The sequence below is a fragment of the Pan troglodytes genome, chromosome 15 (assembly GCF_028858775.2).
Source record: "Pan troglodytes isolate AG18354 chromosome 15, NHGRI_mPanTro3-v2.0_pri, whole genome shotgun sequence".
In the NCBI taxonomy this organism is placed as follows: domain Eukaryota; kingdom Metazoa; phylum Chordata; class Mammalia; order Primates; family Hominidae; genus Pan; species Pan troglodytes.
The window spans coordinates 41,231,920-41,376,098 of NC_072413.2; the positions used below are offsets into that span (position 1 = coordinate 41,231,920).

At 33.6% G+C, this 144,179-nt stretch overlaps 1 pseudogene; it reads left to right on the forward strand.

Annotated features, from left to right (window-relative positions):
• The first annotated feature begins 30,660 nt into the window (after positions 1-30,660).
• LOC467441 (tubulin beta chain-like) lies at positions 30,661-117,273 on the forward strand (annotated as a pseudogene).
• Positions 117,274-144,179: the final 26,906 nt, after the last annotated feature.

Here is a 144,179-nt window from a genome sequence, read left to right on the forward strand (position 1 = left end):
GTATTTTTCATGTAGACGGGGTTTTACCATGTTGGTCAGGCTAGTCTCATACTTCTGACCTCGTGATCTGCCCTCCTCGGCCTCCCATAGTGCTGGGATTACAGGCATGAGCCATATCGCCTGGCCAGTCTTGTCAATTTTGTGCAACCTTCCTCTTTCTTTATTAAATTTTTATTGGCTCACTTGGCAATATTCGTATGTCTACACTGTCACTCACAGAAAAAGCCTGTGATATTTTACTGATATGCAGAGAAAAATTATCAGGAAAAGAATACATAATTTGAGGTGCTATTTTCCTGTGATTTCACTTTGTCTTTAAGTATAACCTGAAAAAAGCATCGAAATAAAAAGGTTGACACTAATATTGAAAATGCCAGCTCCTATGTCAAAATCAGTTCAAAAGAAAGAGAAGGGAAATGGGGAGAACTTTGGTTCCACGGGATGAGTGTTAACTACTCTTTTTAGCGAACATTATATACTTTAATTATTCATTAGTTAATAACACAGGATTTTAAAGAGCATTTCTAAAAATTATGTTTGGGATATTTCTGGAAATATAATAAATGGGAACAATTTTCCTTTGAAAAATAGAGTTCAGCATCCATTTTAATTTTATCTCTAGTAAAAGTTGGAGTAGGAAAATGACAGCAATAGATCTTTTCTCCGTCCTCTTATTCTATCCTAGAAACAACTCTAAACTGGCAAAACACAATAGAAGAAAGTAATTATTCTGAGAATTTTGTTTAAAGCAGACTTTTTGGAAATAAATAGCATATCTGGTCAATTATTCAGTGAGGTAACTTTTCATCTCCAAATTATGTTTGTTTTTTCTGTTCAGCCATCAAATAGTGTGTTCAGATATTAAATTTTTTTAATTTAAATGAATAAAATTATACATTATTAAGGTAGGTTTCTTTTATATTAGTAAAATTATGTTTATTCTTTCACTTATGGATGAATAAGCCAACACATTTTACCTGAGATTTTATACTATTATGTTAAACATCCTGCAAATCTTCTAATCATTATGGGGACTTCCAACTTCTCCTCCTCTCTTATTCATCAAAAGAAATCAAAAAAGAAAAATCTTGGATATGTATGAAGAACAGAATGAAAACCACAAAATAAGAAACCTATTTTTCTAGTAGTATAAGAAAACTGGCCAAAGTGCAACACCTCTGTGTGATGCTCTCTTCTTTTCTACTTTTATTCAGCCACTAAGGAAAGAGGCTGGGACTGTCCACAACTTGATGTTCCCTTTGCCTTTTTGGTAGGTGGAAACATACTAATACTTCAGGCAGGATCTTAGCAGAGAAAAACATATGGTGGAAGCTCTTTACATCTGCTTATGATCATAATAACAACAATAAGAGCCAACCTTAATGCTCATTAATTGCTTACTATGCAGCAGTTACAATGCTAAAGATTTTATGTATGCTAATTCATTAAATTCTCACAAAATGCCTGTGATACAATGATAGTCTTCTCTCAGTATCCATGAGGGATTGATTCCAGAACCCCCCAACAATGACCAAAATCCAGGGATGCTCATGTACCTCATAAAAAATGTTGGAATATTTGCATATAATCTATGCACATTCTCCTGTATACTTTAAATAATCTCTAGTTTACTTATAATGACTAACACAATGTAAATGCTATTTAAATAGTTATTTACTGTATTCTTTTTAATTTTTTTATTTTTAATTGTTATATTATTCATCCTTTTGAATATTTTTGATCTCCAGTTGGTTTTATGCACAACACACAGATACATGACCTGTGGATGGGGCTTATCAAAAAAAATAAACTGAGGCTTAGTGTAATAAAATATTTTATATCCACTAAGAAACATAGTTGTTAATAAAAGGCATCCATAAGTTTACATATTGCCTAATGAAGCATAATTAGGAAAGAGACCAGACACAAATTTGAAACTAAAAAGCCTTGAACTGACCCTTGGGAGCAACAATTTTATCTACAATAGAAGATTGGGTGTGATTGTTTAAAATGTGATTATAAATTTTTCACACTCCCATCAAAGTTAGAGCCAAACCCACCCCACCCTACACTTGTGTTTGTGCTAGGCTTGGTGACTGACTCCTAATGACATTAATATGGTGTCTCTCAAACTACATAATAAAAGTCACTGTGTATCCTCTTTTCTCTATCTATCACTCAATCAGGGGAAAGGCAGCTGCCGTGTCTTCAGGCCATTCGTGTAACCCTCTTGGCAGGTGACACAGGTGGGAACTGAGAGGCTTCCTGGCAAGTGCATTGTGAGTGAGCCAGCTGGAAAGCATCAGAGGACTACATTCCAGACTGACATATTGACTGCAACTGTATTAGAAACCCAGAGGCAGAGCCATTCAGGTAAACACAAATTACTGATCCAAAGAAACTATGAGATAGAAAATACTTTGTATTTCTACTTGCTATGTTTGGAGAAATTTATTATTCAGAAATAGGTAACCAATACAGAGCAGATTTAAATATTAGGCACATGTCTTTAAAAATGACAAGTACAAGAAGATTTAAAAAATTTTTAATAATGACCAAATCCTCCCTTTTAAGAATTCAAGGGTCTATGGCATAAAATATCACAAAGAAAATACTACAATCAAGTGTAACAACTTGCATTCTAGACAACACGTAAGGCAAAGTAGGAACACAGAAATGTATGTAAAATATTTTACTTGGAAAGACTGAGAAAGATTTTATCAGGGAAGTAATATAAGATTCTAAGTCAACTATTGAAGTTCTCTGAACAAGTTGGTAGAACATTAAATAAAATGATGTGTCTAAAATATAAACAAAAATATAGCTGGCCCTTCTTGAGACTTGTGAGATAAAGAAGATTTATATCTGCTTCATAGAAAATAAGTATAGATAGCTGGTTCTGTTAAGTGCCTGAGATGAAATTTAAAGTAGAAATCGTCAAAGGCAAACATTTGTTTCCATTAAATTAAACTCAAGGAAAATTAAGCATATGTGCTAAGGAAAAATTGTTAATGTGAAATAATAAATCTGTATTTTAATAGTTTTTGTATAAATCATATTTTCCAGGGGCACTCATTCCAAATTAAATTTGTTACCTTAAGTTAGTTACATGCTAGATAATCTCATTCAAAGACATTTTCTCCAAACAAATCTGTGAATTTGCCATTCTAAAAACTAATTCTAATTAATATTAAAGATATTGAGTTATCTTTGGACTAGGGTTTGGTATTCATGAATTTGTGTTTTCTGCTTTTGAGTCTAGCAATTATAATGATTTGACATTAATAATAATGTGACTTTTTAGAAGCAGTTTAATGTTAGAGTGCTCTTTAGTTAGTGTCAAATAATTTAACTTACTTGTGGCTTCTAAAATAATTAATTCTCAGTTATGCCTAGAATGCTTTAATATGGTGCATCACTATAAAGTAAAACAAAACGAACTGACTAACCACCAAGCATTCTCCCTAACTTATGGACATACAGGCACACCTTATTTTATTGCACTTTATTATGCTTTTCAGATGCTGTATTTTTTTACAAATTGAAGATGTGTGCCAATGCTACATCAAGGAAGTCTTCTATCAGTGTCATTTTTGCAACCACATGTGCTCACTTTGTGTCTTGGTGTCACATTTTTGTAATTCGTGCAATATTTGAAATTTTTACATTATTATTATACTGTAATCTTTGATTTGTGATCTTGGATTATAATTCTTTTGGGGCACTGCAAATTACTCTCATATAAAACAGCAAACTTAATTAATAAATGTTGTGTGTATTCTGACTGCTCTATTGACAGGCCATTCCCTGGTCTTTCTCCCTTTCTTCAGTCTTTCTATTCCCTGGAACACAACAATATTGATATTAGGACAATTAATAATGCTACAATGGCTTCCAAGTGTTCAAGTGAAAAGCAGAGCTGCACCTCTCTCACTTTAAATAAAAATTTAGAGAAGATTAAGCTTAGTGAGGAAGGCACATTAACAGCGTTGGCCTCTTGCACCAGTTAGCCAAGTTGTGAATGTGAGGAAAGAGTACTTGACAGACATTGAAGTGCTACTCCAGTGAAAATACAAATGATAAGAAAGCAAAACAGCCTTATACAAAGATCATTTTACTGGACTGGATAGATCAAATCAGCCACAATATTTCCCTAAGCCAAAGCCTAATCCAGAGCAAGGCCCTATCTCTCTATTCAATTCTATGAAGGCTAAAAGAGGTAATGAAGCCGCAAAAGAAAAGCTGGAAGCTAGCAGAAGTTGATTCAGGAAATTAAAGAAAATGAACTATCTCCATAACATAAAAGTGGAAAGCAAAGCAGCAAGTGCTGATGTAGAAGCTGCAGGAAGTTACCTAGAAGATCTAGCTAAATAATTGTTATAGATGACTACACCAAACCACTAAGTAACAGATTTTTAATGTAGAAGCAATAGCCTCTTATTGGAAGTAAATGCAACCTAGAAATTTCTTAACTAGATAGAAGACAATGCCTGGCTTCAAAACTTCAAAGAACAGGCTGACACTCTTGTTAAAGGCTAGTGTAGCTGATGACTTTAAGTTGAAGTCAGCACTAATGTACCATTGTGAAAATCCTAAGGCCTTTAAAAATTACATGGAATTTACTCTGCCTGGGCTTTATAAATATATCAACAAAGCCTGGATGATAGTAACTTTGTGTAAAGCATGGTTTGTTGAATATTTTAAGCCTGCTGTTGAGATTTACTGCTTAGAAAACAGATTCCTTTCAAAATATCAATGCTCAGTGACAGCGCTTGTAGTCATGGAGAAGCTCTGATGGAGATGTATGAGGAGATTAATGCTGTTTTCATGCCTGCTAACACAGCATTCATTCTGCAGCCCATGAAAGTTTCAACTTTTAAGTCTTATTATTTATGAAATACATTTTCTAAGTCTTTAGCCACATAGGTAATGATTCCTCTGATAGATCTTGGAAGAGTAAACTGAAAGCCTTTTGGAAAGAATTCACCATTGCAGATGCCATTAATAACATTCACGATTCATGGAAGCAGGTCAAAATAGCAACACTAACGCTACTTTGGAAGAAGTTGATTCCAACCCTCATGGATGACTTTGAGGGGTTCAAGACTTCAATGGAGGAAGTAACTGCATAGGTGGTGAAAGTAGTAAGAGAACTAGAATCAGAAGTGGAGCCTTACGATATAACTAGCTGTAATCTCATGATAAAACTTGAACAGATGAAGAATTGCTTCTTATGGACGAACAAAGAAAATAGTTTATTGAGATGGAATCTACTTCTGGTGAAGATGTTGGAAATATTGTTGAAATGACAACAAAGAATTTAGAATATTAAATAAACTTAGTTTATAAAACATCAGCAGGGTTTGAGAGAATTGACTCCAATTTTGAAAGAAGTTCTATTGTGGGTAAAAATGCTATGAAACAGCATCTCATGCAACAGTAAAATGTTTCGTGAAAGAACGAGTCAATCGAGACAGCACACTTTCTTGCTCTCTTATTTTAAGAAATTGCCACCACCAGTTCGATCTTCAGCAACCACCACCCTGATCTGTTAGTAGACATCAACATTGAGTCAAGACCCTTCATTCGCAAAAATATTATCACTCACTGAAGGTTCAGATGGTCTTTAGTTTTTTTAAAGAATAAAGCATTTTTAATTAAGTTATGTATATTGTTTTTCAGACATAATCTTATTGTACACTTAACAGACTACAGGTACTGTAAACATAACTTTATTTGTACTGGGAAAACAGAAGTTTTGCATGACTCACTTTATTTCAACAGCCGGTTTATTGCAGCGTTCTAAAACCAAACTCACAGTATCTCTAAGGCATGATTGTACTCAGGACACCTCCTACACATTTCCCAAAGTCCTTGTAGCCCATTGCCAGATATAGCAAAAGGAATAAAAAAGAAAAAAAAAAACACAATATCAATAATAATAACAAGAAATGGCAGTGTAGACCAAGTTTTCTGAGGACAAGAAGAGACCCCCACTATCTAAAAGGCAGATCAAACCATCGTTTTTTTTCCCCAGCCATCCATTTGTTGTTATTTATTTATTTATTTATTTTAGAGGCAAAACAATAGAATTTTCAACAAGATAAGGAAGTTTGAGTCATTACTAAGTCTCTTATTTACTACGTGTGTGAATTTGTTTATGACATTTATTTCTCAGTCTCCATTTCCTCATTAATTAAATGAAAGCTGTAGCAATTCCTCAGTTTGCTATTGGTATGAATTGAGTCTATTTACATGAACGTATGAGTAGAATGTTATTAACTATGCAAATGTTAGTTTCTATTCCTCTGAGCTGTGAAGGTTTGGGGTTATGTATGATGACAAATTTATGTTTATTCCCAGCACTTATCACAATAACTAACCAAAAGCAGAGTCTCCTTAAGTCTGTGTTGAATGATTGATTAGAAATAAGCCACTTGGTTTCATTTTCTAAACCTTCTCTTACAAGGATTAAATTTATATTTTTTCAACTTTTATGATATTAGGAGAAAGATTATATCTTTTATAAATTGTCAATCTTACTTCAACACTAGAAAATTTCAGATGATAAATTTTATGGTTTTAATGTTTCTTTTCTCGCCCAGTCCCCTAGAGAAACACTGACATATATTCTGACGTTGTTAAAAATGTAACAGATTAGTAAGAAACATAATTATAAAATTATCATAATGTTGTGGAACAGATGGTGATGTAAACCGATCTACCTGCAAGCCATGAATGAAAGAATAGGTAGAGGTTAGAATAAACACAAGTCAGGCCAACAATGTACAAGGCTAGAAAAAGAAGGGTCCCCACTGGGTACATAGACAATGGTACCAAAAACTCTATGATTAACCAATTCTTATAACTGCAAGATAATTATCTTAGCAGAGGTACTCATTGGGAGGATCTATCAAGACCTGGAGTACAGACTATATTAGTTTAGAAATTTAAGGTAACATTGAAGCCAATCACTTTTACTGTTTAATGAAATCCCTATTTTAAAGAACCATTCCAGATATTTTGAAAGAAACATATCTGAACCAATTTTTGCTAACTGAATTGGATTATTGGCGTGATTCTGGTGTCTAAGATTGTAGAAGATTTATGGACATTGTTTTACAGGGTATATACATTTCTTCTAGTATTTATAGCAGGATGTTTTGATAGAAACTTCCACATTCTATGTTTTACTATATAAATGGTATTTGCTTATGTAAAAACAAAACAAAACAAAACTTTAGAGGAATCCATTGTGACCATCAGGGATTCAAAAATTATACTTTAATACATCCTGAGAAGTGCACATTTAAGACATCACAGTTTCTGCAGTATATACCGCGATGTTCTCATGAAGGTTTTGATTCTGTTGATATAATTTAAATCTAGGGAATTTTAATTAATAGTATTGATGACAAACAAGATATCAATAAGCATATATTGTCATCACATGTCCTTATCATAGGTGTAGTACAGGTGTTAACATTATACTGTGGCAAATACTTAAGTCACCATAGTCTTATCACACAGAGTGGACAGAAATGATTCTCTCTCCTAGCAGTTGTATATGTTTGCTTAAAGGAAAAAAATAATATCCCAGCATAAGTTAGGGATATGTTTGGTTAGCAGCTCTTAGGTATAGGCCGAAATAATCATTTTTATCAGAAGATCTGCTAAAATTAAAGAATATAGATAATATTATATCATTTATTTGTTGTTCTCAAAAGTAAAGCCATAGTGTTTGCTGTTCATATTTCTTGCCCTCAGTTATTTTGTTTTCTTTTGTAGTGATTAGATATTCAGCAGTCAAATTGTCTCTGTTTGATATAAAACTACTTTTATGTTCATAAGAGCCAAAAGTTAAAAAACTACTAAAATATTCATTGAAAGTTAGAGGTATTATATTCACTCGATAACATTTATACAGTAATGAAAATCAACATCTATAACTACATGCATCAACATGAATGAATCTTATGAATACAATTTGAATGTAAAAAGCCAGGCATGACAGTACACACTGTGTGTGTGTGTGTATTCATTTATTGTAAATGGAAAAAAATATGCAAAACTTACTTAGATTTCAGAATAGTAGTTATACTTGGCAGAAGAGGGGTATATCGTAGGGGAAATTAGAGGAACTTCAAGATTGCTGCTAATGTTCTCTTCTTGACTGTCAGTTACATAGGTGTGTTCAGTTGGAAAAATGTTATTAATATATGACATCTTGTGAGACAATTCTCTACAGATCTATTACATTTTTGTATACCTTAAGGGCACAGGTACTAGCTACCTTTTCAGAGACTATCTTTTCTAAAATATTAATATTGAAGTGACCTTGGAAGATAAAGGAATAGCTCCATTAGGAGCTGGGAGAAGATTGGTTTCCTGACTGGTACCATAAAGATAATGCTTCTCTCCAGGAAAAAGTTTGAGTAGGTTAGTCTGTAACCCCTTTTATGGAAGATTGGTTTACCTAGTTCACAACTTGCTTCATGTGTAAATGTCACTGAGCCCTTGTGACATGACCATGTGGGAATCAAAGCTCAGGAAACATGGGAAATGATCATATTGTACTGCTATTGCTGTGAGCAATAAACGTTCCTTTGTTTTTGCTTTAAGAGTCTCACGACTTCTGCCACCATCCATGAAACAATGACAGCTTGAGAGTAGGGTAATATCTTGTTAGCTTGAGAGTAGGGTAATATCTCAAAACCTTCACATTTTTTGACACTAAAATAACCACTTTATAGATGTAGTTAAGTAGTTAAGTATAACATATATTTAATCAAAAGTAAACTATAGTTATTGGCACATGTGCTTTTTTATACATGAACTACCCTTTAACAGAAACTTAAAAAATTACTTGGAGCAGTCCTGATTCCTTATAAATCATAAATCACAACAATAAGCAAATACAGAAACTAAAAAGTATTTCTTGTTCTAGAAGATATACACACACACACGAAATCAAAACAAGTTAAGCACTTCCTAGTACACATAGAGCAACAATCAACTTTTGAATGCAAAAGCATTAGCTACTTTTCTTGGGGGAAAAAAGGATTCGAGATCATGGATTTGTTAGGCCCCTGCCTTTTAATTATATAAATATTTTTGTTCATTTTCTTTAAAAAATTATACCGGAATTTTTATTACTCTGTCCCACATATTAGCTATTCAAGTTTTATGCTTGCCTACAAATTAGTAACATTTAAACATTATTTTAGGAGTTTAAAAGGTTACATCTTTATTGCATTCATTTTGCTTAAAGAGAAGCAAGGATTGATGTATTTGTCAAGTGACCAATACTACTGCTTGTCCTGTTTATAGAGAAATTTATTTTTAGAAGATAAATTGGGTGGAAAATGCATCTGATAATACCATATTTGCAGAGTTTATGTTTTGGGGGTAAACTCAGATCCCATTGAATTGTAAGTCTATTGAAAAATGTAGTATGCTAGTAATAATGCTTAACACGGTAAATAAGGACAGTAAAGCATAGAAAACTTACTTAATTTTTCCAGAATTATTTTAAAAATTTTTAGAGGAGGTACCTGAACCTGGATCTTACTAAAATACTCTGCCTTCGAAGTCATAAATTTAACCTAAAAGGGCCTTTCTATATAAGCAATACATTTATGGTAGTAAATGGTATACAATTCTATACATGATAAGTCCTAGTCATTTTAATATCTGAATATTAAAATAGTCATTTCATCATCTAAACATAAAAACATGACTGATATTTTTGAAAATTGAAAATCGTATTGAAAATGAAACACTGAAACAAAAACTCAGAAATTAGTAATTACTAAATATGCTAGAAAGGTAATACATTCTCAGAGCTTCAGTTCCCATAGCGTGCAGTATTCTCTAAAGCAGTGTCAATGGCTCAGTTCAACATATTGATGTTTAAAGCAGCAAGAAACAAAGCCATAAAAATAGCCTAATAAAAAACAAGCTATTTGTGGGTGGTGAAAATGTATTCTGTGTAAAAAATTTTGCACAGGACCCTACGGGTTTCCTCTCAGCTATACAACTAGGCTGGCTTTCATAACTGGGGCTGTTCTCCAGGGATTCTTGTGTTGCTTTTTGGCTTTGATAAAATAGAGAAGGGATGAGAATATTGAGCCTGATTGGTTCACTGCTCTAGGGACAAGGGCTTGAAAGCTTCTCAGCAGGCTTTTTAAAACAAACAAAATACAATCTCAGAAATATAAGTAAGAGAGGCTTATAATTTAAAGAGAAAATTGGTTTTGCGTGGTGATATTTTTGGGGTGCTTTAATCACTGCCTTCACCTCTCTACTCCTCATATCAGGTAATTGAGTTAATAAATAGTCATAATTCTCATCCTATTATTGTATTCAGAGTTATGTTGATTCAATTAAATTGTTAATATCTTTTGACTTTAGCAAGTTAGGCTGGGGATTAAATAAGATCATGGTAACATAATTGCTTTGAAACTGCTTTTTACAAAATCATATTAATAGATCATTTTCATTTTATAGGAATGTGCATCTGCATAAAATTACCCAAAATGTCCAATGGGAATAAAAAGTTCTAGGAACCCACATATAGATAAGGACGGTTAATGTGTACATGTAAGACCACATTGTTGACCTTTCTATCTCTCATAGTAATAGATTCCTGTGAAAGACTCTTTACTGAGCCATTACAAGTGAAGAACCACCCAATTTCATGACTTATATCTACATATATTTTCCCTAATAATAAGGAACTCAAACAACAAAATAGCAAAAATAATAATAATGGTAATCTGATTTTTTTAATGGGCAAGACACCTAAATAGATATTTCTCAAAAGAAGACATACAAATGGCCAATAGGTGTATGAAAAAAATGTTCAACAACACTAATCATCAGTGAACATCAAAACCACAATGAGATATTATTTCACTCCCGTTAGAATGACTATTATCAAAAAGACCGAAAATAACAGATGTTGATGAGGATGTGGAGAAAGGGGAGCGCTGGTACACTGTTTGCAGGAATGTAAATTAGTACGGCTACTGTGGAAACAGTATAGAGTTTTCTGAAAAAGCTAAAAATAGAACTACCATGTGATCCAGCAATTCCACTGCTGGCTATATATCCAAGAAAAAAAAAAGGGTAGGGGGAATCGATTTATTAAGCAGATATCTGCACTTCTATGTCTTTTGAAGTACTATTTACAATAGCCAAGATATGAAATTAACCTAAGTGTCCAACAACAAATTAATGCATAATGAAAATGTAGAAATACATGATGGAATATTATTCACCCATAGAAAAGACTGAAATTCTATCATTTGCAGCAACATAGATGGATCTATGGAACATTCAGTGAAATAAGCCTGGCACAGAAAGACAAATATTGAATGTTTTTACTCGTATGTATGAGTTAAAATTTTGATCTCAGTGAGTAGTAGTGAGTAGAATGGTGGCCACCAAAGTAGGGTAGGGAAAGGGATAGAATGAAAAGACATTGGTTAATGGGTACAAAACTACAGTTGGATAGAAAGGATAAGTTCTGGTGTTCAATAGGACAGTAAGACTGCTATAGTTATCAAAATTTTATTGTATGTTTCAAAATATCTAGAATAGATGTTTTGGAATGTTTCCAATGAAAAGAAATAATAGATGTTTGAAGTGGTAGATATCTTAATTACCCTGATTGTAATTATCTGCATGCATGTATCAAAATCTCACATGTACCCTCAAAATCTGTACAACTATGTATCAGTTTTTAAAAGAATTACCAAAGCTATACAATTTCTCAAAAATAATTATTGTCTAGCATTTTTACCAATGAATAAGAAATTATTTTATAATAGGAGATTATATTCATAATACTTAAATTTCTCCAAAACATTAGCAAGAATATGCTATCATAAAGATTAATGTTATCATGGCCAATCTTGAATACCTTGACAATCTTCATAGTACCAGAACATGTCCATATTGATTTTTCAACAAACAGATGTTGAAATTAAATCATACGTTTTGGTTTTGTTTTCATTAATCCCATTGCTTCAAAACCCATTGCTTTTCAGCCTTGGTCCTAAAAGTATGGCTAATGATTTTCTCCTGTATATTCTGTCTTCCAAACCTTCTAAATTATTTTGTTTCATGCAATGCTCTTATTTTTGACAATGTACCCTTTTTTTCCTGTTTATTCTCTTGTCTTTGGCATCCAGTTTTTTAAGCCTGTGAACTAACAGCAAGAAACTGGGGTAATTGTGAAAGAGTAGGACTTTTGTTTTTAAAGTAATACTCTTCTTAGTTTTGAATGCATAATGTAAAGCATGTTATAGTTTAATGAATAAAATTTAACAAAACAGAAAATAATTCAAAAGCATTTTTAGATGTCTATAATTTTACATACCTCACCATATAAAGTATGGCATTATGCATATCTTAGTAACTTGAGATTCAAATCTAAGGAAATAAGTGGCCCTTATAGAAAATCTTTAACATAGGGACAGTCAATTGGCATTATTTCAGGAAGTACACACTTGAGAGGCATCGCTGTCCTCCCTTCAGCTAGCCATATTCTGTCAATATATGAAGGTTTACCTATTAGTATGATAAATATCAGATATGACTTTTTACTACCAAAATCAGAGCTTAATCATCAGCATTGTTTCTTGCTATTTGTTTGGAGAAATTGTTTCCTGACCCCAACTATAAGACTATAGGACCCAGCTTATGGAATGCTGCCTTATCTATCTTGGCTGAACTTTCCACACAAAGCGACAATAGTGCATGAAAAACAAGTTTAGTGGACAAGTTTACAGACTGTTTATCCCTGCTTTCTAAGGAATATTTTTCTAATACGCATTGTATGTATGACAAAATTTTGACTGTGGTTTGCTTTAATTATATAGCATTTGATGAGGTAAGAAGACAGCTACTCAAAAATTCAAATTTATTCTGCACTAAAGGCAAACTATTGAAAAGTTTTAAACAAAGAAGAGGCATAATACAATTTATATTTTAGAACAAGAGCTACAATGAAGAGCTTGAATTGAGATGAGCTGAGAGAACAGATAGGAAGGCAAATGTCAAGGTAAGTAAAACAAATTCTGTCTTTATTACTTTCCCTCACTTTCATCCATTAAAATTTTCCCTTCAGCCATTACAAAAAAATGTTTCAAAGGTATCCTTTTAATTGTTTATGTATATTAGCAGAAAAGATCTTAAGCCTTTCACTGCTTACTCTGTGTTACACAACTATGTAGTTGTAGAGAAAGACATAACTGGTTTCAAAGTTCAATATTACATCATTAGATAATAAGAGGTAGGAAAACAATAAGTGATGCAAGACAGGCTGTGCTGAATGCTCAAATGGAGGGTTGGAATTTATTCTTTTGAGTAGTGGAGAAGAAGACAATAAGCTGAAGTTTGACAGAGGGGAATATTTGAATAATAAGGGGTCAAGCTATTAGAATGTTACAATCAAGAATTAATTTACTAAAATGATTAAGATTAATTAAACAACCCAGTTTCCATTAAAATATCTGTAGCTTAACATTTCACGTGAGAGAGTGGCAAATATAAATGTTTCAGTTTTACTTGACATCATGATGGATATGGATCAAACCGAAAGCTGCCCAAACCATCCTTGTTAATTTTGATGGAGTGACCCTATCAATGAGGTTCAACAAACATTAGTGATATCATGGCTAGCCATGTGTAAGCAGACAATACAAGTCTAGATTTTTGGATCATTTTCACATAGAACAGACAAGAAAAAATAAGCTTACCACATAGCAAAGCTTTTCATGAATGCGAGCTTGGCTCTGGGCAGCATCCCCTAGGGTCTGAGCACAAGCTGGCATGAGTTCTGTCATGGTAGGAATATTCAGGATGTTCACTTAACCAGTAAAATCTTCCCTACTAGGGGAGACAAGAGTAAATGGGATTCAAAAAAGGTGCCATTTTTTATTTAGTAAAACCTGCGATATGTCTGAATAAGAGCCATAAAAACAAGCGTTTGGGTTTCTGAAAGCCACTGCTCCCTGCCTATGCCCTAGACTGAAAAGCATATTTTAAAATTTACTTTAATCTTTTTCACTTTTTCTGGTGTTCTATTAGTTCAAAAGGTTTGACAGCATATACATTATACCGTGATTTCATTTTACTGAATATTTAGGGCATTTTTATTTCATTTTTATTCAAAGCAGTCGGAGCCCATTATGGTAGATACCTGCTTGTTAAATGCAATATTTTTCCTCTAATGGTAGCTTAGAAATACTCTGATTTAAGTTTATGAAAATCTTCAATGTTAGTAAGTAAAATCACTGAAACTTCTCTTTATTAAGAAGCACATTTAATTTAAATCATTTTTATCCAAATGAATGTAATGACCAAATAGCAAATACATTAGAGAGGAATTTTTATTGGAAATCCTGGCATAAAGTTAACTAAAACAACTCTAGAATTCTAGTCAGAGCTCCTATAAAAATAAATCAGATTTATGTTCATGTTGTATACAGCTTATTCTTTGCAAAAGAACAGTGAGGAGAAAATCAGCAGTATTTAGAAATCTGTTAAGTTTAATAAATGTGCAGGCTTAAAATTCCAGTTGTGAGTTACATGGAAATCTACAAAGAAAGCCATATATACAGTTAATTAATTACCACTTTTAGTAATTAACCAACCCCCATATGTTTATATTTATTGAACCAAGAAAAGATGCCATTTAGTGTGCAATTTTGTGGAAAGTCCATGCAGTGAAATAATAATACTATGTGTATATGAACTTCTAATTGTATGTTTTATTTCAGACTTAAACCTTTTTTATAAAGCAAAAGTCAGTGGGTAGCCACAGCTGGTAAAAGGAGAAAGCATTTTCTACTGCAGAGAGCTTGCTCATGAACTGTTTGAGCTCGCTTAAAATGGAGTGGATCCTATCACAAGCAAAGCAGCCACTGGGAAGTCCTAGATATGTTCTTTGTTTGAGGTTATACTGATTTTGACATAAACATCTCAACTCCTTTTTATTCCCTTCCTTTGGATGCCATTTCTGTGAAACTTGAAGCTCTTAAAATCAAGACTCAAAGTCTGGAGAGTGTCAAGAGAAGTCGAAATTTGTAAAAATATTGAGTGCTAGGTTTATCACTAATAATTTATACTCAACACTCTTGTAAAATACAGTACCACTGTTATTTCCATTTTGGAGGTTAAAAAATAATCTATGAACCTATTCGATTTTTTAAAAACTTCTAAGCAAGAAATATTTCAACAAAAACAAAACCCTATGAGAATTTTGGTTGAGATTTAACAATTCATTTTCCATGCCATTCACAATCCTCATCCATTACTCATTGATGCAAAGCTAACGAAATATGGTTAAAATGGCACCAAGAGAAAAATCAATTGATTCTTAGGAATTTTTAGGAAAAATGTTTTAGTGAGTTAATTTACTTCTAATTTTATTTTATTTTTATTATTTTTATGTAATACATGTTCCTATGTTTTCAAAAATTAAATAACAATTTAAAACGCATCCATTGTTATACTGTTCCTCACTATAATTCCTGAACCTTCATGTAAACCCATTTTTATATCTATCAATTTTTGTTGGTGTCAATTTCATGTTTTTAAATAGCATGACATGCCTTTTTATTTTGAAGTTTTGGGCATGATATATTGACCTATCTCTATTGGAAAACTGAAGTTTATCTATGTTACATTATGCCACTGAAATAAACATATCCCAGCTGTTGAACAAGTGACACTTCCTGTCTACCACCAAAAACAGCAGCCCCAGGATATGATCACACTGCATGGTTTTGCAGCATCAAGTTGCCAAGAAGTCCACGATTTACTCAGACGATAAACAGATCAACAGCTCTACTCACTAAGAGACAGAGCAAGATCAGATTTTATAGTGGGCATTGGTCTCTATGGCCAGTGGGTCTGGCCCTGAAGTGGACACAGGGAGATAGTATACATGATACCTCTTGTCCTGCGGGCAAGACCCCATTCTCTTTCTCTGTGAACAGATATGGTAGTGGGATTGACCAGGTGGCACACGACATTTAGCACATGCTTAAGCAGAACAAAGTACACACTGAGTCTGAAACAGGGAAAGAAATTCTCATGCTAGGCAATAACCCCCGCAGAGGCACTGGCAGCTCTTTGTCTCTTAGAAAAGAAGTATTTCAGACCCAAGGCTTTTTCTTTTCTGCAGGCTGTAGAGATTGAAAGATTTTTTTCTATCTCAACACTGGCCAATCCAATGTAGCTCCATAAAGTTTTCAACATTAAACATTTTTATATAGATTATATATGTATATATTTCTTTTATATGTATTATATATTATACATAAAAATATTGTATATTTATATAGAGTATGTAATGTAATGATATATAATTGCCTATATAATTATTATTCTCTGTTGATCCATAAATATGTTCATTTCTTATACTTTCTTCATTGAAAGTTTTCTTATGCAATATTTTCGAAAGTTGGTTGCCAGAAATGGCTTAATTACAATTCCTTTTTCATGACACACTCCCATTGCTATGCCACGGTCTACTTTTATTATGTAATTAGCCACTTAATTAGCTAATGCAATTGCATAATACAATAAATACAGTGACTTGATTACCATCCAACCTAATTTAACCATTTAACTCATTCCTCCGCCTTCTCTGAAAAAAAGCATCCTTAGTTGTATTTTCATAATTCTATTGTTTTGCAAAAAATATTTTATGCCATTTACATAAGCTTTAAATTAATATTTTATTTCAGTTGTTTTAATATCATGTAAAAGTATACATACAAATTAATGTAATGTACTTATCAATGTAATAAAACTGGTCTTCATTTACTATTATATTGATAAAGTTCAAACATATTATTGTGTTGTTTGAAAGAGTGCTTTATAATATTCAGAAGTGAATATAACAAAATAAATGTTGTTTCTAGTACCTTATACTATTCAGAAGTGAATATAACACAAGTTTTTCAGCTACTTCTCTTGATGGGCACCGAATTGTTTTCAGTTTTTTCTGTTTTCCCCACTATCCCTATAAAAACTCTTGTGCACATCTTCTGCTCTTTATGCAAGAAGATTCCTTTAGATAAATATCTGCAGGAAGAACTGTTGGTCATATACCATGAAAAGGTTCAACGTCAGGAGGTGATCTCAAAAGTTTTTCAAAGTGGTTGATTTGCTTGAAAGCCCAGTTACGCATTCCCATACAACTCTGGGATGGAGATACACTGCTTTGATATGAACACCTGTCTGGAACATCCTATGAAAGAAGTTAACTTCAATTGCTGAAACTACTACAGTTTTGAGATTATATGTTAGTGAAGCCTAGGCTACCTTAGTTAACAAACACAGATGATATATATCTTCTTCAGAATTTCATGTAGATTTGCTAGTGCATAACATGGTACATTTCAGATAACTGGAATTTAATGGAATACATGTGTGGGAATGCATTGTGTGCTTGCATGTAGTTTCCGTACCACAATTTTAAAACCTGAGGCATCAAAATCACTAATAAACCTTCACAACATACATTCTTCAGGCTCCAGATCTGGATGTTACCATTCAGTAGGTCTGGGATGGGCCCTAGGAATTGTTACATGATTATATATAAATAGATGATAATATTACACGGCTCTGTTTGAAAACAACTGATTTTAGGGTTCATTAGAAATTCTGGTAAAATAACAAAATCTGACTGTAAAATACATCACTCAAAACATGCCACTTACAGGACTTGTTGGAATTTGTAGCTAGTTTTTGAAAATTCAGAAGAATATTTAGGCTTTATGTATCCGAGCATAGAAATCTTGATTTAATAAGTCTCAGTTTAGCCACGAGGCTTTTCATATATTGACCCACCATCTAAATGCAAATTTCGATAATGACTTGCTTATAAAATTAGACTCTCAAGTGAGGAATATTATTTCTGTTTTTCTCCTTTGAGTCAGAAAAACTTAAGATTGTACCACAGCTTGTAAGTAAATGATTGTTTTCCTTGTGATTTTATCGGATATTGTTACTCTATTGCCAGCAACTTTAGTTCTATTGCTCAAAAATGTGCATAGAATATACTCTGCTCAAGGACTTCGTCTCAGGAGCTGAGCATACAAAAGTAAAAATACCCTAAAAAGGATACGGATATACAATTCTCATTTCTTAGATACTAATTATCATGTAACCCATTAAAGAAGAACATAAAATTGTCAATTTGATCAACAATTGGGTCATCAAGCCATGCTTTGAAATCTTAAACTTATCAATTATTTAGTTCCAAACTATATTTCTAACTGCAGTTTCTTTCTAACAAGCTGGCTTGTGTCTTGCCCTTACCATCTACTGTGTTTTTTATCCTGATATACCCTTATCCAACATATCCTCCTGGCTCATTTCTTCAGTTCACCCAGATGCCAACTCAAATGCCAAATGTCAAAATTTGGGAGGTCTCCTTGAAGAAACCCTTATGTAAAACTGAACCTTAGTGCCTATGCTCTCCCTTTCCCCTTGTCATTTCCCATAAACTTAATATTTACCTCAATTTAATATCAAATAAATTCTTGCTTGCTTAGTTTTAGTCTTCCTGCATTAAAATACAAGCTTTGTGATGGTAGGGACTTTAAACTGCAGTCACTGCTATATGCCCAGAAAACATGAGAATAGTGGCTCTTAGTTAAATTTTATCATAAATAAAAGAAGTGTTTAGTAAATCTCAAAGTGCCATTCATCAAATTAAACATACACATCATTCCTTATAAGAAGCATAATAAGAGTGGCTAAATCAATATCGTGAAAATGGCCATACTGCCCAAGGTAATTTACAGATTCAATGCCATCCCCATCAAGATACCAATGACTTTCTTCACAGAATTGGAAAAAACTACTTTGAAGTTCATATGGAACCGAAAAAGAGCCCGCATCACCAAGTCAATCCTAAGCCAAAAGAACAAAGCTGGAGGCATCACACTACCTGACTTCAAACTATACTACAAGGCTACAGTAACCAAAACAGCATGGTACTGCTACCAAAACAGAGATATAGATCAATGGAACAGAACAGAGCCCTCAGAAATAACGCCGCATATCTACAACTATCTGATCTTTGACAAACCTGAGAAGAACAAGCAATGGGGAAAGGATTCCCTATTTAATAAATGGTGCTGGGAAAACTGGCTAGCCATATGTAGAAAGCTGAAACTGGATCCCTTCCTTACACCTTATACAAAAATCAATTCAAGATGGATTAAAGATTTAAACGTTAGACCTAAAACCATAAAAACCCTAGAAGAAAACCTAGGCATTACCATTCAGGACATAGGCATGGGCAAGGACTTCATGTCCAAAACACCAAAAGCAATGGCAACAAAAGACAAAATTGACAAATGGGATCTAATTGAACTAAAGAGCTTCTGCACAGCAAAAGAAACTACCATCAGAGTGAACAGGCAACCTACAAAATGGGAGAAAATTTGTGCAACCTACTCATCTGACAAAGGGCTAATATCCACAATCTACAATGAACTCAAACAAATTTACAAGAAAAAAACAAACAACCCCATCAAAAACTGGGCGAAGGACATGAACAGACACTTCTCAAAAGAAGACATTTATGCAGCAAAGAAACACATGAAAAAATGCTCATCATCACTGGCCATCAGAGAAATGCAAATCAAAACCACAATGAGATACCATCTCACACCAGTTAGAATGGCAATCATTAAAAAGTCAGGAAACAACAGGTGCTGGAGAGGATGTGGAGAAATAGGAACACTTTTACACTGTTGGTGGGACTGTAAACTAGTTCAACCATTGTGGAAGTCAGTGTGGCGATTCCTCAGGGATCTAGAACTAGAAATACCATTTGACCCAGCCATCCCATTACTGGGTATATACCCAAAGGACTATAAATCATGCTGCTATAAAGACACATGAACACGTATGTTTATTGCGGCATTATTCACAATAGCAAAGACTTGGAACCAACCCAAATGTCCAACAATGATAGACTGGATTAAGAAAATGTGGCACATATACACCATGGAATACTATGCAGCCATAAAAAATGATGAGTTCATGTCCTTTGTAGGGACATGGATGAAATTGGAAATCATCATTCTCAGTATACTATCGCAAGAACAAAAAACCAAACACCGCATATTCTCACTCATAGGTGGGAATTGAACAATGAGATCACACGGACACAGGAAGGGGAATATCACACTCTGGGGACTGTGGTGGGGTGGGGGGAGGGGGGAGGGATAGCACTGGGAGATATACCTAATGCTAGATGACGAGTTAGTGGGTGCAGCGCACCAGCATGGCACATGTATACATATGTAACTAACCTGCACAATGTGCACATGTACCCTAAAACTTAAAGTATAATAATAAAAAAAAAGATTGAGATTCAGTAACAAAAAATAAAAATAAAAAAATAAATTTGGATTGTGTACAGAGAGTTTTAATATAAAATAATCTGTAATCAATTACTTTTTCTTATTATTGCTTTTCTTCTCTTCCCAAGTACAAGAAAATTGCCCAAAAAGGTAGTTTGCTTAAAATAGTATTTCAAAGACAATAATCATTGTTTCTTTAATAGTTTGGTGATTGAGAGCCAACAATCAGTAGCATCATGAAACATTTTCAAGAACTCCAAAGGAAAAAAAGTAAAAAATCAATACAGTCTTTGTTTTAACCTTTCTAGAGGAAATCCTTATTTATATTTGTAAGAACACTTATCTTTTTAAAGTCAAAAAAGAAAATAATCGATAAAAATACAATTAATTTACAGGATATCATTAAATAAATTGTCAAACAAGAAGTAAACATTTTCACTATTACAGGCCATCTTCAAATTTTTAAGAAAAATTTCTTGATAATAAGGAAAATTTCTGATCAAAATTTACTATATTTTAAAACATTTTAGGAATCAAAATAATATTACCTTAAATATTTACTTTGGGGCTCATTTCTATAAAATACAAAGGTGTTACATTACGCCATGCTGCTAGGATTTAAGCCTTGGGCTAATTTTTTTCTGTTTTTTCATGTCCCGCAGACTCTTTACTGATATTTTTCTATGTATGGATGTTCCAAACTGAAAAAATGTCACAATTCAAACCACACATCATATACATAAGTGAATACTTATGTTTTAGACCAAAATTTTGTTATAAGAGAAAAAAAATACCTTATTCAAAAATAAGATCTAGAAATAGCCTAAATATATTTCTTGGGATGCCTCCAATCTTTTCTTCTATGTCAAACATAATATATTCAGGATTTTCTGTTGGTAAAGTAAATTACCGATCTGTTTCTCTGAGATCACAATAATACCAGGGCAACCTTTTTGTCTGGAAAATTTTTTCTTAACAATGTAACGCGGTCTATCATTAAAACAGCCCTATTGGTCAATCCTGATTGCTCTTCCAGCAATCTAGTCCGACAAGAAAGCCCATTATTAGTCAGTCACAATCATTTTCACAATAGACTCTGTGTTACTTAGTGATTTACACTTTGCCCACACAATGAGAAAGACAGCAAAGAACAGCGGAGATTATCATAGGCTAACACTAACTTGATATTTCTCCAAATTATTTACAGAACCCATCTTGGTAGTTTAATAAATTATGTTATTTAGATTTAAATCCAGGCAGAAACAATATAACTCAATTAAAATAATAAATGTCAGTTTATTCTCTATATTGTAGTTGCTTCTCTCATTCTGTCACTAAGTATCTTTTCTCTCTCTCTCTCTCTCTGTCTGTCTCTCTCTCCTCTCTCTCTCATATACAATGTGTGTGCTAATTATATATTTACACATAAACATTTCCACTGATTAGAAATGGCCCACAGATCGTCAGAAGTTTTTTAACATTTGTATACTTGATCATAAGGATTAAATGTAGCTATATTCTGACAGAATGAGGTGGGTTAAAAGGCAAACAGTTGGCCTGGCACGGTGGCTCATGCCTGTAATCCCAGCACTTTGGGAGGCCAAGGCGGGCTGATCACCGGAGGTCAGGAGTTCAAGACCAGCCTGGTCAACATGGTGAAACCCCATCTCTCTAAAAATACAAAAATTAGCCGGGCTTGGTGGCAGGTGCCTGTAATCTCAGCTACTCGGGAGGCTGAGGCAGGAGAATCACTTGAATTCAGGAGGCGGAGGTTGCAGTGGGCTGAGATGGTGCCATTGCACTCCAGCCTAGGGGACAAGAGTGAGACTCCTCAAAACAAAACAAAACAAAACAAAAAAAAGGCAAGCAGTTAATTACAGGATTGATATTACAGATTTTTTCTGTTTTATGTTCTACTCCACGCAATGATTCTTAGTGGGTAGTTTCTTATAATGTGATCGAAAGCAAAAGTTACCTTTGTTATTCAATGAAGAGTAATATCTATGAAAAGTAATCATAGATAATGATTGCTTTTCATCTCTGTATGCAAATGACCTTTATAATTGACATGTGACTAACTAAAGGCCATTGAAACACAAAAAATAGATAAGTATATGTGTGCTTATTTTCATGTAATATTGATTGACGAAATTCCTGATAAAGCAAAGGAATATTAAAGTAAACGAAAAAGGCAAATATAACAAAGGTTTTTGCAAAGGTAATTTTATGGCAGATATAAATACCTATTACTTTAAAAAATAGTAAAGTCATAGTAGATATAATAGCACTTGCTATAAGTTAGAAATAGTAGATATTTTGGATCAAAAGTAATAAATGTATAATGGTATCCTACTTTGTATAGCTGTCATTTACTTGCAGAACTTATTATTTTGTGATTATGATTAAAAAGTCACATTTTCAAAGGAGGCTTCTAATTATAATGGTGTTCTCACAAGTGCCATAATTTCTAGCCCTAATTCTAAGATCTTTTCATTAGGTGCTACTATCTGTTAAACTGAAACTTTTCTTTTATATTTAAAATTCAATGTCCTTCAACAACAAATAATTCTGTGACACACAGCATTTTTGATAACTATCCAAATACTAGTCTTTAGGAATAGTTATATGACTATCAGAAAAAATTGTCAACTTTTTAACCTAAAATGTTCCTTAAATGCATAGGGTCAAAAACAATAAAGCTTTTTAGACGCATTTAAGTAGACATTAATTTTCATAATATGAATATAAATGTTATGGGGTGAATTACACAGTTTGAGATTTTAATTGTGTGAACATTTCCTTTGAAAGCTTTAGCAAATGAAATACTTGCAATAGTTTATTCCTTTAAGGGAATCCTTCAAAAAGTCAATATCCTAGCTATACATAATCATGTAAAAGTATTGGGTATCCTTAAATTTAATTCCATATAGGACATGTAACTAACTACAACCCAATAAAAAAATGTAGCAAAATTGAAAATATAGCAAAAGAATTCATTTCCAAAAAGAGCAACCAAAAATATCAAATATAAATATAAAAGTCAGTTAACAATTATTTCATTAATATTTATTTCAGCTGAAAAACAACATTAATTTACATAATAAATGTTGTTACCATTCTAATTTTTATAATTCATTTGAAGCAAGCAATATTTGCTTGCTAAAAATAACATATATCTATAAAGAAATGTTTTTATTTAATTTTAGGGGTATTATATAACTTAAATTTTGTGCTTGCATTGTGAAAAATTGTATATCCTAACGTATCAATGCATCAAAAATACAAATAGAAACGCAGTCTTTATTTTCATTCACCTTTCCCCTAATAGTTTACGTATTTTATTGGTTATTTTAATACATGGTACCATAGTACCTCCATTAGCTAACTAATGAGTATAATCTCTGAAATCCTTAGATAAAAAACAATAGTAATTAAATGATTATTTATTTATTTGAGACAGAGTTTTGCTCTGTTGTCACTCTGGAGTTCAGTGGCACAATCTCGGCTCACTGCAATCTGCTTCTGGGTTCAAGCAATTCCCTTGCCTCAGCCTCCCGAGTAGCTGGGACTAAAGGCGCCCGCCACCATGCCCAGCTAATTTTTTGTATTTTAGTAGCGACGGGGTTTCACCATGTTGGCCAAGATGGTCTCAATCTCTGACCTCGTGACCTGCCTGCTTCAGCCTCCCAAAGTGCTGGGATTACAGGCGTGAGCCACCGTGCCCAGCTCAAATGATTATTTTTATTGCTAATTTTATTAATACAATATAACATATTAAGAAAATTGACTGCTTTTAAGCCATTCTCTTGATCTAGGAATTATTGTACTATTTTTTCTGTTTAGTATTGCTGTCTAACAGACTTTCAGAAAAGTTACGGACTTGAAATTGCAGTTATTCAAAACTAGAGTTTTGATTAACTTTTTTGATATTGATGTAACTCTTTCCCCAGGGGTCTACAGTGAAATGCTGGCACTAAAATTGCATTTCTCCTAATTCTGGTAATTCCTCTATTGTTACCTAAAAAATTAGCTAGAATTAACTTCTTACCAAAGAAGCAAATGTGGAAGCTTATTGGTTTCAAATTATTTTCTAAGGGATGCAAGACTATTTCATTTCCTAGTGTAGATACTGAGAAATAAGATTTTGGGGAATTTTTCAGTTAATATAATAGTAATTAGAAAGTTGAGCTGTATTTTTTTTAAGCTAAGATGTTTTCGACTATACATATCAAGCTGAATAAAATTAAAAGCACCTCAGGGTTATTCTTCTATAGTTTTTATTTTATTAGATGACTTTAGCTTTTAGCATACATGTTTTTAACGTTATAATTTAGGTGTGAGAAATAAAACTCAGCAAATGTTTAAATAAAATTATTCAGAAATGAAGTTTTTGTATGTTGAAACATTTTTAGCTATATTTTCAAATTGTCATCTTTGCAGCATTAGTATACCAAATGGAAAGGCATTTATCATTACAAGAGCAAAAAAGAATACTATGAGTAACTATTTCAAAAACATTATTTCAAGAGCATATACCACCCCATTTTTTAATTCTGCTATTGTCAAAATAAAATTGTACATATTATATTTTGGTGTTTTTCAGTTATAATTCTAAGAAACCATTTTGTTAAAAAAGCGGTATTGTCTATTTAAAATTTTCAATATGTGGGATTTGTTTGTGTCTTTTGTTTCACTAAGAAAAAAAAAAAACTTTCCAAATCTGAGGAAGAAAAGGGGTATACAAATTCAGAAAGCTAAAAACGCTACAAATGAATGGAACCCAGAGAGGAAAAAACAGACCCATTACAACCAAATTGCCAAAATCAAAGACAAAGAAAAAAAGTTGAAGCAACAGGACATAAGAAAATCCCATGGTATTATTACAAGAGTTTTCCTGAGATTTATCAGTGGGTTGCTAAGAAAAAACATCATAGGTCAAAAGGGTATGAGATGATAAAATTAAAGTGCTAAAAGAGAAAAACACCACAAAACAAGAATATTATAACCAGCCAAAATGAAGAAGTAATAATAACAATATTAAAACTTCCCAGATAAACAAAAGCTGGGAAGACCACCCTAGACAACATATGAAGACCCATCCCTACAAAATTAAAAAACAGATATTCTAAAAAATAAAGGGCAAGTAACGCTTTCAAGCTTATTTTAAGGACAGCATTATTCTGATAAAGATATACAAAGACACCACAGGAAAAGAAAACTGTAAACATTGATGCAAAAAAACCTCAACAAAATATTGGCAAATCAAATTCAACAGCACATTAAAAAGTATTATACCACCATGACTAATTGAGATTTAATTCTGGAAACCAAGGTTGTTTCAACATGTAAAAATAATTCAATGTAATATAGTGCAATAACAGAATAAAGAAAAAAAATGATCATTTCAATTCATGCAGAAAAAGCATTTGAGAAACTTTGACATCATTTTGTGTCAAAAACTTTCAACAAACTGGGAATAAGGGGAGTATAATTAAGGTCATATATGAAAAGCAGGAAACTAGCATTATACTCAATTATAGCAAACTAAAATTTTTTTCCTGTAAGATTGGGAACAAGGAAATGTTATAGGAGTTATTAAGAAATTATTTTAGGCAGATAGAGAGGAAAAAGCGTCCTTGGGAAGTTTTTGTTTCTTTTAAAGCAGCTCCAGAAATGTTTCTTATCTACCAGGAAAGCCCTGGCTCTTAGAGCCAGGCTGGCAAACTTTAATATGCAAATGCCAGCCCTTAGAAACTGGGTCCACCTAAAGATGGTGATTTCCACCACCTTCTTCTTGCCCTTGCCCCAACATGGGCCTGGCCGCATGGCCACCCACCCATATATCCCCATGTGTCTAGAACATCATGGTCAACTGCATTTGCATATTAAAAGGCTAGGATGTGACAGCCAGTTTTTTCACCGGCCATGTGAATGAGATACCTGGTCAAACCAATCCCCTGAGCCCTATGCAAATCAGACACCACCTCCTCCAGCCTCCTCACAGAAGCAGCCACTTTTCTGCCCCACACGGGGTTTTCTCTTTGTTAAAATCCCTCCTTTCTCTGTCTCTGTATGGAGGAGCTGTTTATTTCTTCCTTCTTTCTTGCCTATTAAACTTTTCGCTCCTTGAAACCACTCCATGTGTGTCTGTGTCATTAATCCTATGGGCATGAGACCAAGGACCCTGGTATTCCTCCAGTCATCAGAGCCATATCAGCAAGGATACCCTCTCTTGCCACTTCTATTCAAAACAGTACTGGAAGTTATTACCAGAGTGATGAGGAAAACAAGTCAAATCGAAACAAAACAAATAGCAGGCATTCAAGCTGTAAAGAAAGAAGTAAAATTACCTCTGTTCACAGATGACATGATTTCATATGCAGAAAATTCTCAGGAATCCACAATAATCCCTGTTAAGAATAATAAACAGATTCAGTAGAAATGCACAATACAAAATAAATAGGCAAAATCTTTTGTTTATACACACCGACATTGAACAATACAAAAAAGTATTAAAGAAACATTCTTATTTACAATAGCATGAAAAAAATAAAATATTTTGTAATAAATTTACTCTGGGAACAAAATGACTTGTACTCTGAAAACTGAAAAACATTGCTTAAAGAAATTAAAGAAGACACAAATTATGCTCATAATTAAAATACTTAATATTTTTGAAATATCTATAGTACCCAAAACAATCTCCAGATTCGCTGCAGTCCCAATCGAAATCCCATTGGCATGTTTTGCAGAAATAGAAAAAAAATCATACAGAAATTTATATGCATTATTAAAAGATCCAGAGTAGCCAGAACAATCTTGAGAAAGAAAATAAACGTGGAGATATGATGCTTTCAGATTTCAAAAGGTATTACAAAGCTATAATCATCAAAGCCGTATTTTACTGGTATATAGAAAAATATACAGACCAATGGATCTAAATAAAAAGCACAGAAATAAACTGTCACATATAAAATCAAATGATTTTGACATGAGTTTGAAAGCCAAAAAATGAGAAAACGACCGTTTAAAAAAAAAAAAGATGTTGAAAAAACTGAAGGTCTATGTACACACACATAAAAAAAAAAGAAATTGGGCCTGTACTTTGCACAACATACAAAAATTAACTCAAAATGGATTAAATACATAAACTTAAGGCCTTAAACTGTAAAACTCCTAGGAATAAACACAGAGGTAAAGCCTTATGATATTGAGTTTAGCAGTGATTTCTAGGATATTACACCAAAACAAACACACAAACACACAAACAAACAAAACAGGCAACAAAAGCAAAAATAGACAAATGTGACTACATCAAACTTAAAAGCTTCTGTATAGCAAAGGAAACAATCTAGAGTGAAAAGATAACCAAAAGATTAGGGGAACATATTTGAAAACCATATATCTAGTAAGGAGTTAATACTCATGAAAATAAAAAACTTGTATGACTCAACAAAATATTTGATTAATAAATGAGCAGAGGACTTGATTAGACATTTTTCAAAAGAAGATACATAAATGGCCAAAAGCTTATAAAAAGATACTCAACATCACTAATTATCAGGGGAATGCAAATAAAAAACCTCAATGAGCCATAATCTCACACCTGTTAGGATGGCTGTTACCAAAATAAAATAAAATAACATACATGAATTATAAGTATTGGCACAGATGTATAGAAGTAGAACTCTTGTGCACTGCCTTGGAGAATGTAAAATTATGCAATCATTATGGAGGCAAAATAGAAACTTCTCAAGAAATTAAAAATAGAATTGTCATATGATCTAGTAATTCTACTTCTGACTATATATTAAAAATTGAAAAAATGGGTCTCAAGGAGATAGTTGCACACCCAGCTTTATTGCAGCATTATTCAGAATAGCTAAGTGGTGGAAACAAACTAAGTGGCCATCAATGGATGAATAGATTAACAAAAATTTGGTATATACATACAATGGAGTATTATTTATCCTTACAAAAAGGAAATCCTTTCGTATGTTACAACATTAATTTGACCTAAGGCAGAGAGGTTGTATCATCAATAAATTCTGTCAGAGTAAGTGATAAGTTTCTTATAATTGTTCCTATTTGTATGATTCTCACATTGAGAAGAATGTTCTGTAATTATTCACATAAAAACTTGAATTAATAATTCCCCAAGCAGAGTAGCCATAATACCCAAACATTCAAAAGTAACCCCATTTTGAGTCTCAAACAGAGATTGAATTTCTAGCCTTGATGATTTATAGAAGTAGGGTCTCTGTGTATAGGAAGGTTTCAGAGTAATATTTATAAAGTCCATAAGGTATTTATCTTACATAAGCAGAACTAGGTCTCCTGGCTACAAAAAAAGTAGAGTTTAGTTGAAGCACACAGAAAACTAAAAAAAAAAAAAAAAAAGGTTTATTTATGACAAAAGGTCTGAACCAAGGCCTTGTATTAGCTAGGTTACATATCTATACCTTTCTTTGTCTCTTTTAATGAGTAAATATTTGATCCATCACCCTACACAGTTTATTGAATATAAATTTACTGTTACCTAGGGTATGATCAATCAAATGTAGTATATCTTTTTTCCTGTGGGAGAGAGGGCCACTGACTATATCACAGGTCATTCTGTATAAGGTTATTTGGCCATGTAAGTGCAGGTAAAAATATCATTGGCTGAAATTCTCTTATGTCTCATTTGATGACACTAGGATTTCCCAGATTGCTTATTCATAAAGATGTGGTATGGGATGGCATATCTAGCAGTCAGTAAGCTTGAAGACATTGACTACCATTTAGGATATTCTAAAAATGCCATTAGAAAGACTGTTTTGTACCCCCACAATTATAAAAAGAGGAGGGGGGGGGGAAAAGAAAAGGTATGTTATTGGGTGGACAACAATTTGCCATCTACAGAAAGTCAGAAGAGTGATTATAAGCTAATAGAAAAAAAAATTAGATAAGGATTTTGGTTTGGAATCTTGGGTGGAAACCATACACTACTGAAGTCATTAGCTTGTTCTGAAGGTTCTAGGTTAAATATCTGCTTCCAGAGATTAGCTGCTACTGGAGAATCTCTGAGAATCTTGAGTTTATGGTACTCTGTTAGAGTACAATATAGTTTAGATGTTTGTCCCCAGTGGTGGAGGTGGGGCCTAGTAGGGAGGCATTGGGTCATAAGGACAGATCCCTCATGAATCCCTTGGTGCTGTTCTTGTGATAGTTAGAGAGTTCTCAAGAGATCTGCTTGTTTAAAAGTGTGTGCAGAGACCCAGGAATTTTACATACTCTAGCCTCAGGATCCCCCACAAGGCAGGAGGTCCATCCATACAGCCCCTAAGAAGGAAATCCAAAGAGCCAAGCAGGGTTATTCTGCAGGCCCCACTTCTGCAGCGCCTCACACGTTAAGACCCACTTGCTTAGAATTCCAGCCAGCCAACAGCAACAGGCTGGAGTCTGCCTGAGTCAGAACCAAGTTCTGGGAAGGCAGGGTGGCCACCAACTTTGCAGTTTGGTAGACTTAGTTGGTCCAGCCTGCACCTTTGGGAATACTAATGGTCCAGAAAAGGAAAGACCCTCCACGACAAAGCACAGCTGCCTTGCCAGATTGTAGCTAGACTGCATCTTTAAATGGGACCGTGATTCATTCATCATCACTTGGCAGGACCTCCCTGAAGTTGTTTCAGCCACCTGCAAAAATCCTATGGACAGAGCTTTGATCTCTCCCTGGGATGGAGCTCCTGGTGGGAGGGGTGGCTGCCACCTCTGTGGTTCAGTCAATTCAACCATTCCAGCCTGCCAGCTTTGAAAGTCCAAAAGATCTGGACGAGAAAGGGTCCTCCCCAGTAGAGCATACCTGCTGTACCAAAAAGCAGCCAGACTGCTTCTTTAAGTGGGTCCATGATCCCATTCCTCCTGACTCAGTGAGACTTCCCAAAAGGGGCTCCAACCACCTCTTACAGATGTGTTCAGGCTGGCAACACATCAGTACTCCCTGGGACAGAGCCTCCAGAGGAAGAAGCCTCCATAGGAAGGAATTCTTTGCAGTTTCACAGACTTGACTGCATATATCTCCAGGCACAGAAAAAACCAAGGTGACTAGGGTCTGAAGCAGACCCCCAGCAAGGTGTGGCAGCCCTACAGAAGAGTGGCCTGGTTGTTAAAAGAAAAACAAAATAACAGAAAACAACAACATCAATAGAAAGACCCCCAAAAAACCCCATTTAAAGTTTGGCAACCTCAAAGGTTGAAAGTAGATAAGCCCACAAAGATGACAAAGAATCAATGCAAAAATGCTGAAAACTCAAAAAGCCAGAGTGCTTCTTCTCCAAATGACTGCAATGCCTCTTCAGCAAGGACACAGACCTGGACTGAGACTGAGATGGCTGAACTGATAGAAGAAGGCTTCAGAAGGTGGGTTAATAACAAACTTGGCTGAGCTAAAGGAGCACGTTGTAACCCAATGTAAAGAGGATAAGAATCATGATAAGACAATACAGGAGCTGACATCCAGAATAGCCAGTTTAGAGAGGAACAGAGCCAACCTAATAGAGCTGAAAAGCACTATGAGAACTTCACAATGCAATTACAAGTATTGATAGCAGAATAGACCAAGGGGAGGAAAGAATCTCAGAGTATGAAGACTATCTTTCTGAAATAAGAGGGGCATTTAAGAATAGAAAAAAAAAAAGAATGAAAAGAAATGAACAAAACCTCTGAGAAATATGGGATTATATAAACAGATCAAACCTACAACTGATTGGGGTACCTGAAAGAGACAGGAAGAATGCAACAAAGTTGCAAAACATACTTCAGGCAATCATACTGGAAAACTTTCCCAACCTAGCAAGAGAGACCAGCATTCAAATTCAGGAAATTCAGAGAACCCCAGTAAGATACTCCACAAGATCAACTGCAAGACACATAATCATCAGATTCTACAAGGTTGAAATGAAAGAAAAAATGTTAAGGGCAGCCAAAGAGAAAGGCGAGGTCACCTACAAAGGGAAACCCATCAGAATAACAGTGGACATCTCAGTAGAAACCCTACAAGCTAGAAGAGATTGGGGACCAATGCTCAACATTCTTAAAAAAACATAATTTCCAACTCAGAATTTCATATGCAGCCAAACTAAGCTTCATAAGTGAAAGAAGAATAAAATATTTTTCAGATAAGCAAATGTTGAGTGAATTCACCATCACCAGGCCTGCCTTTCAAGAGCTCCTGAAGGGAGCATCAAATATGGAAAGTAAAAACCGTATCATCTACTACAAAAACACACTAAAGTACACAGACTAGTGACACTATGAAGCAGCCACATAAACAAGTTTGCAAAATAAACAACTGGCAACATGATGACAGAATCAAATCTACACATAACAATACTAACCTTAAATGTAAATGGGCTAAGTTCCTCAACTAAAAGACTGTAGGCAAGCTGGATAAAGAGCCAAGACTCTTTGGTATACTCTCTTCAAGAGACCCATTTCACATTCAAAGACACACATAGGCTGAATAGAAAGAAATGGAAGAAAATTTACCAAGCAAATGGAAAACAGAAAAAAAAAAAACAGTTTTCATGCCTAGTCTCTGATAAAGCAGACTTTAAACCAACAAAGATAAAAAAATACAAAGAAGGGTATTACATAATAATAAAGGGTTCCATTTGACAAGAAGAGCTAACTATGTTAAATATATACACACCTAATCCAAGGGGACCTAGATTCATAAAGCAAGTTCTTAGAGACCTAGAAAGAGACTTAGACTCCCACACAATAATAATGGGAGACTTTAACACCCCATTGACAATATTAAACAGATCATCAAGGCAGAACATTAACAAAGATATTCAGGACCTGAACTCAGCTCTGGATCAAGTGGACCTGATAGGTATATACTGAACTCTCCACCCCAACACAACAAAATATACATACTTCTCATTGCCACACATCACTTACTCTAAAATTTGCGACATAATTAGAAGTAAATCACTCCTCAGCAAATACAAAAGAACTGATATCATAACAAATAGTCTTGCAGACCACAGGACAAGCCAATTAGAACTCAAGATTAAGAAATTCACTCAAAATTACACAACTACATGGAAACTGAACAACTTCCTTTTGAACGACTCTTTGGTAAATAATGAAATTAAGGCAGAAATCTCATTTTTGAAACTAATGAGAACAAAGAGACAATATACTAGAATCTCTGGGATGCAGCTAAAGCAGTGTTAGGAGGGAAATTTATAGCACTAAATGCACACACCAAAAAGCTAGAAAGATCTCAAATTAGCAATCTACTTAGAGAACCAAGAGCAAACAAACCCCAAAGCTAGCAGAAGACAAGAAGGAACCAATATCAGAGCTAAACTGAAAGAGACAGAGACACGAAAAACCCTTCAAAGGATCAACAAATCCAGAAGCTGGTGTTTTGAAAAAATAATAAAACAGATAGACTGCTAGCTAGATTAATAAAGGAAAAAAGAGAGAAGAATAAAATAAACACAATAAGAAATAATAAGGGGGGAAATCATCGCGGACCACACAGATATACAAATAACCATCACAGAATACTATAAATCCTCTATGCATATAAACTAGAAAATCTAGAAGAAATACATAAACTTCTTGACACATATACCCTCCCAAGACTGAACTGTGAAGAAATTGAATCCCTGAATAGACCAAGAACGAGTTCTGAAATTGAGATGGTAATAAATAGCATACCCTATTAACCAATGAAAGCCCATAACCAGAGGGATTAACAGCTGAATTCTACCAGAGAATTCAGATAAGAGATGGCACCATTTCTACCGAAACTATCCCAAGAACTTGAAAAAGAGGGACTAACTGATTCTATAATGCCTGCATCATCCTGATAATAAAACCTGGCAGAGATACAATAACAACAAAACTTCAGGCCAATATCTTTGATGAACATCGATGCAAAAACTCTCAACAAAATAGTAACAAACTGAATCCAGCTTTTCAAAGATAAGCTTTTTGAAATGCTTTTTCACCACAATCAAGTAGGCTTCATCCCCAGGATGTAAGCTTGGTTCAACATATGCAAATCAATAAATGTGATTCATCACATGAACAGAACTAAAGATAAAAACCACATGATTAGCTCAAGAAATAAAGAAAAGGGCTTCAATATAATTCAACATCTATCAGGGGAAATTCAGCCAGATATCGGGCGAAATTCACGCGTGATATTTCACATAGGTTCTTTTCTACTTTTCCTAGTGTTGGCTGGTCTGAGAAACAAAGGGACAGAGTACAAAAGAGAGAAATTTTAAAGCTGGGTGTCCAGGGGAGACATCACATGTCGGCAGGTTCCGTGATGCCCCCTGAGCTGTAAAACCAGCAAGTTTTTATTAGTGATTTTCAAAAGGGGAGGGAGTGTACGAATAGGGTGTGTATGAATAGGGTGTGTGTCACAGAGATCATGTGCTTCACAAGGTAATAGAATATTACAAGGCAAATGAAGGCCGGGCAAGATCACAGGACCACAGGACCGCAGTGAAATTAAAATTGCTAATGAAGTTGCAGGCACACATTGTCATTGATAACATCTTATCAGGAAACAGGGTTTGAGAGCAGATAACTGGTCTGACCAAAGTTTATTAGGTGGTAATCTCCTCATCCTAATAAGCCTGGGAGCACTATGGGAGACTGGGGCTTATTTCATCCCTACAGCTGTGACCGTAAAAGACAGCCACCCCTGAAGCGGCCATGTCAGAGGCCTACCCTCAGGGACGCATTCTCTTTCTCAGGGATATTCCTTGCTGAGAAAAAGAATTCAGCTATATTTCTCCCATTTGCTTTTGAAAGAAGAGAAATATGGTTCTGTTCTGCTCAGCTCACCGGCAGTCAGAGTTTAAGGTTATCTCTCTTGTTGCCTGAACATTGCTGTTATCCTGTTCTTTTTTCAAGGTGCCCAGATTTCATATTGTTCAAACACACATGCTCTACAAATGATTTGTGCAGTTAACGCAATCATCACAGGGTCCTGAGGCGACATACATCCTCCTCAGCTTACGAAGATGATGGGATTAAGAGACTAAAGTAAAGACAGGCATAGGAAATCATAAGGGTATTGATTGGGGAAGTGATAAGTGTCCATGAAATCTTCACAATTTATGTTCAGAGATTGCAGTAAAGACAGGCATAAGAAATTATAAAAGTATTAATTTGGGGAACTAATAAATGTCCATGAAATCTTCACAATCCACATTTTTCTGCCATGGCTTCAGCCGGTCCCTCCGTTCAGGGTCTCTGACTTCCCGCAACAAACATCCTTTCACGTCAAAAACTTTCAATAAACTAGGTATTGAAGGAACATACCTAAAAATAGAGCCATATTTGACAAACCCACAGCTAATCTCATACTGAATGGGAAAAAGCTGGAAGCATTCCTTTTGAAAACTGGCACAAGACAAGAAAGCCCTCTCTCACCACTTCTATTCATCATAGTATTGAAAGTTCTGGCCACAGCAATCAGGCAAGAGAAAGAAATAAAGGGTATTCAAGTAGGAATAGAGGAAGTCAATTTTTTTTTCTTTTTGCAGGTGACATAATCCTATATCTAGAAAACCCCATTGTCTCAGTCCAAAAACTTCTGAAGCTGATAAACAACTTCAGCAAATTCTCAGTATACAAACTCAATGTGCAAAAACTGTTAGCATTCCTATACACCAACAACAGGCAAGCAAAGAGCCAAATAATGAATGAATTCCCATTCATAATTGCTACAAAAAGAATAAAATACCTAGGAATACAGCTAACAAGGGAAGTGAAGGACATCTTCAAGGAGTACTACAAACCACTGCTCAAAGAAATTAGAAAGGGCATAAACAAATGGAAAAATATTCCATGCATATGAATACAAAGAATCAATGTCTAGAAATGGCCAGACTGCCCAAATTAATGTATAGATACAATGCTATATCCATTAAACTACCATTGACATTCTTCACAGAACTAGAAAAATTTATTTTAAAATTCATATGAAACCATAAAAGAGCCCAAATAACTAAGACAATCCTAAGCAAAAAGAACAGAGCTGGAGGCATCAGGCTACCTGACTTCAAACTGTACTACAATGCTGCAGTAACCAAAACAGCAAGGTGCTGGTACAAGAGCAGTCACACACCAATGAAATAGAATAGTAAACTCAGAAATAAGACCACACACATACATCTGACCTTCCACAAACCTGACCAAAATAAGCAAGGGGGAAAGGATATTTTATGTAATAAATTGTGCTGGGAGAACTGGCTAGCCACATGCAGAAAACTGAAGCTAGACCTCTACCTTATACCATATAAAAAAATCAACTCAAGATGAATTAAGGACTTGAATTTAAAATCCAAAACTAAAAAAAATCTGGAAGAAAATCTAGACAATACCATTCAGGGCATAAGCAAGGATTTCATGATGAAAACACCAAAAGCAATGGCAACAAAAGCAAAAATTGGCAAGTGGGATCTAATTAAACTAAAGAGCAGGACAGCAAAAGAAACTCATTGGAGTGAACAGACAACCTACAAAATGGAAGAAATTTTTTGCAACATATCTATCTGACAAAGGTCTAATATCCAGAATCTACAAAGAACCTAAACAAATTTATAAGAAAAAAAAACAAATAGGTCCATTTAAAAGTGGGCAAAGGATATGATCAGACACTTCTCAAAAGAAGACCTATATGTGGCCAACAAACATATGAAAAAAAGCTCAACATCACTGATCATTAGAGAAATGCAAATCAAAACGACAGTGAGATACCATCTCACATCAGTTAGAATGGCTATTATTAAAAAGTTAAAAAACAGCAGATTCCAGTGAGGTTGTGGGGACAAAGGAAGAGTTTTACACTCTTGGTGGGAGTGTAAATTAGTTCAACCATTTTGGAAGACAGGGTGGTGATTCCTTAGAGACCTATAGGCTGAAATACCATTTGACCCAGCAATCTCATTACTGGGTATATACCACAAAGAACACAAATCATTCCATTATAAAGATGCATGTACATGTATGTTCATTGTGGCGCTTTTCGCAGTAACCAAGACATGGAATCAACCTAAATGCCCATCAGTGATAGACTGGATAAAGAAAATAGGGTACATATATACCATTAAATATTATGAAGCCATGAAAAGGAATCAGATCATGTCATTTGCAGGGACATGGATGGAGTTGGAAGACATCTCCCTCAGCAAAATAATGCAGAAATAAAAATCCAAACACCATATGTTCTCACTTATGAATGGGAGCTGAATGATGAGAACACATGGACACAGAGGGGAGACCAAAACACAGTGGAGCCTGTCAGGGTAGAGGTGAGGGGAGGGAGAGCATCAGAAAGAATAGCCAATGAATGCTGTGCTTAATGCCTAGGTGATGGGATGATCTGTGCAGCAAACCATTATGGCACACATTTACCTATGTAACAAACCTGCACATCCTGCAAATGTAACCCTGAAGTTAAAATAAAAGTTGAAAAAAGAAAAAAAAATGTGTGTGGCAACTCCCCCCTTTGTCTTGCTCACACTCTCATCACGTGAGGTGACTACCCCTGCTTCACCTTCTGCCATAATTGTTCCTGAGGCTGTCACCAGAAGCAGATACTGGAGCCATGTCGGTGCAGCCTGAAATACTGTGAGCCAATTAAACCTCCTTTCTTTATAATAACCCAGCCTCAGGTATTTTTTAATAGAAATGCAAAAGGAGCCCCCAAACCAGAGTTGCTTTTTTAATTGTGTGTAATTCTTAGGGTGGCCTAGAAAAAAATCACTGTTCATTCATCATTTTACAGAGGCCGTGTCACAGAAGGAACTGTACTCACTGTATCCACCTAGTTTACCCTTTGGCTGGAAATATTAGAAAATATAAAACAAGATATTTCATCACAGTACAATTTCTTCACAAATTTTTCAAATGAAAAGAAAATGCAGCTGTAACCAAAGTTGTTTTCTCTGTGACACATTTGTTATTGAGCTCTGCACAGCAAAATAATCTATCAACAGAGTACACAGACAAGCTACAGGATGGGAGAACATTTTTGCAAACTATACATCAGACAAAGGTTTGATTTCTAGCATCTATAAGGAACTTATACAATTTTATATGAAAAAATGAATAACCCCATAAAATAGTGAGCAAAGGACATGAACAGACACTTTTCAAAAGAAGACATATATGTGGCCAGCAAATGTATGAAAAAAAGCACACATGAAAGAAAGACCATTAGAGAAATGCAAATCAAAACCACAATGTAATACCATCTCATACCAATCAGAATGGCTATTACATAAAAAGTCAAAAAACAACAGATATTGTCGAGGTTGTGGAGAAAAAGAAATGCTTATACACTGTTGGGGGTGTAAATTAGTTCAACCGTTGTGAAAGACAGAGGGTGATTCCTCAGAGACCTAAAGACAGAAGTAATATTTGACCCAGCAATCCCATTACTGGGTATACACCCAAAGGAATAGAGATTATTATGTTATAAAGACACAGGCACGTGTATGTTCACTGAAACACTATTCACAATAGAAGACAGGGAAAAAAACCCTAAATGCCCATCAATGATAGACTGGATAAAGAAAATGTGGTACATATATACCATAGAATACTAGGCACCCATAAAAAAGGAACAGATAATGTCCTTTGCAGGGACATGGATAGAGCTGGAGGCGATTTTCCTTAGAAAAACTAATACAGGAACAGAAAATCAAATACTCCATGTTCTCACTTGTAAGTGGGAGGTAAATGTTGAGAACATATGGACACACAATGGAAAACCACAGACACTGGGGCCTATCTGAGCATGAAAAGTGGGAGAAGGGAGAGGATCAGGAAAAATAACTAATGGATACTAGGCTTAATACATGAGTGGTGAAATAATCTGTATAACAAAGCCCCATGACACAACTTTACCTATGTAACAAACCCGCATATATGCCCCTGAACTTAAAATAAAACTTAAAAACAATTTAAACCACTTATCAATAGTGAGTTAATTAAATCATATTTAACTGGAGCAACTGAAGAAATGTTTCCAGAGAAAACAAACTTTTTAAGAGTGGTTAGGCTTTTGGTGAGAACACCTGTTTGAATAGTTGTGGAAATTCTAAGCAACATAAATAATAAAGAAGAACAGCTCAAAGTAAAAAGCAAGACATGTAAAATAAACAAAATTTCAAGTAGTTTTCCTTGTGTCAAATGTTACAGATACTACTTAGTTACCGTTTTTTATTTGAAGCCTTAATGTCAAGTTAGAAGTGACTATAGAACTAGCTTCTATCTGGAGTCTATGTGGAACAAGTGTAGGGGAGTCTATTTTCAAGAAGGCTGAGAAAACAGTAATGAGATACAACCTGAAATGGAATTTGCTAAGATGTGTTAAAACTGGTATGTGTTGGGCCCAAAATGCTTAATTAGATAAATTTACAAAGGTGGTAAAAATGTAAGCCATTTAAATTTGATGTTTATTCACTGCATCTTTTATCAGCAGGTACTTTGGGGAAAACATTTGAATATTTTATTAAGCCAGTAGTAACAATAGTAAACTCAAGTCACTCTCAGGGAATTAACCATCATAACTTCTCTAATTTTTAGTGAGAAATACAAGCTGAATGTTCCTACTTGCTTAACCACACAGTAGTTCAATTGCTTAGTGAAAGTAAAGTTTTATTGTGACTTTTAGAAATCACTTGTTATTTAAAGGTTTATGAATGAGTGGAAACACCCTCAACCACTGTTATCAATTACCAAATGGCTTTGGAAATTAATTTTGCTGCAGACTTGATAATATGTCTTAATTAATTCAATCTAAAATTCCAAGCAAAACACTGATTAAATATAAAGTATTTGATAACAACCAACATATTTTAATTACAAGTTATGTCAGCTGCTTTACACAATTCTGTGATGTTAAAAAAATTAAAAGCAGAAATGGAATTTCAATTCCTAGACAAATTTGCAGCAAATGCTTTTCAAGCTCAAATTTTATTTCTAGCCATGTTTTTCTGCCCATGAGGCTGATGAAGAGGCTATTTCAATATTTCAAACTTCATTTACCTCTGCAATTGAGGAGCTTCTACTTAGCTTTCAACTGGATGCAATTTATCTGAAACATAGTGACATACTAAAAGTAAATATTTTTTTAAAAAAGAATTCTATATGGTTTCCAGGCTATAGATATACTAATTTAAAATCACATTTTCAGAGACTGACACCAAAATTTGCAGTTCCTAAGTGTGAGAAAAGAAATTTTAAGATGTAATACAAATAAATCTAATTACAGATCAATATTAATAGTTAAAAATTTGCAACAGATTTTGACTACAGCAAACATTAACTCTGAACCCCAATAAGCAAAATGTTTTGCTCTGTAAAAGTATAAAATCAAGTTATTCTTATGAGTAGACCAGCGTCACAAAAAAGTGGTAAATTTTCATTGTTTTATAAATCTTGTCAATAAAAATTACATACATTTATTTTCTCTTCCATTATATAACTATCTATTTATCATTGATGTCGCATCTTGGCCAGCAAACCTTAAACTACTTATTAGTTTTGTAGAAAATATTTACTGAGTACTGAGTTAGAAATAATATTATTTCTTTTCAAATGTATCAAGCTATTTCTTTTCCTTGGCAATTTAAAAATATATAACAATTTAAAATAAATATACATTAAGTTACTGTTTTATCCTTCCTGAACAATTGCTATCATAAGGAACCTCCCCATTAAGTTAAAGCCTAATGAACTGACCATCAACTTTTACTGGCTTACTTTTCTGATTAGAATTAGTACATAAACATAACTTTGTTACTCTTTTTAAAATGCTTAGAAAAATTACAATATCATAGTTCACATAAGTCCGTTTAAAAATTTCATGTCACAAGTTTTTGACATAAGGGTAAATAATGATGGCATTCTTAAAAAGACTCTTGGTAGATACACTACTAAGCAGCTTACATACACAGCACCAACAACTACAATTTTTAGTACCAGAACTATTGCCAACTTGCATGAAGTTCATCTGTCACATTTGAAAATGCTTTGAATTTGAACATACACACCACGGCACAGAATTTTAAATTTAATGATTAAATCAGGTATGTAGTAATAGTTAAAAATTATATCCTGAAAATAGGGAAACCTGGAATGAGGCTTAATACAAGCTGTGACTAACAAAGAGTATTTTAAAACACAAATACCAGACTTTTATTTTATTAATCAGATTCAGTTTTTCCTTTGGTAGATGTGATGGTTAATATTGAGTGTCAACTTGATTGGCTTGAAGGATGCAATGTATTGTTCCTTGGTGTGTCTGTGAGGGTGTTGCCAGAGGAGATTAACATTTGAGTCGGTGTACTGGGAGAGGCAGACTCATCCTCAATCTTGGTGAGCACAATCTAATCAGCTGCTTGTTCAGCTAGGATAAAAACAGGCAGAAGAATGTTGAAGGAATAGACTAGCTTAGTCTTCCAGCCTAAACCTTTCTCCTGTGCTGGATGCTTCCTGCCTTTAAACATCAGGTAAACTCCCAAGAGTTTCAGCTTTGGGACTCTTGCGCCTTTAACCACAGACTGAAGGCTGCACTGTTGGTTTCCCCACTTTCGAGGTTTTGGGACTTGGACTGGCTTCTTTGCTCTTCAATTTGTAGATGGCCTATTGTGGGACTTCACCTTGTGATTGTATGAATCAATACTCCTTAATGAACTCCTCTTTGTATATACGTGTATCCTATTGCTTCTGTCCCTCCTGAGAACCCTGAGTAATACACTACACATTTAAACCACTAATGCTGCTATTCAAATTTGTATTTTGAAATTTCTGAGTTACTCTTAAAAAGCAATCTTATATTGTATGTTTCACTTTGCCCTTTAAATGGGTAAAACTATCCTCTTTTTACTTCTGTTACTCAGAATAAGTTTTCCTCCCCAAATCAACTGCACTTTTGCTCCTGTTAAATACAAACAGAGAGAAAAATGCATTTAAGAGAATATGAGAAAAAATGTGAAAATTTTACAGGTAGGGATGGAATGTAATGTTTAATGTTGATGTCATGGAGTTACAAAGTGGCTTTGCTGGCATTCAAATCTCCTCACTTAGCTATTTCTGAGACTTTTAAGAGTTATAATGTATAACTACGGAATTAATTTTTTCTTATACACTAAATGAGTTTGATATATTCAAAATAGTCAAGTTAAGCCTTCACATTCATTCCAGTGAGATATAGTTTTCATGCAAAATATTTTTAGAATTTCAGTTTTCAAATCACCTTAGAAAGTATATTCTTAGATATAAAGCTTCTAGAAAAGAAAACTTCAGGTGCAATAGTTTCATTGGTGAATTCTAACAGATATATTAGCAGAAAATAATATCAATTATATACAATTTGTTTTCCAGAAAATATAGGACAGAAAGGACTGCAACCTTGTATCATAAGGTTAATATTGCCATCAAACAAAATAAAGGAGTAAAAAATAGAACTAGAAAAAAAAAAGACCAATATTTTTCATAAAGATAAACACAAAAATTCTAAACAAAACAGAAATAAGCTGAATCTGGTAGCATATACAATATTTAATATGCTATGCCCAAGCAGAACTTCTCAGGAATGCAAGCTCAGTCCAAACCTTAAAATTAATTAATTCAATCAACATATTAACACACAAAATAAATAAACCACATGATCCTACCAATTGATACCCAGAATGTATTTAATAAAATACAACTTACATTCATGATAAAAACAAACAAACAAAAAACAAAACCAACTTTTTCAGCAAACTAGGAACAAAAAAAAAATTTCTATCATGATAAAAGACATTTAAAATTTCATGTCTGATAAAACACTTAATGGAAAAAAAAAGAATGATTTCCCCCTAAGATTGTGAACAAGGAAATGACGTCAACTCTGGCTACTCCTATTCAACATCATATCAGAAGTAGTAGCCAGTGCAGTAAGAGAAGTAAAAGATTTATGGTTTATACAGAATAGAAAAGAAGGAGTAAAAGTCTCTATTCAAAGATAGCATGATTATATACATAGAAAATTCCAGAGATGCCACAATAAATCTTCCACAACTAATTAGTGATTTAACAAAACCAGAGGATAAAAAGGCACCATAAAGAAAGCAATCATAATTATATTTACCAGCAATAATTAGAAAATGAAACGTATTAAGTAAACATTTAAATTAGCTTCAACAATTCAACAGTCATGTGTAAATACAACTAAACATGTGGAGGATTTGTAGGCTAAAAGTTACTAAATGCTGGAGAAAAAATTCAAGCTGACCTAAATAATAGCAGAGACCTGCTATGCTTATCAAAGTCTCAAAACAATTAAGATATTAATTCTTTTCAAATTTATCCATAGATGTATTCCATTTTAAATCAAAATCACAGCAGGATATATTTTTATCATAGATAAGTTGATTTTTAAAATGTATAAGTCACAGAAACTGAATGAATAAAACAATTTTGAAAGATAAAGTAACAAAACTTACATTATGTTGAGACTTTCTATAAAGCAAAAATAAGACAATGTTGTATTGGTGAAAGTATAGACACATAGATCAATGGAACAAAATTGACAGCCCAGAAATAGAACTTCATGTGTCTGGCAAATTGAATGTTGACAAAGGTGCAGATCTTAATAATACAGTTGGAACACCTAGTATTTCTCAGAAGTAACTGAGTTATAAAATGATTCTAAAGATCAATGTCCTTAAATATCTAGTGCTGCATATAATAATTTCTGATATTTGGGTACTAATTTTCCCCATATAATATTCAATGACTAAAATAATTAAAAATTATTTAGTGTGTAAGTCTTCCTGCTTGCTGATTCTGATTCTGTAATTAATCTTGTGTACTATATTCTCAACTAGCCTAAATTTGATCTTCTTTTTTAGGGTTTTTATGTACGTTCACCTATATAAGACATAGTTTATGTCATAAACTATTTCTAAACTAAATTAAACACATGAAGAACTCTAGCAATTTTTTATGACACTATGCCATTTAGAAAATCAATAATTTCTCCCTGTATTTCAATGATTCAGGACCCTCAGTCTGCCTTAAACATTTTTGTACAATGTTCAGATCTTAGCCATTATGACTTCTACCAACTTAGAGATATTCAAATTAAAAACTCTCTGTTTTTCATTCAAATCCCCTGGGAGACTAAACTATATAGAGGATCAGGCTTCTGTCACTCTCACACAAAATATCCAAAACTTAAATTTCATTTTCTTTTTGGTAATTAGTATGTACCATGCACTTTTCTAGGTCCTGGAATACAACAATGAATAAATACATAAGCAAGTTTGTTCTCGGGGCTTTTGCAATTGAATAGGAGAAACAATGTGCATTAAACAATTTCAAATTATGGTACATCCTGTGAAGGTCCTTGTTAACTATTGAAATATCTGCTCCAGAGATTAGTGAGTCTGTCAGTGAGGCAGTCAGAAGAGTTCAAGAAGGACATGAGCCCCTTTACTCTGGTTAGTAATGCACTATCTCATCAAACTTTCATGCAGAAATAAGCCCTTTTTGAGAAAAGCAGAAAAGTTATCCTTTTGCTTTTGTCAGCACCTTACATAGCCCCATGCCAGTTCCCTGAAATTCATGGAGTTGCAGGACCTCTGGATACAACTGTTCTCAATCATCAAATGGGATACCAAATGGAAAATACTACAGCCCTGAGTGTTATCTCAGCTATATAGCTACATCTTTATTGATGTGCCAAAGTCAACAACCTTTGGAATAATTCAGCTTAAAGGTGAATTATCCAGGGTTACATTCACCTTTCAACAGAAGTATGGATTGCTCATTCCAAATGACTCCTTTGGGATGACCAAGGGCTAGTGTTTTTGACTATATAAATTATTCAGCTGAAAATAATTGCCAGACTCTCAGTTGTCACTCAGAAATCATTGGCCAATTCCCCAGCCTAAAGTTTTGGGGCACTTAGTTATTTCAAAATCTAGAAAGCAGTTCCTTAAATTTCCTGGCCTTGGCTCACAGACCTTTGGAAAGATGTATTTAATGTTATGTAATTATATCCTTTAGCAAAATGCTGAATAGAGAGAAAATAATAAAATACAAAATAATAATAATATTTGGAGAAGTGATTTCCAAATAACAAATTTGTTATTTATTGAGATAATCTCTTTTAAATGGTGGTGCTTTGTGAGGTCTAGGCAGGTTAGAAGCTCTGGTGCTGTTTAAAAGCCTAGAGTGACTGAAGGCATATGTTTTGCACCACAAGGCTAAAGTTGGGATAAAGTAAACAGCAAGCACATTCTGAACTCTATTATCCTTCAACATGTAAGTTAATGATTTTTCATAATAATCATAATAAAGCATTGTTTTAATCCTAATGTAGAAATCCACTATCTAATTATTGGCAACCACAGGTTAAGGAGGAAGGGACAAAATTACATGTAGTTTCTCATGAAGGGTACATGGCAGTTTTCATTTCTGAAGCATTATTTTTTAATACCATGCCAGTGTTTTAGAAAAGTCACTATTAGTTAACAGGATAATTTATAATGCCCTAAAGCAGATTTCAATGCCTATTGTCCAGTTTGAAACGTTCTAGGGGTATTTTTATGTGAAATCTTGATGTTCAGGAGGTGTACCCCAAATCTCTTTGTATAGAACCTATCTGATTATAATACAGGGTGAAACTGAGGAACCAAAACTTTAATATATACTCATCCTTTGTTTTACTTCTGCATAGCTATTCTTAATTCTATACACTCATTTCTTTTGGCTAATTAAATAACTACCCATAGGCCTTTATTTAAATGGCCATTACAAACATAATCATGTATAAACTGGTAGTAATATAACAAACATAACTGACATAAATATATCACTTTAAATACATAGGTTTGTAATCTGTATTTCTTATATTACAGAAAAAAAGCTAATGAAAACTTTAAAGAGAAGTGGCTCAGTAAAGTTGAGTTAATGTTTCTAAAACACATGGTAGATATTTTTCTTGCTATATATATATGTATATATGTAGATGTAGATGTAGATATACATATGTATACATACATGTATAAACATATATACATTTATCGTGTGTATATATGTATATATACAGATGTATACATATATATACACACAAACACACACAAAATAAATGTTTGACCTGGAAAAGGGTAGCCCTCCAATATTGTGACCTTACCTGCTACTCCTTCTTCAAGATAGAAACTTGTGTTTTCTATGCTGGCATGTATAATAAGGTAGAAAATATTGATCAGAAATAAAAATATCCTGAGATCTCCAAACGAACACTTCATTTCTTTTGCCAAAGAATGACACAAATGAACTTGCTTCTTATGTTTATTGAAATGGAAAGGGTGCATTCCACTTCCTGAGTATTTCAAAATAAGTAAGTAATATTTATTAAATACTTACAGACACATAATGGTATTTGTATTTGTCCATCCTTATGCTTCCATAAGGACATACCCAAGACTGGGTAATTTATGAAGGAAAGAGGATTAACGGACTCACAGTTCCACATGACTGGGGAGGACTCACAATAATGGCAGAAGGCAAAATAGGAGCAAAGGTATGCCTTACATGTCTGCAGGCAAGAAAGTGTGTGTAGGGGAACTGCCCTTTATGAAACCATCAGATCTCATGAGACTTACTCACTATCATGAGAACAGGATGGTAAAAACCTGCCCCCAGGATTCAGTTATGTCCCACCCGGTCCCTCCCATAACATGCGGGGATTATGGGAGCTATAATTCAATGTGAGATTTGGGTGAGGACACACAGCCAAACTGTATCAGGATTAAATTATTTAAATTGAGGTTCAATATGTTATTTAATATTTTATCAAATTAAAGTATCAAAAATATGATTTACATAACAGTCAAATAAAATCCACGTTAGGATATTATGAATATATTTATACATTTTGTAATTAAAATATTTTTGCATGAAAAATATAATTATTGCATTTGTGAGAGTACAGACACCTTTAGTTTCAGTTACGACATGTAAAGAGCTTTGAAGTCATCACAAGATGAAAGCAGAAAGAGATGCAAAAGTTAGCCTCTCTGAGGCAGACTACTTAGGGAAATTCCAAGTCAATAGGGCAGAAGAAACCTAAACAGTGTAGGAATTTGAGCCAGTGACAACTACAGCTACAAAAAGCACTAAGCAGAGTCAGATTCCTAGACAGATTAAGATAAAGCTACACGGTAAAGACTTTGGTTCCTGTTACTCATTACAATATGTTTGGATTTCAACACAAAGTTACAGGAATGTCAAAAGGCAAGAAAAAACACAATCTGAAGAGACAAAGTAGGCATCAGAACCAGACTCAGATATGATTCTAATGTTAGATTATCAAATAAGAAAGTAAAAATAATTATGATTAATATTTTAAAGATTCTAGTGTAACTGTGGACAATATCAAGAATAGATGACTAGTGTAAACACAGATATAAAAATACACAAAAGAATCACAATGAAATGCTAGGAATAAGAAATGCTACAACAAAAATAAATGCCTTTAATAGAAATATTAACATACTATAGACATGTGAGGAAACAAAGTGACCTTGAAAATAGGTCAATAGAAACAATATCTATATGCAAAGATAAAAATGAATGAAAATAAGCAAATAGAATACTCAACAATGAAAAGCAATTCTGTAAAATATATATTGTACATACTATTGGGACAGAAACAAAAATAATGGTGCAAAAAAATTTGAAGTAATAATGTCTAAATAATTTCCCCGAGTTAATAATGGAAACAAGACAGTAGAGAAACCCACAAGCAGGATAAACACCAAATAAATAAACAAATAAGTAAAACACTTAGGCATATCATAATTGAACTGCAAGAAAACAAATGCAGAGAAAAAATATTTTAAAAAGCCAAGGGAAAACAAAATTTTACATATGGAAAAAAGGTAATAATTCCAGAGTCTTATCATTGGAAACTACAGAAGGAAGAGAGTGGAGTACATTTTAAAAATATATTATTTTGTTTTAGATTCATGGGTACATGTACAGGTTTTTTACATTAATATACAATGTAATGGTGAGATTTGGGGTGCCAGTGAACCCAACACTCAAATAGTGAACATTGTACAAATAAGTAATTTTTATAGACTGCTGTCCAGAAGAGTTCATCCTAGGTTTTGTAATAAGATTTTTTACATTTTCAGGTCACACATTTAATTCTTTAATTTATCTTTGGCTGATTGTTGTATCTGGTAAAAGACAGGGGTCCAGTTAGAATCTTCTGCATATGGTGAGACAATTTTCCCAACACCATTTATTGAATAAAGTATCCTTTCCTCATGGTTTAGTTTTGTGAACTTTGTTGAGGATCACTTGGTGGCAGATAAGTGGCTTTATTTCTTGGTTCTCTACTTTTTATCATTGATTTATAAGTCTATTTTTGTACCAGTACCATGCTGTCTGGGTTACTATAGACTTATAAAATAGTTCAAAGTCAGGTCATATGGTGCCTGTGGCTTTGTTCTTTTTGCTTAGGATTGCTTTCACTCTTTTTTGGTTTCATATATATATATATATATTTAGAGATTGTGTTTTCTAATTCTGTGAGAAATGATGTTGGTAATTTGTTCAAAATTACACCAAATCCATAGATTGATTTGGTCAGTAAAGTCATTTTAACATTATTAATTCTTCCATGAGCATGAGATGGTTTTCCATTAGTTTGTGTCATGTACAATTTCTTTCATCGGTGTTTTCTAGTTTCCCTTCTAGAGGTATTTTACCTCTTTTGTTAAGTGTATTTCTAGTTTTTTTGTGGCTATAGCAAATGGGCCTGAGTTCTTGATTTTGTTCTCAGCTTGAGCATTTTTATTGAACAAAAATACAACTGATTAATTTTACATTGATTTTGTATCCTGAAACTTTAATGATGTTTTTTATTAAGTCTCAGAGTCTTTTGACGGAGTCTTAGTTTTCTGCCTATAAGACTGTGTGATCAGGAAACAAAACATTTGCCTTTCTATTTTTTAATTTGCATGCCTTTTATTTCTTTCTCTTGCCCAGTTGCTCTGGCTAGGACTTCCAGTACTATGTTGGATACAAGAGTGGTGAGAGTGTACATCCTTGTCTTGAGTTGTTCTTAGGGGAATGTTTTAAACTTGTCTTCACTCAGTATGATGTTGGTGGTAGTTTTGTCACATATGTCTCTTATTATTTTGAGGTATGTTTCGTTGATGCCTAATTTGTTGGGTTTTTTTTCATAAGAGATGTTGAATGTTATTGAAAGGTTTTCTACATCTTTAAAATTATTATTATTTTTTTTTGTTTTTCATCCTGCTTATGTGGTGAATCACATTTCGTTATCAGGATGATCGTGGTTTCTTAGAATGAGTTAGGGAACAATCCTTCTTCCTCCATTTTTTAATAATACTTTCCGTAATATTGTTACTAGCTCTTCTTTGTGTATCTCGTAAAATTTGGATGTAGGTCTTTCTGGTCATGTGCTTTTTTGTTGTTGGTGGTAGACTTTTTTATTATTGATTCAGTTTCATCACTTCTTATTTGTCTGTTCAGCATTTCTATTTTTTTTCTGGTTTGAACTTGGGAGGTGTAATGTTTTCAGCAATTTATCATTTTTTTCCCAGGTTTTCTAGATTGTGCACAAAGAGAGCTTAGGTCATTAATTTGAGAACTTTTTATCTTTTGATGTAGGAATTTTGTGTTATAAACTTTCCTTTTAGTACTGATTTTGCTATATCTCAGAGGTTTGGGTATATTGTGCCTCTACTTTCATTCCATTCTAAATATTTTTAAATTTCTGCCTTAATTTCATTGTTTACCAAAAAGTCATTCATGAGCAACTTGTTTAGTTTTCACATACTACTATAGTTTTAGGAGTTCCTCTTGGTGTTTACTTACAATTTTATTCTGCTGTGGTCCAAGGAGATACTTAATCTGATTTAGATTTCTATGAACATATTGAGACTTGCTTTGTGGCCAAGCATACGATAAATTTTGGAGGATGTTCCAAGCACAGGTGAGAAAAAATGTATATTTGGCAGCTGTGGGGTGTAATGCTCTGTGATATCCATTAGGTTTGTTTGGTCAAGAATGCTGTTCATGTCCTGAGTTTCTTTTCTAGTTTTCTGCCTTAATAATCTTACTAATGCTGCAGTAGCCAGTGGGGTGTTGAAGTCTCACACTATTATGATATTGCTATCTAGCACTTTTCTTAATTCTAGTCGTATTTGCTTTATAAATCTAGTTGCTCCAGTGTTGGGTACATATATATTTAGTATTGTTAAACCTTCTTATGGAGTTGATCATTTTATCATTACATAATGCCCTTATTTGCCTTTTCATTGCTGCTCATTTAAAGTTGTTTTATCATATTTCTCATTTTTTAACATTACTTATAATTATATACTTATACTTCTTTACATTTTCAGCTTTTATTTTAGATTCAAGGGGTACACATGCATATCTGTTACATGGGTATATTGTGCCACACTAAGGATTGTAGCGTAAGTGATTCTGACACCAAGGTAGTGAGCCTAGAACCCAATAGGTAGCTTTTCAGCCTTTGTCCCCTTCCCTCTCTCCCCACTCTATTAGTCTCCAGTGTCTATTTTTCCCATCTTTAGGTCCATAGGTACCTGATATTTAGTTCCCACTTATAAGGGAGAATATGCAGTATTTGATTTTCTGTTCCTGCATTTTAATTCACTTAGGTTTATGGCCTCCAATTCCATGTATGTTGTTGCAAATGACATGATTTTATTCTATTATATGCCTGTGTCATAATCCATGGTGTCCTGTTCCATATTTACTTTATTAAATCCACTATTGATAGGAATCTATGTCTAATCTATAGTCTTTGTTATTGTGAATAGTGCTGGAATGAACATATGAGTGCATGTGCCTTTTTTGTAGAATAGTTTATTTTCCTTTGGATATATACCCAGTAATGGGACTGCTGGATTGAATGGTAGCTCTGTTTTAAGTTCTTTGAGAAATCACCAAATCACTTTCCACAGTGGCACTAGGAGGTATAGGATGCAGACTGTTTGGGTGGGAGTTGTAAAAGTTGGGAAACTCCATGTGTGTGCAAAGTTTTACCAGGAAGAATTGGTAGCCTTGGGGTTGTCCACTGGGTGAGCCAAGGAGAAAGCTTAGAAAATACCCAAACTTCTCTTCAGGTTTCTGAAGTTCTAAGTTTGTCAGCCCAATTAACTCCCTGACGTAAGCTACTTAGGAGTTTAACTGTCAGCAGCAGCAACTGGCAGAGTACACCAGCAAACCCCTTTCAGTGAGAAATGGGGACCTTTTGAGTTTTAGTCCCTTTTATTTCCTGATCTTAGGGAGAATGAAGCCCCAGGAAGTGTTTACATACCTGTACATGACTTTGTTTAGTAGTCAAGGGAAACTCAGGTATACCTAATCCCTTCTGCTTCCAGAGCGTGGTGAATTGTGCCAACTCAGGAGGGGCCCTAAAGTTGGGGTACTAAATGTTTGTTACAAACTCTTCTCTCCTCAAGGAGAAGCTAGGATTTGAAAATTTCTTCCCAATTTTTTGAGGTAGTTCCCAAGGTGAGGTTCATACCTAAGTGTGCCTAAGCTTTTTCTACACTTTTGCTGTGGATATTTTCTCAGCTGCCTGGAGTGTGGAGTCTCAAGTTTGTCTATGACTCTCTTTCAGATGATATTGATCCTTGTGTAGATGTTTATTCAGTGTGTCCATGGGTGAAGGGAGAGTCAGTAGCCTCCTATTCTGCCATATTGCTTATGTCACTCCTAAAACATACAAATAGTTCTTAAAACTCTGTAGTAAAAAATAAATAACTTATTTTTACATCAGCAAAAATCTGAAGATACCACTCCAAAATATACACAGATGGCAAGTTAGCATATGAAGACATGTTGAACATAATTTGTCTTTTAAAGAAATGAGAAAAAAACATATATTAAGATACAAATGAGATACCACAATACACCTATTAGAATAAATAAAATACAAAAATAAAACTGACAACATCAACTCCTGGCAACCACATAAAGCAACTTATGCATTGCTGGTGAGAATGTAAAATAATACAGCCACTTTGGCTGACAATTTGACAGATTTTTACAAAATAAAAAGTGAAGTTCAGAAACTGTGCTGCTGTATACTTACTTGATCGATTTGAAAACTCATGTCCACAAGTAACCAGTATAAAAATTTACTTAATACTTTTATTCATAATTTCTATTTGCATTTCACTTTTTGGTGTCTGATAAAGGCTCAAAGACAAATGGGGCTTATTTCTGGATAGAACTCATATTTAGTTCTCATTTCATCAGATTGCCTTTTATAAATACTGGTCTTATGCTCTTGCATTCAGCTTTTGAGATCTTTCTTTTTTAAATTGTCTTTTCTTAAATTTTTAACATATACAAACTTTAACAAATTTAATATACTGTGAATAGAATAATTACCAGGAAAAAAATTTAATTAGTAACCATATGTTTGGAAAAACAAAAGCCAATAAAGCTTGTAAAATATTTATAAAAATATTTAGTTGCATTAAACAGAAAATCACATGTGAATTATAATATCACCATGCCACTAAGAATAACCTATTTGGGACTAATTTTATTGATTTAAAAGTAGAATTAATGAATTTTTTTCATGTTTTAAAAGATAATAATATTATCAGAAAATCTGCATCTATGATGCTTCCAAATACTCAGAAATATTATTCATAAATTTCCAGTTCCATACATTGCAAAATACCACATGTAGAAGCCAAAAAACTATAGTTTTCAATTTGTCTTGTCATTACTGTCCTGACATGTGAAATAAGTTCCATTACATACAGTTTGTTTGAATATAAGTTACTTGAGGAATTAGGATCAGTGAGAATTATCTGGTGTCAAACTGGATTTGTGAAAGTCACCTTGTATCTGTTGTTTGCAGTGTTGGTGGCAAGGAATTCTCAATCACTTCAGAACAACCTGTTTTGAGTTTGGATCAGAGGCAACATGGTTCTTCAATGAACCATTGCGGCAGTCCTTTTCAGCTTGACAGTTCTGCATAGTCATTCTGGGAGCTGTTTCTGGCATCAAATCTTAAAGCCTATTCCTCTAGCCCTACAAAGATTTGATCAGATTTTTAAAATCCCACAAAAAGGTATCTCTATGCTCAAACTAGCTGAGTTTTTCTTTGTGCAGCCAAGAACTCCAATCAATATAGTTGCCATAGGCATCTCTTTACAACAAAACATATATAAGAAATCATAGACAGAACATTTGAAGCTAAGTTAAAGCTAAAACTTAAATATTTTATCAGATATTTTAGTTTATGTTTTCAATTTATTTCCCCATTTTTATGTGATAATAAAAACTTTAATTTGTAGCTAGGAAATTGACTGTCTAAAATAAACACTAAAATTTTTAGCCTTAAAGGAAAATAATTTATCACATAATTTGTGCAGACACAATTCTGTCGATAAGAGTACATTATTTATTCTTTTTTCTACTTTATTCCCTATAACTGTAGTTACTCTACAGTTCCTCTACAGCATAGGAAACATCCCTATAATCTAGAGATAGCCTTTCAGTGATAAGCAGGACTTATCATTGGATTTCTGAGGATGTGATGAAACATTGCCACCATACCATCTAACCTCCAGATGATAGTATTAGGAGGTGGGACACTGGGAGGTAATTAGGTCATGGGCAAGAAGCCTTCATGAATGAGGTTACTGCCCTTATGAAATGGCTAGCTTGCCATTTTCACCTCCTGAAAATATGGTAAGAAAGTACCCTCTGTGAATCAGCAATGGGACCTCACCAGACACTGAATCAGTCTGTGCCATGATCTTGGACTTGTCAGCCACCAAAACTGTGAAAAATACATTTGTTTTATTTTTAACATACTCAGTTTATGGTATCTTGTTATAGAAGCTTGGACAGACTAAAACAGATACTTAAATTATACAGTTTTATTTGTGGATTTGATATTAACATAAAAATAATTATTTAAAAAAGTAAAAATAATATGGATTTTAATTTGAGGGATTTCTAAGAAAATGTCTACAGCATTTCCTAGGTAATGAAATAAAATAAAAATTTTCATATAAATTTAATATTTCACTAGCTCATTTAAACTCCATGGAAAAATTCTGAGTGCCTGTCATTAAATCTAATCTAGAAATTCAGAATATGTGCCTGTAAATTGAGACAAAAAAGATTAAGAGGCATTCGCTAGAGACAAACAAGCCCTCAGAATTTTATTTTATTTCCTTTTTTCTTTTCTTTCTTTTTGGTTTTGTTTACTGATAGGGTCTTGCCCTGTCACTCTGGTGCTGGCTAGAGTACAGTGATCATAACTCACTACAACTTCAAACTCCTGGACCCAAGTGAGCCTCCCAAGTAGCTGGGACTAGAGGCATGTGCCACCATGCCCTGCTAATTTTTTAAAATTTTTTATAAAGATGAGATCTTGCTATGTTGCCCAGAGCTGGTCTCCATCTCCTGAGCTCAAGCGATCCTGCCATCTTGGCCTCCCAAAGTACTGGGATTACAGGCATAAGCCAGCATCCTGGCCAGAAATTTTCTTTTGGACAAACTTTTCTCTAATTTGCCTTTTCTAAAATTATCCTCAAAACTTAACATTTACTTGCATTAGATTTATATTTGCTTGTGGATTATAACATTACAATCTATTTAGAATGCTATCTATCCTTTCTCTGAGCCAGCTTTTTTGGAGGAAGTTATTTTTAACCTCTTCCCATCACTGGATCAGTTATCATAGTCTGAATACTGCATTGTTCAATTTATGTCACTGACAAATCCAATATTTATTAGGAGAATTTAAACACAACTTGTTTATTTATGAACTCTGTCAAAATGCCCTTAAATAAAAATTTTGAAATTGAGCAGAAGGTGCTATGATGATGTCAATACTCAGTTAAAGAAAGTTCATAGGAAGGTAAGGCCATATATTATAGCCAATCATGAGCAAACCATAGACTTTATTACAACAGAATTGGGCATGTGAAACATAGCTAATACCTGGTTTGTAAAAGTAGAGTTTAAGCAAGTTTGCAAGTCAGTAATAAGATTGTATGTGATTGCATATGTTTTTATATTTCACTAGAGCAGATTAAAAGAGAATTCACATTTCACCAATTAAACTTCAACATGAAGCACATATGAATTTCTTTCATGTCTTTCATTTGGTTTCCTTCCAAAGGGGGCATATAACATATAGTTTACTTTCTGTTGGAAAAAGGAACTTAAAGTTATGTTTGATTCAGTAACACAATTTCTCTGTCCTTCCTTTCTTCCTGTTTCTTTCACCAACTGTTTGTGAAATTTCCATCTTTTGTTAAATACTATGCTATACAAAAAAAAAATCAAGATTTTATGTCATCAAAAATTCTACGTTCAATACAAAGTGAGGAACTTTATAACTGAAGTGACAATAGGATGACTATTCTTTTTTAGTTCATATATTTTAAAATATATGAAAATTTTCACTTGACTTTGTCAATGTAAATCAGATATTTAATAACAGAGGTAGACTATAAATTTTCTAACTTGACTTATTTGTATAATCTGAAAGACTCTACAGTCCTGTGTTTAAGAAAAATAGTTAACTAAATTATAACTGTTAAATTGCCAGGTATCTTTAGTTCTCTGTTATTATGATAAATAGTAATACAATTAAATAAAGTATTTAATGTAATTCATAACAATTTAATTTAATTCATAAAAAATTATTTTTCTCTGTTGCTTCAGATTCCCTGGGAAGAATATAATAATTTACCTACATTGGAAATCTCTGTAATGTAAGACTATCTAATGAATATTTTTCAAAATGAAAATTGACAACAAATGTATTTCACAGATATAGAATGTTAGAATACAAAAAGGCAACTGCAGATCACATACTGTACATTTTATTTTGTAATAGTAATAACAAAGCTGAGTCTCAAGGTCTACGAGAAAGCAGTTCCAGGAGGAATGCAGATTAGTGGTGCCGGCTGGTCTAGAAACTAAATCAGGTTCTATTGTTTCATGACTATCCCAAGCAAGATTAATGGGATAAAGAGAAAGATATAAATACAATAACCCCAATAAAAAGTTGTTTTGTGTATATACACCTTTCAGCTTAAAATAATTGGTGAAATTAATTTTGGCTATGTTCTATAACAGCAACTCTTCTGGATTGCTGGAGCATTTGTTGATTTGGTTCATAATTGTTTGTGTGTTTGTGTGTCTGTTTTTGATTACGAATATCACCTTTAGCAAATAGTGGAGTAACTGCTGTAAATGGTTTCGTCCTTCTTTTTAATTTTCTCCTCCAGGTAGAATTATTATACTCTTTTCTAGAGCCTATCCTGGTCTTTAATTATTGCTCTATAATTGTCCCTACAGGAAAACATCTGCTGTTGCCCATTTTTCTCTCCCTATTGCTTCAGATTCCCTATGGGCTATATTATATCATGTTGACATTGCATTTTCTAGTTGCCTTTGATGATTTTCTACCCCAAGAGTCCTACAAAGATCAGGATTTTTAGGTACTTCATTTTCTATGGCAAATCAGACATTTTTCCTTCTATGTTATTGTCAGGTTATTGAATTTAGGAAATAATTTTGGCAAATAAGAGCTGTAAAATTGTTTTACATTGACAGTTTTGTTCTATTCATAACTTCAAAAATTTAAAGTCCAATATAGCCTTGTTACGTTTAGGAGTAAATATAATAACAGATTATAAATTTTTATAATTAATTGTATTCATGGTGTATTTTTATTAACATAATCATTTTATATTATGAAATCATATTTACAGTAAATTATGTTTTATATTTCTATAATATATATTTATTTTATAATAAAGTGTGACATTCAAATTATATTATAAAATATGTTATAATTATAACAGTATACATATGTATATATATTATGTCATGTTAATTATCACTATTATTTTATGAAGAATTATTTTGGATAAACTAGTCATTTATTAGTATGATTAAATGATTATTTTAAATATAATGGATATTTATATTTATTTTATATCTGTATTTTTAGAGAAGCCATTGATATTTTATATCTAAATGACAACTATAACTAGTTATTAAAGTGTAGAGGCTAAAGATTAAGCAATATTTATATTATATTATTTATATTAATAATTAATCTATACAACTTTTAGCCTAATCTTGTATCAGGCAACTCTCTTTACTCAGTCCTACTAAAAGGTTCCTTCATTCACATTTTATTTCCCAACATTAGTTAAATATCATATATTGTAGTCTATTGTATTTTAATGTAAGATCAAAATTAGAATCAAACAGTCTTACCAACACTAAATTCTATATATTTTAAAATTTATTTATAGAAAAGTTGTAGGAATATTAATGTGAGTTAACTGACACTAAGAGTCTTGATAACTAATATGTTAAATCCTCTACAGATGATAACATGTTTTTATAGTTAAATTTTAAGAAAATGTTACCAAATATGAACAATATAAATTAATAATTATATATTTATCTCCTTTTCAGGCAAAGCATACTTCTGTGTAATTTCTGATTGTTGTTGCCTTTTTATCAATAGTATCAGATAAAATTTTATCAAATTTACAAGGGTGTCATTTGGATTTTCATGTGATATGTTTTAAAACTAAAATACTTTTTAATATGTAAAGAAGATAATAAAAGTACTATCTCTCAGAATATTTTTCTTTCTATTTTATCATAAATATGTTATGGATATGGTTTGGATATTTGTCTCCTCCAAATCTCATGTTGAAAAGTCATTCCCATTGTTGGAAGTGGAGGTCGGTGGAAGGTGTTTGGGTAATGGGGGAAGATCCTTCATGAATGACGTGGTGTCCTGCTGATGGCAATGTGTGAGTTCTTCCTCTGTGAAGTCATGGAAGAGCTATTTAAAAGAGCCTGGCCCTTCCCCCATAAAATTGGCTCTCCTTGCCTTTCTCCATGACTGGAATATTCCTAAGACCTTCATCAGAATCAGATGCTGGTGTCATGCATCATGTAGAGCCTCCAGAACTCTGAGCCATTTAAACTTCTTTAGTTATAAATTATCTAGTCTCAGGTATTATTTTATAGCAATGCAATCAGACTAACACAGTTATAAATTAAAAGACTCTAGTTAGATTAGAATGAATTGAAAGTAAGTTGGGGAAAATACAGAAAAAAGAGATAAACACATTTTCTTAAGACATGTTCAGCATTTTCCATAAACTATATAAATTTATTTATTTTCAACATAGTCTCAGAAGGTGCAAATCTGAATCACCATAAGAAACATACAAGTTGCATTAAATTATGGAAGCCTGTTCAGCTGAATCAGTCTTCTAAGGAAACTACATCCAGGTAATATTTACATTGCTAACATCCCTCTACAATGGTCTTGTAACCAGAAAGATTTTTTTCTTCATAACCACTGAGGATTCTGTATATTAACATCATCAGTGTATATAGTCTTTAGTTACAATGGTTTTTTAAGATGCCACTTTCTTCTATGATTATGCAAAATAAAGTGATCATTTTACCTTAGCTATTAATATCAAGTTAAAATGATTCAATGGCTGAATTGCATATTTGGTGGGTTTTTTTTACACTGAAAAATGTATAAAATACTTAGTCCCTTTTACTAATTCAGTTTCATTTTTTTGGTTTACAATAAGAAGTATTCTCCATGTATTAGTCCATTTTCACACTGCTGATAAAGGCATACCCAAGACTGAACAATTTACAAAAGAAAGAGGTTTAATGGACTTAACAGTTGTCCATGACTGGGGAGGACTCACAATCATGGCAGAAGACAAGGAGGAGCAAGCCATGTCTTACATGGATGGCAGCAGGCAAAGAGAGAGAGTGTATAATGAAACTCCCTCTTATAAAAGCAACAAATCTCATCAGACTTATTCACTATCATGAGAACAGCACGGTAAAGACCTGGCCTCATGATCCAATTACCTCCCCCTGGGGCCCTTCTCATAACACATGGGGATTCAAGACGAGATTTGGGTGGGGACACAGCCAAACCATATCATTCCAGTCCCAAATCTCATGTCCTCACATTTCAAAACAAATCATGCCTTCCCAACAGTACCCCAAAGTCTTAACTCATTTCAGCATTAACTCAAAAGTCCACAGTCCCAAGTTTTACCCAAGATAGGGCAAGTCCCTTCTGCCTATGAGCCTGTAAAATCAAAAGCAAGTTAGTTACTTCCTAGATACAATGGAGATATAACCATTGAGTAAATACAGCCATTCCAAATAGAAGAAATTGGCCAAAACAAAGGGGCTACAGGGCCCATGCAAGTCAAAACTCCAGTGGGGAAGTAAAACCTTAAAGCTCCAAAATGATCTCCTTTGACTCCATGCCTCACATCCAGGTCATGCTGATGCAAAGGTGAGTTCTCATGGTCTTGGGCAGCTCTGCTCCCGTACCTTTGCAGGATACAGCCTCCCTCCTGCTGCTTTCACAGGCTGGCATTGAGTGTCTGTGGCTTTTCTAAGCACATAATGCAAGTCATAGGTGGATATACCATTCTGGGGTCTGGAGGACCCTTTTCACAGCTCCACTAGGTGGTGCCCCAGGAGGGACTCTTTGTCGGGGCACTAACCCCAAATTTCTCTTCTGCACTACCCTAGCAGAGGTTCTCCATGAGGGGCATGCCCCTGCAGCAAACTTCTGCCTAGGAATACAGGCATTTCCATAAATCCTCTGAAATCTCGGTGGAGGTTCCCAAACCTGAATTCTTGACCTCTGTGCACTTGCAGACTCAATACAATGTGGAAGCTGCCAAGGCTTGGGGCTTGTATCCTCTGAAGCTATGCCCCAAGCTCTACATTGGGCCCATTCAGCTATGGCTAGAACAACTGCGATGCTAAGTTAAGACTTAGCAAGACCCTAGGTTACACTTGACAGGGACCTTTGGCCTGACCCATGAAACCATTTTTTTCTCCTAGGCTTCTTTGCCTATGATGGGAGGGACTGCCGTGAAGACCTGTGACATACCCTGAAGACATTTTCCCCATTATTTTGGGGATTAACATTTGTTACTTATACAAATTCCTCAAGCTGCCTTGAATTTATCCTCAGAAAATGGGATTTTTTTTTCTATCACATTGTCAGGCTGCAAATTTTCCCAACTTTTATGCTCTGCTTTTCTTGTAAAACTGAATGGCTTTAACAGCACCCAAGTCACCTTTTGAATGCTTTGCTGCTTAGACATGTCTTCTGCCAGATACCTTAAATCATCTCTCTCAAGTTCAAAGTTTCACAAATCTCTAGGGCAGGGCCAAAATGCCACAGTCTCTTTGATAAAACATAACAAGCGTCACCTTTGTTCTACTTCCCAACAACTTCCTCATCTCCATCTGAGAGCACCTAAGCCTGGACTTTATTGTCCATATCGCTATCAGCATTTTGGACAAAGCCATTAAATAAGTCTCTAGGATGTTCCAAACTTTCCCACTGTCTTCCTCTGAGCCCTCCAAACTGTTCCAACCTCTTCCTGTTACTCAGTTCCAATGTTGCTTCCAAATTTTGGGTTATCTTTCGAGCAGTCCTCCCCTCTCAGTACCAATTTACTGTATTTGTCCATTTTCATGCTGTTGATAAAGACATACCCCAAGACTGGGCACTTTACAAAAGAAAGAGGTTTAATTAATGTACAGTTTCACATGTTTGGGGAGGCCTCACAATCATGGAAGAAGGCAAAGAAGAGCAAATCATGGCTTACATGGATGGCAGCAGGCAAAGATAGAGATCTTGTGCAGGCAAATTCCCCTTTATAAAACCATCAGATCTCATAAGCCTTATTCACTCTCAGGAGAATAGCAGAAGAAAGACCTGCCCCCATTATTCAACCTCTCACCAGGTCCCTCCCACAACACGTGGTGATTCAAAATATTTTGGTGAGCACACAGCCAAACCATATCTCTGCCCCAAGATTTAGTTCTGAAAAATATATGCGCATTAAGGTCATCCTCCCTTATTTAATTGTCTACCTGTTCTGATCAATACTTACACACTCAGAGCCTATCTATTTATAAAACAGCAATTTATTTATAAAATGTATTTATAAAATACATTTACTTCAAATTTCAGATGTTGTTCTATAAAAATGTATATGCATGTGTGAATATTGATATGTTGATTTTATGAACTTATTAATTTGATCAATTTTTCTTGTTTTAGTGTATCAGAAACTCAAGCCAATATATAATTTCAACATATTGATCTCAGGTTGAGGTTATGTTATTACCACGAGCCAGAACTATCAGAAAAATGGCTAACAAGTTTAGGCTTTCAGTGCAATGCTATATCCCAGATTAGATATAATTTCTGTTAATTTTTCCTTTATGATGAGTCCTTTTATATATTTATATCTTTTATATTTTCTCTGCCAAAGCCCTCTGCCCTAATCCCTTTTTCTACTCTAAAAAGGCTGAGCACATGCTAAATATTGCTAAAAAAACAAAATATTACGGCAATATATGAGGTAATATTTAAATGTGAATTTCTATTAACAAAAAATGAATTTTATATAAGTATATATATATATAAAGTATCTTTGATAGCTTCAAATGTGAAATCATATATAGTTCTCATGAAATAGCCTTTAATATATGTTATGGATAATGTTATTAACTGTTTCTGATGTATAAAACAAATCAAAAAAAGTTTACTGGATATTCTTTCCATCATATCAAAAGCCATGCATATCTTTCATTCCTATATTATAAGTTATTTTTCATTCAAAACATATATACAATCTCATAAAAATTTCTATAAAATAAAAATTATGTGTATATTTTTATACAATATATTTATTAATATTTAATTACATAATATTTACAAGTTAGAGATATGTGTGATCATGGGGAAATTATCAAGTAGAGAAAAATTTAGCATAAAATGAATAAATATTGATAGATGACTAGAACTAGGCTTCAGTTCATATTTATTAATGAGCTATATCTTGTATAGAAAAGTATATTCTATACTTTAATTGTCTTGTCAACTGTTGTTTTGTAGGCCTATTAAAGTTTTAACAAATGTATTTGTAAGGGCCTTCAAGATTAAGTCTAAGGAGTAAATAATTCAAAAGAAAACAGAACAACAGAATAGAAAGAAATTGTCTTAAACAGTTGCCTAAAATTAAAGTCCTGGTTTACATATCTCTAATTACAGAGACTGTTTTTTAATGGTTTACATATCTCTAATTACAGAGACTGTTTCAATTTGTCATATATATTTAATCAAAGTCTTTATCTTATAAAATAAATTTTATAGAAATAGTGAACTAGTCCATTAAAATTAAATAAAAAACTAAGAAAAATGCATATACGATTATGTTGTAGAGTGTCAGTATATATAATTTCACAAATAATTTTTCATTGCATTTCAATTCACCTTGGAGTAAAACATAATACCATTTGTGTATCAGATTTACACACTAGAGATGTGTAATGTTCTAGATGGAATGCACTGGTGGCATATGGCCTGTCAGCCATTGAAATATGACTAGTGTGACTTTAAACCTGATTATTAAAAAATTACTCTATTTTAGCTAATTTAAGCTTAAATTTAAAACATAATATTGGAAACATTTATGTTGTTTACAAAACCTTTGGTATTTAAGGTTACTTTTTAAAATGCAAATTTTATGAAATTCACATAAAGATATACTTCTAGTAAAAATTTATTACTGAATTTAAATATATTCTAAATGTAAGCTACCAAATTTAAAGATAGCACAAAAATAAAGTAAAATATCTTATTTATACTTTCTATATTGATTAAATGCCAAAATAAAAATATTTTAGATAAAATGTGTTAAAATCTATTTTTGAAATTAATTTTACCTTTTTCTTTTTACCTAATATATGTGGCTACTAGAAAAGTTAAAGATACATATGTAGTTTGTGTGTGTTTCCACTAGGCAGCTTAATTGCTCAAGTTATGTTTGTAGGCAAGTTTTTTACGTGTTTAATTCCCACTGTATTGCTGGACTTGATAAAATATTACTGATTGATGCAATGTTTTCCACAAAATAGAATCCATTATAAAGAATTACTAAGCAGAAACCTCTACTTTATTGCAGAATATGCAGAATATGGCTATTGCCAATAATAAATTTACCTATAGATATGTTTTAAAGGATAATATTTAACATTCATTTCACAAATAACACTAATGGCAAATAATTGTATTATTTATTAACTCATTTAAAGGTCCCCGATAAAATTTGGGTAATTGCAACTTGTTACAACTATCCACAGAAATAGTTTTCTTTTCAAACTACTTATATAAGCATGATAAATACAAGTACAAAATAAAATTACATTTGTTTGCCTTTGGTAGGTTTCACTATGAAACTCATAACTTGACCTAAATGTCCTCCTGTTCAATATGCTTTCATTGTTTTTGAATTTTTACACAGGAATGCTTTAGGAATTCTTTAATTTATAAGTCATCAATTTTTATCATGGCCAATATTGTAATTGACATAAAGCCTCTCTGAATCAACTTATTTTATTATTTAATAGATGTTACTTAACATATATTTCAAATTTACAACATGATGCTATCAGATTCATATAGGTAGCAAAATGATTATTATTGTGAAGCAGATTAACACATCTATCATCTCAAATAGTTAATTTTTTGGTGACAACAGCAGCTAAAATCTACGTAACAAAAATCCCTAATATAATTGCTAACAAAAATCCCTAATGTAATACAATTTTATTAACTTCCTCATTTTGTACATTAGGCCTCTAGACTTGTTCATCCTACATATCTTGTATTTTGTATCCTTTGATAAATATTTTCTCATTTCTTCTCTACCCCTCCTCCCACCATCCCTACTGGTAACCTCTGTTTCATACTCTGTTTATTTGAATTTGAACTCTTTTGTTTTGAAGTTTCACACAGAAGTGAGGTCACATAATTTCTTGTATGTGTGTCTGGCTTATTTCATTTAGCATGATGTCCTGTAGGTCCATCTGCTTTGCAAAAAGTGGCATAATCTTTTTTCTTTTTTTAAGGTTAAATAATATTTCATTGTGTATGTGTGTATGTGTATAAAATATTATATATATGTATATTACTCATTCTTTATCCATTTACCAATCAATAGGCATGTAAGTAGTTTTGATGACTTGATAATTGTGAATAGTGCTACAGTGCACATGGGAATGCAGATGTCTTTACTTACAAGGTGGTGATTTCATCTTTTTAGATATACATGCAGAAGGGGGATTGTTGGATCATATGGTAGTTTTATTAACAATTTCTCTAAGAACCACCATGCTATTTTCTATAATGGCAGTAACAATCCACATTCCCACTAACAGTATACTAGGGTTCCCTCTCCTCTGCATCCTTGCCAACATTTGTTTTCTCTTGTATTTTTTATAACAGTTATCCTTATGCGTGTGAGGTGGTATCTCATAGTGGCTTTAACTTGCATCTTCTTATAATTAGTAATAATGAGCACTTTCCACATACCTGCTGGCCATTTTTATGTCTGCTTTGGATATATGTCTGTTCAGGTCCTTTGCCATTTTTTTAAATCAATTTGTTTGTTTTTCTGCCACTGCTTGTAAAATTTCCTTACAAATATTTGATATTAACCCCCTATTAGATAGATAGTGTGCAATCATTTTTTTCCATTTCATAGGTTGCTCTTTCATTTGTTACTTGTTTCCTATATGCTGAGGCTTATGTTGCTTTTTAGTTTAATGCAGTCCCATTTATTTATTTTTACTTTTGTAGCCTGAGCTTTTGGCTTGTTATCCAAAAAATAGTTGCCAAGGCCAATGTCAAGGTATTTTTTTCCTTTAGTCTCTCCTAAGAGTTTTATGGTTTCAGATCTTACATTTAGGTTTTCTATCCTTTCTGAGTGAATTTTTGTGCATGGTGTAATATAATGATCTAATTTTATTATTTTGCATGTAGGAATTCGGTTCTTCCAGTGCTATTTATTAAAGAGACTATCCTTTCCCTATTGTGTCCTTTTGGTGCCCTTGTCAAAAATTAATTGACTGTGTATGTTTAGATTTATTTCTGGGCTCTCTGTTCTGTACTACTGGTCTGTGGGGCATGATTCCTCCATCATACTTTCTGATTTTCTTCCTCAGTATTGCTTTGGTTATCCAGCTTACGTTTGTGGTTCCACAGACATTTGGGGATTATTATTTTCTGTGTATGTGAAAAATGCCGTTGATGAATTTTAAAAAACAAGATCATAAAAGAGTATAAAGAATCAACTATCATGTAGCTAGTACAATTATTGAAAGTAACATATATATACACACACACACACAAACTTTTAGCCTTGTTCTGATTTCTAGACAATAGTTATATATGTGGCAAAAAAGTGAGAAATAATAATAGTGAACATGTAAAAACTTATTTTACTTGCAAATACCTTTCTTTCAATGAGGTTCTAGAATTTGATAGTAAGTTGTAAATGTGTGAGAATTCTGTTCAAGTGTGGTTTCCTTGTGTGACAGTAAGATATGCCTATTAATGTACAATAATTATATTAGGAGAACAGTATGACCAACTTGAAAAAAAAATAACCTTCAAAGTTGAGATACGTGAACCTATCACTCATTTTTATTACTGGATTTTAGCCATGACCTCCACATCTCTTTCAGTTTTTCCCATTAAAAATGAATATTCAAAGTACAATGTAGCATGAATACAAAGGCATTTTATGATTGATGTTAAGCACATTAATGTAATTAAGTTAAAACTTGCAAACTCCTGATTGTATTAAAATTTATAAAGTATAATTTTTAGTTCCTTCCACTAGGGTACATACAACATCTATATCAAATTTGTATTGCTAATTTAAGACTAATTAAATTTCAAAATCTTCAGTGAATCTTGGCAAGACACATGGATTAATTGAACATTAGAAATAAATATTAATCTTTTTACTTTTGTGACTTTATTTAGAAAGCAACAGGAAAAGACAATGGCATTCAATTACCATAATTAAATTTGTATTAATATATTATCCCTCATTAACTCTGTACTGATGTGAATATGAATTCGAAACATCTAAAATTTAAAAGAAACGTGTTCTCTTCAACAGAGTGAAGTTTCTAAATATAACAAACAAAAAGAGATACCATAAGTAAATCTCCTTTGAAGTACCTTATTTTAATAACACAAGATTTATTGCAAATCTTTAATTTGCAAAGTTCTCCATTAGGTGTAGAAGCTTGGAGTTAGGTATACTAAAATGAGATAGCAAATGAAAAGAAGTTCTTATCCCCCACCACTTTTATTTCTCAGGGATTATATAATTATTTCACAGGAAGGAGAGGATAATAGTGTTGATAAATAAGACATTGCAGGAGTAGAATAGGGATATTGGGAATATGATATTTACCAAAACACAAAACGGGTCTCGCCTTCATGAAACATCAAGATTAATGATTGAGATCTCTACTTCATTTACAGTATCTGATAAATATGTACTATGAACTATAGTAAGTGAAATAAATGAGAACACATGACATGGAAACTCCTAGTAGTAATATGAGAAGACAATTGTTAGACACATCTTACATTGTGAAAAAATATTGTAATATTTATAGATATTGATATACAATATTTTAAAATGTTTTATTTTACCAATTATTAAAGAGTAATGGCAGGTATTTTTAGAGGATCAGCTTTATATTGACATATATAATTTTATATGAGAAAAAGCAACTATTCCTAATGTAGGTCTTTAATTATACTTCTATCATCTCTTTTTAAAAAAAATTATTAAGGCATTTTACACTGTGTAAATTAAAATATAGAAGTGAACACTTTTTCTTTATATCGGCTTTGAATTCCAAAAGCAAAGCACAGTATCTCCTTAAGACAATAAAGAAATCCAAGTACAAAAACACTTTCTACCAAGTTTTCAGCATTGCTTTCAACTACTAATGTTCAACAACAGTTAAGAAGAGTCAAGACATAGAATTAATTGTAGAACACAGAACTTGAGTTTTACAGGCAACTAAAACCCTGGCATTCTCTTCTGGAGCTTATAACATGATGGGAAAATATCAGCTATGACCAGTGGTGAGAAGCAATGAAAACTGGTTGCTTTCATGTACATCTGTATATAACCCCACACTGTAGTTTGAGGAGAGAAAAGAAATGATGAAAACATTTTTGAACGAAACACATCATTTGATATTTAATTTATTTATTTGAAATTATAGAATTTTATATTCAATTTTCCTTTTACGTTTTATAATACAACGATGTAACATCCATTATTAATACTGGTCATTTAATATTTTATATTTACTTTGTTATAATCATAGCTGTTAGCAGTCATTTTTGTATTTTTGTTCAATGCCATATACTTAGCAAATGGAAGAGCAATCAGCTTATAACAGGTACTAATAAACCTTTTTTAAATGACTACAGTACAATATATAACAGAATGCTAATCATCTCACTTGAAACCCTGACTCCTCCAATTTTCACCTCCCTAAGCCAATAATTTAAAAAATCACAGTATATCCTTACACATCTTCCTTGGTATATACGCACAGAGATTACATGGAAAGTTTATTTATTTTTACTGAAACTTAATAATAAATGTTATCTCTAAGTTGCTTTTTCAGAATTACCACTGCACTCAACCAATTGTTCATGCTGTCAGTTCTATTTATCATTTTTTACATTTTATAAGCATAATGTTTTCCCATACCTTTGAATATTTTATTTATTTATTTATTTGTAAATTTGTAAAAGCTAATTAATACGTCCATTGCAAACTTTTTGCCTGACTTTATCATAGGTACTTTGGTTTTATAAATCAATTTCCAGCCATACCAAAGATTATCCCATAATAAAGTTCAACTATCTCTCAAGTTAGGTCTTCATTCCTGGGTCACATTAGATATATTAGATATATGACCCAGGAATGAAGACCATACATCTAGTATATTTTTGAAATCATCATGTTATGTTTAAATCAGAAATTATTTGCAATATGTTATTTTTAAATTGGGCAAAATCAGAAACAATCTTTACTATTTTCCTAAAGGACAGCTAAATTTGTTATCAATATATACTAACTAATGCTCCTCATTAAACAGAAGTGCTATTGCTGTCATACATTAACCACTGATACATAACTTGAATCTATTTATGAAATAGCTGAGTAATCTCTCTAGTGGTATGCAAATAACATTTTAATAAAATTTCAGAGATTATCTCTCTATTCTTTAAAACTGTTCACCATTTCCTCAACTATTCTAAAGCCTTTGTTATTCCAATAAATGTTTAAATAATTGTATAAAAAATAGTCTTATAACTTTGATTGCAATTACTTATATTTAAATATCAAAATGCAGAGACTTCACAGTTTATGATAGTAAATATTTTTAGCAAATAATATTGCGTTTTAAAAATACATTTCCATTTTAAAATATCCCCCAATGTTGTATTATAGTTGTTTACCTGTTATACCTAGACTTTTCATAATTTTGTCACTATATTGAAAGAGCTATTTTCCCTGTTGATTTTTATGTGTCTATTGCTATGGAGAAACAGTAGTCAAAGAATTATACAATATCTCAATATATAATTTACATATTTGTAAATGTATTTCAAAGGTTGATTCCTATTTTTTTGTTTAGACTATTAGAGTTTTCTAGCAGATATAAGGCCATATCACAAACAAAATATCATTTTAATTCTTTATATGTGGGTTATTTTCTTGCACAAAATTTTACCTTTAATCAATCTGAGTAATGTTTTAGTAGCAAGAATTACTCTTTATTACCTAAGTTCAGTTAAAATCTGTGAGTTTTATATTTGATTTTTGTATTTTTTAAATAATGTTTATAAACTTTTTTATCTTATCTTTTTGAATAGGAAATATTTCTAAAGATTATCAGATGCCCTTTTAGCATTCATAAATTAAATTATTTGATTTATTTTCTTTCATTTTTAGGAGATAAACTAATGTTACTAAATTTTCTACTACCACACTTCTCTTCAGTTCCTGGCGTAAATCCAAAGTTATCAAAGTTTGATGTTATTTGTTACACTGCTTAATTTTTACATTTTATTTAGTATAGTCTTCACGCTTTTTATACAGTTTGTCCCATTTATTTTCATATTTTACTATCAGTATTGTGTTGTGACATTAATTTTATGTTATTTTTCTAAGACGGTTTGCGAATATTTCATCTTATTTTTTAGTTTTGAATAATTTCTAAAACATTGGTATTATAACATTTTTAATAAGTTGTTCAGGAAGTCAACTATGAAAATGTCATTTTAATGTCACATATTGAATCATATTTCTAATACCATATGGCACAACTACTCTATTAAATAAAATTAATTTGGATAAATTATATAATACTATAAAATGTAAAGTTCTTCTAGATTTTAGTGTAGAGCTGTGTAAAGCTCAAAGAAACAGAAAATATTTTCTTCAAGATCTTGTCTTTAAGAATTATAAAATGTATCACAAATAAAGAAATAAAATTTCAATTCTAGTTTAGAGTTGTAAAACAGTACAGCCTCATAATCCGTCTATGAATTAATATTCCCTGTAAGTATATTAAATATTTTTCAGAAGATTGAATTTACCTCTAACCTATTTGAACAGAATCTATTGGGAGGACTCAACGAATCTATATTATAAATATATTCCATAGATGATGCTGACTCCCACTTACCCATAGAAACTATCGTTCTGTAGAATGTTTAACAGAATTTTACCTATTGTCAGTTATTTGAACATTAAACACATTAAAAAATGAGTTTTGATGATACTAACTGAGAATGCATTTTTCAAGAGAAACAGAAATACAAAATGAATTACCAATAAATATTCATTTACTTTAAGCATAAATGTGAGTGAGATTGATCTAATGCCATCATGTTATCACAATAAATAATAACCTAATTGTTCAAAAGTGTAGTGGTCTTCATAACGTAGTCATATTCAAGAGTAAGTTTCAACTTTGCCATTGCATTGCCTGGAGAAAGGCATAACTTCAATGGGTATGCTTGTGATTTTTGTTTGTTTATTTTCTTTACTTTTTACAACTTAAATAGTAATACCCAAAGGTCAAAGTATTTTTTCTGGATTGATGACTACATGGCTAGAGGTGATAGTTTGCAGTATAGCCAAAGGTTGTTAACATTAATCCCTGGGAATGCTCTTTCCGAAGGTTAGCATTGCTTTTGTTACTATACCTCCGTGCAAAAGTCTCAGAGCAGAGGCAATGGGGCACATCCAAATTCGTGTAGTGTAATGCAGTCCATCTAAAAAAGCAAGCCAAGTGTGGCATGACCAGTAATTGAATATGTTTCTCTAAAAAAATATCATGGCTACAGAAGCTGATTTGGTAACAGGGCTACCATTCCCTTCAAATCAATATGAGATAATATCGTTATGCTTTCTCTAGACAGTTCAGGAATTGTGTATGCCTTACTTAGAATGGACTTCAAAGAGATATTTTTATTCATACATCACAAAATGGAACTTTTTCCCAATATGGAATTATTAATCAGTATTATATTATTATCTGTAAAGTAATAATCTTATCATTTATTTTTATAAAATATTTCATCAACAAATATTAATTTAGCAACAAATTTAGTTTAACATTGAGCTGAAGGTAAGAAATGCACAAAAATTTTTGGAATCATTTATAAATCAGATAACTTTAGACCCATTTCCAAACAGAAATATTTTAATAAACTGAATATTTTTGATTAACTCTATTTCTCAATCTTGGTACCTGATTCTAGGAAATAATTAAAAGTACTTGAAAATTATACTAGTTAATTCCAGTTGTATAAAATATATTATTGAGGAAATCATTACTTTAGGGCAGAAACCGCTTTTATACACATCTGAGTCATTTTTATGCAGTAATTGGAAATGTGCTGGAGTAGATTTCTCCGTACTTTTTCTGTAAGACAGATTTGAAGCAATAGGAAGGTATATTTTCTTCCTTGAAGACATAGTCATTATATTAGTAGCACATCTTTGTGTAGCAGGCACAATGAAGAACCTGAGATGCCACAATGCACATACAAGGCCACTGGGCATGTTGGAGATGTATAATGCTTAAGACAAATCTATCACTTTTATGATTTTCTGTGATGTATACTACATCACTGAATGAGTTAAAATAATGTTTTATCAAAGTTTTTGTATTACTCATGGTTCTCGAGAGAAGCAGAACGAATAGTTTCAGACATACACAGGTGTATGAGAGGGGATTTATTAGGGAAATTGGCTCACACAATTACCAACTCAAGAAGTCCCACAATAGACCATCTGCAAGCTGGAGAAGTAGAGAAGTCAGTAACATTGTTCCAGTCACGTCTGAAGGCTCGAGAACCAGAGAATCCTACAGTATAATTTTCAGTCTTAGGCCAAAGCCCTGACAATCTGGAAGCTGCTGGCGTAACTCCTGGAGTCCAAATGGTAGAGAACTTGGAGCTCTGATGAGCAAGGGCAGGAGCAGATGGGTGTCCCAGCCTTGGAAGAGCAAGAAAAATTGCCTTTCCTTTGCTTTTTTATTCTATCTGCGTCCTCAGTGGCGAGACAGTGATTGACAAGATTGAGTGAGGGTAGATCTTCCTTAATCTGCTTATTCAAATGCCAATCTTCTCCAGAAACTCCCTCACAGGCACACCCAGAAATTATACTTTACCAGTGTCTGGGTATCCCTTGCTCCAGTCAATATCATACCTGAAATGAACCATCATACTTTCTTTTCCCTTTACACTACCACTCACACAGTCATCTATAACTGAAGGTTATAGAGTGTTTTTTAAGGTTATAGGAAGACAAGTGAAATTGATTTTAATAATATATATAATATAACCCAATATATCCAAAATATTATCATTTCAACATGTAATCAATGCAGACATCATTAATGTGATGATTTACATTCTTTGTTTTCTTTTTGTTGTTGTTACTGCTATTTTCTTTTTCTTTTTAATTATACTTTAAGTTCGGGAATACATGTGCAGAACGTGAAGATTTGTTACATAGGTATCCACATGCCATGGTGGTTTGCTTCACCAATCAACCCATCATCTACACTAGGTATTTCTCCTAATGCTATCCCTCCCCTAGTCCACCATTCCCCAACAGGCCCCATTGTGTGATGTTCCCCTCCCTGTGCCCATGTGTTCTCATTGTTCAACTCCCACTTATGAGTGAGAACATGCTGTGTTTGGTTTTCTGTTCTTGTGTTAGTTTGCTGAGAATGATGGTTTCCAGTTTCATCCATGTCCCTCCAAAGACATTAACTCATCCTTTTTATGGCTGCATAATATTCCATAGTGTACATGTGCCACATTTTCTTTATCCAGTCTATCATTGATGGGCATTTGAGTGGGTTCCAAGCCTTGCTATTGTGAACAACGTGGGAATAAACATATGTGTGCATGTGTCTTTAAAGTAGAATGATTTATATTTCATTGGGTACACCCAGTAATGGGATTGCTGTGTCAAATTGTATTTCTAGTTCTAGATCCTTGAGGAATCGCCATACTGTCTTCCACAATGGTGGAACTAATTTACACTCCCACCAACAGTGTAAAAGCGCTCATATTTTTCCACATCCTCTCCGGTATCTATTGCTTCCTGACTTTTTAAGGATCGCTATTCTAACTGGCCTGAGATCGTGTCTCATTGCGGTTTTGATTTGCAATTCTCTAATGACCAGTGATGATGAGCTTTTTTGCATGTTTGTTAGTCACATAAATGTCTTCTTTTGAGAAGTGTCTGTTCATATATTTGCACACTTTTTGATGGGATTGTTTGGTTTTTTCTTGTAAATTTTTAAAGTTCTTTGTGGATTCTGTATATTAGCCCTTTGTCAGATGGATAGATTGCAAAAATTTTCTCACATTCTGTAGGGTGCTTGTTCACTTTGATGATAGCTTCTTTTGCTGTGCAGAAGCTCTTTAGTTTAATTAGATTCCATTTATCAATTTTGGCTTTTGTTGCCATTGCTTTTGATGTTTTAGTCATGAATTCGTTGCCCATGCCTATGTTCTGAGTTGTATTGCCTAGGCTTTCTTCTAGAGTTTTTATGGTTTTAGGTCTTACGTTTAAGTCTTTAATCCAACAACCCTTCACACTAAAATCTCTCAATAAACTAGGTATTGATGGAACATATCTCAAAATAATAAGAGCTATTTATGACAAACCCACAGCCAATATTATACTGAATGGGCAAAAGCTGGAAGCATTTCCTTTAAAAACCGGCACAAGACAAGGATGCCCTCTCACCACTCCTATTCAACATATTATTAGAAGTTCTGGCCAGGGCTGTCAGGCATGAGAAAGAAATGAAGGGTATTCAAATAGGAAGAAAGGAAGTCAAATTGTCTCTGTTTGCAGATGACTTGATTGTATATTCAGAAAACTCCATCATCTCAACCCAAAATCTCCTTAAACTGATAAACAACTTCAGCAAAGTCTCAGGATACAAAATCGATGTGTAAAAAATCACAAATATTCCTATACACCAATAATAGACAACCCGTGAGCCAAAACATGAGTGAACTCCCATTATCAATTGCTACAAAGAGACTAAAATACCTAGGAATACAACTTGCAAAGGATGTGAAGGACCTCTTCAAGGAGATCTACAAACCACTGCTCAAGGAAATCAGAGAGGACAAAAACAAATGGAAAAACAATTCATGCTCATGGATAGCAAGAATCAGTATCATGAAAATGGCCATACTACCCAATGTAATTTATAGATTCAATGCTATCCCCATCAAGCTACCACTGACTTTTTTCACAGAATTAGAAAAAAAAATACTTTAAATTTCATATGGAACTAAAAAGAGCCTGTATAGCCAAGACAATCCTAAGCACAAAGAACAAAGCCTGAGGCATCACTTCATCTGACTTCAAACTATTCTACAAGGCTACAGTAACCAAAACAGCATGGCACTGGTGCCAAAACAGATATATAGACCAATGGAACAGAACAGAGGCCTCAGAAAAAATGCCACACATCTACAACCATCTGACATTTGACAAACCTGACAAAAACAAGCAATGGGGAAAGAATTCCCTATTTAATAAATGGTGTCAGGAAAACTGGCTAGCCATATGCAGAAAACTGAAACTGGACCCATTCCTTACACCTTATACAAAAATTATGAGTATTTTTAAGACATTATTGTACCTAGGACTATGACATTCTAAATATTTTCTTTAATAGCAGTCATCTAACACAATTCAAACTTTAGTAGTTCTCAACTCCAATTACCACCCACCAGCCACAGCTTATTGCCTAGAGATAAGCCTCAGCCAAATAGAACCATATATTCTCTTTCTTGGACATTTTGTTACTTTTTGGGGGAAGCACAAAAATTTTCTCTCAGATAGCCAAATCTGTATCTTCTTCAGGCCCTATCAGTAATCATATTTTCTGCTTAAGAGAAGAAAAGGACAATAAAGATTGGAGAGGAAGAAAAGAAGAAGAAAAACCAAAGGGGAGAGGGAAAAGGGAGTAGAAAAAAATGACAGAAGATTAAGAAAGAATAAATTAAGGCAAAACCAAAACTTAAGAAAACATAAAAAGCCGGACAATTTACTGACCATCAGACCATTGTATGTCAAATGTCTCACCATTGTCCCTGGAGCAGAGAAGAGTCACAATACAAATGAATTAATGTGTTAAAAAAAAAAAAAAGAATGAATGAAGAGAGTAATGTCAGTGTTTAAGCTTTTTCATTCCAATGTTTCCTGAGGTCTATTCCTTCATTAGTTCTGCAAGCAATAAGCAAGCAAATTGGTTTCTCTTGTTTTAGCATGGAATTCTAACACATATACATGCTAATAGATGCCCTCGCAAAATTTTTCAATCACACACAAAAAAGAGCAAGGGATAGTGTATTTAGAAAAATCTTTGCTGATTCTAACGGCCATTTTTTCCCAAAAATGACTTTGTTAAAATGAAAATTGGCTGGGCATGATGGCTCATGCCTGTAATCCCAGCTCTGGAAGGTCAAGGTGGGTAGATCACCTGAGATCAGGAGTTTGAGACCAGCCTGCCCGACATGTGAAACTCTTGTTTCTATAAAATTAGCCAGGCATAGTGGCTCACAGCTGTAGTCCCAGCTATTCAGGAGGCTGAGGCATGAGAATCGCTTGAACCCAGGAGGCGGAGGTTGTAGTGAGCGAGAGCGCACCACTGCACTCCAGCCTGGGGGACAAGAGCGAAACTCCATCTCAAAAATAAAACTAAAAATAAAATAAAATGAAAATTGAATTATGTTGTTGCATGTTAGATTTACATATATTCAGACATTATTCTATGAGTTTCTTCAATAGAAATTCATTTACATTCAATGTAAAACATAATCATGATAAAAAGTACTGAATTGGGCAGAATGGTCATTCTAAAAAGCAAAACCAATTTATATTTGGTATAAATATGGCAGAAACTCTGAATAAAATTAGATGAGAATTTTGTAAACTGTTTAGAAATCGCTTTCAAGAGCTGTTAATAGGTAGCAGCTAGTAAGAGATATGATTAAGGTATGATAATAAACAGAGCAGGGAAAATGCTGCTTACCAAATCCCCATTTGAAAATTTAAAATATACTTTTAATATAGTAAATATTCCCTAAAGCCACAGTAATTTAACAAAAATTTAATTTATTTAACCATTCAACAAAAAATTCATACAAGCATTTTTTATCCATAGAAATGTGTATTCAGAACACTGAACCATACAAAGGTACTTTAAATTATAAAGAGAATATATTTAAGTATTTCACCGAAATGATCTTTTTCCTCATCATTTTACTTTATGATAAGTTTATTTGCTTTAAACTGGTGGAAAATTGTTTCTAAAAATGATTTCAGACCAGGTGCGGTGGATCATGCCTGTAATCCCAGCAATTTGGGAGGCTGAGGTGGGCTGATCACTTGAGGTCAGGAGTTCCAGACCAGCCTGGCCAACATGGCAAAGCCCTGTCTCTAGTAAAAACACAAAAATTAGTCAGGTGTAGTGAGGGGTGCCTGTAATCCCAGCTACTAGGGAGGCTGAGGCACGACAGTCATTTGAACCCGCGAGGCAGAGGTTGCAGTGTGCTGAGATCTTGCAACTGCATTCCAGCCTGGGTGACAGAGTGAGACCGTGTCTCAAAAAAAAAAAAAAGTCTTTAATATAATATTGTTCATACTATGATTGATCATGATTTTGAACAACTTAATTTAAAGAGCGTCAAGCTTTGATATCAAGCTTATTTCTTTTTTATTTTATTTTACTTTTTGTTAATTTTCAATTTTTATTTTAGATTTAGGGGATACATGAATGAGTTTGTTATTTGAAAGTATACTGCATGAAGCTGAAGTTTGGGATACAAATCATTCCTCACCCAGGCATGTTTTAAAAAAAGAGCTTATAAAGCCAAATAAATTTTAAAATGTATATAACACAATGTGTAATATTATGAAGTGAAAAAGTAAAGTGCATAGCAATATGTTTAAGTAATTTCTGTTTGTGTATTTCAATAAGAGATTAAAAACATGTTTATATTTGAGTTGAATGAGTGAGAGGAGGAAAATAGAGACCTCTAGTATTTTTTTTTAAGTTTTGGTATTGATTTGCTGTACCATATGCATTTGGTAAATTTATTATTTAAATTTTAAAAATTGAAATATCAAAGGATTGTGTCAGTTTTAATGGGATTCTATGCAAGTCATTGTGGTAGATAACTACCAGACCAAGACATAAAATTGAGAGTGTTCAAAGCCTCTATCTGTTTTGAAAGGGAAATTAAGATACTGATGGTGGTTTTATTTTACTGTCAAATAAAAGTAACATTATATAAATTATGAGAATGCATGATAATTAGGTAAAATTCAATAAGTTACTTTTGGAAATTTTCAGTTAAGTTAACTTGATGACAACTAAGCTGAGATTTAAATTTATAGCGAAGTATGTACTGTAAAACTGTAGAGTCTAACTAGGATCTAGGCAAACTACAACTAATTTAAATAAGCGTATAGCATCACTGCCACTGTGTACATATATAATTTGAACACACATTTTTTTAAAGTAATCTACTTCTTCTAAGTTTCCATCATTTCCCTCAATATTTAAATTTTGCTACGACAAGTTTCCTTTTCCGTTTGGTCCAGTTACATCATTTTCCTTCTGAATTATTGTATATTTCTTTCTTTTCAGATAAACTTGAAAACAAGATAATCATATTTACCTGAGACATTTTTTTATCAGTTTGATTAATATTGCAAAGATATTAAAAATTAAATGCAATTTAATTTATACTTGTCAAGTTGAAATATTTGACATGATTACTATATTACCTTTCTACAAATAAATATGGATTTAAAACCTTATTTAGACCTTCCTAAAGAGTTAACTAATAATGAAGTTAAAAGTCTTTTAATGTTTTGGATAAAAAATTAATGGATAATTATGTTTTATTTCTTGAAGGTTTTCACTAATAACTTGAAGCATAATAAATGCAAAAATCCCAAAATTTTAAAATATTCATCATTAATCTGTAGAAAATCAAATAGAATGTATCCATAATACAAAGTTTTTTAGTTTTGAAATTGTTATATTAGTGAAGAACAAAATACTTTTATATTTAAATACGGTTTCTCTAAACACGCACACCAATACATGTAATATGTGAGTTTTAGTGTTCTGAACTACAAAAGGCCCTATTTAGAAAAAAAAAATACATATGTTAAAACATTAACTTGAAGTATAAATTTGCCATATCCAAATGTCAAATAACATATGGGCATGCTCATATGATAGAAAAAGAAGTTTTAAATTGAAATTCAGGTATTAGACATCATATATTATAAAAGGAAATTCTTATGGATTAATTTAATTAAATAAAAATACAATATCTAAACTGAAACTACATTTATAGAGGCTTGTAAGTATAAAGTAACACCAAGCTTTTAATAAGTTCTAATAACTATTTTAAATTTAAGACAAAGAATTACAAGCATGCCTATCAATGACAGTAGGAAATATTACATATTAATTTTCAAAACAGAAACATTTTGTTCATTAAGTTATATTTGTATAATTTTTCAGCAAATAATTGTCCTTTTGGGCATAGCCATGCATTTTCAAAAACTTTGTTTAATAGCTCAACAGATACTTATTACATGCTAGACATTAGGATAGTTGGTAGAAATTTTAATAGTGTTACATTTTGCTATCTGCCCTTTGTAATGAAGTTTTATTTCTTTTGGATTTATGTTTAAATAACTAGTGTGTAAACTAATTAAATTTTGCCGTATTATTTGTTTATGCCATATTTGAAACTAAACTTAAAGCACTATTGATATATATGTACAATGGAACATAGTAGAAGTCAGAAGTAATTAAAAATGTTTTTCAGCTTAAGAAAAGAAATAAGGAATACCACTCTAACACAATCATTGTGAACACATTTGTAATTTGCCTATAGTTAACTATTTATCATTTTAGTCCTCAATTCTGCTATCCACTTGCAGGTTAAATGTCATAATCAAAGTTGTCAAATTCACTTAGTTATGTATAAATTGAAGTTGATCTTCCAATTTATATCTTTTCAAGTTAACATAGATTAAAATTAGTGAGTGGAAAAAGCATTATTTAAATATACAATAAATTTCAAAATATTTATCTGTCAAATTCAGATAGATTTAAGGCACTAGTGTGATAAAACATGATTGCTTTAGATTTCATAGTCTTTAGTGAGAAAGAAATGACTTTTTTTCTAGATTTTATCTTTCTATAAAGAAGAAATTTTTATGTTTAGTTTCTGAATTACTCCAACCTGCCAACTAACAAGCAGTCCCAAACTAATGCCGCAGTAGAAACTCAAGCATTGTAAAGAGAAAAAACCTACTCAACACTGTAAATTCTTGTACAGAATAAGCTATGTGAACCAAAAAAATACTTTTCTTGAAGAGATGTTGGTGAATTTTATCAACTAGAAAGTGAAGAGTCTTAATTTTTGGAGTGAGGCCTCTCTGTTTAATCCAACGCAGTAAAACTGAGCAATGCAGTATTCCAAAAGCTCAGAGTGCTTCACAATCACAATAATTAGTGGTGGTAGATAAGTAGAATGAGGAGGAGATGGAAAGAAAAAAAGGGCACTAGAGAGGTATGGGTTAAAAACTCTAGGGCCCCAGCCAGCACGGTGGCTCACGCCTGTAATCCCAGCACTTTAAGAGGCCGAGGCAGGCAGATCACGAGGTCAAGAGATCGAGACCATCCTGGCCAACATGGTGAAACCCCGTCTCTACAAAAACACAAAACTTGGCTGAGCGTGGTGGCGGACGCCTGTAGTCCCAGCTACTCGGGAGGCTGAGGCCGCAGAATCACTTGAACCCAGCAGGCTGAGGTTGCAGTGAGCCGAGATTGTGCCACTGAACTCCATCCTGGCGAAAGAGCGAGATTCCGTATCAAAAAAAAAAAAAAAATCTAGGTCCGTGCTCTCTTATGTGACTTTGGAAAGTCCAAGGGCACTGAAAATTACTGATCTAAACAGATCCCTCCTACAACAAATATTTCATTCCTAAAGTTTTGTGGATTCTTACTATGGAATGATAATATAAGGTAGGTCACATTCTTGGTTAAGACAATTGTAACTTTTTAAATCTTTCCACCTTTAGTTTTTCTTAAGTTAAAATGAGACAAAGCAAAGCTAAAGTTTATAGGCTGCCTACTACATGTCAGTTTTTGCAGCTTTCAGATGTTATCTCATTCCATTCCCTTCTTATAAGTCCACAATACAAATATCCATTCCACCTCTCTTTCTTTTCTTTTGGTGAGGAAACTTAGAGGTGAGTTCCTTTGTTAAAGGTCATACTTTTTAAACGTGTTATGTGAATGTAATTCTACCTAACTAATAACTCTTACTAGTGGCATATTTTAAAGAATATCTTTAATTGAACTTGTCTGATTTCTCATGGTGACTTATATTTTGTTAATATATCTTCTTATACATCTGTGTGGATTTGTAATTGACTTTATATAGAAATTTACCACACATCTGTTTATGTAATACATAAAGATATCTATTATGAATATATTTCATGCATATGTAAGATTCAGACCAATAGACTTTTATAAGGGACATGCCCTCTTGTCAGTTTGAAAGAATAATTTCACGTATTAAATTGTATTATTTTGCTAGCCAAATTTAATTAGAATAAAAATTTACTATAATTTTATTTGTAGTTTCTCTTTTTTAAGTGGCCATGCTGCATTACTTCAACATATTAAAATGAATAACATTAATAATAATGAAGATTTAATTTTCAACATGCTTTCAAGGCAGGATCATTATTTCCATTTTACCAATTAGGTAAGTCAGGCTCAAAGGTTAAGTGTTTAAATTACACAAGCTTGCTTCAGAGGAAAGTTTATATCCAAGAAACCAAATTATTAGCTACTTCCCCTCTTCACTACTCCATGATTTGAAAGCCATTTTTGAAGAAATATATTACATAATACTCAATGCATGTATTACTTATTTTTAGTTGACTCCGAAGTATTTTGTTCAGAGTGATCATTTTAGGGAACAGGTTTTCAGCATATGTCAACATAAAAGATGATGGTGACATAAATAATTATGATAGATTGTCTACATATTTGATCTGAATTTAGGTTTCATAAAACCTCATCTTCTTGCTATTATATTTAGGGAATTGTTTAAATTGCTTGCAGTATGAGCTAGCTATTTGTAACCAGCTGTCTTCCTAGTTGTTGATAAAGATAAATCACTCTACCATTTTATGTGCCTTCCTTTCTACCCCCACCTTACTCTTCCTCTGCAACCAAACACATCACAGACCTGTCATTATTAGTGATAATCAGTTTTAGGCAACTTTAATACACTGGTCTCTTATGTTATCCTTTATTAAAATTGTATATATTGTTAAGTATCTTTTATTTTTCTGGCATTTTCAAACTATCATTTATATTTTCTATCCTCAAAATTTTGCTGGACAAACCTACTCTATTTCTTCTATCCTTTAGATCCCCTTCTCTTTCATCGTAGGTCAAGCCTCTTTCTCAGATATGGATCCAGTAACTGGCAATAAGGTAACTCTTTTACTCATCATCTTTCTATGATTTTATAATTTGACAGTACTTGAAAACAGTAGCATTTATGATACAACAATAGACACTAATTATTTATTTCTTCTATCTAATTTATTTAAATAATCAATATACTAGATACACATTTTATTCTTTATTACTACTCCCATTAATCTAGACTGGATGTTAATCTCTTTCTGACTAAGTGTTTTAGGAGCATTAGAGGTACTTAACCTGACATTGTCTTTCTTCCTCAATAATTGCACATATTCTGGTTGATTATCTCTTCTCACAAGTTGCTTTTCTCAAACATATTCAAAACATAATGATGTGAACTTTTCAGTGAGTTTAGTAGAAATTAATCTACGGAGATGTCAATGCACTCTGTAATCTGAGTCTAGTCTACTTATCTGCAATATTTCAAACTTGTCCCTAGTGTTAGCAATTTACAGTAAATCCTTGTCAGTAGACTGTTGTATTCATGCTTACTGAAATTTTACTACTTAAAACAATGTTATTATCACATAATATATGTACTTATATGCTTATGTGCATTATTCTTATCTCCAAATTTGTCATACATCATTAAAGATAGACATCACAAATCTTAGATCACACTATATAACAGTATTTTAATGCTTCCTTCAATAGACTAATGATTGACCAAAAGAAATAACTTCAAATTATTGAAATTACTATTACTGTTGTTATTGTTGTTATTCCAAATATTGAAAATGTATTGTGAACATAAAATATGTAAATGTAAATTACTATGCATTCTCTTAATATAGCTCCATTACAATATTGTGAAGGAGGTATTATTAAAATATTAAAAAATGAAAAAGCAGAGGCTTATGGAAAGGACAGAAATTCTCAAAAGTTACATAGCTAACTAAGTGCCAGATTCATAGCTCAGATTCAGTTTTATGTAGCTACTAAACCCACACCCTTAACCACTATGTTGTGGTGGCCATGATGCCGAGTGATAAAACCAGAGAATTTTAACTGAAATAATTTTTTGTGTGAATTATTTATATACATTTTAAAAGATGAAGGAGTTCCAGTATCTACAGGAAAAGTCTAAATCTACAAAACATTGCTCAGTCTATAGTCTTCTCTTTTTTCATGTGACCCACTTTTCCTTGCTATTATCATTTACAGATCCCCCGCCAAGATGTTCTACTCTTTACTATTATGACAGTCTCCCTTCCTGAAATTTCAGACCAATAAACAATTATCAACACAAATAAAAATAATAATAGGCACAAATAAACACATGTGTCCTTTAATATATCAGTAAATTATATTTAATATTTTAAAATAGCCATTTAATAAATGATATTAAAAGTTTTATACATGCAACTACATGGGTAGTTGTTGAAGGCTGTTAAGCAACAACACTTTTTAAGTGGGATCCATTGATAAAAAATCCAAGTAGGACATTTTTAAGGCCCACCAATTCCATTTCACTTCTCTACAAAAATCTTTTTTACCACACAGATTCAGGCAGGAGCTCTTCCACAGTTCCTGTGAGGTATTTCTTCCAGGAGAAACCTAGACTACAGAATTTAGTAGAGAAAATTAAAATCCCTTAGTTTAATTTTAATTGAGATCCCTTTCTCTAAAATCCCTTTAGAGAAAATTTAAATCCCTTTTGCTGCAATTGGTCTCAGGGCCATTTACACATGGCTGGCTTCTCCATGATCCATTTGAAATGTTCCTTACTCTCTGCTCAGCAGGTATTGATGGTTTAGATAGTGGTATGACCTAAACACTCATTTCTAAAGGGCTTGACACTTTGGTAATGATTTGATAATTTCAAACTAAGTTTCCCCTATGCGTACATTCATAGTTAAAATTACACGGAGGAACATCAAGTGTCTGAATGAAATTTGCTGGATGCCACACACTTTCCCTTCATTCCTCTTTTGTAAAAACAACTATATGCTTCTGCTGATCAGAGTCAATTATCTTCATCAAAGTCTTGGCTCTTCTTATAAATACTGGTCCCTGGGCATGAGTACAATATGCCCACATGGTAATATGGCTTGAAATTAAATAGTGTACCTCTTGTGTCCACTGACAAGCATGTACTTACATTAGAGATCAGAACTTCCAACTTTGCAGTTTCTAGTAAGTGATTGGGAATTTCTCCTTTTGGTTTCCAGACACAGTTATTCTTTCTATAGTCCATGTGCAGCACAAAAGTGCATATATTACAGATATTGTATTTTCAAAGATGGAAACCATCTTTTCAGAGGATTTTCCCTTTAGGTGTCATTTCAAACCTGTTTTGTATAGGTGTTTCCATTGCTATATCAGGCGGACTTATTCTGGATGACCAGTGGATCCTGTGGTAATGGACCCATTTCCAAACCTCCTTTCCTCTAATGTCAGTCTTCTGGTCAAACCCTATACTATGTAATATTTACTCCCATCAACTCCTGGCAACAACCAATCTTTTTACTCTCACCACAGTTTTACGTTTCCAGAATGTTATATATTTGAATACATTGGCTTTTCAGACTGACTTCTTTCACTTAGCAATATACATAGAAGCTTTCTCTATGACTTTTCATAGCTTAATAAATAATTTATTTTTAGTGCTGAATAATATTTCATTGTCTGGAAGTACCAGAGTTTACTTATCCATTGAACTGCTGAAGGGCATCTTGGTTGCTTCCAGGATTGGGCAATGAATAAAGTGGCAATATACATCAGGTTGAAGATTCTTGTGGGGACATATGTTTTTAACCTCTTTGGGAAAAAAAAAATGATGAGTGCTGTTGCTATATCATATGGTAGGTGTATGCTTAGTTTTGGAAGAAGCAGCCAAACTGTCTTCTAAAGTGGCCATACCATTTTATATTCTCATTAGCAATGAATGAGAGTTCTTGATGCTTCCATCTTCAACAGCATTTAGTGTCATTGTTCTAGATATTGGCCATTCAAGTCAATGTGTATCTCATTGCTGTTTTAATTTGCATTTCCCTGATGACATATGAGGTAGATTATCTTTTTATATGTTGATTTACCATCTGCATATATTCTTTGGTGAGGTGTCTAGCATTTATCTTTTTTTTTTAATCCCATCCTATTGCATTGTGCTCAGGCTTGTTTTCCCACTGCAATCCACAATTCATGGTTTTTATTTTTTCAGTTTTGAAAATCCACAAAATTTTAGTAAAAATTTTCCTCTTTTTTGTGTCAAACTTAGCTCCTCAGACATTGCCTAACCTTTCGTTTTTTACACACTACCAAAAATTAATATTATGTTAAAGTTAAATTTATATTAAAATTAATATGTTAATTATGATAAAAAATATATTGATGTTAATTATTAATAATAAAAATATGTCAATATTATGTTTTGCTAAACCAAATATATCGAAATAATAATGCATTTCTGATGTTTGGAAAATTGTTTTATTTTTCTCTTAGGTAAATTTTGATCTAAACATTAGAGAATGCATCTTTTCCATGGAAACAAAATACAAACAGTAGTATTTTATTCTTGACCAGTTCAAAACATATTGTATGAAAAAAGTTTTCTTCCTCATTAAGCTTGTGTTTGATTATTTTGTATTTCTTCTTCAACATACTTTAATATAAATAAAAGTGTCTCATTGTTCTTTCTATTCTAGAAAATTTTAAGCTTGTTGAAGATGATGGTTTATCCCAGATTAGAAGAAAACCAAAATGTATATGCAAGCTCTGTGAGAAAAGAACATAAGCTGACTATTAACCATTGTTGTTATTATTCCTGTTACCAAATGTAATGCAACTTATTAAATATTAGTTTTTATGTTCTTAGGACATAAAAACACTCATACAAGAAAAATAATTGTGATATTAATTGGGAGGGCACCCAACATCTATTTATTTAGTGAAGTTTAATAGTAAAAGCATAAACTTACTTGAGGAATGAACCACTCTACTAGACAATTGTGGTAACAGAGCTTGTGTTTCATCACATCAATATGCTAATTGTTTAGCCTTCCCACTCAGAATACTCTTGACTGATTTATTTAGTTAAAAAAAAAAAAAAAAGTGAAAGAGATAACCTTAAGCCACATGCTTCACACCAAGGAGATCTAGGATGATCAGATTCAGTGAAGTGAAAATATTAAATATAAGACGTAAGCAAAAAAAATTCAATATTTTAGAAAACACTGTCAACTATTTACAGAGAAAGGTTGTTCTATTGAGAAGGCATATGTTAGGCATGAAACAAATTGAAGTAATGGATTTATCTGGAAATAACAAAGATATCTATAAACAATATTTCTGAGATAGTCACAAAAGCAGCAGCTACACAGAAGATGGAGCTAATATGAGCTTACTAAATAGTAGAAAGGAGCAAGATCAGCAGAAATGAAGAAAAGGGCTGATTCCTAAATGGTATAATAAAATTGAAGAAAAGAGTGAGAAAATCCTGAAATAAACGGAAGGATCATGACATATAATGTAGTAAACTCTAAGGTAGTAAAATATGATTACTACCTCACATACAAGGTAGCAATCATATTTTTAAAGTATTATTTTATTATTTTTTTCTTAAATATTTGATTCAAAGGGTACATGTGCAGGTTTGTTACATGGATATATCGTGTGATGCTTAGGCTTCAACTGAAACCATCACCCAAACAGTGAACATAGTATCCAATAGGTAGTTTTTCAACCCTTGACCTTCTTCTTCCCTTCCCCATTTCTGGGTCCCCAGTGTCTATTATTCCCATCTTTATGTCTGTGTGTACCTAATGTTTAGCCCTCAACTATAAGTCAGAACATGCAGCATTTGGTTTTCTGTCTCTATGTTAATTTACTTAGAATAACGGCCTCTAGCTGCATCTACATTGCTGCAAAGGACATGATTTCATTCTCTTTATAGCTCCATAGTACTCCATGGTGTTTTTGTACCACATTTCCTTCATCCAGTCCACCAACGGTAGGCACCTAAGTAGATTTCATGTTTTTGCTGTGGTGAAGAGTGTTGAAATAAACATGTGAGCACAGATGCCTTTTTGGTAGAATGATTTGTTTTCCTTTGGGTATATATCCAGTAATGGGATTGCTGGATAAAATGATAATACTATTTTTAGTTCTTCGGCAAATCTCCAAATAATTTTCCACAGGAGCTGAACTAAATTACAATCCCACCAACAGTATATGAACATTTCCTTTCTCTGCAACCTTGCCAACATGTGTGTGTTTGTTTGTTTTTTGACTTTTTCATATTAGCCATTCTAAATGGTGTGAGGTAATATCTCATTGTGGTTTTGATTTGCATTTCCGATGATTAGTGATGTTGAGCACTTTTTCATAAGTTTTTTGTCTGCTTGTATGTCTTCTTTTGAGAAGTGTCTGTTCATGTCTTTGCCTACTTTGTAATGGTGTTGCTTTCTGCTCCTTAAGGTTTTTTAAGTTCCTTATAGATTCTGGATATCAGACCTTTGTCAGATGCATAATTTATGAATATTTTTCCCATTCTATAGGTCGTCTATTTACTCTGTTGGTGGTTTATTTTGCTGTGCAGCAAAATAATTAAGTCCCATTTATTTATGCTTGTTTTTGTTGTGTTTGCTTTTGGGATCTTAGTCACAATGTCTAGAAAAGTGTTTCCTAGGTTGTCTTCTAGGATAGTTGTAGCTTCAGGTCTTAGCTTTAAGTCTTTAATCCATCCTGAGTTAATTTTTGTATACAGTAAGAGATAGGAATCCAGTTTCATTCTTCCACATGTCACTATACAACATTCCTAGCACCACTAATTGAAGAGTGTCCTTTCTCCAATTTATATTTTTGTATGTTTTGCCAAAGATCAGTTGGTTGTAAGTATTTTGACTTATTTCTGTGTTCTCTATTCTATTCCATTGGTCTACATATCTACTTTTATGCCAGTATCATGTTGTTTTGATTACTTTATAGCCTTGTAGTATAATTTGAAGTCAGGTAATATGGTGTCTCCAGATTTGTTATGTTTGCTTAGGATTGCTTTGGCTATTTGGGCTCTTTTTTTCCTTTCATATGAATTTTAAGATTGTCTTTTCTTATATTGTGAAAAATGATGTTGGTATTCTGATATAAATTGCATCCAAGCTCTACATTGCTTTGGGAAGTTTGGCCATTTTCACATTATTGATTCTTCTAATCTATAAGTACCTCAAAATATAAAAGCAATATATGATATTTCACAGCCAACCTCATACTAAGCAAGGAAAAGCTGAAAGCATTCCTTCTAAGAAGTGGAACAAGATAAGGATATCTTATTTCACCACTTCTATTCAACATAACTATTGAAAGTCCTAATAAGAGCATTCAGGCAAGAGAAAAACAAAATAAAGAACATCTAACTTGAAAAAAAGGAAGTCAAATGATCTCTGTATGCTGATGATATGATCTTATACCTAGAAAACCCATGGACTTCTCCCAAATACTCCTGGATCTGATAAATTAATCAGTTAAATCTCAGGTCACAAAATCAATGTTACACAAATTAGTATTGCTGCTATACACCAATGACAACCAAGTTTAGAATCAAATCAAGAACTCATTCCTTTTCAAATAGCTACAAAATAATAAAACATCTAGGAATGCACTTAATGAAGGAGGTAAAAAGTCTCTACAAGGAGAACTACAAAACACTGCTGAAAGACATCAAAGATGACACAAACAAATGGAAATATATCTTTTGGTGGCGTCTTCAGGGTTTTCATATTACCATATTGAGAGGTGAAGCCAGCTGGACTTCCTGGGTCGAGTGGCAACTTGGAGAACTTTTCTGTCTAGCTAAAGGTTTGTAAACGTACCCATCAGCACTCTGTAAAAACACACCAATCAGCACTCTGTGTCCAGCTAAAGGTTTGTAAATGCACCAATCAGCACTCTGTAAAAATGCACCAATCAGCCCTCCGTGTCTAGCTAAAGGTTTGTAAACACACCAATCAGTGCTCTGTGTCTAGCTAAAGGTTTGTAAATGCACCAATCAGCACTCTGTAAAAACAGAACAATCAGCACTCTGTAAAATGGAACAATCAGCGCTCTGTAAAATGGACCAATCAGCAGGACGTGGGCAGGGCCAAATAAGCGAATAAAAGCTGGCCACTCAAGATCCAGCAGCAGCTGGATCCCCTTCCATGCTGTGGAAGCTTTGTTCTTTCGCTCTTCACGATAAATCTTGCTGCTGCTCACTCTGGTTCTGCACTACCTTTATGAGCTGTAACACTCACTACGAGGGTCTGCGGCTTCATTCCTGAAGTCAGCGAGACCATGAACCCACCAGGAGGAACAAACAACTCCAGACGCGCCACCTTTGAGAGGTGTAACACTCACCGAGAAGGTCTGTGGCTTCACTCCTGAAGTCAGCAAGACCATGAACCCACCAGAAGGAAGAAACTCCAGACACATCTGAACATCTGAAGGAACAAACTCCAGACACACCATCTTTAAGAACTGTAACACTCACTGTGGGGGTCCGCGCCTTCATTCTTGAAGTCAGTGAGACCAAGAACCCACCGGAAGGAACCAATTCAGGACACACTTCCACGCTGCGGAAGCTTTGTCCTTTCACTTTGCTCAATAAAGCCTACAGCTTTTTCTCTCCCTCGGTTCGTCTCTATCACTCAATGCAGTCAGCTGCCACACCAGTTCTTTAGCATGGCTAGGCAAGAACCTTAGGCGTTACAATGGTATAAACTTCTTTTTATATATGTATGTACATGTATATGTATATCTATATAGTCATTTATGTTCATATATTAACATAGAGCATTTATATCTATAGTAGATTTATATTTTTCATAATCATAGAGAAAATTGTCAAAAGGTGAATAAATGTTAATTTGTATAGTAAAAAACATTGAAGGAAAAGACTATTTTTAACTTTTTCTCATGTTTCTGTATTATTTTACTATAAAGCATATGACTTGTACTTGCAATATAAAATTAAATAAAAAGTAATAAGAAAATGTTTGCTTTTTATATATAAGTTCATTTTAAATGAGGATGTCAGAAAACCTTACAATTTTTTTTTTTATAGTCAGACTACTTTACTCTGTTACTTAGTTAAAGGCTATTCTTCTCCCTTGATAATTCCCCCATTAATTTTATATGTTGGTTGGGTGCAGTGGCTCACACCTGTAATCCCACCACTTTGGGAGGCCAAGGCAGGCAGTTCATCTGAGGCCAGGAGTTCAAGACCAGACTGGCCAACATGGCGAGACCCCATCACTGCTAAAAATACAAAAATTAGCTGGGTGTGGTGGTATACACCTGTAACCCCAGCTACTCAAGAGGGTGAGGCAGGAGAATCACTTAAACCTGGGAGGCGGAGGTTGCAGTGAGCAGAGATCACACCACTGCACTCCTGCCTAGGCAAAAACGCAAGGCTCCATATCAAAAAAGAAAAATGTATATGTTACTGTGAATGTGTTGTACATGTGAAAATGATGGAACAGAAACAGGACTGAAAAAGTTCTAGATTTTTATTAACTCACAATTTGTTTTGAATGAAGCCTGTTTTCATAAGGGTTTATTAAGTTTAAGAATGTACCATTTTGCATTACCAATGAGGGTAAACTATTTGCATTATTTTATCTACATGATAGAATCAGATAAGAAATTACATTTAGACATTAACTCATATAAACAACATTATTATGTAATTGAACTTCAGATAAATTGTTAACTGAAATGTACATCTGCATGGTACCTGAGAGAATTATCTTTATATAGATTATTTTCTTTTTCTTCAAAAAATATTAATCATTTTATATTTTGGTTAATTTTAAAAAATATTTAATAGAATAGAAAATGATTCCTATCCTGACATGATATTTCATTAGAGACATGAGTCTTCAAAATGATTATTTCAAATTTCTTCCCTCATACCAAACTTATTGATGGTAGTACTAGGTTTATGCCAATTAGTTTATATTTCCCTCAGATTATATATTGCTTTTAGTCCAGCAATGTATAAATTCTATTTTTTTTCCAAAAATAATTGTTGGGTCTTCAAAGTAAGGCCTATTCTCTCTCTCTTCCCCTTTCTCCCTCCTTCCCTACTTTTCTCCCTTCCTTCCTTCCATCCATCCATCCATCCTTCCTTTCTTCCATCTTCTTTCTTTCCTTTCTATGATTTAATTCACTTCAAATATATTGAGACTTGTTTTATTGCTCATAATTGGGTCTATATTCATAAACATTTCATTTGTGCTTGAAAATAATAGGTAGTCTACTATAGTTGAATTAATTTTTCTAATTAAAATTATTAATAGAAGAGTATTAAAAACTCTCACTGCAACTTCAGATTGGTGCATTTCTTCTTGACATTCCATTAGATTTTGCTTCAGATATTTTGAGTCTCTGTTACTATGTGTATACTGCTTAAGATTGTTATGCTCTCTTGATGAATTTACCCTCTAATATTATTAAAGGATACATTTTTTCCCTGATAATATTTTTTCTCTGAAATCAAACTTGTTAAGCAGTAACGTAGCATCTCCAGCTTTCTTTTAATATCAACTTTCAAAAATTAGTATTAGTATGATTATTGTTAGATGTCATTATCTGTTCTTACGCTTGAACCCCTTTGTTTCTTTAAAGTGAGTTTCTTGTAGGTAGTGGATAATTACATTTTGCTTTTGTATTCATTCTAACAATCCACAAGTTTTAGTTTTGTTGTTTAGACAATCTACATTTTATATTACTTTTGATAAAAATAATAATGTTAAGAAAGAAGTCTTTTATATCAGCCCTTAGGCATGCCATCTGAGGCTCTTTTTTTTAATAAATGCAGATTTCAATCTGTTATCATTTTCCTCACTTTCCTTCTGCCTGGGGGACTTTTCTTCACATTTTTCATAATGTAAGATGATTGGTAATTAATGATTTCATCAATTGCCTGTGTCTTGTTTTTGCCTTTATTTTTTGTGAATAATTGTTTTCATTGAATATACAACTCTAGGTTGACTTGTATTGTTTGCTCATTTTTGTTATTTTCCTTTCAGTTATTTAAAGATATTTTCCTACTGTCCACCATGCATTTTTTCTGATGAGAGGTAATCTATCATTCTAATTTCTTTCTCTCTGTGTCTTGTGTATTTTTTTTTCTGATTGCTTTTAAAATTTCCTCTTTAATGCCAGTTTTAAGCAATTCAATAAAGATGTACTTTGTTTTAGTTTATGTCATATTTTATTGAGCTCATGGATCTGAGAGTTTACAGTTTTAATAAAATATGCAAAAATATCCATTATTTCTTGTGGCATTTTCTGCCCACACCCTATTTTCTGGGAATCCAATTGCACATGCCTTAGGCTACTTGCTTTGCATGCTTTGTCTCACAGTTCACTGAACCTCTGTTTATTTTTTTTCATTCTTCTTTTTTTCTAGGTTACAGTCTGTATAGTTTATGATGCTATATTTTCAGAATTACTAATATTTTTATCTGGAATATTTCATATGGAATAAATTTTATAATTTTTATTTTTCATGTAATTTAATATGATATTTTATCTCTCAGGATATGATTTTGGTCTATTAAATATATTTATTTATTGACTTAGCATGGTCAAACTTTCTGCAGCTTTTTGGCAACACAGAATAAAGTTATTTTAACTGCTTTAATGTCTTTATGTACTAATTATGTCATCTATACTATTTCTGGATTAATTACAATTACTTTTTTTTTTCTTTTTGGTCTTACTCTTAAGTTGTGGTATGTGGGACCAGAGAAATATTTGCTCGAGAAAACTTTGGCTTACTGCTGACGCCAAACTGTGGTGTTTATTCTACCTGATGCCTCATTAATTAAGAGGGTTTCCAACTGGCTGCTGGGACCAGCAACTTTTTCAAGCTACTAAGCTCTGGAGTTTTTTCATTCTTCTACCTCCTGCCTTGGGTATTTTTTTTTTTTTGGCATATATGCTCCAGTAAGTTTTCAATTAATATTAAGAGGGAGAAAAATTTTCAAATCTGTGAAAGATTCTCTCTGTGCAGTTTTCTCCTTCTATTACTCTCTGCATTAAGTTTTTTTTTCTCCTTGGCCTCTTCATACTCTCAGCAATGTCTTTTCAACTCAGGAATATTCCTGGACTCTGCCTATTAAACTGGAGGCCAAGAACGGAGCAATCATACTGCTTTCTTTGCTTGCTGTCTGTCAGCAACCATTGTTCTTTGTCTGATGTTAAATATTTTGGATACTGTTGCTTTATATATACTTTTATTTTACAATTTTTTCCAATAGAAGTGTAAATCAGTTTTCTGTTACTGCATCTTATCAAGAAAAATACTATAAAGTTACATTTTAAAACAAATTACTCATTAAGTAACTAAAACCTTTTCTATGACATATATGCAATTTATTTCATCAGGAAGATGTTAATGAATATAAAATGACTTTCATTGATGTGCCTTGTTTGATTTTTATAGATAAACTGTGTAGAATATCATACCTTCAACAATTTTTAAATGAAAGATAATCTTGAATAACAGTATATCACAAACTTTACACTTAACTATCCCAAGGAGGACTGAGGCATTATTGCTGGCTCTGAACTGTAAAGATCAAGCTACCAAAATGGTGAAAAGGCTCTTGGTGCTGAGGATAGCCACGTAAGGACAGTCAGCAAAGAAAAAAGGAACACTAAGTTTTAGGTAGTTAGTTATGGAAGAAATAAGAAAAAGAACGCACACCATTTCCCATTGTCTCTAGCTGCTCATGGAATAAAATTTTAGATGTCATGTTTTGGTCTGGAGTTTAATCTGGAATCTAAAACAAATTATAATTAAGTCCATTAGGGGTTGGAAACTACTCTTTTGCCTCATTACTCAGTGTTCTAAAGCTGATATGTAGATTTCATCAATGCATCCAACTCATGCTGACAGGAGTCTATTGTTCCAGCTTTCTTAAACAATTTAGCAGGCTGTTATCACTCATAACATAACACTGAAAAATCACCCACTTATTGATAGTCCCATTAGGTCTACCACATGAAGTCATATATTCTCACAGAATGGACATATACAATGGGAGGTAATAGCAAGTAAATAATAGAATGGTTTCTGAAATCAAGAGAATGGTTGTTTGGCACCCTTGTGATTCTGAAGCTGTTATGTATTTTTAGCTTATTTATTTGTAATAGGACATAAGATAAAATATTTTGTGGCAAAGTTTCATAGTCATAATAGAAAGAGTAAATGGTTGAATTTTTCATTTCCTGCTTTAAATACCCAAATTAGAACTTTGCATAAGTCCTAATAAAAATACAATCAATTATTTGTTATTTGTGTTAAGGTGCTATGTAATTCATGCAATGCATAATAAAAATTAGTGAATAGTCCAAATGTTATTTAAATTAAATATTGGCATACATACAGGTGTCTCTAATTTTTTAGAATAGATGCTATGGCATATACATTAAATTGTTAAAGCAAATTTATGGTTAAAAGAAAGTTTCTTCTGCAACTTCTCTGATTTTCCTGACCAATAATGCTATCTGTTGGGCATGAGGAGCACTATAATCTATACTCTGAAGATACCTTTTACTTGCTTTGGGCCATTTATCACGTAATAGAGAACAGACTGGCTTATATTTTGCTTGAAAATGTATCATGTACTTTGCAAGTGTAAAGGATAATGTATGCTCATCTGGAAGTTATTTTACATCAATAAGTTTATGAATTTTTTTTCAAAGCTGAAAATATTTTGACATTATAGTTTAAGTACAAATGTGTTGTGTACACACACATATTGTAGTGTAAATATGTGTATTTGGTATTAAAAAGTTTGCCTTCACAAATGTGCTTTTCCTTAAATTATATTTACTTTATCCAATATAAATCATATGATTTGGTGGAGTGAAGTGTATCTAAAATTTTGATCTCAAAAAGGAAAGCAATTTAGATGATGTGAAAGGAAGTTACTTGTAAGAACTAGTGAGAGCATTTTAAGCAGAATATTTAGGGAAAAATTCATAGTGCAGTGTGCTGAAGAGTGAACAGAAGATAAGAAATTTGAAACTGAATGAAATGTTACTTTTCCAGCAACTTGATTATGCATATAAAGGAGCTGTAAATTATATACTAAAAGTAGAAAGAAACACCTATTATAAAAATATTTTAATAAAATAATACATAAATATTCAAAACTTAATAACAAAACTTATACAATACTTGAATTGTCATCATAGTTTCACCTACAATCCACACTCTTCCTTTTCTTTCCTAATCTATTACAAATTAATTTTGAAAACAATATTTTACATTAGCAGAAAACTTGAAATAATACTGATACAGTATTGTATGATTTTAACCTGTTAATCAGTTGTTATTATGTTGTTATATTTGCTTCTATATTTATATAGAAATAGAATATATAATATCAGGTAGTATATATCATACACCTCATATAATATATAATATATGTAATAATATTAAAACATCTAATGCATTATATAATTATGCAATGGTACATATGCTATGTATATGTTGATATATTTACATTCACATAGCATATTTGCTTTCTGTGGTATGTTTGTGTCTGTGTTTATGTGTGTGTGTGTGTGTGTGTGTGTGTGTGTGTGTGCGCGCGCTAAATCATTGGAAAGTAAACTGCAGATGTCATGACTGTTAACCTATTTCAGCAGGTCTTTCCTAAAATATTAGCATTCTCTTTCATCGCCAACATTAATTTAAAAGTTCAGGGAATTTAACATCAACACAATACTTCTACCTAATAAAGAGTAAATATTCAAATTCATCATTCATTCTAATGATACTCTAACACTTTATTTTCCTGCTTCCAAATCCCAAACTTAATTCAAAAGTGCATTCAGTTATAACTTTTCACTCTCACTTAATCTAGAGCTGTTCTTCATTCCTTCTTCATCTTTCAAGACATTAGTATTTTTTAAGAATTGAGTCCAATTTCATCAATTTGGATTTGATCAATTGCTTCTTTATAAAGAAATTCAGATAATGCATTCTGAGCAGGAATCTTACCTAAGTGATTGATATATTGCATTTCTCAGTGTGTCACACAAAGAAGCACGGGATGTCAGTTTGCCCCATTATTGATGATATTAACTTCAATCACCTGGTATGAGAATTACTTCAATAAAGCCCAAATGACTTTATAAAAAAGATTTTGTTAAAAGTTTGCCATTAATACATAATCGACGTAGAAAGATTTTCAAACCATGTTAATAATTTGTTCTTCAGTAAACTAAGACAAAATGATTTCAGCATCCTTACAACAACCTTGCGTAAATCAAGTATCATTATGATTACAAAACAGTGCAAAAATTTGATTATAAATAATCACTTTCTTTTCTGACCACTCTCTATCTACCTACCCATCATGTACCTATTATCCATGTATGTATGTATATATATATATATATATCTACATTCCTTCATATCTACCAACCTAATTATATTTTTGTACAGAACTGGATGTATAATTACAGTTTTTTCAAAAATCTACCACTATACATCATTATTCACTATATTCTTTTAGTTATTCAGTGTTCCTTTTTCACCATAGGCACATCTTCAAGCTGACTTTTATGTCTTTTTAAAATGCATTCAACATGTTTGAATAATTCCATACTTTGTGTCACAAGATATGTTACCAACTCATATATTTTCCATGTCCCAGCCTTGGGATCAGTTATTTCTCCAAGGATGCTAATTTCTATTAGTAGAGAAAGACAGATACTTTTTTGTATCTATTGAAATGCTTTTCTCCTTCCATAAAAGTGCATCTCTCTGTAAAAATCTCAACGGTTCTTTTTTCACTGACCCGGTGAGGTGGGTGGGGCGAGCCCCGAGGGGCTCTCATACCAAAATGACAGGATCAAATTCACACGTAACAATATTAACTTTAAATGTAAATGGACTAAATGCTCCAATTAAAAGACACAGACTGGCAAATTGGATAAAGAGTCAAGACCCATCACTGTGCTGTATTCAGGAAACCCATCTCACGGGCAGAGACACAAATAGGCTCAAAATAAAACGATGGAGGAAGATCTACCAAGCAAATGGAAAACAAAAAAAGGCAGGGGTTGCAATCCTAGTCTCTGATAAAACAGACTTTAAACCAACAAAGATCAAAAGAGACAAAGAAGGCCATTACATAATGCTAAAAGGGATCAGTTCAACAAGAAGAGCTAACTATGCTAAATATATATGCATCCAATACAGGAGCACCCAGATTCATAAAGCAAGTCCTGAGTGACCTACAAAGAGACTTAGACTCCCACACATTAATAATGGGAGACTTTAACACCTCACTGTCAACATTAGACAGAACAACCAGACAGAAAGTTAACAAGGATACCCAGGAATTGAACTCAGCTCTGCACCAAGCAGACCTAATAGACATCTACAGAACTCTCCACCCCAAATCAACAGAATATACATTTTTTTCAGTACCACATCACACCTATTCCAAAATTGACCACATAGTTGGAAGTAAAGCTCTCCTCAGCAAATGTAAAAGAACAGAAATTATAACAAACTGTCTCTCAGACCACAGTGCAATCAAACTAGAACTCAGGATTAAGAAACTCACTCAAAACCGCTCAACTACATGGAAATTGAACAACCTGCTCCTGAATGACTACTGGGTACATAACGAAATGAAGGCAGAAATAAAGATGTTCTTTGAAACCAATGAGAACAAAGACACAACATACCAGAATCTCTGGGATGCATTCAAAGCAGTGTGTAGAGGGAAATTTATAGCACTAAATGCCTACAAGAGAAAGCAGGAAAGATACAAAGTTGACACCCTAACATCACAATTAAAAGAACTAGAAAAGCAGGAGCAAACATATTCAAAAGCTAGCAGAAGGCAAGAAATAACTAAAATCAGAGCAGAACTGAAGGAAATAGAAACATAAAAAACCCTGCAAAAAATTAATGAATCCAGGAGCTGGTTTTTTGAAAGGATCAACAAAATTGATAGACCGCTAGCAAGACTAATAAAGAAGAAAAGAGAGAAGAATCAAATAGACACAATAAAAAATGATAAAGGGGATATCACCACTGATCCCACAGAAATACAAACTACCATCAGAGAATACTACAAACATGTCTACGCAAATAAACTAGAAAATCTAGAAGAAATGGATAAATTCCTCGACACATACACCCTCCCAAGACTAAACCAGGAAGAAGCTGAATCTCTGAATAGACCAATAACAGGAGCTGAAATTGTGGCAATAATCAATAGCTTACCAACCAAAAAGAGTCCAGGACCAGATGGATTCACAGCCGAATTCTACCAGAGGTACAAGGAGGAACTGGTACCATTCCTTCTGAAACTATTCCAATCAATAGAAAAAGAGGGAATCCTCCCTAACTCATTTTATGAGGCAAGCATCATCCTGATACCAAAGCCGGGCAGAGACACAACAAAAAAAGAGAATTTTAGACCAATAGCCTTGATGAACATTGATGCAAAAATCCTCAATAAAATACTGGCAAACCGAATCCAGCAGCACATCAAAAAGCTTATCCACCATGATCAAGTGGGCTTCATCCCTGGGATGCAAGGCTGGTTCAATATAGGCAAATCAATAAATGGAATCCAGCATATAAACAGAACCAAAGACAAAAACCACATGATTATCTCAATAGATGCAGAAAAGTCCTTTGACAAAATTCAACAACGCTTCATGCTAAAAACTCTCAATAAATTAGGTATTGATGGGACGTATCTCAAAATAATAACAGCTATCTATGACAGACCCACAGCCAATATCATACTGAATGGGCAAAAACTGGAAGCCTTCCCTTTGAAAACTGGCACAAGACAGGGATGCCCTCTCTCACCACTCCTATTCAACATAGTGTTGGAAGCTCTGGCCAGGGCAATTAGGCAGGAGAAGGAAATAAAGGGGATTCAATTAGGAAAAGAGGAAGTCAAATTGTCCCTGTTTGCAGATGACATGATTGTATATCTAGAAAACCCCATTGTCTCAGCCCAAAATCTCCTTAAGCTGATAAGCAACTTCAGCAAAGTCTCAGGATACAAAATCAATGTACAAAACTCACAAGCATTCTTATACACCACCAACAGACAGAGAGCCAAATCATGAGTGAACTCCCATTCACAATTGCTTCAAAGAGAGTGAAATACCGAGGAATCCAACTCACAAGGGACGTGAAGGACCTCTTCAAGGAGAACTACAAACCACTGCTCCATGAAATAAAAGAGGATACAAACAAATGGAAGAACATTCCATGCTCATGGGTAGGAAGAATCAATATCGTGAAAATGGCCATACTGCCCAAGGTAATTTATAGATTCAATGCCATCCCCATCAAGCTACCAGTGACTTTCTTCACAGAATTGGAAAAAACTATTTTATAGTTCATTTGGAACCAAAAAAGAGCCCCCATCGCCAAGTCAATCCTAAGCCAAAAGAACAAAGCTGGAGGCATCACACTACCTGACTTCAAACTATACTACGAGGCTACAGTAACCAAAACAGCATGGTACTGGTACCAAAACAGAGATATAGATCAATGGAACAGAACAGAGACCTCAGAAATAACGCCACATATCTGCAACTATCTGATCTTTGACAAACCTGAGAAAAACAAGCAGTGGGGAAAGGATTCCCTATTTAATAAATGGTGCTGGGAAAACTGGCTAGCCATATGTAGAAAGCTGAAACTGGATCCCTTCCTTACACCTTATACAAAAATTAATTCAAGATGGATTAAAGACTTAAACGTTAGACCTAAAACCATAAAAACCCTAGAAGAAAACCTAGGCATTACCATTCAGGACATAGGCATGGGCAAGGACTTCATGTCTAAAACACCAAAAGCAATGGCAACGAAAGCCAAAATTGACAAATGGGATCTAATTAAACTAAAGAGTTCTGCACAGCAAAAGAAACTACCATCAGAGTGAACAGGCAACCTACAAAATGGGAGAAAATTTGTGCAACCTACTCATCTGACAAAGGGCTAATATCCAGAATCTACAATGAACTCCAACAAATGTACAAGAAAAAAACAAACAACCCCATCAACAAGTGGGCGAAGGACATGAACAGACACTTCTCAAAAGAAGACATTTGTGCAGCCAAAAAACACAGGAAAAAATGCTCACCATCACTGGCCATCAGAGAAATGCAAATCAAAACCACAATGAGATACCATCTCACACCAGTTAGAATGGCAATCATAAAAACGTCAGGAAACAACAAGTGCTGGAGAGGATGTGGAGAAATAGGGACACTTTTACACTGTTGGTGGGACTGTAAACTAGTTCAACCATTGTGGAAGTTGGTGTGGCGATTCCTCAGCAATCTAGAACTAGAAATACCGTTTGACCCAGCCATCCCATTACTGGGTATATACCCAAAGGACTATAAATCATGCTGCTATAAAGACACATGCACACGTATGTTTATTGCGGCACTATTCACAATAGCAAAGACTTGGAACCAACCCAAATGTCCAACAATGATAGACTGGATTAAGAAAATGTGGCACATATACACCATGGAATACTATGCAGCCATAAAAAAGGATGAGTTCACGTCCTTTGTAGGGACATGGATGAAATTGGAACTCATCATTCTCAGTAAACTATCGCAAGAACAAAAAGCCAAACACCACATATTCTCACTTATAGGTGGGAAGTGAACAATGAGAACACATGGACACAGGAAGGGGAACATCACACTCTGGGGACTGTTGTGGGGTGGGTGGAGGGGGAGGGAGAGCATTAGGAGATATACCTAATGCTAAATGACAAGCTAATGGGTGCAGCACACCAGCATGGCACATGTATACATATGTAACAAACCTGTACGTTTTGCACATGTACCCTAAATCTTAAAGTATAATAATAATAAAAAAAAGAATCCTAATATCTTCTTAAGCAATACATATATTCATAGATGAAGGAAAGGTCATATGTGGAATAAATGATGTTTCCCTTGATTTTCTTCTTTAAAATGGCATAAGGAAGAGGATGTATTTTTGTTCTGAATTTTGATTTCCTGATTACAATTATTTATGTGTGAAATGGTATCAGACTTGACTACTCATACATAATAATATTAATATGTATGATATGCTTCTTGCAAACATAAAGCTTGTTAGAATTATATTTCTGATTGGCATTGAAAATGAATTAAAATGCTTTTACAATATGTTAAAAACATTTTATTAATATACATTTTACGTTACTATCATTTAAATATTGATATATTCTATTATTAATTTTAGTAGACGTAAGTCATTAATTTGCATATGTTCCTTTAGGAATTGAAAAACAATTTTTAAAAGATTAAAAATAAAATATTTTTCATTTTAAATTTATTCTCATTAGGTTAAGGAACAATATACTTATCTTTATATTCACCTTAAATATTTAATGGAAAAAATTGATTTTATTCTGTCCAAGATGTCATCAACAGAAACGTTTGACTGTCTAATATACATGACAATGATGTAAACTAATCACCTACTGACACTAAGCATATGCTTCTCCCTTTGCTTAGGGCAAAGATGTAGACAATACACATTTTCACAAACAAATGAATAAAATGGATTCATTGGTAAGAGACTCTTAAGAAAATACAAACCATGAATACAATAGTGTATGCTTGTCTGTGGAAAACTACAGAAGATATTGGGCAAGAGAAAGCTTAATGGTGATTAAGAGCCAGACACATGACTCTCAGATGTAAGAACAGAACAGGTACAGAGAGCACAAATACAAATTATTGAGATAGAAACAACCTTTATATGTTTCAGAGACAGCTTGGCCAGGATAGGAGTAGTAGAAGTCAAAGAAAACAGTGTTCACAAACCATAAAGTTAAATTGAATGATTAATAGGTATATTTGTTTTAGTTTACCTACCCAGACTAATTTTTTTTTTAATTTATGGAAGAGAAGGGTTCTAGGAGATTTGGCTTTGCAGTTTGCTCCCTGCCCTTTCAGCCTAATCTTTAAAAATATGCCACTTAATGCAATTAACATTATAGAAGTTTGAGAAATAAGGAAATTTATTTGATAACGTCAAGCCACTGTATAAGCATCTCTCCTTCATAGGGATTCCAACTTGATAAAGCAGCTGTTCATGCTCTTCATGAATTTTCACTTCACGTCTCAACTCAAAATCCATTTCTTTTGTAAAGTCTGATATAAACTACCACAGAAAGTTTAAGGGTTTTTTCCCCCACATTTATACTGTAATTTTTAATATATTTTTACTATAACACATATAATTTTATAGTTGTAATTTAGTTAGATGTCTGTCTCCCTGTTAAATTACATCTCTCTAATGGGTAACAATATCTTGTTTACTTTGAACCACATGACTGGCAAGCATAGTAGATGTTCAGTGTATTTCAGCTTAGCTGAATAACGTAATTGCAACACTGTTTTTGAATCAAGAACAATATACAGTGATTATAGTTTATGAGAATAAAAAATAAAATGGTGTTCCACATTGCAAATTTTGAGTATCATGTCAAGTACTTTGAAACTTAAGAAAGTAGGGTGTTACTTCAAAAGGGAACATGCAGGCCCAGCATACCATGAAAGCACTACCTTTACTTATCTATTTCCTAGACGACATCAAGCATACTCTTTCACTTACGGAAATAATAAATGCCATTACCTTCTTAGTAGAAATGAACATTTATAGCTTGCAATAGTGGAATGAAATTACATAGAAATGTCTTTGTTGAAAATAAATTATGCATGACTTATTTATAAGCTTTATTACTTACAGAGGTATTAAATATAAATGTGTAGTATTCAAATAGGTTATAATATCTTCTCTGGTGTCTCATTTTCTATGTACTAATGTCATTTAATAGCATGCGTATTTTCTTGTTAACTTACATTTTGATGTATTGGTGTTTGTTTTTGAAATTAATTGTAAATCAAGGACTTGTCTTTATACAACCTAAGGTAGAAAAATATAAATAGAGGGAGCAACTTTTTAAATGTTAGTATTTCTGTTCACTTTCCCCACTATCTTTTAAATTTTAATAAGCTAAAACTCTGCATTAATTATGCAATTATCTTAAATCCACAAATGCGACAGTGATTCTTACGCTACATTACAATTATCTGCACCTATTTCACTGCGGCAAACTTGCTCAATGGGGACAAAACAAGATCCTCTAAAAACAACTATTTTCACCAGTATACAAACATTATGACAAAGGAATACTTGAGGGAGCGCCGTTGAGTGTGCCTGTGAGAAATACAAGCTGTTAATGTGTTCTTTTATTTTAGAAAACTTTTCCATAAACTTTCCTTTCATTATCTTAGAAGACGTGACAAGGCATTTTAAGTTATTTTTTTTCTTACAACAATATAAACCTACATTCAGTTTTGTAGTCAGGTTATTATATCAAAAAGAACTTATCTTATTTTTAAAGACCAACCAAATTCAAAAGTCTGCATTCTTTTAAGAATAAGCATTTTTCTTAAAGTGTATTCAAAGTTTGTTGAGTTTGTTTGTTTCTTCTTTGAAAACATTATAAAGATTGCAAGGACTTCTGAGATGGAACAGCACCAAAGAAGCCTGCTGAAGTAAAAAAAAAATTGTAAAAGCACAGATACTTGAAGTAGCTACTTAGACTCACTGCTGTGTTATAGAAATGAAATGTGGTGCTTTATAAAACAAAAACAACAGATAGATATAGTTAGCAGTTACTTCATGATAGTCAGATTTAAACAAAAATAAGACCAGAGAGACCAAATGAAAAAGCTGCCAAACTGGGAATTACACCAAATTTTGTTTATCTGCATAGCAGTATTATTTTATATTGTATATCACATCCCATATCTTGATCACAGGATCTGCAATGATTTTTAAAGACAAGTGAAATATTTATATTATTTTAATCTATCAGCTTTTAATATAGTGAGAATTCATTACAAGGATGAAGATTTATTACTCTCATTCACAGTTGTTTCTATTATATGGAGTATTGTCTGACAATATGTTCCTGAAAGAGAATGAATAATTGTAGTTTAAATTTTTCAATGCTTCACTTATTTTTGTGATAAAACGTTGGAGATTATGATAAAACATCCTCTATGCTATAAACACAAGTCATATTATTTTATCCTTCTACTAAGGGCCAAGGCATAGCTTTAATTTTGTTACAACTTCTTCACTCTATCTTTTTACACATTGAATTTGTACATGAAATTATGTTTGTTCCAATAATTATTGTATCAAATTATTAAAAATAATTTAGAACTTCATTTTATCTTTCAAAATAAACTAAAAATGAAATTCTGTGCTTTATTATCCTTTTCACCATGTACATCTCTTAAATATGTGGACTGCTGGAAAATTTTTTAAACTAGTTTTTGGAGTGGGAGTTGGAGCCTTGGAAAGTTAACAGAAAGAGTGACATCTGAGTGAATGTGAGAGTTATAACTGATAAATCAAAGAAGCAGGAGCATACTGCGTAAGGAAATAGAAAGGTTTGAAACTGTATTAGCGCACAGCAATTCCATAGAATATAAAGCAGTCTCTTGTGTAGTAAAGATTATAGTAGCTGGGCTTTTAGGGAGTGAGTTATTATAAGATTAGAAATGTAGACTGGGGCCACGTTGAGAAGATCATGAACACTTGGGAATTTGAGTTGTATATTATAATCAATAGGAAGCCATAAAAAATTTTCTTCAGCATGAGACAAACACCTCAACATCAATGTCTGGAAATTTTATTTTCACAGCCATATATTGAAAGAATTGAATAGTGAGGAGTCTATTGGAAAGCAAGTAATAATTTCAATAATCTGATCAGTATCTCTGGAAGAGAAAAGGACGGGAAACGTAAGGAACATTGGTAAGATCATTTTGACAGAGCTTGACTTTCCATTAATGTGAGTGTTTAAAAATAATTAAACATGACAGCAATTCTAGGACAGTTGGCAAAGAGGATAATCAAGCCCAAAGCATTACATACTGTGCATGTTATGTTGATAATAGTTTAGCCATCACATATGGTCTCCATATTTATGAAAGAAGAAGAAGAGGGAGAAGTCGGGGGAGGAGCCAAGATGGCCGAATAGGAACAGCTCCGGTCTACAGCTCCCAGCGTGAGTGATGCAGAAGATGGGTGATTTCTGCATCTCCATCTGAGGTACCGGGTTCATCTCACTAGGGAGTGCCAGACAGTGGGCGCAGGTCAGTGGGTGCGCACACCATGCACAAGCCGAAGCAGGGCGAGGCACTGCCACACTGGGGAAGCGCAAAGGGTCAGGGATTTCCCATTCCTAGTCAAAGAAAGTGGTGACAGACGGCACCTGGAAAATCAGGTCACTCCCAACCGAATACTGTGCTTTTCCGACGGGCTTAAAAAATGGCGCACCAGGAGATTATAACCCGCACCTGGCTCAGAGGGTCCTACGCCCACGGAGTCTTGCTGATTGCTAGCACAGCAATCTGAGATCAAACTGCAAGGTGACAGCGAGGCTGGGGGAGGGGCACCCACCATTGCCCAGGCTTGCTTAGGTAAACAAAGCAGCTGGGAACCTCGAACTGGGTGGAGCCCACCACAGTTCAAGGAAGCCTGCCTGCCTCTGTAGGCTCCACCTCTGGGGGCAGGGCACAGACAAACAAAAAGACAGCAGTAACCTCTGCAGACTTAAATGTCCCTGTCTGACAGTTTGAAGAGAGCAGTGGTTCTCCCAGCACACAGGTGGAGATCTGAGAATGGGCAGACCGCCTCCTCAAGTGGGTCCCTGACCCCTGACCCCCGAGCAGCCTAACTGGGAGGCACCCCCCGGCAGGGGCAGACTGACACCTCACACGGCCGGATACTCCAACAGACCTGCAGCTGAGGGTCCTGTCTGTTAGAAGGAAAACTAACAAAGAGAAAGGACATCCACACCAAAAACCCATCTGTACATCACCATCATCAAAGACCAAAAGTAGATAAAACCACAAAGATGGGGAAAAAACAGAGAAGAAAAACTGGAAACTCTAAAAAGCAGACCGCCTCTCCTCCTCCAAATGAACGCAGCTCCTCACCAGCAAAGGAAAAAAGCTGGATGGAGAATGACTTTGATGAGCTGAGAGAAGAAGGCTTCAGACAATCAAATTACTCCGAGATACGGGAGGACATTCAAACAAAGGCAAAGAAGTTGAAAACTATGGAAAAAATTTAGAAGAATGTATAACTAGAATAACCAATACAGAGAAGTGCTTAAAGGAGATGATGGAGCTGAAAACCAAGGCTCGAGAACTACATGAATAATGCAGAAGCCACAGGAGCCGACGTGATCAACTGGAAGAAAGGGTATCAGTGACGGAAGATGAAATGAATGAAATGAAGCAAGATGGGAAGTTTAGAGAAAAAAGAATAAAAAGAAACGAGCAAAGCCTCCAAGAAATATGGGACTATGTGAAAAGACCAAATCTAAGTCTGATTGGTGTACCTGAAAGTGATGGGGAGAATGGAACCAAGTTGGAAAACACTCTGCAGGATATTATCCAGGAGAACTTCCCCAATCTAGCAAGGCAGGCCAACGTTCAGATTTAGGAAATACAGAGAATGCCACAAAGATACTCCTCGAGAAGAGCAACACCAAGACACATAATTGTCAGATTCACCAAAGTTGAAATGAAGGAAAAAATGTTAAGGGCAGCCAGAGAGAATGGTCGGGTTACCCTTAAAGGGAAGCCCATCAGACTAACAGCAGATCTCTTGGCAGAAACTCTACAAGCCAGAAGAGAGTGGGGGCCAATATTCAACATTCTTAAAGAAAAGAATTTTCAACCCAGAATTTCATATCCAGCCAAACTAAGCTTCATAAGTGAAGGAGAAATAAAATACTTTACAGACAAGCAAATGCTGACCGATTTTGTCACCACCAGGCCTGCCCTAAAAGAGCTCCTGAAGGAAGCGCTAAACATGGAAAGGAACAACCGGTACCAGCCACTGGAAAATAATGCCAAAATGTAAAGACCATTGAGACTAGGAAGACACTGCATCAATTAACGAGCAAAATAACCAGCTAACATCATAATGACAGGATCAAATTCACACATAACAATATTAACTTTAAATGTAAATGGCCTAAATGCTCCAATTAAAAGACAAAGACTGGCAAATTGGATAAAGAGTCAAGACCCATCACTGTGCTGTATTCAGGAAACCCATCTCACAGGCAGAGACAAACATAGGCTCAAAATAAAAGGATGGAGGAAGATCTACCAAGCAAATGGGAAACAAAAAAAGGCAGGGGTTGCAATCCTAGTCTCTGATAAAACAGACTTTAAACCAACAAAGATCAAAAGAGACAAAGAAGGCCATTACTTAATGGTAAAGGGATCAGTTCAACAAGAAGAGCTAACTATCCTAAATATACATGCATCCAATACAGGAGCACCAATATTCATAAAGCAAGTCCTGAGTGACCTACAAAGAGACTTAGACTCCCACATATTAATAATGGGAGACTTTAACACCCCACTGTCAACATTAGACAGATCAACGAGACAGAAAGTCAACAAGGATACCCAGGAATTGAACTCAGCTCTGCACCAAGCAGACCTAACAGACATCTACAGAACTCTCCACCCCAAATCAACAGAATATACATTTTTTTCATCACTACACCACACCTATTCCAAAACTGACCACATAGTTGGAAGTAAAGCTCTCCTCAGCAAATGTAAAAGAACAGAAATTATAACAAACTATCTCGCAGACCACAGTGCAATCAAACTAGAACTCAGGATTAAGAATCTCACTCAAAACCGCTCAACTACATGGAAACTGAACAACCTGCTCCTGAATGACTACTAGGTACATAACGAAATGAAGGCAGAAATAAAGATGTTCTTTGAAACCAACGAGAACAAAGACACAACATACCAGAATCTGTGGGACACATTCAAAGCAGTGTGTAGAGGGAAATTTATAGCACTAAATGCCCACAAAAGAAAGCAGGAAAGATCCAAAATTGACACCCTAACATCACAATTAAAAGAACTAGAAAAGCAAGAGCAAACATATTCAAAAGCTAGCAGAAGGGAAGAAATAACTAAAATCAGAGCAGAACTGAAGGAAATAGAGACACAAAAAACCCTAAAAAAAATTAACGAATCCAGGAGCTGGTTTTTTGAAAGGATCAACAAAATTGATAGACTGCTGGCAAGACTAATAAAGAAAAAAGAGAAGAATCAAATAGACGCAATAAAAAATGATAAAGGGGATATCACCACTGATCCCACAGAAATACAAACTACCATCAGAGAATACTACAAACATGTCTACGCAAATAAACTAGAAAATCTAGAAGAAATGGATAAATTCCTCGACACATACACCCTCCCAAGACTAAACCAGGAAGAAGCTGAATCTCTGAATAGACCAATAACAGGCTCTAAAATTGTGACAATAATCAATAGCTTACCAACCAAAAAGAGTCCAGGACCAGATGGATTCACAGCCGAATTCTACCAGAGGTACAAGGAGGAACTGGTACCATTCCTTCTGAAACTATTCCAATCAATAGAAAAAGAGGGAATCCTCCCTAACTCATTTTATGAGGCAAGCATCATCCTGATACCAAAGCCGGGCAGAGACACAACAAAAAAAGAGAATTTTAGACCAATAGCCTTGATGAACATTGATGCAAAAATCCTCAATAAAATACTGGCAAACCGAATCCAGCAGCACATCAAAAAGCTTATCCACCATGATCAAGTGGGCTTCATCCCTGGGATGCAAGGCTGGTTCAATATAGGCAAATCAATAAATGGAATCCAGCATATAAACAGAACCAAAGACAAAAACCACATGATTATCTCAATAGATGCAGAAAAGTCCTTTGACAAAATTCAACAACGCTTCATGCTAAAAACTCTCAATAAATTAGGTATTGATGGGACGTATCTCAAAATAATAACAGCTATCTATGACAGACCCACAGCCAATATCATACTGAATGGGCAAAAACTGGAAGCCTTCCCTTTGAAAACTGGCACAAGACAGGGATGCCCTCTCTCACCACTCCTATTCAACATAGTGTTGGAAGCTCTGGCCAGGGCAATTAGGCAGGAGAAGGAAATAAAGGGGATTCAATTAGGAAAAGAGGAAGTCAAATTGTCCCTGTTTGCAGATGACATGATTGTATATCTAGAAAACCCCATTGTCTCAGCCCAAAATCTCCTTAAGCTGATAAGCAACTTCAGCAAAGTCTCAGGATACAAAATCAATGTACAAAACTCACAAGCATTCTTATACACCACCAACAGACAGAGAGCCAAATCATGAGTGAACTCCCATTCACAATTGCTTCAAAGAGAATAAAATACCTAGGAATCCAACTTAAAAGGGATGTGAAGGACCTCTTCAAGGAGAACTACAAACCACTGCTCCATGAAATAAAAGAGGATACAAACAAATGGAAGAACATTCCATGCTCCTGGGTAGGAAAAATCAATATCGTGAAAATGGCCATACTGCCCAAGGTAATTTACATATTCAGTGCCATCCCCATCAAGCTACCAATGACTTTCTTCACAGAATTGGAAAAAACTACTTTAAAGTTCATATGGAACCAAAAAAGAGCCTGCATCGCCATGTCAATCCTGAGCCAAAAGAACAAAGCTGGAGGCATCACACTACCTGACTTCAAACTATACTACAAGGCTACAGTAACCTAAACAGCATGGTACTGGTACCAAAACAGAGATATAGATCAATGGAACAGAACAGAGCCCTCAGAAATAATGCCACATATCTACAACTATCTGATCTTTGACAAACCTGAGAAAAACAAGCAATGGGGAAAGGATTCCCTATTTAATAAATGGTGCTGGGAAAACTGGCTAGCCATATGTAGAAAGCTGAAACTGGATCCCTTCCTTACACCTTATACAAAAATCAATTCAAGATGGATTAAAGACTTAAACGTTAGACCTAAAACCATAAAAACCCTAGAAGAAAACCTAGGCATTACCATTCAGGACATAGGCATGGGCAAGGACTTCATGTCTAAAACACCAAAAGCAATGGCAACAAAAGCCAAAATTGACAAATGGGATCTAATTAAACTAAAGAGTTCTGCACAGGAAAAGAAACTACCATCAGAATGAACAGGCAACCTACAAAATGGGAGAAAATTTGTGCAACCTACTCATCTGACAAAGGGCTAATATCCAGAATCTACAATGAACTCCAAAAAATTTACAAGAAAAAACAAACAACCCCATCAACAAGTGGGCGAAGGACATGAACAGACACTTCTCAAAAGAAGACATTTATGCAGCCAAAAAACACATGAAAAAATGCTCACCATCACTGGCCATCAGAGAAATGCAAATCAAAACCACAATGAGATACCATCTCACACCAGTTAGAATGGCAATCATTAAAAAGTCAGGAAACAACAGGTGCTGGAGAGGATGTGGAGAAATAGGAACACTTTTACACTGTTGGTGGGACTGTAAACTAGTTCAACCATTGTGGAAGTCAGTGTGGCGATTCCTCAGGGATCTAGAACTAGAAATACTGTTTGACCCAGCCATCCCATTACTGGGTATATACCCAAAGGACTATAAATCATGCTGCTATAAAGACACATGCACACGTATGTTTATTGAGGCATTATTCACAATAGCAAAGACTTGGAACCAACCCAAATGTCCAACAATGATAGACTGGATTAAGAAAATGTGGCACATATACACCATGGAATACTATGCAGCCATAAAAATGATGAGTTCACATCCTTTGTAGGGACATGGATGAAATTGGAAATCATCATTCTCAGTAAACTATCGCAAGAACAAAAAACCAAACACTGCATATTCTCACTTATAGGTGGGAAGTGAACAATTAGAACACATGGACACAGGAAGGGTAACATCACACTCTGAGGACTGTTGTGGGGTGGGGGGAAAGGGGAGGGATAGCACTGGGAGATATACCTAATGCTAGATGATGAGTTAGTGGGTGCAGCGCACCAGCATGGCACATGTATATATATGCAACTAACCTGCACATTGTGCACATGTACCCTAAAACTTAAAGTATAATAAAAATAAAGAAAGAAAGAAAAAAGAAAACTAATAAAAAAAAGAAGAAGAAGAAAGGAACTGGACTATTCACTGGGGGTTTTATAGTTTTACCCTCCAAAAGACATGCAGCACTTCAAATACATTTCCTTGTCCGGAGAAAAATGAATTAGCTCTATCTAATTGTAATAGGGCTAAGAAGTTTGCCTTTTGCATAGGAAGAAAAGGAGAACCAGATATGTTTGTTAGTGAAGCTGGCTACAACTCACAGGTTTTCATGAATAAAGACAAAAGACATACTGAAACATATGAGGAGCCGTGATATATTTAAGTTAAGAAAAAGAATTATTTGAAAAGAATATCAAGCACACTTGATGAGGGCTGCACTATGGGGATAAAAAGCAAGTCAAACTAGAGCATATGTATGTACATGTACGTATAAATTCCCACATACCTATATATAAAATGTGTATATATTTTATACATTCAATTGCAGGATATAGAGACATACAATGGAAATATTTATGGACATATATATAACTTATTTAAAAATTTGTAATAAGTAATATTAACAATGTTTCAGTCATTGAATGCAAGGGACAAATACTAATAGTGTGGGTCTTCTTAAATTATTTTCTAGGGACTCTCTTTTTCTTGGAAGTTATGTTTTTTACTTGCATATACAGACTTCTTTTCTTCTGGACATATATTTATATTATGTATTTTTTTGTGATGCATCTGGTAGGAGGATAAACCATAGCCTATATTCAATGCCAATGAACTAGATTCATATTTAAAGAAAAAAACCTTTAGATATCTATCTATCTACCTATATTTATAACTATCTCTGTGTCCAGCTATTAGTTAGTTATTTATGAATTAGCCAGTGGTGTGTGAATCACATGGCTTACTTTGACATCTTAACTGAAAGATTATCTTTTTATATTAATATGTGGTTTAGAACACTTATGGCTTAGAACGCTTTTACATATTATTAAAGGTAAAGTGAAATACTATGTATCAATTGTATAAATAAAGCTTAATTTTATTACCTTGTTTTTGAATATGTAAAAGATTATATATGATTATTATAACTAACATGCTAATTAAAAATTATTTATCTTTTTGTCTCTGTTTAGTGATTATATACATTAAATTCCTAGAATACAAAATTAATAATCAAAGGTATATGTAGTCACTGGATTTGTCAGCCAGTTTACTTCTAGCCCTATGTGAAGTTGCCAGTCTCTGATCATACCTATTTCTATTGTTTATTTTTATTTTATTTTCTTAACATTTTAAGATCTTATTTTTATTTATTATTTTATTAACAATAATATTTTAAAATTTCACTTATTTTTTACTCATTTTATTTCTCTGAGAAACTTCTCACATATTTGGAAAACTTCAGCTTTTTGTTAGAACTGTTTTATATCACACTCTTTTTGTCATACAATTCTTTTTTTTCCCAAGTAATTATTTTTTTATATTATTAATGATATTTTTGTATATTAACAATAAAAGTTTCTCTAGACCAGCCTGGCCAACATGGTGAAACCCCATCTCTACTAAAAATATAAAAATTTGCCAGGTGTGGTGGCACGCACCTGTAATCCCAGGTACTTGGGAGGCTAAAGTAGGAGAATTGCTTTAACCCAGGAGGTGGAGGTTGCAGGGAGCCAAGATCGCACCATTGCACTCTAGCTCTGGGTGACAGAGCAAGACTCTGTCTCAGAAAAAAAAATAATAATAATTAAAAGTTGTAGCATATGTGCATACAAGCACAAATACTCAAACACTTGTTTTGCTGTACATATTTTGAACCATTTTCCCAACTTACATGCATTTCATATTCTGGTCTTTTATTGTCTCTTAGATAATACCATTGTGTTCTGAAACTTATTCAGACATATACATTAGAGATGGGGGTCTGACTTTGTTGCCTAGACTGGAGTGCAGTGGTGAAATCATTGCTCACTGCTGGCTCCCACTCCTGGGCTGGCTTATTCCTTAGTAGCTGGCTACTAAGTAGTAGCTCCTTAGTAGTAGCTCCTTAGTAGCTGGCTAATTTCTAAATTTTTCATAGAGATGGGGTCTCACCATATTTTCTAGGCTAGTCTTCAAACTTATTCATTTTTTTCTTAATTATTAGTTGTGGAATTTGAAAAAAATTACTTATATGTGCTTTAATATAACATACATAAAACAGAAGTCTAAATTTTCCCACCATATATGCAATGTATTAAAATAATTGATACATTTAACATGCTTAGCACAGTGCCTAATGGAAATTAACTGCTCCATGTATTTACTACCATCATCATCATTTATGTTTTCACTATTGTTTTTGTGCTTAAATCTTTTTTTGGCTCAGGTAAGTGCTAGATAATGACAAGAGAATTTCTATATTCATATATCACTTTACAACTTTGACAAATTTTGTGACTTTCTAGACTTATTGTCCTTTGAAAATAAAGCAATAAAATAGGATTGCTGTCATAATTTCAACTACAATAACAGAAATAGCAGGTTTTTACATGAATTTTCTGTAATTAATCTGTCATATATCTGTAAAACAAAGGAACGCTAATCAATGTTCTTTATTCTCTTACAGAAATGTAACCTTTTAAAAACAACTAAAAATATTTTCATTCATTATTTTAAAAAAAGACTTGATATTCAAATGGTTTGTATAGTAATGTTATTTTAAAAGTACTACTTTCAAAAAACAGATTTATACAAATATATGAAAGGAAAGATTGCCATTATATAAGTATTGCCCTATTTTAAAGAGTAAGTACAGAAAATAAAATGCAGAAGTAAAATGAAATACAGACATAGATGAAATTGATAATTTCAAGATTAAGAGAAAATAATTAGTAAATTCTAAGTTTGTATACCACTTATCAGCTTAGTCAAAGAAAAACATTGGTCCATCCACAGAAGAAAATATAAGGAATAAACATCTTTAGTTGTTTGCACAGTATACGAAAATTATTTTTGTTAATTAATATAATAATCTTCACACTTTTCAGAAATTAAAACTTAATGTCTTGATTTTCCTGCCTCTTAGAATTTGATCCTGCATTTTCTACTAATTTATGATTAATGGTGATGGAGATTGCTTTTTTCCTAAGTGTCTGTTTCTACCTCTACATAATTATAGAAATTTTAGCCAACAATCTGTTTGCAAAACACTTTTGCTTCTTGATTTGGTCATGTGACAAGACAGTGAACAATGGGATGAAAAGGAAATGTCATATATCAGTTTGAACAGACTTTCTTAAAATCTAGTTGGCATTCATACCCTTCTCTCTATTACTTTGTTCCTTTCTCTACCATGTTGGTGATTTTGGTCACATAATAAGGATAATTGTGCAGTAAGCTGAAAGAAGCCTGGATCCCAAAGAACTTTGAGAAACATCATGATAGTATCATCCTTGTATTACATACATAAACACATACACAAATGAGATCAATATTTTCTTTAAAACAATGCTATTTTACTGTCAGTTTAAAACCAACTTAAAATTTGCTAATACATAAATTTTATTCATAACTTGTTTAAACCCTATATGGAATTGACAGTCTAAGCCAAATATTTGATATGCTATTGCTGTGTGTTTCGGCCTTCTTTGTAGAAGTGTTGGAACCATGGGCTTAATTTTGGCCAGTCATCTCTAAGTTGAAGTAATGTGTGCATGTCTCATCCCTACCTCTTTACTGCTGGAACACTGCCTTTAAGACACAAATGGTCCAGACTATCCAGTTAAAATCAAGGAAGGGCACAAGAATTGCATCAGACACCTTGAGAGTGAGAAATAAACTTCTATTGATTTATGCCATTGGGATAGGGTTGGGAGGAGTATGACTCTTGCTAAGTAGTTTAAATGCATTTGCTTCATTTTCTGATTTCTTCAGGTCCACATAGTAAGTCTTTTTTATAAGAAATTATTGAAGCCCACAAGAAAGTCCTAAAAGTTTTTTAACAAAGTGCTTTAACACTGCAGACAGACTCAACGTGTGTTGGAACTGCAGGCAACAAGAGGAAGCAGCCCTTTACACAGGGTGTTTTCTTGTGGCAAATCTCTATAGGATGTGACCCCATGAGGTAATACACTCAGAGAAAAAGAGAAAAGACGGGAGGAAGAGGGAAAATAGAAAAAAAAAATTAAAATATATTATTTCATTAGTGGTAAATTGCAACGACAATATTTTTAGACTTGGTAATTTGGAATAAAATAAATTTATCTATATCCTAATATGTTGCAAATGTTCATTTTTTTCTAATTAATTGAATGAATACTTTTACACACAAAAAAATGTAAAGGACTATTTGTCTCCACTACTCTTCAGTTATAGCTGTTTTATGTTTTTAGCTATTTGACTACTTGAATATACAGTTTATTTTTCACAATGGAAAAGTCATAAATGGACTTCTAAAGTGAGCAATATAATGCAGAGATACTGAAATATAATGATTGCAATGAGAAGTCAGTTTTAAACCAACTTCTAAAGTGACTAGTATATTGCACAGATACTGCAATGTTTAAATAATAAGAACTTAGCTTGATGTTTCCCAGTGGAAGTGCTAAGAACCTTGTATATGCTCAAGTACAAGAAAAAAAAGCAAATTTGTTTATCCAAATTAAACAATCTAACAGATTAATTTCAAGCTGACGTTAATGAACCGAGTATGCTGAAATAGAAGCTGAGAAGAATGGATGGAAATTGGGTAAGAAGAAGTAAAAATCTACTTAATGTAAATTTTTCAGGAACCAGGAAACATAAGAAATAATTCAATGCAGAATAGTTTAGTTCTGTTCAAATGGAATTTATTAATTCAACAACAAATTTTTAAGCCCTTAGTATAAAATTTGGCTTGGGGGATGATAGTGTTAATGACTGTGAATTAAACAGTAGCTGAACTTTATATTTTTCGCCTCATGAAAATTGGCAAATAAAAATACTATATTTTAAGAAAGGGTAAAACAATAAAAGGGAAATGTTATTAGTCAATTATAATAAAACTACAAAATCTGTAAGGATTCTGAAATTATATAACTATTTCATTTGTGAAAATCATTATATAATAGTATACTAAAAAAGTCATTTATAAGGCTTTCCTGTGTAAGTGAAATAGCTGTATAAAACTTATGTAAAAATTGTCAATTGTTTTCCATTAATTCTGTTTTTATAAAATCTTTGCTCAGATAAAAAAATTTTGGGGGGATTTGAAATTGTTTGTATTTCAATAATTTTCACAGGAAATTATATCTTTAATTAACTATATTTTCTAAGATCTGTAGAAGCATTCCTTTCTTTTCAAGTTCAGTTTCTTTTAAGTTGAATATTGTTTTATTAATTCACTCATTTATTCATTCAATCATTCAAGAAAATTTGAGAATATTCTATGTTTGAGGCCTTGTTCAGATCTCAAAGTTAAAATGCTAAGACTATATTGCAGATGTGGTCCCTGCTCGTGTGGATCTTACAGTATGCAGAATAGCCTATCCACATTTCAGAGGCCATGCAAACACAATTAACACATGGATAATTTTCAAGGAGTCTAACTTTTAAATTCTTTATTATGAATATTCAGAAAAAGTAAAGCTATATTTTTATATTTTCTCAATTAGTTTCCCTAAATACTGGCATTTATTCTAAGTTAAAAATGTATTGGTGGAAATACGTCTAAACTTTTCATCTTTCTGTTAGACTACATACACCTTGACTGGTGCTGGAAAGACAAGTGATAGCAACAATTACACCATGTTAAAAACTCCTGGACTGGAACGACTACTTCTCAATAATATTTAAAGTATCTCTATAACTTATAATGGTGGCTTATGCAGAGTTAGTACTCAAAACTTATCTTAGCATATACCTAGGTGAGTAAACCTGAGCAAATTTGTGAAATGAGGAATTTAACTTTATATTTTGGTGACCTACACTCACCAACAATTAATTAGAATATAGTAAAGAAATAGAGAGAAACTAAAAATAGAAATAAATGAAAGCAAACTGCTTCTACATTTATAATTTTACTCAATGGATGGATATATAGACAGACATAAATGAATACACAGAGATAGATATAAATATAAATATAAATATAAATCAGCCCCCAATTGTCAACTAGGGACAATTGTGCCCTACAGTGCACATTTGGCAATATCTGGGAAAATTTGGCTTGTCACACTTTGGGCTAAGATTGCTACTGGCATCTGACAGATTGGACCCAGTGATAATATGAAACATATTACAATAAACAGAATATGCTCCACCCCAAGAAATAATTGTTTGGTTTTGAAATCAATAATGCCAGTGTTATGAAAGGTAGCAAGGCATTTGATGTGAACACAGATACAATGAATTTATCTTAATTCTGCATAAAAAGTAAATTATAATTAACAAGTTCTCTGAGCAATTACATTTCCATGTATACTCACTTTGTATACAAATCTGTGTTTATAGAATGCAGATACTTGGTAATCTATATCTATTCTTTAAGATGAAAGCAAGACAATGTTTACCCATATACAATAGCAATATTAATGAAAGGAAAAGAAATTTAAGAAGTATCAGTCATTATGCAATCTAAAAACAAGAATTTCAACCTAGAGCAAGGAACATTTCAAAGATGGTTTAAAAATGCCTTTTTCCTTTTTTTCATTTATTTTACTTTTCTTTCTGTTGGAAACAAAACAGTTGTCTTAATTTTTAATCTGAATTCTGATTATACGAGTAAATTCATCACAGTTATTCAGAGCATTTAAATAGGATCATAAACACATTCAGCGTTCTGCTCTTGTCCAAGGTGTCAGGCACCATGCTAGAGCCCCACAATATCACCCTCCAAGTCTCATAGCAAATGCAGATGAGACTTTTTGCATTGATTATGAAGCCTTCTATGACATCTGCTTCAGAACCCTAAAGCTGCCCATGCCCACCTAGAGTGACCTAAACTTCCTAGTATCTGCCACCATAAATGGGTTTGCCACCTGCCTGCGATTCCCAGGCCAGCTGAATGCTGACCTGTGGAAGCTGACCATGAACATCATCCCATTCCCCTACCTGCACTTCTTCATGCCTGGCTTTGCCCCACTGACCAGCCAGGGCAGTCAGCAGTACCAGGCCCTGACCGTGGCTGAACTCACTCAGCAGATGTTTGACACCAAGAATATCACAGCTGCTTGTGACACCCCACCTCGTTATGGCTGCTACCTAACAGTTCCTGCCATTTTCAGAGGCCACATGTCCACATGGGAAGTGGATGAGCAAATGCTCAATGTTCAAAACAAGAACAGCTGCTACTTTGCTTATTGGCTCCCCAACCATGTGAAAACAGCTGTCTGTGACATCCCACCCCAGGGGCTAAAAATGTCTGACACCTTTATCAGCAACAACACGGCCATCCAGGAGCTGTTCAGGCCACATCTCGGAGCAGTTCACAGCCATGTTCAGGTGCAAGGTCTTCCTGCACTGCTATATGAGTGAGGGCATGGATGAGATGGAGTTCACTGAGGCCAAGAGCAGCATGAACAATCTTGTGTCCAAGTACCAACAGTACTACCAGCATGCCACAGTTGAGGAGGAGGTAGAGTTTGAGGAGTGTGCTGAGGAGGAGGTGGCCTAGATCCTTCTGTTACTGGGTAATAGTAGAAGGAGTATGGGGATTCTCTATTTACTCACAGTGTGTTCTGGGATAGCCATGTCTCACTGTGCACTTATTCTTCATGTCTTTACCTCACAACTTGTTGCATTTTAAAGCATTTTCATAGTATGTGGTTTTGCCTAATAAAGCATTCTCATAGAAAAAAAAAAGAAGGTTACTTGAAAAATATAAAGTGTGGTATGCTTTTTTAAAAGATAACTATAGGGTATTACATGTAAAATTGCGCCATAAACAATTTTATAGACTAGCTGTAATTAAAGAAAATCAGGTTATTTCTCATCTATATTACAAATTTTACTTAGACCATAAGGATTACAGAAAGTCAAATTTCATTTTATAAATCCAGGCATTATGTCACTGAGTATTTAGCTAATTTAAGAAATTTGAGTGGCCTCCCAGTGAGAATAATGTTTTCGTTCATTTATTTATTTCCAATAAATAGGTAATAAATGTTTTCCATGTGCCAAGCATTGACCTAGGTCCTATGGACACAAAAGTTGATAAACTAAACATGGTTCTAGTCTTCACATATTATGTAATCCAATTAGAAAGACATATTATGGGCAAAAATAAAAAAATACATGAATAATTTGGGATTTTGAAATGTAATGGCAAATAAACAAGGTGTTATGAAAATCATAGCAAAACTGGAAGGCCCTGACTTAGTGTAGTCACACAAGTTCATCTACTGAGTTGATATTTATCCTCAGTTCTGAAACATGAAAAGAAGGCAGAGAGGAAGGCTGAATAAAAATAAAATTGTAAAGATATTCTGATAAATGAAAAAGTTCAACCTGCTATATCAGTGGTCTCCAGAGCAGAGTGCTCAAGATGATTTGTTGAGGATTAAAAACAAATTGTTAAAGATCTTATTTATAGTCATCTTTTTATCTAAGGAATAAGAAAGGCAATAATTTTATAAATGAGTAATGCATTAATTGATAGTAGCAGGTGAATCCATGGCCACACTAACACTTGAAATGAAATAAAAGTAAAGTGAGAGATCTACAAGATAGACAATTGCAGTGGAAATTTATCATGCTTCTTTTTTCTCCCTAAGACTGCTTCAACTGACTATAGGTTCCATTATCTACAATATTGAAATTTGGCCTTAAATAGTAGGTGACTAGTTTTCAATGATTCCTGTTTAGAAACTGAGGCCTCAATGTAATGATGATACTGATATGAAGAAGCAAAAATAATTGATACAGCTGGTATTGCTACTCCTTAAAGTGTTCTTCTCAGCCATATTATGGTATAAAAATAATGGCAATCTAAATTGAAATATCAAAAGTGGCAATGAGATACAGCATTTGGCATTATCAAAAGATTATCTGAAATATGAATTTCTGAGTAATCTTCTACTAGTATTAAAAATAAATTATGCCCTTTGCATGTATTGTAAAGGCATCTTGGCGCCATCTTGGCTCACCTCAACCTCTGGCTCACCTCAACCTCCACCTCCCAGGTTCAAGCGATTCTCCTGCCTCAGCCTCCCGAGTAGCTGGGATTACAGGCATGTGCCACCACGCCTGGCTTTTTTTTTGTATTTTTTTTAGTAGAGATGGAAGAGTCACTTTCATATATGTTATCCTCTTCTGAAAAGTGGTCCAAAGTTCCTTTCTAGCCTTTTTAACTAAAAAACTCTCTCCATTGTGGCTACTCTGATGCATACAGATATATAGATATAGACATATACACACATATGTTGTATATACAGTCACACACAGTGTACCTCTACCTGGCCACACCTCTTACGCCTATAGAAACCTAACCTCGTTCCAAATGACTTATCTCATGAGGCCTGAACTATATCTTTGCTTTACTAGCCCCTACCAATTTCTAGCCTCTAAAATGATCCTCTCACTTTTAGAAAGTGCATTTTACTAATATTCTTGAGTTTAACCATCTCTGCACACTCCACAGTAACTTGTATCCCTTCTTTCTCAATCCTCCCAGGTGCTTGCATGCAGTTTAATTGTATATCTGATCAAAGTAACTTCCACTATAGGTTGAGACTTCTGGGAAGGTGTGTTTGCTGGGTATTTTAGTTACCTAACTCTAATCATTTAATCAGTTTTAATCATTTTAATCAGATTTAATTAGTTATCTAAACCTAATCATAACTCTAATCTAAGTCACCATTCTCCGTTCTTCCTACTAAAATTTTCTACAGTGTCTGCATGTATAATTCTGCTGTTTTAAGCTACTGCAGTTCTTAAACACCAGCTACGTGTGGTTTGCATTAGTCAGGGTTCTCCAGAGGGAAAGGACCAATAGGATATACGTATATATAAAAGAGAGCTTATTAGGGATAACTGGCTTACACGATTACAAGACGAAGTCCCACAACAGGCTGTTTGCAAGCTGGGAAAAGCGGAAGCCAGTAGCATGGCGCAGTCCAAGTCCAAAAGCCCCCAAATTAGGGAAACCAACAGCACAGCCTTCAGTCTGAAGCCAAAGGCCTGAGGGCCCCTGGGAGGCTCCTGGTGAAAGTCCCAGAGTCCAAAGGCCAAATAACGTGAGAAGGAGGAGAGCAAGCAAACATATGGCATGAAAAGAGAGAGAAAGTCAGAAGATCAGCAAGCCAGCTTATACCTCTTCTTCCTCCTACTTTGTTCTAACATACTGGTAGCCCATTGGATGGCGCCCACCAATATTGAGGGTGGGTCTTCCTCTCCCAGTCTTCTGACTCAAACGCCAGTCTCCTCTGGCAACACCCTCACAGACACATTCAGAAACAGTGCTTCACAAGCCATTTAGGCATCCCTCAATCCAGTCAAGTCGACATCTAATATTAACTACACAAGTCCATCCCTTGTCAGCTTGGCACCCATACACATCTTCTTAAATCATACTTAATCTCCAAATAAAGACAATAACAAGGTCATAATTCTGCTAAGATAATAAAATTATCCTTCATACAACCAAAAATACACTAACCTAAATATGATTACATAAAATTAACAATACTTAAATGCTGATTTGAAGTCAATAAATCTGTTACATAATAAATAATAACAAAGGTAATAAAACAAATATATTTGCTTAATACAGGTGTGTATATGCACAAATTTATTCTTAACAAAATAAGGAAGAAATACTCATAAAAATTACCATCTTCATTTCTTTAATTAGCTGCATGGTTGCAGCTGGTATTTGATAACTACCTTCTTCTACTATCCATTCTGTATTTCCTTTGCTTTTTGTAAGCACCTCTTGGCAAAAGCATTACATGTGGGAAAGGCATATCTATATCCAGAGGAAGTGTTTATTCAGTAAGATAAACTGCTGCCCCTTCCATGATGGAAGTGGTCCAATGTAATCAACCTGCCACCAGGTAGCTGGTTGATCACCCAGAGGAATGGTGCCATATCTATGTCTCAGTGTTGGTCTCTGCTGCTAGCAGATTGGGCACTCAGCAGTGGCCATGGCCAGGTCAGTCTTGGTGAGTGGAACTTCATGTTGCTAAGCTCATGCATAACCTCTACCATGCCACTTTGCTCACGAGCCCATTGAGCAATAACAGAAGTGACTGAAGAAAGAGGTTGAGTGTTGTCTACAGAATGAGTTATCTTATCCATTTGATTACTAAAATCCTCCTCTGCTGAGGTCACCCTTTAGTGAGCATTCATATGAGACACAAATATCTTCACAATTTTTGACTATTCATGGAGGTTCATTCACATATCTCCTCCCCAAATTTCTTTGTTACCAATTTTTCAATCATGCTCCTTCCAAGTGTGTGAACATTCAGCCAAACCATTGGCTGTAGCTCATGAACTGGTATATAATCACACTTCTGGCCATTTCTCCTTCCAGGCAAAGTGCATAACAAGGTGCAGTGCTTGACGTTCTGCCCTCTGGGAAGATTTCTCTTCACCACTGTCCTCCAGGAATGTCCCAGAAAGGAACCATAGTGCTACAGCTGTCCACTTTCAGGTGGTGCCTGCATGTCATACAGAACCATCTGTAAAACAGGCCCTAGTCTTCTCTTCCTCTGTCAACTAATAATAGGGAGCTCCCAAAGAGGCCATAGGAACAGGCTGAGAGAAAAAAGGCAGGGTAGCAGGAATGAGGACCATGGGCATTTGGGCCACTTCCTTATGTAACTTGTACCTTCAGCACCAACTCAAGCCTGATCACATATATACCACTTCCATTTAATGATGGAATGTTTCTGTGCATGCCCAATTTTATTGGTAGGTGGGCCAGAAAGCACCCAGTTCATAAAAAGCGGTTTAGATTGCTTGGCAACTTGGTGACCCATAGTCAAATGTTCAGTTTCTACAATGGCCCAGTAGCAGGCCAAGAGCTGTCTTTCCAAAGGAGAATAGTTATCTGCAGAAGATGGTAGGGCATTGCTCCAAAATCCTAGGGGTCTCCACTGTGATTCACCTATGGGGACCTGCCAAAGGCTCCAAACAGCATCCCTATTTACCACTGACACCTCAACCATGACTGGATCTGCTGGGTTATGTGGCCCAAGTGGCAGCACAGCTTGCACAGCAGCCTAGACCTGTTGCAGAGTCTTCTCCTGCACTCACAACTAGCAGCCTTTTGAGTCACTCAATAAATAGGCCAGAGCAACACACACAAATGAGGAATATGATGTCCTCAAAATCCAAATGGGCCCACTAGGCATTGTGTTTCTTTCTTGGTTGTAGGAGTGGCCAGATGCAATAACTTATTATTCACCTTAAAAGGAGTATCTTGACAGGCCCTATACCACCAGACCTCTAGAAATTTCACTGAGGTAGAAGGCCCCTGAATTTTAGTCAGATTTATTTCCTATTCCCTGACATGTGACTGTCTCACCAATAAGTCCAGTGTGGTTGCTACTTCTTGCTTACTAGGTCCAATCACCATAATGTCACCAATGTAACGGACCATTGTGATATCTTACAGAAGGAAAAAGCGATCAAAATTTCTGCAAACAAGATTATGACTTAGAGCTGAAGAGTTAACATACCACTGATTTAGAACAGTAAAGGTGTATTGCTGAGTTTGACAGCTGAAGGCAAATTGCTTCTGGTGGCCCTATGGACAGGGATGGAGAAAAAGACATCTAACTCATACAGGATGTATCTCAAGTCACCATTCTTCTCTATTCTTCCCACTATAATTTTCTCTAGTGGCTGCATATATACTCTGCTATTTCAAGCTACTGCTGTTCTTACACAGCAGCTATTTGGGGTTTATAACAGTTTGATTTTTTTCATTTTATATTTAATTTTTTGTTTCATTAAAAAATATGTAGTTTCTTCTCATTCTTTTATTTTATCTGAGTGGATTCTAGGAGATAGATTCTAAACTAAGGTAAATTCTCATATTTCTATTGGAATTCCAAGGTAAAAATAAATTGAAGCAACTTTTTCCCTTTTTTATAGTCATACCATTTATGTATAAGATTATGAAGGTATAAATATAACATGTATGCATACAATAAAGGCCACTAAAACGTGTTTTTGTCTATAACTTTAAAAAATCAATAGAATGATAAAAATTGAGGAAGAAATCACATAACATTTTCTATATTAGAAAGAATTATACCCATAATAGTAATAGGAATTATCCATAAATGTAAAACAACGTAAAGGAATTATATGTAATTATCACATCTCTGTGATGTATAAAAATTGTGTACGCATAACCAAACCTATTTATTCAAATAAAAACAGATCAGTTGTTGCCCTTTCTTAAACTATTCATCTTTTTCCTGTAATTCGTATAGTGGTTTGTTTTTCCTCCTTGTTTTTAATGTCATTTTGCAGAACTCTCTCCCCTTTTTTCTCTTTTTCTGTGCCCTGCACTATAATCTTTGTCTCTCTCCCTGTCAATTATGTTGTGGAAGGCTATTTATTTTTCCTTAGCGAAGTATTATTTTGATGAGAAAGGTCTGGTTTCCACAGAGTAGTGCCATAACCCTAGAGTTTCCAGAAGATTATATTAAATAAATGTTCAGATAGTACTAAAAAAAGTGTTTGTATTGCTTTTAATTTAACCAGATTCAGCTATTGGAAAATCTCAGAGCATGTGTATACTAGAACCATGTATATTGGTGTGAAGAACTTTGGACTGCAAAAAAAGGGTTGGGAGAGTCATGAAATCGAAGGAGGGGATTGAAAACATTATCACAGTTAGGAGATAATATAAAAGGGGGTTGAAAATGATATACAGAAGTTGGAACAAACTATCCATATCCTACTGATTTTATTTTGTTAATCAGCAAGCTTTAGGATATATTATTAAATTCAAGTAAATAGATCAAGTTCCCAGAGATTCACAGATACCAAACATTTAAAGAAACCATATTTGCATCAAAGTGAGTTGGAAGTAAATAAAATAAGTGAGTATATATTATACTTTTTAAATATATAATAGAAAAGAAATTTGGGAGTTCAGATTTGAAATTAGAATCTATTTTACTTTAGATAATGTGTAAAGCATGGAGAAATAAAGAAAAAAATTAAGTGCAAATTACTTGCACTGCAATTTGTAATATGATCTTGAACAGTGTATTTTAAAGTAGTTTGAAAAACAGATGGCAACAAGAGCCAATTTCATTAAAATATATTTTTCTACTCTTTAATTTTGTGTCAAAGAGGAGTTTATCATATGCATTAAATATTCTGCACTTCTTACATTTTAGCTCTCTACATTTTAACAGGATCCAAAAAAATAGTCTTTTTCTATTTCCAAACTAGTACTCAGGAATAATATGGCTACTTCCCCAGAGGCTCCAAACAACCAAATGCTGATGCAAAATCTTTTCTATTCTTTTTAGAAAATAAAAGTTAATCTTATAGAAAAAAGAAAATAATTCTTGATTAATAGAAAGGCTTTACTGACGTCTATTTTATCTTTAAGATATATTTAAAGAAGACGATTCATTACATTAGCTGGTAACTGGTATTGACCAATGAAATTTAATCTTCAGCAATTCACTTTTGTTTTTAAGAAAAGCAAACTCATTCTACATTGAATCAATAACATGACCAAAAATCCCTTTAAAAAACTAGGAACTTTCAAGACAATTCGTTAATTCATACATTAATTCATTTATTCATTTTTACACACACACACACACACACACACACGATACTACTTTAGTCAGTAGGAAAGAGCAAGATTTTGAAGGGCTACAAAATTGTAATTTCACCATAGTTACTGTTTTAAATAGCGTTTTATATACATATTTATTTTGCATGCTAACTTAATCTAGTGGATCAATGTACAATATATGTCACTAACGGTTCACTGCATATCTTAAACAATGAGATATTCTTAGAGAAAAATGCATTAATTTTAATATATTCTAATGTTAAAACATTTAAAAATTAGTACATACATTATTATTTAATTTTAATTACGTATATTACTCTCCTATTGTACTTTTAGTATTATGCACTGGAATGCATTTTCCTCACACTAGAAATTATGATGAATTTAAACTGTTCATAATTTTTGCAATTTAAGTGACATTATTTAATGACGAACAAAATGTACACAGATAAGAAAAGAAGAAATGTTGAATTCTAGGCAACTATCAGTGTAAAACTGCCTAATATACAACAAATCTCAACTTATTACTCTCCTGAACAGAAATGCTAGATTTATTGACTACATGAAACATGCATCCTTTATAGAATATGGTTTTAAAATTATTCTGATTTTATTAACAAAAAAATGCCTATCAACATTTTTTACATACTGTTTTAACTTATAAATATTACTTCATTTAAGGTTTAACACTGAACACTATGAGGAAGTAATGTTATTTTCTCATATTTACAAATGGGGAAAGTGAAGTATAGGAAGTCTTTGCTGACTTCTAATCACATTTTTGTTGCTTATAGCCTCTTTGCCTTATGTATTCCTGTAATATTTAAGCATTTGTAACAAACAAAATATTCCATATCTGTAGATTCTGTGCCCTGGATACTTCCACTATCTGAATTATGCAGACGCTACTTGTCTGAAGTTAAAGTACATTCTTATTTTTATATCTCATATCAATATTGATATCTCCTTGGAAGTTTACATGACCTCTCCAGACAGATTCAGGAAGCTCTTCAATCCTCTATTGTACATTATTTATACTAAAATTATAGAAACAATTGTAAATGAATATGGTTTTAATTTCTCTATTACATAACATGTTTGTTTAGTACAAGCAGTAGGAAACTTCCATTTTGTGGCCAATATATTTATGATATTTAGCTAATCCAGGGTAGAATAAAGATGACTGGGAATGTAAAGCAATAAGAATCACAGAGCACCTGCCACATTTTTTTCTATTCCCACTTAGGAATAGGGATTTCTGATTTCCACTGGAGAAGATTCACCATAAGTAAATTGTGCTTCCCTTTACCTGTTTTATCTGCAGCCAGATTCTGAACTGTTAGTCCTTTGAATAGGGTGCAGTGGTAAAAGCTATTTATTTCCTCCTTAAAAGTCCTTTTTTCTTCATTTATTTTTACCACCCATGTTGTCACCCAGTTTTTTCTTAGGGACTATCTGTTGCACTGATGGAAAGTATCAGCATGTTGCTAACCCCATGCCTAAATTAAGCTTGTAAATAATCTCTTTGTATTGCCATGTGTTTATAATTAATAGAATGGATGGATTCTGGGTTATTTTGTTATTTGTACAATCCTTTCTTGATCTGTTTTATTTGTGTTCTGTTAATTGTGAGCAAACTATTTGTTTTTTCTGCTCTATACTATGAAAATAATCAGACACTGACTTTCCAATATATCTCATTGATGTTAAATGTACTTATCTCTATCTCTGTTTATGTACTTTGACTCTGCTTTTTTGATGTGAGCATGCTCTTATTTAGATTGCACTTCAGTCAGTTCAGCTGCTATAAAAAATTAACACAGAAATTGTGTATTATAAACAACAGAAATCTACTTCTCATTGTTTTGGAGGATGGAAGTCTGAGATCAAGGTGCCAGCATGGTAGAGTTCTGGTTAGGGCCCTCTTCCATGTTACAGACTGCCAACATTTTGTATCCTCACATGGTTGAAAGGCAGAGCAAGGCAGAGCTCTTCAGAATTTTTTTGTTTTTGTTTTTGTTTTTGTTTTTGTTTTTGTTTTTGAGATGGAGTCTCCCTCTGTCGCCCAGGCTGCAATGCAGTGGCACGATCTCAGCTCACTGCAAGCTCCGCCTCCCGGGTTCACGCCATTCTCCTGCCTCAGCCTCCCTGGGACTACAGGCGCCCGCGACGACGCCCGGATAATTTCTTTTCTTATTTTTAGTAGAGACGGGGTTTCACCTTGTTAGCCAGGATGGTGTCGATCTCCTGACCTCGTGATCCGCCCGCCTTGGCCTCCCAAAGTACAGGTGTCAGCCACCGCGCCCGGCCCAGAATATTTTTTATAAGGGTACTAATCTCATTCATGAGGGCTCCACTTTTATGACCTAATTACCTCCTAAAATCCCACCTCCTAATATCATCATATTGTGGAGTTAGGATTTCAATGTAATCCTGGGTGGACAAAAATATCCAGTGTGTTATATTATGTTTACTTGTTTTGAAAACACTTTGAATTTGAACATAATAATATATTTATTACCATTTTATTTTCAATCTCTTTGCTACCTAACCATTTTAGCATATTTTGTGTATTATAGAATATTGTCAAATTAATACTTATATTGTACTCTTTTATAGTATGAAGAACTTGTGAAGAATGTTCTCTGTTCCTTTCAATTATGCTTTATTACAGAATTTTAAAAGCTATCTGCATTTGGTATGGTATATTCCTTATTTTCTTCTCCAATTATCACAGGTATTAAAGTTGTGTGTTAAAGTTAAGCTATGTCACTAAATGCTTTGGTAGATTACACTCATGACCCCATATTTTCAGACTTCTCTGTATCCTCACAATTCTGTAGTGCTCTCCTACAGTGACTCTTGGCTTGGCCATCACTTACCCAATGGGTATTTAGCAAACATGACATAAGCAGGAGCTTAAAAATGTTGTGCTTTTTTTCTTCCTCATTTGGTCCCCTGAAACAACCATGACCATATACTTTAACTAGCATGCTGGAGGGATGTCAGAGATGCATGGAGAAGAGCTGAGTTGACTCAGCAGAGTCCACTCTATACCATTAGATCCCCTCAACTTTACCACAAATAAATTAGTAAGCCCACTAGAGATGAGTTGACCCAGTGAAGTACTCATAACCACCAGCCAATCCATGGAGTTGAAAGAAATTATTAGTGTTTTATTTTGCTTTGTGCCACTACGTTTTTGGTTGTTTCACAATATTACTGAAGCCATAAGTGATTGATACTGGTGTCTGAATATTTAAAAATGTTATACCTTGGTGGTAGGTAGACCATTTTATCATAACATGTTATCTATTTGTATTAAATTTTCTTACCTTAAAGTTTACCTTACCTGATACAAATATATCAACACTATTTTAGCCTCTTTTTTCTGACACAACTTTTTTTACCCTTGTATTCTTAATCTTTTTGTGTCTATGTGTTTGAACAGTTTGTCCATTATAAATAATATAGTTTTTAAACTTTTATCACATACTTTTGCACAATAAAAATATGTGCACAATAAAAATATCTCAATAAAAAATAAGCCGAGAACTGGATGAACTCATAGGATAATTCTACCAAACATAAAAAGAAGAGCTAGTATCAATCCTGTTGAAACCATCCGACAAAAAACAAGGGGGAGGGAATTCTCCCTGACGCACTCTAAAATGCCAGCATCACCCTGATACAAAATCCAGGCAAAATGAAACAAAAAGAAAATTACAAATATTCTTGATTAACAAAGACGCAAAATCCTCAACAAAATACCAGCAAACTGATTATAACAGCAGATTGATAAGGTAATTCACCATGATCCAGAGAGTTTTATTCTAGAGAGGCAAGGAGAGTTCCCCATACACAAATCAATAAATGTGATTCACCAAATAAGCAGAATTAAAAACAAAACAATATGATTATCTCAATAAATACAGAAAAAAAAACATTTCATAAAATTTCACATTTGTTCATGATAAAAACTATCAACAAAGCATGAAAGGAACATCTCAAAATAATAGGAGTCATATATGATGAGCTCACAGCCAACATCATATGTAACAATGGAAAGTTGAAAGTATTCCTTCAAGTAATGTATCAAGACGAGGACGCCCAATTTTTTTTACTCTTGTTCAACGTAGTATTGGTAGTCCTAGCCAGAGCAATCAGGCAAGAGAAGAAATTAAAGCCATCCAAATTGGACAAAAGAAAGTCAAATTGAATCCTCCATGATGGAAATTTTAGAGGAGCCCCTGGGAACCGTGGCGGATATAATAGGAGGGGCAACATGCCACAGAGAGGTGGTGGTGGCGGCGGAAGTGGTGGAATCGGCTATCCATACCCTCGTGCCCCTGTTTTTCCTGGCTGTGGTAGTTATTCAAACAGAGGGAACTACAACAGAGGTGGAATGCCCAACAGAGGGAACTACAACCAGAACTTCAGAGGAGGAGAAAACAATCGTGGCTACAAAAATCAATCTCAGGGCTACAACCAGTGGCAGCAGGGTCAATTCTGGGGTCGGAAGCCATGGAGTCAGCATTATCCCCAAGGATATTATTGAATACCCAAATAAAACGAACTGATACATATTTCTCCAAAACCTTCACTAGAAGTCGACTGTTTTCTTTAGTAAGCTAACTTTTTAAACATTCCACAAGAGGAATTGCCTGTGGGTTCCTTTTTTAGAAGCTTTGTGGGTTGATTTTGTTTCTTTTCTTTTTTGTACATTTTTAATTGCAGTTTAAAAGTGAATCGTAAGAGAACCTCAGCATTGTGCACAATAAGAGAATGTGTCAGCATTTCAGGGTTCTACATTTTATCTGTAAAATTTGACTTTTTTTTTAAATCAGAAATAAAATGTTGCTTTGTAAAAAAAAAAAAAGAAAAAAGAAAGATTGTCTCTGCTGATGAGAAAGACTCCTCCAAAAGATGCCTAGATTTGACAAATGACTTCAGTACAGTTTCAAGTTACAATATCAACATACAAAAATCAGTAGCATTTAATACAACAGTAACAATCACACTGAAAACCAAATCAAAAGTAAATCCCATTTACAATAACCACATTCACAAAAATACCTTGGTATACATTTAACCAAAGATATGGATTCAACCTAAATATCCCTCAACAGGAGCCATATGGAATAAATTCAGGGCAATAATATTTCAAAAAAAATTATGGATTATTGGAAAAAGGAAATGTAATATAGCACATACATAAACACACACACAAACACACATACACCACGGAATACCACTCGGGCATAAAATAATGAAATCATGCCTTCTGCAGAAATGTTGATGAAACTGGAGACAATTACCTTAAGTGAAATAACTCAGAAACAAAAAATCGAATACTACATGTTCTCAGTTATAAGTGAGAGCTAAATAATGTGTACATGGACATAGAGAGTGGCATAATAGACACTGGCGAGTCTGAAAGGTGGTAGGGTGGGAGAGGGGAGAAAGAATAAGAAATTATCTAATGGGTACAAAGTACACTATTTGGGTGATGATTACACCAAAATCCCAGACTTCACCACTATGGAAAATATCCTCACGTAATAAAATTACACTAATACCTCTTCTATCTGTAAAACACACACACATACACACAAATTACACAAACATACTCTAGAAGAAATATGAGTACCTTCTATTACTCAAAAGGAATTGAATCAACAATAAGAAACTTTCAAAGACAACTCTAGGCCCAGATGGCTTCACTGGTGAATTGTCGAATGTTTAGGGAAGAAAAAATACCAACCATATACTTTTTATTTTCAGAAAATAATATAGGTTGGAACATTTGCCAACTCAATTCATAAGACCAGTGTTACAGTAATATCAAATCTAGAAAACTATATCAGATTTAAAAAGAACTGCGGACCAATATGCCTCATTGGCAGAGATGAAAGCATTCCTAATAAAGTGTTAGCAACTTGAGCTAACACTTTATTTATGTATTTAAAGAAATACACAATGACCTACTGGGATACCAGGGTGGATCAGTTGGAAAGACAATGAGGATAATTAATTATATAATTTTTATGGTGTAAGAATTGATAACAAAATGTGAAGATTAAATGTAAAGATTTATCTTTTTCAGAGATAGTAAAGGAAATATGGTATAACAACAGGAGCCATATGGAATAAATTCAGGGCAATAATATTTCAAAAAAAATCATTGTTTGTGTGTTCATTGCTACAAGCTCCAAAATATTCCTGAGTAAATTTTTATATCATAATGCATAGAATAAAGGGTTTGAAATCACTTGCCAGTATCTGTAATCATGTTTATTCTATTTCTTAAAATCATATGGTATACTTATTGTCTTCTTTGATCATTTAGGGCTTTGATATTATTCTCTATAATGTTTTTACCTTATTCGTTTTGACTGTTGGAACTTTATTCTTTCATGCCAACTAAGCATTTAAGTATTTTTTAAATCAAGAAGTAAATGTCTTAAACTATTTTTATTGGGATAGGGGTTATATTCTTTTGAAAGACTTGTGATTGGTTCACTAGGCTGAATATTATCTCTTCTTTTTAACTTCTCATAAAAAGCACATTTTATATAAGCTAATAGTCTTAAAAGTATAATCAGTAAAAAATAATTTTTCTCCTATATGCATGCTTTTCAATAGTTGATTTTAATTGTTATGAATTTTAAAATGTATATGAAATTCTGGTACAGCGATTCTCAAGTATGTCATATTTTCAAATAAACTATTATTTCTGAAAAAGAAAAATTGAACTGCATGCTTCAGGTAAAAAATTCTTTTTAAACTATGCGTTAATTTTTGTGGCATCAACAATTTCCTAGGTTAAGATATTTTAAACTTATATGTTATTTATTTTAACAGATTTATATGACATGGACTCTTTTAAGGTAGCCCAGAAGCTTTACACTGCCAATCTAGGATGATAGATGTGTTATATTTAGTGGTCAAGAATCTATTCTTATTAATGTTGACTTAGTGAGTATGAACAAATTTTAACAAACCTCTTCTTCCATTTCTCTATAGATGTATAACAATTGATAGTCTTTCACATATTCTGATTCACATATTTACTGTATCTGCCTTTCACTTTTGGTCATTTGTGTTTGCTCTTTATACACTAGAATGCAGTCATGATCACAAGGACATTAATATATTTTTCATAATAATAACTCCAAAATGTAATTAGCAACTAACTCAGTAACTTTTATACACACACACGTACACACACACACAAACACATATATTCTCCATCTATATTGTAAGTTTAAATATTTCCATCCCATATTCTTTGCTAATGCTTTGCAAAAGGATGTCATTATTTTATAAAATTTCCTTTTATTTTTCTAGAGGAATTGGCTAATAGCTGATGCCTTTATAACAACAACCTCAGTATACACAGCAGATAACTATTTTCGAAGTTTACAAAAGATTTTTCATTTCTTGATTCTTACAACAGTCCAATACTAAGAAGTGTAAAAATAGTGTTAAAAATCTAAGAATCTAAAAGAAGTCATATTTTTATTTCAAATACTGTTCAACCATTTATTAGTATGTGACCTTTGTTTAGTATTTCAACTCTGCACCTCAGCTACTCCATCTGTAAAAAAGGTAGTTTTTAATTTCGCAGACTTAATGTGAGAATTAAATGAATTCATCTGTATATAACACTTAACACAATGTCTAGCAAACAGTAAATTTTTAATAAATGTTAAAGAGCAGTAGGAGGATTATTAATTTACTTTTATAGGTAAAAAAAGTTTCAGACAATTTAAGTGACTTTTTAAAACTAACACAGTCAGTTTAAGACCACAGAATAGAATTACATTATGAAAATAATGTATTAGTTTTTTTCGATGTTAATATATTCCAGAGAAAAAACTACAGTTGACTTTTGAACAATACAGGGTTAAGGAACGCCAACCCCAACACAGTCTAATCTCTGTGTAGAACATTTAACTCCTCCAATACTTAACTACTAATAACCTACTGCTGACCAGAAGACTTACCGATAACATAAATAGTAAATTAACACATATGTTGTATATGTTTTTAAACTATATTCTTATAATAAAATAATCTAGAGAAAAGAAAATGCTACTAAGAAAATCATATGGAAGATAAAATACATTTACTATTGAATGAGTAGATGTGGATTATCATAAAGATCTTCATCTCATCTTCACATTCGGCAGGCTGAGAAGAAGGAAGTGGAGGGGCTGTTCCAGCTGTTTCAGGTCTTGGGGATAGCAGAGGTGGAAGAAACTCTCTACATAAATATACTTGGCAAATCCAAATCTATGTTGTTCAAGGGCCAACTGTATACATATATTACATAAAAGCTATGAAGATAAAGACTTATAATTCTCAAGACTTTTAGAGTAGTCTGTACATTGACTGGGTCAGAAATCCAGCAAGTACAATTTCAAACTCTGCTTTCTTTAAAATACAGGAAATACAATACTATAAAAGTGATGTACTAAGCATGTTTGGAACTCCAATAAAGTAATAGGAAAAGTGTGGGGTCAAAACTTATTTTGTCTAGGACTGTTTTATCTATCTTTTGTGGATCTTTTAAAATAGATCTATGGTTCAAGGATCAGATATTTTGCTTGGAGCTGTACTCTTCTAAAATCAAAATTTTAGTTTCATTCTTTCACAAGTATGCCAAGCCTGACTTTTGTTACATTTATTATGTAGGGTCATAGGAACTAAAGTGTACCATTATCTTATGCTTAAACTGAGTTATCCAGATTATTGCATTTTGGTTGTAGTATGACCTTTTCAAAATTAAGTTCACTTTGGTTTTACTTTTCTAAAGAAGTAAGATATAAAAAAGCAGTGGTTTAATCTCCATGCCAGATGAATCCATGGGCTAAAATGAGATAAGGGTAAGTTTTCATTATCTGTCATGTTTTTTTATTACACACAGAATAGCCATAATGCCTAATACTTGTGATTTCTCCTCTGTTCACCTCAGAATCTTTCAAATCCTTTCTGTGATTTAAATAAAGATTAATTACGGTGAAAATTCTTTTTTTATCTTATGCTGGCCCATATCTGCTTCAGATCTAAGAATTCAGGTCTTATCAGTTTAAACCCACAGCTGTAAGTCTCTACATCTCTATATAAAAACATAGTATTCTACATCTCTTTCAAGACTTTCTCACTCCAAAAATTATTGTCATTTGGCTGGGCTCAAGAGATATACCAGCAATAATTTATATTTTTCTTGTAGCCTCTTCCCTATCTTGATTTTTTTTTCTTATCTATATATCGTCTCCTCTGTAGTGGAGACACCAAAGATTAATCTCATGCATAGGAAAGAGAAGCTCATGTGTGTGCTTTCTCTTGTTCTCATTCCATGAAACCACATATTTTTAGCTATATTTAGACATAGTAAAGGCTTCACACTAGAATTCTTATAATTTGTAAAAACCAATCAAGATATATGTTATAATTAATACTACAAAACTGCTCCAATATTACAGAATGAGGAATAAACTGAAAGGATTAATTCATCTGGAAAACTTTTTACAGAGAGAGTTTAGAACATGAAACTTTCCAAACAGAATATATTTGTTAATGGGTTGAAAATACATAGAAGTGGGTAGTGGTAAGCTACTAGGTCATTATTATGCTAGTTTTCTTCATAGTCTCCTCAGGTATTACCAAACTTTTTTGTATGCAATGGTTGCATTTAGCTGAACTAAGGAAAAGTCCTGCAACCACAAAAATTTAGACTCACAGACGGTTTGAAAGGTGAGTAAAGCAGGGCTTTATTGAGTGAAAGGAAAGAAAAGGGGGAAACAGGGACTCTCGCTAGGCCACAGTCCCTGCAAGAGAGCTTCCCACCTGGCCATTCAAATCCCCAGTTCCACACAGGAAGAGGAGGGGCCAGGCTCCTCCCCACCGCAAAGTGCATGAACTTCCAGAACTTTGCTTTAACCTGTGGCTTATAATTAACAGAAAAATGGCTTATATTTAGAATATATTATATAAAGTGTCCTTACAAATCAATAAGGGAAGCAAAAAAAAAATCTGCTTAGGAAAAACACGACAAATAGAAACGTAAGAAGACAAAGTCCCAACAAACATGAAACATGAAAAGATGATGTGCCACCACATTCATAAAAAAGGGTATACAAATTCTGTGAGTCACTATTTTGGAATGATAATTAGTTTGACAAAAAGAAAAATCATTACTTTTTTGTTTGACAAGGATACAGAAAATTGGCCACTCCTGCAAAATCTTTGTTTTATATGCTGACAAATTTTGCTACAGAAATATTATTCATCTATGCTAAAATATATGTATAGGAGTTCATGATAGCATAGAACCTACTTTGAATCTGTTAAAGAGATTATTCCAGATGGTAATGATAAATCAATCATGTATTATGCAAGAGCAGTATCATCTACAGAATAGACCTTTGGTAAGCAACTTAACAGTAACCATCCCTTTGCTGTTATAATTGGTGTTTAGGATATACACATCTATAACCATGACCATACTTTTAAAATGTGTACTAATTTTAGAATTCTTCTAAGGATTTCCATGACCATAATTAAATCATAGCACATACCGCATGGGTATCTCTTGTTCAGTATTTATGATAACACTCTTCTTGTCAACTCTGGAAGAGCAATATCTTATCCTAATACAAAAAATCATCTGGTGCTGCAGATGCCAGGTTGTGGTATCTTGACAGTTTTGATGGTAATACCACTGAGTTAATTCTTTGCTAGAGGCAATGAAAAATGAGTACATTTGATTCTTTGATGTATAATTAAAGTAACATGGTTTGTGTCATAAAGGTTTATAAAGTACTTGGGCCAGTCTGGCAAAGCCACATTGATCAGATATGAGGCTATGTACCAAAAGAAAAACTCCTTCCTGCAGGGCAAACGCTATGATTTGTCTGAACACAACATGGTACATCAGAACAATTGTGTTTCATACTCCCTGGCCTGACCTATTTTGTTAGTCCCACAAGCCACGACCTCAGACTAGCTCTTTGACTTTGAAGAAAGTGTCCATGCTTTCTTCTCATTTTATTTAATGACATCTCCTATTAATTAGGTTATTGAATTTGATCTGTGACCAGCTCTGCTTCCATTATGGGGCCTAATTCCCTTTATGTTATGTAATTAAATAGATATATATTTAATATAATATATATGTTTATTATCACTATTATCATTTTGCCTTTAAATGTTTCTATCAGCCCTTATGTTTTCAAGGAATCTTAACGCACTGTACCTGTGTGGCAAATACTGTAGGCTTTAAAATCATACCACATGTGTTTAAATACTAGCACCATCACTCATGAGCCAGGTGGTCTTATAAACGTTAACTTTTATGACTCAGTTTCTTCAAAAAATATGGATGCAATATTGTCTACATATAGGGTTGTTATAAAGATTTAATTAAAAGCTGAATTTAAAATGCTTAACACAGAGACAATTATAATATAAATGTTATATTTATTATTCACTATAAACAATTTCCTCCCAAGATAATTCAATTGGAGTATTAGACGTTCTAGTTAGTATAGACATTACTTTACCTGTATACAGTCAAACCTCATTATTCATGGATTCTGTGAATTGGCCCACTCACTAAAAGTTATGTGTAACTTCAAAATCAATACTCATGAATTTTCTCAGTCCTTTGCAGACATGCTCAAAACCTCAAAAATTTTGAATCAGTAAATGTGCTTATTCGCAACTGAAATTGAACAAGGCAATACTCTGCCTTCTTGTTTTAGTTTTCATACTTTAAACAAGTGTCCTTTTTACAGTCTATTTGGTGCTACATTTTGTGCTTTTTGTTGGTGATTTTGCTGTTTAAAATGGTCCCCAAGCATAGTGCTAAAGTGCTATTTAATGTTCATGTATATCCATGTGTGCCATATGGAGAAAATATATGTTAGATAATTTTCATTCAGGCATGAGTTATAAGCTGTTGACAGTTATCTCAATGTTAGTAAATCAACACCATGTATACCCAGAAAAATAAAGAGGAAATTTGCTGATCTGTACATGAGGCTGCTCCACAAAGTGCTAAAATAACATCTACAATGCATGAGAAAGACATGGAAAAGATGGAAAACCTGCCAAATTTGTAAATTCATGAGATGACACATATAAAAATGTGTAATGAACAGCATTGTTGTCATTCTTAAAGCCAAATATATATATATGTATATACAGTCATGTTAATCAGGGTCAAGAAAACGCTAAATCCTTCTTGGCCAATGCTGACTGTTTTACATGTTTTGAAAGCAGCATGGTCTGAAAAATGTTAAACTTGAAGGTTTAACAGACAGGGTGGTTTCTACAGATCTGGAGACTTCATAAAATAATTTAGAATGCCTGATAAATATTATACAGGAGGAAGATTAGGTGGAAGAGCAGGTTTTCAGTTCTGATGATTAAATACTGCCTTGTTTAATAAGGACATAGGCAAATTAACGTATATAACACAAATGACATTTTGGTTGAGGAACATGTTGTGACTCAAGGCTTGCATAAACTTAACCCTGCTTCTTCCCAGAAGCAGTCATTCAATATTTTTAAATTCCGTGTTAATGGTGACTTCATAAAACATAACTACCATGAGTAATGAGAGCTGACTACATCTTGAGGTGTTACCAGATCCACTGAGAGAAGGACACAGTAATTCACACTGAAAGATAGTAGACCTGTACTATCTCAAAAATCGGCATAACAAGAAGAGTTTTATTTATTATTTTTAAATGAAAGTCTACCTTGTCACTGCTTTAAAAAAATGTTGACAAATTTAAAGTTGATTTTTATATTGGGAGTTCTGGTTTAAGGTAAGTATATTAAGTGCACATATTTGTGCTGTTAGTTACATAAGGCAGTGTTAGCCAAGAATGGACAATTGGGTCCCAGGTATTGCTTTTGTGCCTGGAGCTAGTAAATGATAAAATGCAGCACTGTGATGTCAATGGTAAAGAATTTCAACACTTCATTACATTTAAAATCATACATCAATACATATTTTGCTGAAAAGAAATTGGGAACACATTTTGCTGGGAATATTTTCATAACAGCGATGAGATTTTCTACCTTTCCATTGAGAAATGTGTCAGTCACTACTTTGATAAACTAAAGTCATGTAAACCGTATTCAGGGAAAACACTATAATTGACTATTTTATTTTAAAAATAAGTTTGTATTTGTTGGTGTAATTGTGCTTATGTCAAGTCAAGCACCTAAAGTCTTTCCATATTAACTCTTACTAGAATTTGCTCTAGTATTCACTAATTTGATACTATGTCTGTATGAAGTGAGCAGTTCAACCAAATGTACATAAAAATAAATTAAGTTTGAATTTACTTTAAATAACATGGTTTGTTTCCCAGTATGGCTTTTTCTTATAATTTGTTACATTTAGATTATGTTTTATTTCTTTCAATGTATGATGTGTAGAGTCTTTTCTTTTTTAGTGAATACATTTGATGTTAACCAATAAGCCATTACACTAGTGATCTCTTTCCTAGTCTTTTATTTGTATGTAGATAAATATGCCTTGTCTCACAAGACTCCTTTAACATTTTGGTACCATTATAACCCATAATCAAATTCCCAATCTAAATATAATATAAGTGAATATTGTTCTATATATCTTTCCATTATGCTATTGAAATAGCCTGCTTTGGGCTTTAGTTTTGAGGATTTGGTGTTGGACATAATTACCCATGTCAACAAGAAGTGCAATATTTGAATAATTTGTTTTGTGATTTAAGAACAAACTGCCATATGTCAACTGTACTAAAATCTGGGAATTGTGGAGTACAGTTATAAGTGGTCTTAAATTTTTAAAAATAAGGTGATAGCTTGGGGGAGAATTTTAAAGTAGTGGAAGAAAATATAACCTGTAAGCATTTCTGAACTTTATAGTGAGCAAGACAATTTAGGGAGATCTTAAACAGTAATCAGATTCATGAAAACTATGACTAGAGAAAAATATGCAGAGGTAGTATATTTTGATGTGAAAATATTGGAAGGGAGGTCAAAATTATAGTGTTATCAATTTATTCCTGAATTAATATAATAAAGTCATATCTTTTCTCTTGCTTCCCTGTTTCTCTTAGTTTCTATTTATCTTGCCCAGCAAATTGTTACAAATGAATCTTTCTGAAATATCAATTTTATTAGTTTTATTTGACATTCCTATAGCTCCAAGCTGCCCTAATATGTCCTTATTGTGATTAAATTGTGTATGAAGTAGAAAAAAATGTAATACATTGATCTAGGATTTATAGATACTTTATGTTAGTGTTATAGTATTGCAACCTATAAGTCATATATTACAATTGTTTCATTAGACATACAGCTTTGGCAATTTTATAAAACCACTGCCTTATTTTGGTTGTACTCTACCTAAATATTTTATCTAATAACTTTTCCAAAAAATCAACTAATTTCAAATCAATTTGTTATTAAAACAATGAACAAAATAGAGACTATCAAAAAGGCAAAGTATGTTCTAAGTATTTAGTTTTTAATTTATGTGTACTAGTTTAATTGACAGACCTGTACATAAAATATCACTCAGGTACTACTTTAGGGAAACATTCTGGGTATTATATTAATAAAAAAGTATAAATCTGAGTAGAATTTTCAGAATGCAGGTTTATAACAGCTAGAATATACTTTAATCTATCTTTTAAAAAAACAACACATATTTCTCAACAGATCAAAAAACAAGTGTTTTTTTTTTTTTTTTTTTTTTTTTTTTTTTTTTTGAGACGCAGTTTCACTCTGTCACCCAGGCTGGAGTGCAGTGGCATGATCTCGGCTCACTGCAAGCTCCGCCTCCCGGGTTCACGCCATTCTTCTGCCTCAGCCTCCCGAGTAGCTGGGACTACAGGCGCCCGCCACCACGCCTGACTAATTTTTTTTGTATTTTTAATAGTGACGGGGTTTCACCGTCTTAGCCAGGATGGTCTCGATCTCCTGACCTCATGATCCGCCCGCCTCGCCCTCCCAAAGTGCTGGGATTACAGGCATGAGCCACTGTGCCCGGCCAAACAAATATCTTTATTGTTGCTGTTATTGTACATAAATCTCAATAAATCAACTGTAATTATACTTTTTGATCACCTAAGTTTGGGGACACTGAGCTGAATTAAGCATAATTCCAAACACTGTAAATTAATTGTTTCATATTTTCTCCACAATCTTCCTCTGACATTGCCATCTGCTGTCACTAGAGAGTGTGCTTAAAATAAAACAAAATTACCCAGGAAAAACCTAACAGCCCTGGAGGAGAGAGCTGAACAAACAACACAGGTATATGTAGTTAAGCTATCATGTACAGGAAAATCAATTGAAAAGAATGTTGCATTACAAATCCACAATGCAGGAGAACTTAAGTGAACAAAAGTAATGTTTAAGGAGCATATAGGTTTTAGATAAGAACAGAGAAATGAGGATTATCACTGGGGTGCAGAGCTTGAGATAATCATAAAAATGTGGTAACCTTATATTGAGGTCTAGTTGTCCCAAGTTTTCTTGAATCAAATTTTAGGGAGAAAATCTACCCAGTATTTAACATTGGTAAATGGTATTTTTAATGCAATATGCAAAATAGTAGTATGAAAGGATAATACATCTTGGGACCCCAAAATCACTAAACCAGAGAAAAGTCAAGCTGGGAACTGCATCAGGCAATCATTCCTCCCATTTTATTACGGAAATTTCTTGTGAGCCTCAAGATTTTTACTCTAAAAATAGTTTTGCTGCATTTCACCCTGGCAAAGTAAATTGATCGCTTATCTTCACAGGTGTAGGACAGAAAGTCATCCCTCTGCTCACCTGAGACAAATGCATATCTAATTGCTTTCTCAGCCCTATTGTTTATGTAAAAATGCAGATTCACTGACCCAGATTAAGGCATCAATGACTATTCCTTTACCCCCCACCCGAAGTCACATGTAAATTGTGTATTCATTGAAAGGCTAATCAAATAGCCAAAAGAATGCAATCATTTGTCTCTTATATACCCATTCCCTGGAAGCCCCACTTTGAGTTGTCCTGCCTTTCTTGACTGAACCAATATACACCTTACACATATTATTTAATGTCTCATGTCTCCCAAAAATGTATAAAGCCAAGCTGTGCCCCATCCACCTTGGGCAGATGTTCTCAGGATCTCCTGATGGCTATGTCATGGGCCATGGGCCAGTCATATTTGGCTCAGAATAAATCTCTTCGAATATTTTACAGTTTGACTCTTTTCATCAACAGTAGAGACATTTTGTCCAAAATGATACAGTCTAAGGGCACTTAAAAAGTAAGCAGTGTTAAATAGAGTTTAGCCTAAAGCCGTATCATTACATATTTTAAGTTCAGACTAAAGGTTTCTTTGTACATTGTGAACTAAAAGCTAAATGGAGTTCCAAACACACCATAAATTTTGTACCAATCAATGAATATTGACCAATCAAAGGTGACCAACAATTCAAACCGTATTCAAATAAGTCAAATGCCAAGCTGTAATCAATCTAGCTGTTTCTATACCTCACTTCCATTTTCTGTACACCACTTTCCTTTTCTGTCTATAAATATTTTTCTACCACATGGCTGTGCTGGAGTCTCTGAGCCTACTCTGGCTCAGGGGGTTTCCAGATTTATGAATATTGCTTTGCTCAATTAAACTTTTTAAAATTTAATTCAGCTAAAGTTTTTCTTTTAACAGATGGTGTCAGAATTGGGATCCAAAGTAGAGCTTCTAATGACCCCCATGAGCACTGAGTGACCATCTGAGGTACCTGCCAGTCTTACTGTGTCCTTTGTGTCTCTTGGAGCAGCTGGGGACTATGGTAAGTTCTCTCTCAGATTCTGAAGCTGAATTGATTGTGTTTTGAGTTCTCTGAGTTTCTTTGAGCAAAATTCTGATCCAAACTGGGTTTGGAAGTCATAACAGAAACTGGACTGGGTCCAGGATCAGATTAGACCTGATAATTAACTGGCTTGGATCCAGTTAGAAGCCTCTTATGTCTGACTGGATTAGAAAGAAACTGGTAGTAAATGGCAATGTTGCAGGGGGTGTAAAATTTGTCTTTTGGAAATTTGTAGGAATTTTTGTGTTCTATCCACTTTGTTTCATTTTTCTTGCACACTTGGGTAGGGAAAAGTTGATCTTTGGCTAATTGATCATTGGAAAATATTTGTGGTAAAAATAGGATCCTTAATTTCTAAAGAACTAAGTTCCTTCCAGCTTATACATGCATAGGTATTAGGCCCTGGAAACAGCAAGGTCTTATAGAGATGACAAAATCTTACTAAAGATTAGTTACAGTGGAATATTCCAAATGAACAGTACTGCACGAAAGAAATGCATTTGAAAATGAGGGCTCCCAAATTAGTCTCATGTAAGAATGACTACTGATATGCAGAAACTTCTAAAAATATACCAGTATTTTCATGCAGAGACTTTATAAAAGGCAAATAAAAAGCTAAAGAGACTAATTGATAAGAAAAATTAAACCTGCTAAACTTTTGGCTTATTACTATCCCACAACAAAGGTGGAAAGAAAGCTATCCTAAGTGATAATAAAATGTAGTCCCTCAGGTAAAGAAGGCTTGACTTTTTTCAGATCTATCCATGCTGAGTCCAGACATAGAAAATGCTTTCTTGGCCCTAGTCCTTAGCGGACTCCACCCTGAACTCAATAATTTTAGATAAAAAACAGTAGCTAAGTTTAAAGGAACACCCTGTTAAACTAAAATACACCTTTCTGAAATTTAATTTGTTATCTTGAAACACTTTTGTAAAAGAAATTTACATCTATAAAGGAAATCTCCATTTTTAAGGATGTCTGCCTATGTATATTAGAAACTTGTAAAATTCTTTTAAATTTACATAATAAGTCATACCTTTGTTTAAGGCGCTTTTCTGGCCATCTTAAGTGACATTTTCTTTGAGTCATTTTTTCCTTTGGTTTGTGCAAATGATAATAAAATATTTAGGCCTAAAATCTTAGCTCTATGCTTATGAAATTACATATATATGTATTTGTTTCACCTAAGAGTTGTCCCTTTAGAAATGCAAATTGTTGCCTAGTTAACAATACCTTAGGGCAAAGAAACAGGTAATTAGAAGACTGGTAGACCAAATGGGGTGTAAGAGTGGGAATTATTTAAAAGCCACCAAATGAAAATCCTTTATGAAAGCTTCTGCGTGTTTGTATGTCTATATGAGTTATGTGTGTGTGTCTATATGTGTTATGCTATATGTTGTGTTTCTATATGTTGTGTGTCTATACGTGATAATATTTAGTAAATAAAGCTAGTTTTTAAAATGTTGGTAAAATAAAAATGGCTTCAAAATTATCAGTTAAATACAGATACTTGCTTCATTTGACTGTGAGCTTATGTCTTTGGTTTAGAGTCTCTGGATTCAGGGATCTAAATAGGTAGTCATGATGAGGTATGAAGACATTTTCTGTACCATTTTCTACGCCTATACCAGCCAGAATCCTGCCCAACATGGCTGCTTCCTCCTCTGCTTTTCCTGTTTGCCTCCTGGCTATTTTGGGATGGGTTGGATTCTCCAGATATAGTCTTCATGGCTCTGTTCTCCGTCCTTATGGATTCAGAAAGGCCTTGAATTTCATAATCCTCTTGGGTCCCCTGTGGCTACCTGAGACCTAGAATGCCTAGGGGAAGACATTAGAAAGGCTACCTGTGTCAATTTCAAAATTATTTTCAGTAATTTAAAATTTTAGAGTCATGTTATGTAAAATTAAGTAACAGATAATTATAAAATGTCTGAGTCATCTGTAAGTTGATATTGAAATGTAGATATTAAACATGAGTTTAAGTCTATATACCTTCACATGTTATTTTTACATGATATAGAAAAGCTAAATAGATCTGTCAATAAACAATTTGAAGAACTATTTTTCTTAAAAAATATAAAATGGTTTTTATCTACTAATACTGATATAAAATAGTTCAAAATTACTTTCTAGGTTTTTCACTAAAAAATAGAGATAATAAAAGTTAAAAACTACTAGATATGAGACAATTCTGTACACAGAGTGTATAAACAAAACCAAGATATGTGTTCAATGGGGAAAGTTATGAAGGCATAAAAATGTGTGTTTAAAATGTTGTCTGGTTTAAAGTTACTTAAAAGTTTCAAGTTGAAAGAGTAATAAAATAGATAAAACACAATAAACAGAGAAAGTTGGGGAAAAATGTAAAACAAAAGGTTTATGGAAATCCTGTGTGGTTAAAAGATGACAGATTTGGTACATTTATTTATAAGTTTTTATTAAAATTAATTTTAGTTTTGATAATACACTAATACAAGAAGAAAACTTGGTTTTCTCTTTTGAATAAAAATTTTTTGTAGTTTTAATAACACATGGTAAAGTATTTTCATTCACCTTTTGAGTAAACTGCCAAAAGAGTGAAAAAGACAGAGGAAAGAAGAGACAGATTCTGTCTCATGCTGTCTTAGGTCTTTTGATTGTTTGGAAAACTGGGTCTTTTTTATCAGAGTACAGGTTTTTGCCTTTAAAAATCTTTTAAAATTATCACTTTGGTTAAATGAACAACTATTGTTTCATGGTGACCAGTGATCCTATTTTGTTCAAGTGTTTTAAACATTTAACGTATTTGATAGGCTTCCCAAAATCATATTTCAGCATCAAAATTAAGTCTTCTTTGACCTCTAACTTTGAGATGCTAAAGAGGGCCACTGAAGCCCTCTGTAGGGAGGTGAGCAGGATTATTTGACATGTTAAGTTACATGG